Source organism: Sphaerodactylus townsendi, linkage group LG07 (assembly GCF_021028975.2).
Source record: "Sphaerodactylus townsendi isolate TG3544 linkage group LG07, MPM_Stown_v2.3, whole genome shotgun sequence".
In the NCBI taxonomy this organism is placed as follows: domain Eukaryota; kingdom Metazoa; phylum Chordata; class Lepidosauria; order Squamata; family Sphaerodactylidae; genus Sphaerodactylus; species Sphaerodactylus townsendi.
In genome coordinates, this window is record NC_059431.1 from 78,236,554 (window position 1) to 78,380,732 (window position 144,179).

Consider the following 144,179-nt stretch of genomic DNA (forward strand, 5'->3'; position numbering starts at 1 on the left):
CATCTATACATGTATTTCTCAAATGTGGCCCCATTTGTGGATTTCTAAATCTTTGGATCAGGCCACACAAAGTGAAAATAAACTTCTGCAAACTTGGAGAGTACTCCAGATTTGCAGAAAAATCTGGGACTAAAAAAATAATTTAAATTGGGGAAAATAATTTAATCCCCCAAGCACTGTGTGAGCAAGGGTGCTCTTACCTCCTCCTCTTCTGTTGGGTTGGAGCAGGACGGGAGGGGGGGACACCTAGTTGTGGGTTGGGCAAGCTTCGGCGGGCCTACTGGGAACCATATTAAGCAAGCCACTAAGAGTGGTGATGATGGGGGGAAGGCTCAGTGGACCTGGAGCTGTGCTGGGGGAGCTAGTGAGAATGGTGATGGTGGGGGTAAGACTCAGCAGGCCCATCTGGAGCTATGCCAGGCAAGTGGTGATGGTGAGGGTTTGTGAAAGACACCACAACGGGTCCTACAGTGGTGGCATTGGGGGGGGGGGGGGGGGACTGGGCCAGAGGTAGAAGAAGAGAGAAAGAAACTTTCTTTCAGGTCCCTACTTTTTTTTTTAAGATTAAGGGGATGATGGTCTCAGACCCGGATTTTGGGACTAATGTAGTTCTAGAGACTTTGATAGCAATACTCAATGACCCAAAAACCTTATGTCTAGGGAGATAACATCTGGCACATTTTGCTCAAACATCAATTAATAATTGAAGAGTTCGAATGACTGTTCAGAATCACAGAGCCAGGGTGGAGTTGCCCAGATTTTAGGGGTGCCTATGTAGAGGAGGTCTGATTAATTTTCATTCTATGTTGTGCATATTGTATTAGAGTTGCCTGTACTTTCTGTAGTCAAGAAAGTTGTGGCCCTTTCTGATATCATGTTAGTTTTGTTTCCAATTACAAATTATTTTCCTCCGTAATTAGCATTAGAGCTAGGTTAAGTTCCTGTAAAATGTTGTGTTGGTTTGATTGTTTTTCCAAAACAGAAAGTATTTAGATTACACGAACATTGAAATAGCACTAATAAACAAGGTAAGGTTGGTGGTATTCACCAGACAGCTTTATTGACTTACTGGACTAAACTAGATATGGAGTTTGTACTCAGCGGTATTTAATTATTTCATTAATCATTCTTTTAGACACTTTTGTGTTATATGTCTAGAGGCAAAGTAATGCCAACATCCTCTACTCCCATCAAATGTCTTATTTTTATATTCACTGTCAAACTGACAAAGCTCTCAGTATCGCAACCAAAATCTCAAAAGTCCTACTGCAATATAAATATTCTCAACATAATTGCTTTGTTAAGTAGTAGTGAGTTAAATTAATCTTCAGTGTGAGGCAAAAGTATGTATAGTTAGGATCTTGTTGAATCTGATCCTTGAGATTGTACAATAATATCTGAAATTAAAGTCTTGAGAATTTCTGCTTGTATGTTTAAAGCAAGTTTCTGTCTTTTAAAGCAAAAAGGCATGGGGAATTGGAAACTGTTCAGTTGTACCATTTCTTGATAAATAAATTCATGTGCTGGGCAAATTTCAAAAGCTGAAGTGACTATAACAGGGGTCGGCAACTTTTAACACCCAAAGAGCCATTTGGACCCGTTTTCCATGGAAAAGAAAACACTTGGAGCCACAAATACTTTTTGACATCTAAAATGAAGATAACACTATATATATTCTCATGCAGGGAGAAGTTCCCTTCTTTGGGGCCCATTTTTACCCATCAAAGCAAAAAGGGGAGGGGGATAAAAAGCCTGTTGTTTTGTACATGATTCAAATGACCAGCAATAGAACCCCCTTTTCACACATTTCTCATTTCTTGTGTTGAAAAACACTGATTATGACCCCCCAAAAGAACCCCCTCAAATTCCACTTGGATGGTGGATCAAAATTGGTGCCTTTAATGGGCTTATCAACTTCCGGTGGGCCCTCGAACTTCTCCCCCCCCCCCCTGAGAAAATGTCTGCCATGAAGGGTGGACTCGACAGCAATATTCCTCACTGAGCATGGGCCCCACCCTGGTCCCAAAAGCCACAGCTTCTGAGAATCTACCCCCAAATGTCCCACCGGGAGTTGGCAACCCGCGACAACCAGAGCTGAGGATAATACCAGCCTTTTTCCCTTCCAAGATCTACAAGCTTACCCTCCACTGGTTTACTCTGAAGTAAACCTTCCAAGATCCACGTGCAAGGCTTTCCTCATGCACTCCTGCATGCACTCCTCATGCACTCCTGCATGCACTCCTCCTTGGCAATGCAGAAGCAAACAATTCCCTCCCACCCCCGCCTCCCCATCAAACAGCTCTGACGAGTGCAACCTTGCAGGGCTGCAGGTAATAACTCCTTTAAAACCTGACATCGTATTTCTCACCTGGACTCAGCCAGGCTGCCATCCGCCAGGAAAGCCCTTGGAGGTCAATGGGGCAGCTGGGGGGGGGGTCTGCAACCCAAGGTGGCGCTGCTGGGGTCCCCCATGTGGTCCCGCTCCCCAAGAAGGTCCCAGGGGAGGGGAAAATGAGGCCACCCAAAGCAGGGTCGACCCCTGGCCCCCCATTCAAGGGGGCAGACTGAGGTTAGGATTGCGCTGAAATCTGCGCTCCTGCACCTCCCTCCCATTTTCCGCCCTTCGCCGCTCACCTGTTCAAGAGGATCCACCAGCAGTGCTCCGCCCTCACCCCATGCCGTCATCACCGACATCAGCCAATTAGGCAGCTGGAACAGGGACGCCGAAAGTGGCTTGGGATAGCCATCTCGGGCTGTGCCTCTCTACGAACGGAGACTCTTTCCCATTAACCCTTAGGGCGACTCTCCGAAGGAGGCTGAGAGGACCCAAGCCACATGGAGCCACAGTGCAAGGATGAAAGAGCCACATGCGGCTCCAGAGCCACAGGTTGCAGACCCCTGGACTATAAGATAGATAGGCAGTATTTCTAGTGGGAAAGGCTAGAATATCTTCTATAACTGTTTGCTTCTTTCCTTTGCTTCTTTCCTAAATAAGTTAATGCAAAATCAGGCAATACAGCTGACCCTACTTAGCTTTGAAGAACTGACAAGATTAGGCTAGCCTGGGCCATCCAGGTCAGGGTGTTCATAGAATAAGGTTTAAAAGAAAAAATTATGGCTTGTAGACCCTTAATAGCACGTAATATGAATTATATATTACTTTATTGTTCCACCATGTGCCATCTCTGGTAAAAGTTTTCTAGCCCCTAATTTAGAGACTGCAGTCTTCTGTTGTAACTATAACTTGTAGTAGCCACTAAAGTCAACTGCAGGTTCCTTTCAGTAATTAAAAAAACACAGTCTTAGAATGTCTATGTCCATTTCATCAACAATGCAATAAATCTGGTAAAAATCACTCAAATGCACAGGGACTTGGAGAACTTCACGGCAACTAGGATATAAGGTTTTAAAATAGTATTTCATAATTAAAGTATATCTGCTGGTCAGTGTTACTCAAAACACCTTTGGGCTTCACTGAAGTCCTAAAAATACAAGCATGCCTGTTTAAATGATAAACAGCAAACCATTTGGTTTGCACTGGTGGCGAACCTTTGGCACTCCAGATGTTATGGACTACAATTCCCATCAGCCCCTGCTAGCATGGCCAATTGGCTGATGGGAATTGTAGTCCATAACATCTGGAGTGCCAAAGGTTTGCCACCATGGGGAGTGTCAGAAGAGAATCTGGGAAACTTAGGGTCAAATTCCTCCTCTGCCACAGAAGCTTACTGAGTGACATGGGGCCTGTCACTCTGTCTCAGTCTTATAGGGCTGTTGTAAGGATAAAATAAAGGAGGATTTCCGCTGAGAGATAAATGATTTTGGGCTGGTTCATGAGCACTAGTACAACATGGTTTATTTCAGCATGCCTTGTGTCTGTGGAACTTCATGTGCCATGTGTGACTTAACTTATGGAGAGAGATGTTTATATTTAATATCACATTGATAGTTTTAATCTGGACGTCATATAACTTATACGGAACGCTGTAATTTTATGTACTTTATATATTTATTGATTTTAAATGTGATTGTTATTGCTATATTGTTTATAATGTTTGTTGTCCACCGCCCAGAGCCCTTAGGGGATGGGGCGGTTTACAAATATAATAATAATAATAATAATAATAATAATAATAATAATAATAATAATAATAATAATAATAATAATAATAATAATAATATGGGTATTTTAAAGTATTGTCCTTAGCTTACTGACCTGTGAAACCAGGCACTGTTTAGGTTGGAACCTCAGTACTCTTTGTGCCACTGAAATGTACAGATAATTTAAGGTTCCCATGTGTGCATAAAAGTATATATTTGTCATGTCTTAATTGTACATGGAACCATTTCAGTCTTCAGTTTGAGCTACTTCATAATCTTGTCAATGCATCATCTTGACTTTGATTATCCACAAGCAATTTATCCTGTGTGGTGTTTACTTCTCTACAGAGGGAATCATCATTCTTGGTAGTTGCATATCATACTGTGACTTGTACTTGTTTGGTGTTCTTTCTTCCCAAAGTACTCCCCTCCCCATACTGAGACTAACAAACAGGCAAAGGTCACAGTGAGTATGTGACTCAGGTAAACTTTGAACTGTGCCCAGCTTAGAGTTGCTGCTCGATGAGGGGAGGAAGCGGTCCGAGGGTGCAGAAGGAGACACAGTACTTGAATAGGCAATGTTCTTCTTTAAGACTGAGGATTATCAATGCTTCTTTAAAGCTGAGGATTATCAATATCTCCTCACCAAGAATTTAGCACATACATAAAGTTGCACAACGATGACCCATTCATATTAGGGACACTGTCCTGAGAGGTCCTGCAAGATGTTCTCCTCTCAGAGGTAGAATGACTGTAAGAAACTTACCATATGTGGTCCTTTTCCTCTCAGCCAAGAAGGACATCTTGCCCATACCATGTCATCTTTGGTAATCAAAGGCAACCTCTTCTCTATTATATTTTATTACTTTATCCTTCTATTGTTGTTGTTAGCTAGTTCTCAAGTTAAGCATAGTTTACTGATAGTTGATTAGTTTCAAGATGGCTATGAGGAGCACCTGTATTGAGGAATGATGAGTGGTCTCACCACAGTCAGGAAGGAGAAAAATATCATTACCTGCTTTCCTGATTGGACGGTGTGAAACTATCTGGTATTGTTACGATTATGATGCAGTTCATTAACCCAGTGCTGGGTTAAAAGTGATTATAGTTTTGACTGAATATTAAATTATATTGATTATCTTTTTCTGGAAATTACTGGCCTGTTGAATTATTTTAATGTTTCTGGGTATTACCGTTTTTTAAAAATAAAGTGTCTTTCTCATCTGGTGTCCCACATAATATGTGAGGTTAGTACTTACATTTTCCTGTGAAATCTTGCAGACGAACGCAACTATTCACAACTGCTTGTCATGTATAAGAGAAATAAATATATTTATCTAGCTCTGGTTTCAGCCTGCAGTGCAGGTATATGCAGCATCCATGATAAATCTGTAACATGGGAATGTTTCTTGAGTCAGTGGCTGCTTCTGCCTTTATGGTTATCTGAACAAAAGCTCAAATAATTTCCAAAAGATACAGCATAGAATAAGAGTTCCCTCTTTCTCCCCCTCTTTTTTTTTTTTTACTTATAAAGACTTTAATAGGCTTTATGCATTAGTGAATAAACATTTGGCAGTATTTGCTTCTTTTGTGGAAAAGGAATTTGTATTAATAGGCAACAATTCACATGATGCCAAGCAATGTAAATGCCAAGGCTTTTGGCACTGTAACTTGCCAGGCAGAGAACACTTTGTGAATACTGAATCAAAAATGCTTCCCCCTCCCATAGCATCATCTTGCATTAGGAATAATAGTTCTGACCAGTCCATACTTGTTTTTGCATTTGCCCTGAAGTCTTCAGAACACTAATAATATTGGGCAGGTATGGGACAAACATGTAATAACACAGGGCAGAAAAACTAAAGGTATGTCCTGAGATAGTCTTTCTTTGAACATTCCTCTTGTGTAAGAACTTTTTAACTGTAGTATCCATTGTGCGTAATGAAAACATATGTGTATATAGATCACAAGGCCAAGTGTTGTCTTATACAAGCATAGTTTGGAATTTGCAGATTAATCCCCTTTTATAACATTGTCAATGGTTAGTTTCAGTTACAGTTACCTGCTGTCTGCTTGGCTGCTCCTGATCAATGGAGGACACTTGCCACACAGTGATATTTTCACATCTATGGTTAAAACTATGTCTGCACTGTAGGCACGGGAGATTGGAAACTGTTCAGTTGTACCATTCCTTGATAAATAAATCCATATTTTCTGATGAATGAATCTAACATTTGTGTGTTCAGAGTTGTTTTTGGGTGATGTAATAGTTCTCATATGTGACACTATTATGCTAAGACAAGATTGCAATATTGGCAACCCCACACTTCCCTCCCATTTCATGCGGGTATCTAACATGGGTATCAGGTAGCCTTCTCATGCCGGTAGTACCCCAAACAGCCAACCTGATATGAAACCTATTTTTGAAAATCTTGAGTGTATTCCCAACCAAATGTTTTTCTCTTTTTTTTTGCAAAGCCTCTTGAACAACCTAGAGACAGACATGAAACTTTTCAAACAAAAGCAAGTTTTGTTTAGGCTTATTGATTATTAACCAAAGTGAAATAACATTTGTGAAGTAAATATGTTAATGAAGCCTAATCTGTGGCTTTGAGTTGTCCAGTGTTCGGTGTCTCGTTGGTTATCGTTTTTTAACTCAAAACCATGTTTTTCTTGTTCTATGGGTGTTCTATTAGTATTTGCAAAGCAGGGTTTGCTAGTGGTTTTAAGCACCATCTGTGCCCAGATTATACAGATATTCTTATCATTGTGTTTGGGTGGAACAGCTACCATTTACTTTGAAAAGAGTAATCATGCTAATTGTCGGGTTGTCAAGAGATTAAACATTCTAAATTGGTAAGGTACTGCTTTCAAATCACTTGGCTCTGGAAATCCAATTCAGTCCTTAAACAGGAATGGGAAGCCTTTCATGCTTGAATTTTAGGACATTGGTCTGTATTTGAAATGTTTATAATTAAAGGAAGTGATTTTTTTAAAATGCAACATTTTGATCTTTCTTTTTTTCTGTTTCAGGTTGCATGCCTGGTTGGATTTGATGCATGAAATTTGCATGACTCCTAACATTCAATTTCTGGATTTGATAGTGAACAAGCATGGCTCATGCAGTGAATGTCAACAGCAGTTTTACAGGTAAGTTCTTGTGCTGTCATAAGTATTGTTTCTCTCTTGAATGATTTCTAAACTTGTGGCTCAGAGCATGTTCTTAATATTGATGTTCCTGTAGTGTTCCTATTTCCCTTCTGATAGGAAATAGTATTATAGAATCTGTGTCTGTTGTGTTGTGATTGCTATGCTGTCATGTATGAGTGGTGTCTCATGTGCTTTTTAGTAATCCAGTGTATCATCTACACTTGTGATGGCAGAAAATCAGTTTCCATCTCTAATAGGAACAATTACGTACAGGATTTGAGTCATTAAAGAATTCCAGATGTGTGGTTTGTGGTATCATCATGAGAAATGACGGCTTCCATAATCAGAACTTGTTTGGTAGAATCATAGAGTTGGAAGAGACCTCAAGGGCCATCAAGTCCAACCCCCTGCAATGCAGGAATACACAATGAAAGCACTCCTGACAGATGGCCATTGAGCCTCTCTTTAAAAACCTCCAAAGAAGGAGACTCCACCACATGAGGCATTTTAGGAATACTTCTTACTTTACATAGCCTTACTTTATATATCATAACAGTGGATGAGAAAATAGTTATATAGATGTGAAACTGATCTGTTTTATCCTTCTTTCGTTTTGTGCATTATGTAGGAATGCATTCTCCAGGAGACGTAGGAAGTCTCTGATGGGTTTTCCTGTGCTCTGCTATCAGGAGGCAGGGATCTTGAAAAAACGAATTGCTTCCTGTGTCAGCTCTTGCCAAGGTCAAGTTCCCCCAGTTACTTCCTGCCTCTGATAGGAGAGCACGGATTCCTCGAAGCTCCATTTTCTTCAGGCAAAGCTCCCTTTATTTTTCTGCTCCCGTGTTAAATTTTTTCCTTCATTGTTTGTCTTCCCTTATTCCCCCCCCTTCCTCGAATCGTAGCAGATTCATCTGAGCCTTAAGGCTCTCCCAGGTGGCAAGACTGGCAGAACGCGAGCGCCTCACAGGCGCGCGTTCATTTGGGCGCGAACTAACCTAGCGCTTCAGCAACCGCTGGCAGAACGCAGACACCTCTCAGGCGCACGTTCATTTTGGCGCAAAAGGCGCTTAGCGCCTCAGCGATTCAGCGACTGCTATTTTGGCCGCCCCTTTTTTCGGCGCCACTTCGCCGCTCCGCAAACGACCTCTAACGCCGCTTTGCCCTTTTGCTGCACATTCGCCCGATCATCTCGACGACCATCAGTCCCATTCTCTTTCCATCTGATTTACTGAGACGGCGGGCCATGGCCGAGGAACGTTTTTCTCCCATTAAAGTAGTCTTCACCCGCACAGCAGCAGAGTCGACATGGGCATCAGCGGCCAAGACTGCCTCCTCCCAATCAGGGTCAGGCAAAAACAGTGCAGCGGAGACCGGTATTTCCATGTCCAGTCGTCAGCTGTCCAAAACAGGGTGCTCTAAATCGGTGGACCAACAATCCTGGATGCACAAGAGCGCTGGCTCTAAATGCGTGGGGTCTTCAAATGTCCCCCGGGGACAAAGGCGACTAAGAAACAGAAGCATGTCGAGTTGGATTCAACCCAGCATGCGCCTGAACCATGGCAAGTGTCTGATCCCCAGGGAAATGTGGGCACTGAGCAGGTCAATCCTCCTGTTCAGGAGGAGGGAGGGCAGAGCAACCCCACCCTTTCTGATAACCCAGAGGCCTGGAGCTCTCTTTCCCCCCTGCAGTTCGCTAACCTAATCATACAACAACTTAACCAACAGCAGCAACACACCGTAGTGCATGAACCAAATTGCCCGGCTAGATCTAATCAAACATTCCTACAACATGAAGACCTTAGCGAGGGAGAGTGTCAGGAGGAGGTGGAGCGTTTTTCTGAGTCAGAGGAGAGCCAGATTGAACCTGCAGATCAAACTCCAAGGTTTTTCAAAATTGAGGACTTACCTTTTCTAATTTCCAAGACTATTTCGGCTCTGGATTTGCAAGACTCTGCCGAAGCAGAGGAAGTCCCAAATCAACAACAACTTAAACTTATCAAGGGCAGACCCAAGGGAAATCAGGATTATTTTCCCCAGGATGGGACTGATAGGTCCTGTTTCCCTATCCCAGAAGCTTTTGAGAAACGCATAAGGAAAGAGTGGCAAAATCCCACAACCGAAAAGAGACTCAGAACATTGAATGCTATTCGTCACCTCCTGTCAATTCAAGCCATCGAGCCTGTTCCTGTGGAGCACAGACACGCAGGCATTTACTCACATTTTTTCACAGTACCCAAGAAATCGGGGGACTGGAGGGCGATACTCAACTTACAATACGTAAACCAACACAAATTCAAGATGGAGAAGCTGCGTACCATCACAGCATCCATCAGAGAAGGGGAATACCTCACTTTTCTCGACCTCACAGAGGCATACCTCCACGTCCCCATCCATCCAGCCCACAGAAAATATCTGCTCTTCGCAGTGGAGCAAGATCACTTCCAGTTCAAAGCCTAACCATTCGGGCTTGCCTCAGCTCCCTGTGTTTTCTCCAAAATTCTACTACCCCCCATAATCCTTCTAAGGCAACAGGGAATCCACGTCCATCCCTATTTGGACGATATCCTAATTCGATCAAAAACCAAGACCAAAGCACAGACAGACATTCAATTAGTAAAATTAACTCTTCAACAATTCGGTTTCCTAAATAACGTCAGCAAAAGCTCCTTCAATCCCACCTGCAGAATGGAACACCTAGGTGCAGTTGTAGATACAAGACTAAATTCTCTCTTCCTTCCAGGGCCCAAAGTTCTCAAAATTCAGATGGAAGTTTCCAATCTAATCACCAAACGATAGGCATCATTAATGCACCTGACCAGCATTCTAGGCCAAATGATAGCGGCCATCGATGCTGTTCAGTGGGCAAGAATGCACGCAAGGCCCCTTCAGACCTTCTTACGGCAGTACCAATGGGACATTTCTCACAAAGCAGACAAGCAGATTCCGATTCCTTTTTCACTGAAACACCAGCTAAAATGGTGGACCAATCCACACAACCTGACCCAGGGGAAGGTTTATCTGGTTCGAACACGTGTCCAGATATTTACAGACACCAGTCTGTCAGGCTGGGGTGCCACTCTGGGGTCGCGAGTAGCACAGGGTCGTTGGTCTCAAGCCCAGAGTACTCTCCCCATCAATCTATTGGAGACCCGCACAATTTTTCTGGCACTTCTCCACTTCAAAGATCTGATTTGGCAGCATGTACTAATCCACACGGACAATATAGCTGCCAGAGCTTATATAAACCATCAGGGAGGGTCCAAGTCACATCTCCTCCAGAAGGAAGTGGACAAAATCATGAACTGGGCCAAGATCATCCTTTTATCAATTCAAGCGGAACACATCAAGGGACAGCTCAACCCCAGAGCAGACTGGCTCAGTCGCCAGACCTTGGACAATGCAGAATGGGCGCTTCTTCCAGAGGTCTTCCAACAGGTCATGAGATCCTTTCCAACACCGAAGATCGATCTGTTCGCTTCTCAGAACAATGCCCAATTAGATCAGTTCATGTCCCGCTACTTTTGTCAGGCAGCAGTTGCGACAAACGCCCTCATAGCCCCTTGGCCACAAGTGATTCTTTATGCGTTTCCTCCTATTCCCCTTCTACCGAGGCTCCTGAGACAGTTGTCTCAGGAACAAGCACTCATGATCCTGATAGCCCTACATTGGCCTCGGAGACTATGGTTCTCCACAATCCTAGAGCTAGCTGTAGCTCTACCATCCAGGCCAGACCTTCTCACACAGGGCCCAGAGTGGCACCCAGATCTAGGCTGCCTGCACTTGAATGCCTGGCTATTGAAAGGGCAAGGTTAAAGAGGAAAGGCTACTCAGATCAGGTAGTTCGAACCATTTTAGATTCTAGATACAGGTCCACCACCAGAATCTATGACTATACGTGGAGGGTGTTCATATGGTGGCCCAGCCGGAAGAAAGTAGACCCAGAAAAACTGGGTCTGATCCACATTTTAGACTTCCTACAAGAAGGTGTAGTGGGAGGACTTATAGACTCCACCCTCAAGAGACAACTAGCAAGACTCTCCACTGTCTGGCCTAAGATTCAGGGATTTTGCACTTCCACACATCCTGACATCCTAAGATTCTTAAAAGGGGTATCTCAAGTACAACCTCCTAAGATTCACCAGTTTCCTTCTTGGAATCTCCACACGGTGCTATTAACTTTTAGATCCCCATTTGAGCCAATACGTTCCATCCATCTTCGTTGGTTACGTATAAAGGTCCTGTTCCTGGTGGCACTGACTTCAGCCAGAAGAGTGTCGGAACTTAAGTCCCTCAACATTTCTCCAGCATGTTGCATTATTCATCCTGACAGGGTCATCCTTAGACCTGACCCTACCTTTAGACCCAAGACTAGTTCTCCTTTTCATCTAGGACAGGAGATAATCTTTCCTGTTTTCTATCCAAAACCTGTCAATGACAGGGAGAAATTATGGCATAAGCTAGACGTATGCAGATTCTTAAAAATGTTTCTCCTACATACAGGGTGTCCAATAGTCTATTTATTAACGTGACTCACCCGAGATTGGGTGATCAAATGTCAGGGGCTGCCATAAGCAATGCCATCCGCACTTGTATTGCAGAGGCCTACAGTTCTACAATTGCCTACCGGAATCACGGCCCATTCAGTCAGATGTGTCGCTACCAATGCGGCCATCAGATAACAGATTCCGGTCGAGGACATATGCAGAGCGGCCATCTGGTCCTCTTCATCCACCTTTGTAAAACATTATAGGCTAGATTCTTGGATGGCAGTCCAGACTGCTTTTGGTTCCAAGATTCTGGACCTGGTCAAGGAAAACTGAAGATTTCCCACCCGGGGATCGGGGACACTGCTTTGTAGGTCCCATCAGAGACTTCCTACGTCTCCTGGAGAATCGGCCATTGGTCACTTACCGTGAAGGGCCTTTCTCCAGGCAGACGTAAGAAGTCTCGACCCTCCCTTGGAGCAGTTTTCCACCCAGTTCAGAAGTTTAGTCAGTTATAGTTATCTCTACGGTTTAGTGCCGTGGTAGCGAACCTTTGACACTTCAGATGTTATGGACTACAATTCCCATCAGCCCCTGCCAGCATGGCCAATTGGCCATGCTGGCGAAACTGATTGTAATCCATCTAGATATAAGGAGATTAGCCTACTAATTTAGTGAGTTCTTAGTTGTATATGAATGTTTTTTCTTGAGTGTTGTTTGTTCAGACTACGTGGTCAGTACGCAACTGGAGGAACTTGCCCTTGGCAAGAGCTGACATGGGAAGCAATTTGTTTTTTCAAGATCCCTGCCTCCTGATAGCAGAGCATAGGAAAACCTATCAGAGACTTCCTATGTCTGCCTGGAGAAAGGCCCTTCACGATAAGTGACCAATGGCCAATTTTGGACTGCTATGTTGAAACTGTTGTAGACAACCCTGGTTTAAAATGAGCTTTAAGGTTTGGTATATTCTTAATATACATTCTACGATTACAATGTTCATAGTTACAGGTGCCCCTGGGAATAATTTAAGCTTTCAGTAGCTATGACCCTAACTTAAAAGCAGCTCCAATTTGTATTACTTGGAAGTTACGGTACTTGTGGTTATTAGAATAATGCAAGCAGCTGGCAGTTCTTGGTTAGACAAAAAAGCAAGATCATGCATGGCAGAGTTGAGAAACACATTTAAATAAACTTAACTATTCAGGAACTTGGAACTCCCATAAACTCATGTTTACTAGCCTAGGTTGTACCTCTTTTCTGTCTTTTCATGCTGAGCAAATGATGAAAAAGGAGCAAATTACTACATGATGGCATATTGTACATTCAGGTACATTCGCTGCTAAATGAAAAGACTACCCTACAGTAGCTCTTCAGTGCTCCTGCACAGATGTAAATTTTATTTGCATTACAGATGTATATTCTAGGTGAGAATTTCTAGATGCCATTTTCTTGCTTTTATAATTTCCTCGCCAAAAGGATAAAATTCCTACTGGCCTAGTACAGGGGTCGGAGGAACCCGCGGCTCGTGAGCATCGCGGCTCTTCGCCCGGCTGTTCTCTGCGGCTCCATGGCCCGAGGCCGCCGGCCCCCTCTTCGCCCGCCCTGCTGCTTGCGGGGTGGGCGCTCTCCCGGCGGCTGGGCAGGCCGAGCCGCCGGGACACCGCCGAACCTGCAGGACGTCTGTGAGGAAACAGCTCCGCTGCCCTTGGCGAAGATGGGCTGCAAACGCCCCTCCCGCCTCCTCCACACTCCTCCTGGCCAAGCGTTTCTAGCCTGCCTCCCCTCACCGAATATACCCGTTCCTAATTTTCCACACGGCGACCCCTGGTAGCTGTTCTCCAGAGGGGCAGCCATGTTTAGTCCCCAAGGCTCCTGCGGGCACACGAGTTTGGAAACAGCTGTTGGGTTTGGCCCGCCTTCCATCCTCTTCCTCCGAAATGGCCTTCGCTTCTTCTTATTTAACACAAAAATGCGGGGGGGGGGAGGGGGTCGCCTGGGTGTTCAGCTCCCCCCCCAAAGAGACCGCCTCGCCCGTTCAGAGGGTTCACGGGGGGGGGCTTGCCGCCATTGCGCAACGCCAAGCCGCCCAAGCGCACGCAAAACCGGCGTTGCGCCTTTCCTCCTCTCTCTCCTCCTTCCTCTCTCCCGGGGTGTCTCTAATCCTGGCGGTGCTGCTAGCCCCCCACCCGGCCGCCTCACCTCTTCCTTAGCTCGCCAGCAGAGCCCGCCACTCCTTCCATAGGGTCGCCCCACAACTCCGGCCGCCATTTGCAGCCGGGACGCCAAACTTTTGTCTCGAAAGAGCGCCCCCGGAGAAGCGCGCAATCCCTCGCCAGGCCACAAGAGCCCGGACGAGGAAAGGCGGCAGTTGCCTGGGGCGCTTCCTGATCCTAATACGACATCTACTACCTGATAATACTAATACTGATCCTAATGGTACACCTAATACTAACAGCCCCCTTGGAAACGTGTAGGGTCCGGTGGTAAAACATTCAGCGTTGGAAACGGTGCGCCAAAGATGGCCGGACTTGTCAAACATCAGGCGCAAAGAAAGTGAAATCTCAAAATAGCAGGAGAGGGGGTTATGTTTTATTGAATTATTTTATATAGTATTTTAAATTCTGTTAACAATTGGACGTGAGGGACGTCTGGCTGCAACATCTGTCACCCCATGGGCTGAAGAGTGAATGCTTTTTAAATCTTCAAATGTTTTAATAGTGATCACCTTGGGGGTCCCTATTAGGTGGAAAGGCAATATAAGAAGATGGAGAAAAAACAATTAGGAATTGTTGGGAACTAGCGATGAGAATTGGTTTAAAAAGGGTTTTAGCATTTACATTTTGTAATTTTGTACTGTTTTTATATGTTTTTACCATATATTGATTATAAGGCAGCCTCGAGTCCTTTGGGAGACTGGTGGGATATAAATGCAAAGTATAAATAAATAAATGCAAAGTATAGAAGTAAAAGGTAAAAAAAACCCCAATATATATAGTGTTATCTTTATTTTAAATGTCAAAAATTATTTGCGGCTCCAAGTGTTTTCTTTTCCCGTGGAAAACGGGTCCAAATGGCTCTTTGAGTGTCAAAGGTTCCCGACCCCTGGCCTAGTAGAACTTGGACTAACTGAAAACCTTAGCATTCCTATGGTTATTTATTTTTTCCTCGTGTATGGTGTTGGCCATCTTCAAAAGAAAGCTTCTCAGTTTATACATATGTATTGGGACAGGACGCAGAGGCTAAGTTTGTTTTTTGTGTCTCCTTTTATTGAACTAGCTGTATAGTCAAGATAATGCGATCACTCTTGTATTTTTCATGTGTTCAATTTTCTTAAGTTTGTATTGAACAGATACAGTCATAGGATCTAGGCTATGGTGGGGAAGCCACCACTTTCCACCTGCTCTCCTAGCCACTCCCCATGCCACAGGAACACAAGAGACTGTCTGCTCTTCTTACTTTCCCTATGGGAAGGGTGTAAGTTATGGGGAGGGAGGAGGCTACCAGCTACACACTCTCCTCTCACAGTGAGGAGACAGGACGTTGGTGTTGTCCTCCTCACCTTCTGCAGGGCAAGGGAGAAGGCTGCATATGCTGTCCCCATTCTAGTGTGCTGGGTGGAGGCAAGGGGCTGCCACATGCAGTCATTACCCAACACTATGTTGTGGGGAGATAGAGGGAAGGAGGAAGAGGGATTGCTCCAACCCTGTGATGGAGGAAGAATGGTTGGACAAGATTCTCCCAAGCCACTCTTGATGATGTGGGCAGGCTGGCAGTGCAGTAACAGAACTGTCTTCCACCCCTATACCTCTGGTGCCTTAGGTCCAACCAGTGGATGGGCTGCATCTGGTGTTGAATCTAAGAGGTTTGATAAATAATATTGCCCTGTGTGAATCTTTCAATGAGGGCTTTGTGCTAATTTCAAAGCACAAACCTTTAAATATAGAATTTCAATTTCAAATGTTTAAATATAGAATTGTGTACTGAACACATATGTCAGATTTAGATTTGATATGGCAGTGCTCAAGAATGTATAATATAATCAACTATATATTTATTTAAAACATTTCTACCTTTTCATCCAACTCAGGGTTCCCAAGGCAATGAACAGTTTCAACATTAAAGCATTACAAAAAAATTAAAACAATAAAATAAAACGTATAAACACATGCACGGAAAATTAGAGGGGATGAGGTAATAAGAATTAGACTAACAAAACAGAAAAGTATTCACCCCCTGGAAGAAGACAATAATGGAAGGAGAGAGATGAATCTCAGTGGAGATGAAGTTCCAAAGTTTTGATGACATAATGGAGAAGACCTTTTCCTAGGTCACCACTGATGTAGTCTTAGGTGGTGTGGGCACCGAAAGCAGAGCCTCTCAAAATGACCAGAGTGATCAAATAGGTTCATATAGGAGTGGGTGGTCCTTCAGGCATGCTAGTTCTAAACCATGCAGAACTTTAGAGGTCAACACCAGCACCTTGAATTGGGCATGGAAGCAAATTAGGATCCTGTGTAGATGGAACAAGACTGGAATGATATGGTACCTACAACTCACTCTAGTCAATATTATGGCTCCAGGATTCTGTTTGGACTGTAGCTTCTGGGCAGTCTTCAAGGGCAGTGATGCAGAGTGAATTACAGTAGCCTAATTTACATGTTGCCAGGGTATGCACTGCAATAACAAATCTTTTTTGTTCAAGAAGGGCTACAAATGGTTCCCAAGACGAAGATTGTAAAAGGTACCCCTGGCCACTACCTGTCACCTGTTCCTCCAACAGCAGCAGGAGGAGGAGGAGTTTGGATTTATACCCCACCTTTCTCTCCTGTAAGGAGACTCAAGGTGGTCTACAAGCTTCCTCTCCCCACAACAGACACCCTGTGAAGTAGGTGGGTTTGAGAGAGTTCCGAAGAACCGTGACTAGGCCAAGGTCACCCAGCAGGAATGTAGGAGTGCAGAAACACATCTGGTTCACCAGATAAGCCTCTGCCACTCAGGTGGAGGAGTGGGGAATCAAACCCAGTTATCCAGAGTAGAATCTACCTGCTCTTAACCACTACACCATGCTGGAGACTGGTGTCAAGAACTCTTAAACTACAAACCTGCCCCTTTAGAAGAAGTATGCAACCCCATCGAGAGCAGGAGGCATCCCTATTCCTAGGTGAAACTTTCCCCCCAAATGATAGCACCACTCTATTGTTGGGATTAAGTTTCAACATGTAAACCCTCATCCACCTAAAGTAGCCTCCAGGCACTTGTGAATGGTTTCTACAGCCTCCCTGGCTGAAACAAATGCAGGATGCTGAACAGATTAGTTGAACCAAAGGTTAGCTGTTAATACTGTTTTATAATACTTCATTAGTGCAGGGCTTTATGTCTGATATGGCAAGGGACAGATGGGATGACCTCTTGCAGTTGAGAAAAGCGGCCTTGATTACTCAGAAATTGCTTTTATTCCCACCTTCCTGTTCAGAAAACTTTCAGTCATTTATGAGAGAGAAGCAGTTTTTCTGTTGGGAGATCAAAATTGAAATGCAAGGTATGAATGGAATTTGTGGGAATTTGCTGTGTAGCCGTAGGGTTGTCTGCACTGCAGTATAATCCTTTTGGGGGGTGGGGGTGGATCATGATGTTCAAGTTTACTTTTTTAAATCATTTCCCAGTAGCAAACAAGGAGCAATGTCTTAAATCGTGCCATAAAGGTGATAACAGCATGTGCACTACTATCATCCTGATACTTAGCTCAGCAAATGTACATGTTTTGCCTTTTTGAATTTGTGTTGAAGGGAGGAGTTTGGATTTATACTCTGCCTTTTTCTCCTGTAAGGAGAGTCAAGAAGGCTTACGAACTCCTTTCCCATCCTCTCCCCACACCTTTGTGAGGCAGGTGGGGCTGAGAAAGTTACAAAGAACTGTCACTTGTCAAAATCACTCAGCAGACATCGTGTGTAGGAACGGGGAAACAAATCCACCAAAACTAAGTGTGTTTGATAAGCTTGACCTCTGCAATGGGCAAATATGAATTTGGGCTGTGATTGAGACTTTATCCAAAAATCAACCACTGCATAGTAAATAAATTCACTTTCGTGCAAAGTTCAGGAAACCAGTTAGGAAAGAAGACGTGGAATGCTGCAGAAAGTTACCGTTTTGATCCTGGCTAACTTTTATCATTCCTTCATCTGTCTACATGAAAGGACATTGTATTCTTCTAATCCTGAAAATCTGAGTTGTGCATCTGTTGCTGTGACTTAGTTTGAAATAAAAAAACTGATTCCAAGAGTGACGTTTTAAAAAGTGTAAAAAGGAAAACATTTATCTGTGTCTTGCTTCTTGGGCACTGTTGAGACTTGCCTTATTTTATGCACCCTTCAAGCCCATCATTCTAGTCTGCTATGCTTGGTTACATGTGCGCTTATTTGTTCAAATGTGAAGCATTTCATAATGGCATTGGACTCCCAGGCACGTCTGGTATTGTTACTGTGCTTTGCCTGGTGAGGGAGACTAGTATCATTATGAGCAACAATTTGGGCGTTGAGTATTGAAACAGGTTTCTTAATTACACTGTGTTCAAGGAGTGGAAAGTCAAACTGGAGGATTTTTTTCCCATAGAGCACCCTGAGAATCAATGCCAAAGAAAAGGACTAGTGCATGTTTGGGTTTCAACTTCATTGCTGGAACTAGAGAAGTTTGTGGACTTGAGAAGTTTGTGGACTTCAGATGCAATCCCAGCTGTAAGTTATTTGAAAGAACTATGCAGTGCTGGGGTTCTAGGTTACAGTGTTGATGGGTGGGTATCCACAGGCAATTACCTATTGTTGTTTTTCTTCTGGGGGTCCTTTTAAAAAAATATTATATCCAAGAATCTGCATGAAATGTTGTGGGTCGAAGGTTTAGTACTTACAGCTTGTCTGCAGTATGCTTTGCAAGTACATGAGAGCCCTGTGGGAATATGCATGCATATGTCTAACTATGAACAGATAATGTGTGGCTCTAAGAGTTAGCTGCAAAAGAAGATGTTGTTTGTAAATGTATACATTCATTGCACATTTTATTAGGAATGATACAGTTAAAATACTTTATCCATGAGAAGCTTTCTAGCTGCTCTATAAAATAATTTATGCAGTGATCTCAAGACTGCTGGGTTATGGAAGCAAACTAGCTGGGATGGCATCGAAAGGTCTAGCCGATAGATGCTTCTATTTTGAAGAGATTTTCCTTTAAAACCTACCAGTTACCAGAATGGAAGGACAAGACCTTTTTCCTGCCAGCTGGCTCAGAAATCCCTGAGCTGCTCTCCTACTGCCCTGAAATGCTCTCCCCCCCCTCCCAAAATTCCTTTCCTCCCCTCTTGATGTTTCTACCGCCCAGGTGGTGGTACTACCCACTTTGTGAAACACTGGTTTAGGTTATAATGGACCACCTGTTCACCAAAAATCTCCATGACTACCTTTAAAAAGGTACGCTGTCCAAATAGATTGTTTCCTTTGGAAAGGAAAGAATCCTGTTTCATTTGGAACTTAAATGAGGGGTATATAGAGGAGGGGCAGTGGCATAGTGGTTAAGAGCAGGTGCATTTTAATTTGGAGGAACCGGGTTTGATTCCCCGCTCTGCCGCTTGAGCTGTGGAGGCTTACCTGGGGAATTCAGATTAGCCTGTGCACTCCCACACACCCCAGCAGGGTGACCTTGGGCTAGTCACAGCTTTTCGGAGCTCTCTCAGCCCCACCCACCTCACAGAGTGTTTGTTGTGAGGGGGGAAGGGCAAGGAGATTGTAAGCCCCTTTGAGTCTCCTGCAGGAGAGAAAGGGGGATATAAATCCAAACTCTTATTATTATTATATACGAGGCACAAGGCACGAGAGTAAGCATGTGTGAGCAAGCCTTTAATTTCACTTCATTGGAAGTTCTTTTTTTTTTGGAAGTTGTTTTTTGAAGGGAAAATGCCACTTCACATCCCATTCTCTGTGCCTTCCACTTCCAGATAAGCTTCTTACTCACGTTACAGTCACTGTTGAATATAGTTTCTCTTGCTTAATGCATGCCATGGCATGATGCCCGTGTTTTGGTATACCGCATCAAATAAATTATGTGTGGGAATCTAAAAGCCATTCTATGTATTAATACATAATGAAGTGGACTGCAACATTTAGATTCCAAATAATTTTGAATACTCCCATATCTGAAAAATCGTTAAACCCTTCACTGTGATCTACAAGATTACCCTGTGATGGAAACTTTTTTGGATGGAACTTTCAGCCTAAAGTTGGATAGTCCAGGGTTCTCCTTTTTGAGATATTGTGTAGATATGCTACGTGGGGAGCATCTTCTTTATGATTTCCTAGAGAAAAATGAAAGGCTACATGAGAAATGACCCCCCCCCCTTCTTTGTTCCTGCCAACAGGAACTGTGCTCTGTATAGACCAGGGGTAGGGAACCTGCGGCTCTCCAGATGTTCAGGAACTACAATTCCCATCAGCCTCTGTCAGCATGGCCAATTGGCCATGCTGGTAGGGGCTGATGGGAATTGTAGTTCCTGAACATCTGGAGAGCCACAGGTTCCCTACCCCTGGTATAGACCTAAAGCAAGATTATGTGGTTTTTCTGAGAAGATCAGGGGGCATATCAGAAATAGTCAAGTGCTTGAGGCCTGCTGGCAAAACTGTTGTTCTATTATAGTGTTTGAGTTGCCTGGAAGCATTATGCAATTTACAGAAACCATGGTGTTTTCATTTCATAACTTGCATTGTTGTACAGATGCTCCTATCAGCATGTACCCTGGCATTACAATTATGGTTGACTTAATTAGTGTTTCCCCACTTCTGATCAGGCATCCTGTTTTGACTTTTTCCTTTCCTCCCCTCTTGCAAAAGTTGCAAAAAATATCAGGTCTGTGCCATTAAGGAGGAGGAGAGTGGAATTCGATGGCAGAGGGATGTCACTGGGAGAAATTTCAGGATTGTGAACCATGAAGAGACTGAAGTGGGGGCTTGTTTTGTTTTACGGCAACAGCACAGATGTCTAATAAGAGTGGGTTTTTTTGTGCCATATAAAGATTATGGTAATGGTTCCTGCCTGCAAAAAAATCCTGTTTGATTATAGTTTTCTTTTAACAGTGTAAAATAGATTCTCCAGAGTGCTCAGTGGCCATAAATGGCAACCTGGAGATTCCTAGAAATTTTAGGGAGTGGAGTCTGATGAGGGTGGGGTTGAGTGAGGGGAAAGACTTTATTATAATGCCACAGAGTCCACCCTAAAAAACAGCCATTTTCTCCAGGGGAGCTGAACTCTTGTCATCTGGATACAAGCAATCCTGCTGCATACACTGATGCTCCTCCCTCAGCAGTAGTTGTTGAACATGTGTTGTATTTTAAGTAAACGTCACATCTCGTTTTTCTGGTTAGCAGTGTTTTAAAAATACAATTGTTTCTTTCACATTAATCTTGAATTTATGCAAGAATGGGCTTTCAAACTAGAGACTCTTTTTCTGCTCCTAATTCCTTCCCATAAGTTGATCAGTACTGGCACTTTTCTTTGAAGAGTTGCACAAAAAATAAGATGCTCATTTATTTATGTAGGACATAAAGCTATGATGGCAATACAACGGCACCTGTATGGATGGAAGGTTTAAAACTGTGCACCTTTTCATTCAGACAGCACGCTAACTTGCTTTGGCTGTAATGTTTGTGAAATAATTATAGCAGAGCTGTTTTGGGAAAGATCAGAGTAAAGCAAGGAAATACCTGGAAACCTGACAATTGGAAGATACTCTGCAATAAACCACTTCCATTTGAAAGGAAAAGCACATCATTTTCCTGGATTGTTATTATTTGCCTGGGTTTTGAAATGAGATAAATGAGGGTTCTTTTGTTGCTTCCCTGATTTGGGTACCTGCCAGGGTTTCCCCTGGCTTTTTTCAATATTTCACAAACCTGCTTTGCTACAGTCGGAAAAGATTGTAGGAAAGACTAGATGGCTGATGTGTTGGTGGGAAAGTTTGGACTTATCTTGTGCCACCCACATGGCAGCCTTATTGCCTGTCCCACAGTGGCCCTTTCCTCCCCCGACATGGTGGCTTTTGTTTTTCTTAAATTGGCAACTGAACATTACTATGTCATTATAATGGCATATCAAAAAGAGCCCCATCCAAAAGGGAGGGGCCAAATCCGTCCATGGGAGTGGTGAATCCCGCCCCCCCCCCCCGGCACTTAACCCTGCGGAAGAGTGATTTCATTAGTGTGCAGCTGTCGGGGCACTTCCCAGCGGTGGAACACAGCACCGGACACAGCGCTAACACTGCTGTTACTAATTAAACTTTGCAAATTTGCAAATGTAGACTTTTTCTTTTGTGGTATTGAAGAAGTCCCCATCTGTAATTAGTGAGAGAGAGAGAGAGAGAGAGAGAGAGAGAGAGAGATAGTGATATTGATAACCCTAACCATGTTAACAATTGTAACTTGCTTCAGGAGGAAGTTATGTGCTGTATTTTCTCACAAACGTACAGGTCATTGTAAAATCTTATTCTATAAAGGGGGGAAAGCTAACTTGTACAAAAGGCCCTGGTTTTTCCTAAACTTCCATATGGCTTTTTACAGTTTCACTGTCTTTAACGAAACTTATCCCTTTCATTGGACTGCCTTCTCTCAGCACTTTTTCTTGCTTCAGTTCATTCTCTTCTCCCCTGGGAACAGGTGTTGAATCACAGGCGTGCAGTACACACCCTCCTGTTTGTAAGTTTTCCAAATGTGTGTAGGTGTATTAATTAACAATAATGTCTCCCTGCAAACTTGTGTGTGTCTTTAAAAACAACTTGGGCTTTTTCTGGAAGGTAACAAAAGTGATGATATCTAGAATTTAGCACATTTTCTATATGTATTGTGTATATGTATCGTTGTGACTGTTAAATGGTCTAGAAATCCTGTCAAGAGCTGTTGACGGCTTTGAGTACACTGGGTTCCCTTTGCCAGATGAGTGGCAGTTCCGTAACCTCACAGGCAGATGTGCTCACAAAGGAAGCCTGAGTTATGCACCAAATACAATAGTTGTGATACTTTCCTGCTACATTTACCTTGATGGTTATTTCAAATTCAAACTGTAAAAACTGAAAATGGGTCCTGCTTCATATGAAGCTGGTTGGTATAAACCAGATTTGGCCAACAGTGGTGAAGCATTGCTTGATCTTCTACAATCCTGCCAGTTACAAGAGCTTTATTAACAGTCATTATTCAAGCAACCCTGGCTTTTAGGTACAGACAATCTTTTTATAAGGTGGCGCCTTTTCCCTACATAATCCATGAAGCCTAGTTTAACATCTAGTACCTGGCAGCAGAAGCTATTTATCTGTGTTTTTTAATGCATAAAATGTAAAATTTTAAACCTGTTAGGATGTATTTCTGGATTCTTGCTTCTTTTTTGAACTGCATGGAGAGTCTTATTGTGGTTCTTTATTGATGTTTTTAATTGTCAGTTACCCCGTATGCCTTACTGCAGAAAGTTAGTTTGGGTGCCTATTTAGAAAAGTATTTGACAACCCAATTTCCATTTCTTTATTTAATTGAGATGTGAAAGGAGTGTTGGATATTGGAATGGAGAGTGGAGTGAATGAGGAAAATCTTGACCCATCTCTAAGTGGATATCTGTGCTGTAATACAAGACTATCAAAAACATTGACATGCCCAGACATTGTTCTGCAGATCCCGCTCCCAACAAAATGCACTTGCCTTCAAAATCATGAAGTAGATTGATGTTGGAGTCTTATCACTTTAAGTCCTTTTTCTAATTGCTGTCTAGTTTTTTAAAAAATCAAAGAATTTGGAGCAAGTATACATTTTCTGAGCTAGACATTTCCTTTATCTCTGGCCAATGTAACAACCAAGCAGGGCCAGATATTTAAAGCAGAGGGAACATTCAAATGTACAGGAATCACCCTATTCAGAAGAAATAAAGGACTCTTACCAACATGCAGCAATCTTTTAAATGGATGGTTGCCTTTTTTTGAAAAAACTAGAACTACATATACCTTGAATTTAATAAATGGAATGATTTGGTAAAACAGATTCTGCAGTTTCTGTCTAGTGAATAGCAAAATGGAAGTTAGGTGGAAAAGAAGTTTTTAAAGAGTGCAAATATAAATTGGCAGTCATGTATGCTTAAGTGCAGCCTCTTAAATAAAATCTACCTTACCCATGGCAAGTAGCCCTATGTCTTCCAAGAGAGGGTTCTCAAAATTTATTTATTTATTTATTTATATTTTAGATTTCTAGGCCGCCTCTTCCCCGAAGGGCTCAAGGCGGCTCGACAACATGGCTGTTATTAACAGCAACTCAACAACATAACTTAAACATTAAAACACCGGCAGCAGTTACATATAGTTTAAACAATTCAAGCAATTCAAACAATTTAAAACAGTTCAAACAGGCGCCCGTTCCTAAGGCTAAAAGCAAGGAAAAAAGATAAAGGAAAAAAGAAGAAAGGGAGGGAACAGGTGGGCCCAGATGGAGTCACGACAGGCCCAACCAAGATGACAAAGATGGAAATCGGCAGAGTTTCAGTGGGGGGCAGTAGAACCGCGGCCAGCCTCTCCAAAGGCCCGGTGGAATAATTCTGTCTTACAGGCCCTGCGGAACTCGCCAAGATCCCGCAGGGCCCGGACTGATGGAGGTAGAGCATTCCACCAGGCTGGGGCCAGAGCCGTAAAGGCCCTGGCCTGGGTCGAGGCTAGCCGCATCGTCGCGGGGCTAGGGGTCACCAGCAATTCTGCCACTGCCGAACGCAGTGGCCTATGTGGGACATAAGGGGTGATGCGGTCCCGTAGATATGAGGGCCCCATGCCGCGTAAGGCCTTAAAGGTTATTACCAGCACCTTGAAGACGATCCAGAACTCCACTGGGAGCCAGTGCAGACGGCATAGCACAGAGGTGATATGGTCTGAATAATCACCACCTGTCAGAAGCCGTGCCGCTGCATTCTGGACCAGCTTCAACTTCCGGATCAATCGCAAGGGAAGGCCCGCGTAAAGCGAGTTACAGTAATCTAACCTCGAGGTGACTGTCGCATGGATCACAGTGGCCAGGTTGGGCTGGGAGAGATAGGGGGCCAACCGCCGTGCCTGGCGAAGATGAAAAAATGCAACCTGGGTAACATGGGCCACCTGGCTCTCCATTGACAAGGCAGAGTCCAGGCGGACCCCCAGGCTACGAGCCAGGGATGTCGGGGTCAAGACGACCCCCTCCAGTATAGGCGGCTGGAATTCCCTTGGTCTCTCCCCCCGGCCCAGCCAGAGGACCTCCGTCTTTGTTGGATTAAGTTTTAACCTACTCTGCCTCAACCAACCAGCGACCGACTCCAAACAATGCTGTAGAGCTGCAGGGGCAGAGGCCGCCCCCCTCTCCATCAACAGAATGAGCTGGGTGTCATCCGCATATTGGTGACAGACCAGCCCAAAGCTCCGCACCAGCTGAGCAAGGGGTCGCATGTAGATGTTAAATAAAAGCGGGGAAAGCAAGGCCCCCTGAGGAACCCCACAACTAAGTGGAGCTCTCTGGGAGGCCTCAACCCCGCACCATACCTGCTGACCCCGACCCTGGAGAAATGAGGCAATCCATTGAAGGACAATGCCCCGCAATCCAGAGGCTGCCAGGCGGTGGATCAAAAGGTCGTGATCGACCACATCAAACGCTGCTGTGAGATCAAGTAACGTAAGCAGCGCCGATCCGCCTTGGTCTAGCTGCCTGCGGAGCATATCTGTGATGGCAAAGATGTAACTGTTTACTTGTTCTGCTATGACCCGAATTAGAGGTCTATGCCAAGCCAGAGAATAGCACATCTCCATCAAATGCTGTAATTGCCCAAAGTATTCATGCACTGCTGGCATCAAATAACAGTTGATGCCATTTAAGATAAGAATGGTGGAAAGATAGGCGTTTGATCTGCCAAGTAAATTTAGGGCCTGTTTCAAAATGGTGAGCATTTAACCCTGACTGGCACTAACTGAAAGATGCTGGTTTTTGGGGAAAGAATATTTGATAAGAGATAACTGTTGTGTAATTGTGCTGTGATATTGAAACAGCTTGGGGTGCACTTGCCATCCTTCCTACTTTGTTTTAGATCAGAAAACTGTGCATCACCAAATCAATTAGTTACTGTGCAACCTTAGCAATGAAGTGGCTTTATTGAGGCTGAGGTTTTGTAATCAACAGCTGACTTCATCAAGATGAGTCACTATGTCTCCACAGGCAAGAAAAAAATGACAGACTATTGCAATTCATTCCATTTCAAAACTGGCAGAACTAGGCATTTATCTGAGGTTTGTTAGATGGGAATCAGCAATTGAATTTGTACCCGGAAAGCCACAGGATAGACCACCAGTGAAGAGGCAGCAATACTGATATTTGTTGCTTGCATGTGGCTAAAATGTGGTGCATGTCTTGACATATCTGAGGGCAGATTGTTGTTATGTCTTGAAATTGGCTTATTCTCTTTCAGTCCTGGTTTCCTTGCTCATTCCTCTCCCCAGCTTTCCTTTGTATAACACCTTTTAAAAAAACTCTGTAAGAAATTTTCCTTAGTGAGGCTAAGAGCACATTTTAGTACACAGTGTGTCATTTCGAATTGAGAAGATGCTCTTAATTGAATACGTGCCTTAATAAATGTAGCTTTCAAAATCAAGAATAACAAGATGGAAACTTGCAAGGATATGCTAAGCAGGAATCTCAATCGTTCCCATTTCCCTACACATGCTGGCACACACACTGCTCCGCTTCTCCACTAGGGTTGCCAACTCTGGGTTGGGAAATGCATGGAGATTTGGGGGTGGAGCCTGGATAAGGCAAGGTGATGCTATTTTTTGAAGGGGGGGATCCACCCTGAAACAGCATCACTTTTAATGTTGTTTAAACTAGAGAGCCCAGATTCTCCTTTTAAATCCACCTTAAATGGAGACTCTGGGCTCCCTAGTTTAAACAACATTGAAAGAGATGCTGTTCGGCCGGGGGAAGGGGGGGTCCACCTTAAAACAGCATAATCACTGGGAATGGGGATTCTCCTTTCAAATACCGCTTAAAGGGAGAATCTACCCCCAAAACAGGATCACTTTCAATATTGTTTAAACCTTAAAGGGAGACTCTGGGCTCCCTAGTTTAAACAACATTAAAAGTGATGCTGTTTCAGGGTAGATTCCCCACCCACCCACCCCAAACAGCATCATTTTCAATGTTGGTTGTTGTGGGTTTTCTGGGCTGCGTGGCCGTGGTCTGGTAGATCTTGTTCCTAATGTTTCACCTGCATCTGTGGCTGGCATCTTCAGAGGTGTATCACAGAGAGAAGTCTGGTATAAGAGAAGTCTGAACACTCTACATAACTACATAACAGTGACTTACAGCTTGACCTCCTTCTCTCTTCCTGGTAGCTTTTCCATGGGAAAAGTCTGGCCAAGTTGCAAAAGTTGTGGGGTAGCAGGTTATTTAGGTGAGCTGTGTGGAGGCTGCCAGTGGGCAAGTTGTATGGCAGCTTGCCTGGAAAGACAAATTGCATGACAGCAAGGAGCCTGGGACAGATAAGTTCTCACCCTGAGCAGGAGGGAGAAGAACAGGGATGGACTGGCATGTCAAAATAGCCTTGGTAAGGGTTCTTCCCTCTGACTCTTACTGACAGAAACCTAAGCTTAAAGGCTGAAGTTGCCTGGCAACTCACACAACAGCCACTGAGATCTCAGAGAGCATTTGTTTCTTGAACAGTACAGGTGCTGCTTCTATTATTTAGGATTTTTTAAACCCATTGTGCTTTTTTTTAAATTTCAGATTTTTCTGCAAACCTGAACCTTTTCTCAGGTTTGTAGAAAGATCTGTCTAGTCTGTTTTGGATTTAAGTGGGACTCATGTTGAGAATCAGATGTATTGATGTTTTGTGTATTCCATGATTGGGTTGAAATAAAAATGTTTGGGCAGTCTTCATTTCAGTATTGCTGCAAGCATGTTTCTTTTAGAAGATGATGCAAAGACTGAAACTGAAAGTGCTCCCCCCCTTGTAATATCTTAGCTTTCTCTTTAGTGGGGAAGACTTTTAACTGGAGAGATTTCCAGCAATGCCTGTTGATCCCATCATATTTTAGACTTTCCTCTGTAGGAATGCTTGAAGAACCAAGAACCTTTAAAATTGTTTCAGAAAAGTATTTGAGTTGCCCAAGTCTGGTATCTTGGAACATTTGGAACATACAGCCTAATCCTGTGCATTACTCAAAATAAAATCATGCTGAGTTAAATGGGTTAAATGGTTAAATGGGTTAAATGAGTTAAATTAATTTCAACTAAATGTGTAGTGGAAAGCAGACCAAAGTTGTAATGCCAGGACTGCCTCATATGGTGACCAAATGTTGAAAGTGTAATCTTGTGGTTCATTGTATTTTGTATTTCTTGAGAAATGTGAATAGGTCAGTATTTAAGCTTTACTGAGCATTATTAATGGTGAATACACTGACAGTTCTTTAGGGCTGCTTCACTCGTGATACGTTAAGCTTGCTTTGCCCATGATGTATTTACAAAGTTATTTGGTCCTGAGTACATAAGTTTGGACACCAGCAAGGTTACAGAACAAAGATAAAGTACAAAGATAATGCACTAGTGTTAACTTTCTCTCCCACTATATAACTTTCCCACTATATAGATATCACTATACATCCAGTTAAGTTCCCCTATTTCCCTCACAGGATAAACTGATGTCTCTCAGAAGTTCAGAAACATGCTTGATTATGGTTATTTTCATGATAAATGTGGAAAAGATCCTAGTTATGCCAGTTTGTCTTCTGTATGAAATTCACAGGCATTTACATTATATAAGCAGTCCCTCTCATAAACTGTTGCTTCAGCAGCACTTTATGGAAGTTATTTTCATGATCAGCTGTCTTTTGAAAAGTGCTTTTACAGTTCTTAGGCTTCTAATGGAACCTTACAATAACCTTTCTTTTTGTGGTGGGTTTTCTGGGCTGTGTGGCTGTGGTCTGGTAGATCTTGTTCTTAATGTTTCGCCTGCATCTGTGGCTGGCATCTTCAGAGGTGTATCACGGAGGGAAGTCTGTTACACACTGTGTCACGTTGTGTAACAGACTTCTCTCTGTGATACACCTCTGAAGATGCTAGCCACAGATGCAGGCGAAACATTAGGAATAAGATCTACCAGACCATGGCCACACAGCCCAGAAAACCCACCACAACCAGTTGGATCCAGCCGTGAAAGCCTTCAACAATACATTACCTTACATTTATTGTTTGTTTGTTTTATTTTTGTGGTGGGACCTATTTTTCAGGGCACGCTTGCATAGTGATTCTCAACCCAAGTCCAATGTCAACCATTGGACTTGGAACGCCCAAACTCAAATCCCCATTCTGCAGTGAAGATTGGTGCTGGAAAGTGCAATTAAGCTGCAGTCGAATTATGGCAAATTCATAGAGTTAAGGCAGGTAACGTTCAGAAGTAGTTTGCTGTTGCCTGCCTCTAGTGACGCTGGTGGTCTCCCATGCAAAAAGTTGTTAATTTCCCATCCAAATTGTTACTAGCGCGAACCCTTCTTAGTCTCTAAAATCTGATGAGATCAGTCTAGCCTGGCCATCCATGTCAGGGCTGATGTGAGAGTTACAAACTGACACTAGGTTTATCATTCTTGCTCAGCCTAATGTTATTCTTTGGTTTGTTATGCAGATTAAAAAAAGAAGGGCCTAGAACTCTTTTGAGGAACAGTGAAGTAAAAATGTAATTAATTACCATGCCAATAAATCAATTAGTGTGACATTATGCAACTGCTTTCCCCCCATTTGAACTCTGAAGCTTGCACAGTAGCTTACTGTTCTCTTCTCAAGCAGGGGTTGGGTGTTTGTGTTTGGCTTTTTCAGAGGGTAGCCGTATTAGTCTGAGCTACAAGAATAGATCAGAGTCCAGTAGCACCTTACTGACCAACAAGATTTTCTGGATATAAGCTTTCAAGAATCAAACCTCCTTTCGTCAGGACTTTATGAGAGAGAAAGGGTAAAATACACCATTTCCACTAGTATGCTTCCCCTCCCCATAGCTCTAAATTGTACAATTTCCTATAAAATGAATTGTCGATTCGTTGTGAGTAGATTATGTTCTCCGTTCCTTTAGAGTAGTTCATTGCCTTTGCTTTTTGTTTTTATGGTATACAGCAGGAGTCTGCAACCTGCTGCTCTCCAGATGTTCATGGACTACAAATCCCATCAGCCCCTGCCAGCATGGCCGGGGCTGATGCGATTTGTAGTCCATGAACATCTGGAGAGCCGCAGGTTGCAGACCCCTGGTATGCAGTAACTGGATTTGCTTACTCGGTTGAATGAGAGCACTTACTCAAGCCATCTATCTGTATCAGAAGACCTTAATACTAATTTAGCTAGTAATTTATCTAGAGAGGCTATAGCTAGAAGTATTTCCGATTATTCAGTCCCATCAGTTTTAGTGCAAAATGCAGTTGAGACGAAGATCTGAAGGAAAAGCGGGCAAGTGGAGTTGAATGGTGATATGCATGATAAAAAAATAATCATGTCACCACTGCTTAAACAGACATTTGCATCCTCCCTTTTACGCATACACCATTTCTCCTTCCATAGGTATGCAAGTGCTGTGAAGTCACAACTGTCTGATGGTGACCCCAGACAGGGACTTTCAAGGCAAGTGAGAAGCAGAGGTATTTTCACTTCTGCAGCACATATGCTAAAATGGGAAGGGAAGGGGAGGTAGTTTGCCATTGCTGTCCTCTGCAGAGTTTTCCTTGGTAGCCTGCCATCCCAGTACTGACCCGGGATAGCTCTTGAGATCTGATGAGACTGGGTTATACCATGCCACTTTTCTCTTCCTCCTAAGCATTCTAATTTTCTCTCTTTCTCTCCTGTAGTTCTTGAGAACAGTTGCCCGGATCTCAGCTGTTTAAGTCATTAAGCTTTTAGGAAATGCTGTTACTGATCCTATCCTTGCTATTTGCACTATGATGATATCTCAGAACAAGTGTAATGAAGACCTAAATAGTGCAATTTTCTAAATTAAATGAGATTGATTACTACCATGCTGCTTCCCTGCACCGATCCCTCAGACACGCTTCCTCCCATCCTGTTTTTATGATTGTGCTGCGATCAGCTGCTAGGAAACTGTCTGGTAGTCAAAAACAGGGCAGAACGAGAGTGATAACTAATACATTAGCAAAATTCCATCAGACAGTAGCTGAATGTTTCATCATGCCAGAAAAATAAATTTTGCCTTTAGTGAAGTGTTTAAATATTGCTGGCTCAGGATGAGTGTAACTGAATTTATGGCACATCCCTGGAAACTTTTTCTTACCATGTTTTTTACAACATTGTTATTGTTTATTGTTGTGTTACTTTTTACGCAGAAGGTAAAGAGTCATCAAATACACTTGCTAAATAAGTAATATGGAACTTGGAGATGGAGATGATGGTCTTTTTAGACAGTATTAAGAAGGTTTTGCTGAAACTAACGCTATTTTTTTAAAAAAACCTCCTTACCAAATCTGTGATTTGACTTTAGGTAGATTTCACTGAAAGCCTGAAGACTTTGTACTCTCTCATGACAGCTGACCTAAATTGTAAATTATCTACTAAAACAAAACAGATGGGTTACTTTTTCCTCCCCTTAATGTCCCAGTATGGGCTGAAAGATGATATATTTATGAGAAATTCAGTAATATTTCTTATGGCACGTCAACTGTAGGATCTGTAGTATACAATTATACAGATTACATTATATTTATCATTGTATGTGGAAGGTAAAAATGCAAGTAAAAGTAAACTCTCCCTCTCCCCTTATATTGAGAGGGCCAGGCAGTTTCCTTCTCCCCTTATATATAAAAAATCACTTGCTGTATTTTTGGCCTAGGGCAGTGATGGCGAACCTTTTTGAGACCGTGTGCCCAAATTGGCCGCTTATATATCGCAAAGTGCCGACACAGCAATTTAACCTGAATACTGAGGTTTTAGTTTAGAAAAAACGGCTGGTTCCGAGGCATGTTTTACTCAGGAGTAAGCTTGGTGGTAATCGGTGGCTTTGCTTTGAAGCAACTGAGCAACTCTTCCAATGGGTGAATCACAACCCTAGGAGGGTTTACTCAGAAGCAAGCCCCATTGCCAGCAACCGAGCTTACTCCCAGGTAAAGGATCGTGCTTTAGTTCTTTGCATGAAAATCCGTGGGGTTTAACAGCGCTTAACAGGGTTACCTACACTGCTTCCCCAAAACTAGGTCTTAGGTTTAATGCTAATAATCGAGCCCAGCGGCCCAGGCCAGCCTCGATGTGGGGGGGGGGGGAGGGCACTCTGCGAGTGCCCACAGAGAGGGCTCTGAGTGCCACCTCTGGCACCCGTGCCATAGGTTCGCCACCACTGGCCTAGGGTTACCAGCTAAGGGTTAAGAAGTACCTAGAGCTTTGTGGGTAGAGTCTGAGAAAGGCAGGGTTTGGAGAGCAGAGTGACTTCAGTGGAGTGTAATGCCACAGAGCCCATCTTGCAAAGCAGCCATTTTCTCCAGGTGAACTGATCTCTGTTTCCTGGAAAGCACTTTTAATGGTGGGAGATCTCCAGCTACCACCTGGAGGTTGGCAACCCTATTTTGGTCACATCCTTAAGCAAAATGCTTGCACCCGTCACAGCCACAATAAGAGTTATATTTAGCCTTCAAATTGCAAGTTATGCTGAACAATACCAAGCAAAAGTAGACCACATATGGCCAAGAAAACCAGAATGATTTGAGTGCAGACCAGGGTATCCAGGTTATGGGTACAACAGGGAATTTTCAGGACCAGATTGTTTCAGTGAACCTTTGCCTGTAATTGCTCAAGTGGGACCAGAAATTAAGCTGGCTGAGAGAACCCCCACTACTTTTCTTTCCTTTTCCAATGTGGCTTGTTTGATAAGATCAAAAAAGTGTTACTCTTCATCGTTAATTTGATGGGATTTTAGTCATAGAGTTGTGGTAATCTTTTGTGTTTGATTATTTTATACTGGATGATGTAAAGGGGGGTGGGGAGATGGTCCTGAGAACTCCACTAGCAGAATCTGGCAGGCAGAAGACAGTTTTGTCAGGAAATTCCAAATGAGTATAAATAAATTCTCTGTAGCAACCCCTGGGCTCCCTGCCTACTTATGTGTCAAGGAGAACATATTCCCTTTAAGGCTGAGGAAAGTATGCTTCACACTTCCTGCAAACAAAATATTGCACCGTTCTGAACTTTCTTCTCCATAGAATGGTAAGTAAAAGAGCACTAAGTGAGGGGGAGTTGGGAAGAGAGAACTAATCTTTAGATAATCTTTTAAGTTCATATTTCGTGTGACTGTGTGTTTTAACTGCCCGAATAGAAGTCAGCGTCTCCTACCTAAAGTGATGTCTCTTAGTTGTTCCTGTTGCTACTGTGACTCTTAACATAAAGATACCAGTGTTCTCTCTCAGACAAAGTAACACTCTGTTAGGCTAAATGTCTGAGGAAAGTCTCTATTTTTAGTTTACCTCTGCTGTGGATAAATGTGTTGTTTTTCAGCTTGGCTTTCTCTTGTATAACTGCTAATTTCCTCTGGATTTTTTTCTTGTCTGCATGCTTATTTTCAGGGAGGGGGAGGCTTTAATTTTCAATTTTAAAACAGGAGCATGAAATGCCATTTGTGCGTGGATACAGTAAGATCTTGGAATGATAGCTGTAGAGAAATGTAATTTCCAAAAGCTTGGAATGCAGTGATACAGATGAAATGTTTCTGCTCTAAAGCATTTTTTTAAAGCTTGTGCCTTCCTTTAGGCTTTTAGGATGTGGATTTTGGGGCAAGGGTTATATCAAGTTTGGCCAAACAGATTGACATCAAAGAAAATTGAACTGGGGGCTTTTTTCTTTGCATTTTCTCTTAAGGTAAGGAAGTATTTGTTTTGGTAAGGAATAGCTTCTGTAATTACCAAAAGTTGTAACACAGTTCTAGACTAGTGAGGGATGTACTTATATTTTTCTTCTACTTTGCAGAGTAAAGGTTAAAGTGTAATATGTTTTGAAAGTATGAAAATCGCTGACCAGGTTTAAGTGTGTCAAGTTGTTTGTTAGCTTACTGGATCCTCATCTGAAATATTGTTCTCCACATTGTTGTCTTTTTTTCTGAAATACTTAAGTGAACATGCTGTGCACTGTTCCGTTCGTGATAATTTTTTTCTATGCTACATCAAGTGATGTGGTGTCCACTAACATATGTCAACAAATGTGTATCAACTGAACATCACTCTATCCTAGGAAGTAGAGATCCTGATGTTAGATATTACTTCTTGCATTTTTAGGAATGGCGAACTGTCTCCATGAGGGAAATGTGATAAGCTGCAAAAGTTGTTTTTGGTAAATGATAGAATAATCCATTCCTGGTGAAGGGTAGTCTAAGAACATGGTCTCATTGTTGTAGACAAGACATTTATACCTTTTTACAGTTAATTTGGTGCTGAACTCAGTGAGGAACTTGTTGTATCAGAAAGGTGTCAGTGTTGTGCAGGAAGATACACAAACTATAAAGAGTAAGTTACTGGGCAGGTTTCGGATAGAATTTAGAAGGCTTTGTTCTTTTTCATTAATTTCTCTGATATGACATGTATCATTAAATCCCCATCTTGACAGAGTTGTCTCACTGAGTCACATCAGATAGAGTTGCCTCCCTTGGCTCCAACATGAAAAATTGGCATTGCTTTAGATTAGTAAACAGTAGTGGCGTAGTGCTCATGGTGCTGGGGGTTGTGACACCCCGGACGGAGCCTCGGGGAGCCGTGGCCGGGAAGTGGAGGGGGCGCGGTGGGGCGGGCAATGCTGCAGCAGGGGCGCAGGGCGCTCCCGGGCACAGTTTCCCCTTGCTTCGCCTCTGGTAAACAGTGACTGAAAATGTGAAGGTCTTGCGTATGGAATTCAGTTAAATATTGTCCTCTGTAACAGCATATTAGAAATTGAGAAATATTGCAAATGTATCCCAGGAATATGGCTTATATGTCATAGTACTATACCGTGACAAGGCAGCAGTATATGATGGTGTCAGAGAATGACTGAAAGGATTACCACTTAGCATTTTACTCAAAATACCAAAAATACCAAATTATTTGTGCAGAGTATGACCCCTTTTTCTCAAGTCTAGGAATAACTGTTTTGTTAGGATCCTGTGCAGAGATCATGACCCTAAAATGCCTGTAAACTGAAGTCTTATTTTGTGGAGCATTAGCAGGCACTTGTCATGAATGGATATCTATGCAATCTGCCCGTATGGACATTTGTGATTTACTAAGCAAGGAAAGTAACATGCTAATTAATACAATTTTTAATGAGTAAGTTCTATGAGCTGCAGCAAGAGAATTTGGTTGGGTATGTTAGAGTGTGCAGCACACAAATCTAAGGAATAATGTCTAAGAACTTCTTATCCTGTTCTGAGAGGAGTCTCACATTGCTGCATTATTTAACAAAACAGATGGTAGGGTCATGCATATTGTCACACTTTGAAACAATATTTATTCTAAACACATTTCAAGAAGAGTGGTGACAAATGAGTTTATTGATCCTGTGGGAAGCAGTATGTTTGCATTCTTGCAAGAGAGAATTAATTCAGCTAATTATTTCAAATGCTAAAAATATGAGAAATAAGGGGGTAACTTTACCTCCTTCGAAGCATTTAAAGATAGTGAAGCAGACTGTAAAACAGAATGCAACAATGATTGCTCTAGATAGATTTGCCCAAGGTCAAGGCAACCTGTCAGAAGCCAAAAGGAAAGGTCTTTGCTAACTTTCATTCTTTGGCAGAGAAACCCTTTCCCTAATTCTAGGAAGGAAAGTAGTAGCAAATCCAAAAATAGGTATATTTAAATACTGTAGGTACTGATTGTATATGATGCATTTATATAGTTTATACAGTTAAAATACGCTGGTTTTGATTACTAGAGAATATTCTATAAAATGTCTGGTCAAATTTTGTTTATACAAATGAAATAATTATCTATTAGACGGTCTTTCAGGTTTGTAAGTAGTGGTAGCCTTATTTGATAATGCATAAATTGTTCTGTCTGCATGATCAATGAAGGCAGTGATCTTCCCCCCTTCAAGATCTAGGACACGCTGAGCTACTACTTTGGAGACCAAGGAGTTGAATTAGGGATTTGAAAGAACAAAAATTCTATAATCTTCTTTGTATTTACCTCATTCTGTTTGTACCGTTGATACAGTTTGTACTCCTGTTGATGACCTGATTGACCTCTGGAAAGGGGAAATCCAGGTGGATGCCTTGATCCCACCCAGTCACCCTCTTGTATAATTTGTATAGACCAGCTGATCCCTTCGTTTACTCAGGGGCTATGGGCCGGGTAAAGACAAGGAAGACAGCTGGAGCAACAGTAGAGGAACATTTGGGACAAAGTAACAAATCTTGTCCCCTGTGTTTTTCAGCATCTATGTGAAACTACTTTGTGAGGTCATCTGAGATTTGGCCTGGATTGTCACCAGTATGCAAATGACACTCAGCTATGTTGCTCACTTCCAGCTAATTCCAGGGAGGCTATAGAAACCCTAAACCAGTAACTGGGGGCAGTTTTGGAGTGGATAATAATCTAAACTAATAATCCCAACAAGATGGAAGTGCTACTATTGAGTAGAAATTCTGACCCAGTGTTTAAAATGACATCCATTTGTTCACTCCCCTTGAACAAATAGGCCCATAGACTGGGGGCACTCTTGGACTTCGGCCTATTGCTGTATAAGTAGATGGTAGCTGTGACCTAGCATTCCCTAACATTCCCTCAGTCTTTTACCATCTTTGACAGATCAACCACCTGTGGTCTTTCCTGGGCAGAACAGATATGGCCACTGTGGTGTATATGGACTACTGTGACGTTATGGGGCTGCCCTTGAAAAGTGTTTGGAAACTTCAGTTGGTGAGAATAGTGCTACCAAACTGTTGACTGAAGTGAGTGGTAGGGGATTGTATCATTTCAGTCCTTAACCATCTACATTAGCTCCCATATTTTTCAATTAAGGGTGCTGTTGTTGACCTTTAAAGCCCTACATTACTTTAAACCAACATGCCTGAAGGACTGCCTATTTCCTTACGGACCTGACATACCTCAGCAGTAATCTCCCATGCCCTACTTTGGGTTTCACAGCTTTCTCACATTAGATAGATGGCAACCTAGGAGAGGCCTTCTTGGTCATGACACCAAAATTTTGGACTCTCTCAGGTGTCTGTCTGGTTTGGTTGCCATCATCTGCTACAGGTGAAGTCTCTTTTGTTTTGCCTAGCATTCCCTCAGTGATCCCTTGTCCTGTCCTGTTTTGAATTGTTATCTTTATGTAGGGGACAGGCATGAAAGTATTGCACTGGAAATGGAGGAGGTAATGAAATAATGATGTAATGTATGATGTAATAATGTAATGTAATTAATAAAGGGAAAAGGCCAATGAGGACCAAGAAAAGAGGATTCTCACAAGTTAATGAGATAACCTAGTATGAGGCCATAGCAAAAAAAGTCACAAATGCTTTTTACAATTTTAATATATTTATTAATATGCCCTAAGGGCCCTGATGAGGGCAGAAAAGCAGGGTACAAGTTTTGTAAGTAGGAAAAAAAACAATTTAGTGCCTGGGCTCTCAGTGTGGCAAGAGAAATCACTATGGGAGAAATTAACTCCTTGTTTGCAGGCAGGCGTAACCTGGACCATGTTGTTATCATCCTTCACTCTCAGGGAACTTAACATCACTTGTTGCATTATTTTTCCAAAGAAGCAGGGGTAATACTTTCCCTGTTCAGGTCATTGGCTGGGTGAAGAAGACAAATTTAGCAACTGGAATATGTAGAGATTTGGGAAGAAGTGCTGAACATCCCATAGCCTGCTGCTGGCTCCTGCCATCACAGTTAAGATGTTGTTTTAATTGTGCATTTTATTAATTCCTTTAATGTAAACCTCCTTGGGACCTGTTATGGCTGCTCTAACAGTAGAGGCTTGAGGCCTGTGAAGGTAGCAAGAAGAAGAGAAGAAGAGTTTGGATTTATACCCCCCCCCCCCTTTCTCTCCTATAGGAGACTCAAAGGAGCTGACAATCTCCTTTCCCTTCCCCCCTCACAACAAACACCCTGTGTGGTGGCTGGGGCTGAGAGAGCTCGGAAGAACTGTGATGAATCCAAGGTCACCCAGCTGGCATGTGTTGGAGTGCACAGGCTAATCTAGTTTCCTGGATAAGCCTCCACAGCTCAAGTGACAGAGCGGGGAATCAAACCCAGTTCTCCAGATTAGAGTGCACTTGCTCTTAACCACTACGCCACTGCTGTACTGTGGGAGACCCAGACAAGTAGCAGGGTCCAGATGACTGAACTGCCTACCATCCTATGGCTCTAGCAGACTTTCAGATAGCACAACATACCCTTCACAAATGGATGCTTTCATAGACTCATTTAAAAAAATATTCTCAGGGGGAGGCAGGATTGGTGCCTATGCACTCTGCCTTTAAGCTCAAAACAAATATGTTTAACTCCACTAACTTTGTCAGTGTTTTAAAAAATTAAAAGGCTCCCATATGCCTAAAATGGAGCTGTGTGATTGGAAGGGATATCTACCTTATTTCATCCCTCCCTTTGTCAGGAGCAATTGTCATGCGATAGGTGATCATCACTGGCAGGGTTATGCTATTGGGAATCAGGACCCTTATATGCAGAGATCCAAACAAACTTGGAGCTAAGGTAACCCTTTTTGGAGACATGGGGTGAAAACTGTTGCTGCAGAAAATCAGACGTTATAAGAGGATGTTGTGGGCATCAGTAGGCGGGGTTGGTTGGCTGCCAGAATGTTGTTCTACTTGTCAGTTCAGTAAACTAATGAATGGGTGGAAGCTCTAATCCTTATTCTAATGGCATTAAATCCATTTGTCAGGGTTGGTCAATTCATAAGCAAGCTGTGTTCAGCTTTAATGTTTCTTAGTATTATTTGGGTTTGGTGAGTTTGTGCTAGCATTTTACTGTATTGGCTAGGTAGTTCAGGGTTAAATTTGTGCTAGAATATCCAGTACTAGTTTACTACAGTTTCTAATGAACACTTCCCAGAAAGAGTGCACATAGTTGTGAGTAGAACGTAACCACTTCTGTCTTCCCAGACTGAAATAGTTAGAACAACATCTTCAAAAGCAGCATCACTTGTTCAGTGCACAGGAACCAAGAATAACTGCTGCCTTCACTCCTGCCAGAGTACAAGGCAGAAAGGAACAACAGCTGTTTACTTTTGGCTGACAAAAATGTAAACAGTATAAAACGGAAGTACTATGCTGCTGAAGTTAATATGGGAACAAACTAGTCTTACTTTAAAAAGTGGGTGTGAATATACCTGCAGATGGCATCCTTACAAGTATGAAATCTTAGGCAGTTTCCGCATGGGCCAAAAACAGCAGGGTGAAAAAGGGTTTACACCGTTTTCACATCATTTTCACACCACTGTTTTTGGCCCATGCAGAATCCGCCTTAGGTTTTAACTGTTCCTGTTCATGTGGGGGAGGCATGATGATCTCATGTATTCACCATGAATTCCTAAGGTTTCACCTGCTTCATGTCACCAGCTTTTATTTTAAAGAGACAGCTTCCATTTTGGCACCCAGGAATGTTAGCCTTACCTATATGTGTATTTCTGGTTTGATAGCACAAGAAAGATCAAGTGCATAACATACTCTACCCCTTCCCCACACATTCAGTGCTTAATCATCACATATGTAAAAGAAGCAGGAACCTACAAGAAATCTGCAGGGAGGGTACATCACTCTCCCTTTGTTTCCTTACTTCCTAAGGTTTTTCCTTTTCTAACATTCCTTCCCCTCTTTTTTTCCCCTCCAGTTCTATTAGTCTTCTCCCCGTCCTCTTATCCATAAACGTACCACCTCTCTTTTGCTCCCACCCCTTCTCCATCAATCTACCTTTTCCCATCTCTACTGACCTACCTCCTCTCTATTTCCCTCCCCTTCTCTGACAATCGCCCTCTTTCTCCACCCCTTTTCTTGTCAAAATTCCCCAATCTCTCTCTCTTCCCCCTCCATACCCTACCTTACCAGCTGTGGCAGTTGCCATGTCTGGAAGATGCTCCAGGCCCAGAACATCTCCCTTGTCACTGGGCCTGGAGTATCATGAGGATACTGTGGCGGATAGGCCTTGAGCATCTCCCAAACACTAATGCTACCAGACAAGACCTTTTTATTTGAGGGAGGGACTTAAATCCCTCAATATATATTTTTAAGGGATTTTAAGTTTTCAGATTTTTCTGAACACCGGTGTGTGTGTGTGTGTGTGTGTGTGTGTGTGTGTGTGTGTGTGTGTGTCCAGTTTGCAAGAAAATTTGTTTAGTGTCAGCATGATCCCTATTTTCAGATTTAGCTGTCTGCATATAGGGGCCGCACTTGAGTCAATAACTAGATGCTATTAGGGGAAACTGCTCTGCTGGCGCGCCCCCCCCCCCCCCGGCATACTGTTCAAGTGCTGTTCAGCTTTGTTGCTGATAGAGGTAGTTTGGGGACTTCTGATACATTATCATTCATGCCTCACCCACATTTAATTGTCTTTTAATAAGCCCTTCCTTTCACATTCTTGTACAATAATAAAGGGTTCATTTCTCTGCAGAGGTCATTCTTTCCCTACTCTTCAAATTTTCTTTTCTATTAAAGAATTCATCGGTTTTCAGTTGAATTTTATTGCATAGGCAATTTCATGTTTCATTAGTTCTGAAAGAATTTAAGTTAACTGTGGTGGCTAGTGGTCAGTCTTCTAGGCCCTGGTAGTCTTGACTCTTGAGAATCCTGTCATTATTTAGGTATGTCATTATTTAGGTATTCTATCCTCATGGGGGTATGAAGTTATTTTAGTAATTTTTTTAATGTTTTTAATGCCAAGCAAAGTGATATTTTAATAATAAACTTACATTAATGTTCCCTTAGATTTAAATCCATTGTTCCATCTACTCTTGAACATCCTGTTGTGCTTTTCACTGGTAGTGCACAATGCTTTGCCTTATACTCTCAAAGAATTTTCATATACTGCAATGTATAGAAAAGGCTATAAGGAAAGCTATTGGGGTGCTGGTAAGCAAATAACTACTGTTTTTGTGACTGACAAAACTTGAACAGAACCCGTCCAAGAGAACAAATTGAGAGAGATGGTAAAATCCTTGCTTTAACAATTGATTCTCTCACATGAGACACTGACAAGACTTACCTGTTAAGAAAACAAACATTAAAATAATCATTTTACCCACAAGGGCTACCAAATCATTTTACCCACAAGGGCTACTTTCTCGTGTATGTAAGGCAATCTAAACACTATTGTCTTGAGGGCAAATTTGAAAAGTGCAAGTAATGCATTTAATGGACATAATGTGCTTTAAATACTGGCTATTTTGCAAAAAATGTTATTGAAAAAGAGAGGGATCGTGCACCTTTAAGAGGCTGTTCCATTAAGAGTAAAGTGTCTGCTGAAAAGGAGTGGCAAAAGATTTTTCCCCTTCTGTCCATATCCGAGCTAAAACTCGGCACTCATTGGAGAAGCCTCAGCCTATGAAACTTTGTGAACTGCTTGCCTGTATTTACACTAATGCCGAGCATTTCTCATCACCCCATAAGGAAAAAGTTGAGAGGCAGGGATTTTTTCAGGCAAAGAGGTTGTTGACGTATGAAGCTATGACTGCATGGAATAGTCCAGGGCCTGTAGACTTTGGACAGACGAGTGTTTATCAGAAGCAGAGAAACCTGAAGGTAATGTAAATGAAAATGTGAAAACCTTTTGTGCTGGTGTTCAGAAGTTCCTACCTTTTTTGTCGGTGGAAGAAGCAGATTATACAGCAAAAACAGGTCTCAATATTCTGCCTGCAGAGGCTGAGCAGATCTGCTGCAGTTTTATTTAGATTGCTCTGGTGCGACATGCGACTCCGGTGTCTTGCAGGAAGCTGGACTGTCCTGACATCTGAGCTGGCAGTTTCTCTTTCAGCTGAGATATTTTAGACTGCACTGGAAACAGGGCTGGCTGCATAGTTTTTAATATGTCACTGTACACAGTATTTGGATATAAAAGAAGACACATAAACAACCACAAATGAATCTGCTTCTTTAAATTTTGTACTAAAATCTAAACAGCTTTGTGCTAAAATGCTGCTACAAGTGTTATAATATGGGCAGACTGAAAGAAATATTGCCTTCTGTAACCCTTAGAAATCCTTTAAGCGGTATTATACCTCATTGTAATAGTGAGAATTATTTGACCTTTCAATGAATGTATAAAAATATCACGCTGCTATAGTAGTAGCATAGGATTTTCTTAAAGTACTTTCAGTGGAATAATAAGAGAGGTTTTTAGTGGCTATATGAAATGTGTGCCTTAAGTTTCACTGACATAAAGTGTGTGTGTGTGTGTGTGTGTGTGTGTGTGTGTGTGTGTGTGTGTGTGTGTGTTTCAAAAATGTATTCAAGATAAAGCTTTATCTGGAAGATTCTCCAATATAGAACACTGATTTTACATGTTTGTATAGAGTATTTAAAATTAATTTTTGGTAAGATTTTCATTTGTCTTCTTTTTCTTCCAGGAAAAGATGAAAATACTTTAAGTGGAGAAGAGGACAGAGACCAGAAAGATCCTTATTTTGTGGAAACGCCTTATGGTTACCAACTAGACTTGGATTTTCTCAAATATGTGGAAGATATTCAGAAAGGAAACACTATAAAAAAACTAAACATTCAGAAAAAGAAAAAAGTGACACCACCTTTTGTGACTGGCAAAAACTCAGGTATCCAGTGCAGTGGATGGACATCAAATGAGTCTCTTTCTTCATCCAACAGTGATGAAAACAGACATTCATCCTCCCTCTTTACAGCAAGAAGCCAAGCAGCAACAGCCGTCTGCACAAAACCATCTTTGTCTTTTGAAGCTTCTCCAAACTTTTTAACAATCCCTGAAAGCAAACAGCTACTGTCGCCTTCACCACAGCTTCCTAGACATAACCTTCATGTCACAAAAACTCTAATGGAAACACGGAGGCGACTGGAGCAGGAAAAGATTGCGATGCAGGTGATCCCAGGAGAAACCCGAAGGCCCAGGCTTTCCAGTTTTGGTGCCATGGGTTCAACAAGCTCACTTCCCTCCTTTGTGGGATCCAGTGGACACAATCAGATGTCCCAGCAGTTTCAGAATGGGTATCAGGGAAATGGAGACTATAATGTTTATTTAACGTCTTCTTTGGGCAGTTCTATCCGGCATAGTCCTTTGAGTTCAGGTATCTCAACGCCTGTGACCAATGTCAGCCCAGTTCACCTGCAGCACATCCGAGAACAAATGGCTATTGCTCTCAAACATCTCAAGGAGCTTGAAGAGCAAGTCAAGACCATTCCTGTGCTTCAGGTGAAGATTTCAGTATTGCAGGAAGAGAAAAGGCAGATGATGGCAAAGCTCAAAAGTCAAAGAATAGTCAATCAGAATGACACAGGCCATTTCAGAAAGAGATCTTACAGCGCAGGAAATGCAGAACAGTGGAAACGTCTCTCTCCAGTCAGAAAGGGTGGGGAACTCTATATAGATTGTGAGGAAGAAGTGGCGAATGTAGAACAGAGCTCAGAAAAAGTAGAAGAGTTTAGGAAGTTGACTGCTGAAATGCAAGCCTTAGAGAAGAAAATACAGGATAGCAGCTATGATATCCCTTCTAACCTGAGAGTGAACCGTGAAAGTGTAATGAAAGAAAATAAGTCCACTGCTGTGGGTACGGAGGAAAATATTAATGATATTGTTGTATATAACAGAACCTTGAGACTGTGCAGGGATGTAGCGATAGGGACAGAGAACGAGACGAAAGATTCTGGTGTTGGAGTGACAGAGGGAATGCTCGGTCTGTCTACAGAGGCCGAGCGAGAAATAGAACTCCAGCACCAGACAATTGAAGCCCTTAAAGAGAAAATCTACCGGCTTGAGGTTCAGTTGAGGGAAACAACTCATGATAGGGAGATGACCAAATTAAAGCATGAGCTTCAGGCAGCTGGGTCTAGGAAAAAAATGGACAAAGCGGTCATGGCACAGCCCCTTGTCTTCAGCAGAGCAGTCGAAGCAGTGGTACAAACAAGAGACCAAATGGTAGGGGGTCACGTGGATGTTATTGATTCATGCGTAGGGAGCTATCTCCAGATGAGAAATGTTGGCGTGTCTTGTGGGCCTGTGTTACAAAACGCAGCTGTAGGTCCAGATGTGCCAATGAATTGGTGGATTGTAAAGGAGAGGAGAGAAGTGTGTAACCAATGCGTTGGGAGATCTGTTGAGATGTGCAACAAGAGTGTGGGAACAGACATGAGTATCTGCGAAACTGGAGTCAATACAGAGGAGTCAGCGGACAGTCTAAACTTGCACAAGTTAGAGCTGAAAGTCGAAGTGAGGTCTATAGGGTGTGGGGATTATCTGAAAGACTGCCCATCAACAGAGACTGTATCCCGCAGCACAAACACGGAAACTGGATTCAAAGCCAATTCTGGAGTCATGGCAGTGCCATGTACAGCTACCCAGGGAACCAATACAGTATTAGAAAAGGATAACCAGTTCACCAACACAGAAACGGTTTCCTTAACTGACTCCAGCACCAACACTTTGCTGAGTACTTATGATAAACAGACAAACACCCTTGTTGTGGAGATGCGGACTGTGGCTGTGGGAGATGGTAGGGTAAAGGACGTAAATACTGCTCCCAAAACTCGTTCTATCGGTGTGGGAACATTGCTTTCTACTGCTGCCGGCCTTGAAAAACCTTCCATACCAAAGACCAAAGATATTGGAGTGGGGCAGATCAATATTAACGAAAACTATCTAGTTGGCCTGAAAATGAGAAACATTGCCTGTGGCCCCCCTCCAGTGTCAGTTGTGCCCCCCAGCACTAGAAGCATCGGTGTTGGAGATGAATCTGTGTGTGAATCTGGCAGTCTGGTGCTGGACAATCCATTCCCTCCGCCTGAGGTGAAGACTGGCATAGATCACTACATTGAGCGGGTTCAGAAGCTGGTTCAAGAACAACAGATGCTTCTTGCTGAAAACTACTCTGAGCTAGCAGAAGCTTTTGGAGAGCCTCATTCACAAATTGGCTCTCTGAATTCTCAGCTCATCAGCACCCTGTCTTCAATCAACACTGTCATGAAATATGCGAGCACGGAGGAGCTACGTAGCTTAGATGTACCAAAACAGTGCACGGACAAAACAACTGTAAAAGGTATGCTGGGCAGACTTTAGTACTTTTTAAAATCTTGTATCTTGGTGATATCTTAGAGGTAATAGTAAAGAGGTGGCATGAAGGGAGGGGTCTTAAAATGCAGTGCACAAAATTGTTTACACCGTTTTTGGCCTTTCAATGGAATTAAAAGTCTGAGAAAGAGATTCCTGTGTTAATACTACACTGACTACACTGAAATTATGAGTGGTATCAATGCTCAAATACCTAATGTGACTAAATATACTCAGTGTCTGGGTTATCATCTACTTTATCTCCCTGGGTATTTAATCTTTATATAGTTAATGTCTTTAGAGATCAGATCCTGTCCTGCTAAAATTATAGCCAGAGGTATTTCTAAAGTAGATCAACTTTTACCTCAGGAGTGTCAAATTTGGTTCATTTCTTCAAATGTTTCCTTTTGTTTCCCTTCACTTGCAATATCCCCATGACTAATTTTACTTTTGACTTTGTTAATATTGCTTGCTTTTTCTAGTAAGTTCTGAAAAATTGGTTTCAGTGCAACTGATATTGATACAGGGAATAGGAAATGTCATGCCATGATATGTCAATGTTTATTCTCCAGATATTTTGGGAGCAGCACAGAATATTGTATATTAGTAAGGTGGGTTAGTATTTTACACAATTAATCAGAACAAAGATCCCACAGAGGCTATTGATGCTACCCTAGCATATTCCCAGACAGTTGGAAGGTCTTTGGGAGCTGGTTTGTAGTCACCTATATAAAATCAATGATTTGTTGTAATTGAACTGAATGACCTTGGATCCTGGTTACTTATGATATTCTCTCAAGTCACTCTTGTTTCTCCTTCAGGAAATGAGTTCAGATGCATCATGGGTGGGTGTTCACATGCTCATGGGTGCAATTATACAAATTTAGAATGAAGAAAGGAAATTAAAAGCCAAACCTGCATTCCCAGGTGATGCAGGAAGTACCTAGACTTGTTCCAGAACAGAGACGCCTGAAATTAAGTGCTGCTTTCAATGGTTAGAACACTACAAGATGTGCTAATTATTTCTTCCAGCTTTCCCCCTCAAGGCTAAATATCATTTGAATAGTATTATCATTCCTTTATATGTAATTTGTTCTACATTTGGAACATGGACATTGCAGGTCATTTTCTAGACAGTCCAGAAATGTAATCCTAACAGGATAAGAATTAAGTATATAAAAGGCATTTTCACTCCAGTGACTTAGAATTCTAGCCAAGTATTAATGTGCTCTTTTGTCTCTATTCCTGACAGGCATGGAGATGAGAGAGTTTAGAGTAGGCACGGGTGGAGTCTGTGATTCAGTTACTAATAAAAGCATGTTATTGGGAGTTCTGTTTCACTTTCTTGCCTAAAATATTAACGTATCATTTTGTTCTAGTAATGCCACAGTTTTTAATGCAGGAACCCTGTATAATCAGTCACTTTGTTATTTTTGGCTGGAGAACCGCCCTGCTGTTTTGCTCAATTCTTGCCTCAATAAAATGCCCTTAGTGCTCCTGCACCTTTTAGACTTCTTGAAAATTTATAATGCCCTCACACAGATTTCCTTCTCCCTGTGCAGAGCTCAAACTTAAACTCATTACTGATCATAAAATAAATAGTGGTGTAGTTAAAGTATAAGTAAAAGTAGTTTTATCTTTCTTTTTAAATCATTCTTGATAGTGCGAAAGCACTCATTAATGGATTTATATTTCAGTTATTTATTTAATATAGTATATTTTAGTTCTGTTCTGATATGTCACTGTACGTGTATCGTTTAGTGAAGCAGAAAAATTCTCACCAAGTGAACAAGTAAAATGGTCTACGTCTTCTGGGTCATGCTGCGAACGGTGCAGTGCTTTAACATGTCAGTTTTTAAAAATATATCAAAGCCAATGTGATGCAGCAGTTAAGTGTCCAAACACCAATTCAAACTGGAAGACTTGTATTCAAATCACTACTGTACATGCCTGTCAGGCATAGTGGCTGTGCTTGGTGTGGTCATGTTTATATTCCGTTTGCCAGGATTGTTATGAGGATACATGGGAGGATACAGGGCTATACCACCCTGAGTTCCTTGAAAGGAAGGTTGAGGTAAAATGTATCAAATACTTGTTATTGGTGATATTGGAAAATAAGAAGAGTCTGCTTTTCATAATAGCCTCTAGTTGGGAGACTTTAATTTCTGTATAATTGTAAGCGCAAGGAGTCTGTTAATACTAGAAAACCGGTCCACTGTTTCAGGACAGCTGCACTCCACAGCTGGGATGTTCACATGCATTCTTCTGTTTAACTAGCTTCAATGCATACATTGCTGTGATGTCCTTCCTGGTTTGTGTCTTGACTGGCATTGTGCTAACTTCTGCTAAGTGAAAATATATTCTTAGCTATATTTTACTCTGCAGTAGTTACCACTTTTAAACATAGGCAGTTGGATTCTGCCTTCAGTAAATATTTAGTCAGTAACCATCCTTTTTTAAAAAGCAGATTAATAATGAAAGGCCTAGAAGTGAGCCAGGCAAATGAGCAAAGAAGGAAATAATTGGAATAATGCTCAGAAGAGAAAGGAAAGGAAATTAAAAAAAATTTAACTGTGTTGTCAGTGTGACCCACTAGATCTTTGTTACCCTATGTTGGGGTGGGGGTGGGGATTTTTTATGTCCTGTATATGACAGTCTGTAGTAGTGGCAGTCATATAGCACACAGCTACAGAGCACATTGTAACAGGTAGGCTACTTGTAGAAGTATTTAAGAGGCTTAGCTTGTCCCTGCTGTTTTCTTTCCTTGTTCCCCTTATGGATATTTTATATTGACTGCCCTCAGGAGGTATAGCACATTCTCTCCCATTAAAATCAGTTGAAGCAATATGACTGTGGGCTGTCCACCCTTCTCCTGATGCTTTTTGGAAGGAGGGAAGGCCAGTGGACTAACTATGTCTTTTATGCAAGACTTCAGTGATGTCCCATCTCACCCTCAAGAACAGGAAGGAGCAGGGGTAGCTCTTTACTATGCACTGAAGATTTATTTTCAATATGTCTCTTAAGTGTACCCATTAAAACCAAGTTAAGTATACTTCACTGATTCTTTCCCCATCAGTTTTTTAATCTCTTAGCTATTGGAAAAATATTTTATTAAAATTTGAAATGAAAGTTTGTCTGTCTCTTTTTTTATTTCTATTTAAGCTAAATGCAAGTGAAACAGATCCCAGTTGGTTTGTACTGGCAAATGTTCTGATTCAACTCTTTCTCTTCCAGAAAACCTAATACTCAGGGGCAAGTAGAGGGGGAGCATAAATATATAGTGTAGGATATGTGTGACTTGTCTATACGACTCACAGATTATAATACTTTGTCGTTCCTAAGTAAAGACATTATATGGGAATGTGAGGGCATGTGATGGTCAAGTAGAACTATGTTTAATATATGTGTTATATGTGCTATTCATATAGGCAAGTATGCACAAGCTGGTTTTTGTTTCTGTCCTGCTCCACTATCAAAAATAGTTGTGTTGGTAACTAAATTGTCTGCTTCCACTTAAGTACTGTTCTCTGAACTGGTGTAAATGTGTTTTATTTACTTCAAACAAACTTGAAAAACCCTTCTTTAAAGTACCATTCAAATGCGATTGGTTCATAGGAATCTTTCATTACCTCTATTTAAAAGGCATATCAGTAACCATCCAATAGCAATGTTACTATATGTGAATAGTAAGCAAACTCATGATTCTTCAGTATTCTTGTTTGAGAAGATTTTTACACAGAATTGCACTTTTATCTTATTCTTATTTTTATCTTATGCTTATTTTTCAAACCTATGAGCGAGTCATCCACTAGTGGAGAATTTATATCTAAAGTTAACATGGGTAGCTTTAGAGTGGTTCAGCAAATGAAACATTTGAAATGGTATCAAGAAAAATGTTAAAAAACATTTTCATTTGACAAAATGTTATTTAGTAATCCTTTTGTGTTCTTTAACAGAAGATAATTTGCTGTATGTCCCTCGTAGCCATGTTGGCAGCTCACGTTTAGTTTCAAGCTCTTATGTATCGAAAGTAGGACCAGAGATTGAGACCATAAATGAAGAGAAGGCTACTGTGCTAGGAACAGGACAAGACCAGAAAGCTTCACCTTCTCAAGACAGCTCAATGTCTCCAATTAATCTTACAGATGACCAGCTTGCCTCTGGACTTTATGGTAACTGTCTATGTTGAGACCTATATTTTGCTTCTGTTATGCTGGTTTGATCATTGGTTCAATCAATTTGGCTTCCTGCTTGCATGATTAGAAAAAAGAGTCAGATTGGTGTAGTGGTTAAGAGCAGTGGACTCAAATCAGGAGAACAGGGTTTGATTCCCTACTCCTGTATTCCTGCTGGATGACCTTGGACTAGTCACTGTTCTCTCAGAACTTTCAGCTCCACATACCTCATAAGGTGTCTGTTGTGGGGAGAGGAGGGGAAAAGGGAGTTTGGAAGCCACCTTGAGTCTCCTTACAGGAGAGAAAGGTGAGGTATAAATCCAAATGCTTATTATTATTATTATTTAGAGAAATACTATAAGACGAAACATAATCATTAATTATTCATGCAAGCAGGAAGCCAAAGTGAAATTCAAATAGGAAACAGGTTGTGTACCTTAAATCTGTTTGCTATTTTAATACTGCTAAATGTAAAAGTCAAGTCCAATTTAGTGCCATCTCAGCAGCCAAAGTATAGTAATACCTCTTATATACCTTAAAATAAAGAAAAATCATCAATTCTAGCTATAAAGTCTACTGTGTTCGTGTACAGTTAGTGATGCAGCTGTGTTTTTTGTTCATGGAATTCGTGTTTATTGTTCTGTAAACTAATTAGGCTTCAGTTTGCCTTTTGATATAATGCATTAGGATTCCTTTGTCAAGAAAAAAAATGAAATAGTGATACTACTTATAAATTGTTGGGTCAGTATGTTTATCTTTTATGGGTTGAGTACAAGTAAATTTAAACATTTGCTTGGTTGGCCTTATTCTTATGTTTCAATTCTGTATTAGATTTTAGAAGTAATATGATACATTCATGCTTTTGTATACAGTTTCAGTTGTCCGAACCAGGACATTTTAAATGTGAAGGTTAAATGGGAATTGCTTCACGTTAAAGTTTGGAAACACAACTGTACATACAGATCGTGCAAAGCCGTTACTAATATAAGCTTATGCCATTTTTTCTACTAGTATGTTCAAATGAGAGTATGTTGAAATCAATCATGAAGAAGAAAGATGGGAACAAAGATTTGAATGCAAAGAAGAATCTGCAGTTTGTTGGTATAAATGGAGGGTAAGTGAAGTGCTAGGTTTGAGACGTATCTAGTATCAGCAGTGGACATAAAATAGCAAAGTATCAAATGTAAAATTGGTCCAAATAACCAAATTTCAGTGGAGAGGAAGGGAAAAAACCAAGACTTCATACTGTGGCAGCCTTGACACTTTCCATGCAGTTGCTTTTTCATGCAATAGGTACTCCTTCTTTGAGTGGGTTCCAATTCAGACTATCATGAGTTTTACCACAAGCATACTTTTAAAGCACAATGTAGAATTTACAGAGTTTTTCTGAAGATTAGTCTTTCCATCATCCATGTAATATGTGAGAAAATGGACCAAAAAATCTATTTAAGTGATAGGAACTTATGCACATCAGGTCACTTGCTTAGCACTGAGTAACAGTGTATTGATAGAAAAGACCTTGTTACCTAGGTATGAAACAACATCGAGTGATGATTCTAGTTCAGAAGAAAGTTCCTCTTCAGAGTCTGATGATGAGTGTCATGGGAACGGGTATGTTCAAATTGAGGAGAACGGCAGCTTACTCAATGTAGACGGACAGCAAGGGCTAAACAACGAAGAGATAAAGTCTTTCCATGTGGAAGAACAGCATCAGGTTCAAGAGGCTGAACCTGAAAAAGTGGAAATCCGTGAGAGGTATGGTACATCTCTCTAAAATAAAATATATATTAAAAATAAGGTTCACCCACATTCTGAATATTTGTATGAGTAGAATTTTGAAAAGACCTTGATCTGTCTACATCTCTTGCTCTTGGGCTGAGCTTGAACTTCAGACTTTTAAAAACTCACAATCTATATACTTTATAGTATAAATGTTGATTTCCTACTTGGTAATTGGTGCATTCCTTGAAGTCTTGTTTGTCTTTATACATTTAATTTTACCTGTAATTTGTAATAACTATACTGCTGAGGCTTCCTAATGATAGAAGTATATTTTCTGTGTTGCTGCGATGCTATACTTCCTTATCAAACTCGTCTGTCTGCCCATTCATCTATCTCTTTCTTTCCTCAGTCTCTCCCCAATGGAAATTAAGCCCTTGGAGTTTAATTAGTATCACACAATAGAAATTTTAGCTTGATTCTAACTTCAAATACTGCACCTTTGTCTAATCAGAGTCCAAATGTATTTTGAACACTAATTTGAAAGTGAAACTGTGTGCTAGTAATTCTGTGATGTAATGTGGTACAGTGTACTGGACAGAATAGTACTCATTATTTGCTAACTTGCATAATCAACCAACTGCTTTGAACATGACCTAGAGATCTACTGGCCAAAGTGGAGGATAGAAGCTGATGTTCCTGTCTCGTCTACTACTGCCTTTCAAATGCTATAGTAGCTTCTATTTCTCAAGTGTCTGAGAGTACCACAGCTTTGCTATTGGAATATGAGAAGATTCCTACAGTGGAACTTGAACTCTGAAGTCTACTCATGGACATATTATTGCCCTATGTATGATGGCAATGACATTGTCTTCTGCTTGTCCTGACCAATTGCACATCTCTGGTCAGCTTCTGTATGTGATACTGTAGGGTAGGCATTTCTTGCAGTCTGCTAGGTTCCTCCCTCCCCCAGTGCTTTTTGCATATTGCTGCAAGACACTTGCACAATAATGTCATTTTTTTTTGCATCATATGAACTGTAACTGTTACTTTTGGGGAAGCAATAGAATCTTGCCAGCAAGTCTAGTATGCTGTGGTTCACTTCATAAGTCATGTGAAACCATGGATTATTATAATTATAAGATTCAGCTCGCATACAGTTGCTCAACTCCTAGTTCAACTCAGCGAATATTGGTTTCATTGCCTTCTCTCTGTAACCTAGGGCAAAATCACAAAAGAACAAGCCAGTATTAAACAAGTATGGCTGCACTTGTGTTTGTTAATACTAGCTGTAGTTAATGAAGCAACATCAAATCCTGGCCTAAGAATCTAGTTTGGTGGACACTAACTGTTGTTGGTGAAGTGGGCCACATTTACAGTCATACTGACTGCAGTTAGTTAATTAAGCCATGATTTTGTGCAATGCCTGAATGGACCCAGTGTGTGTGTATCTGCATGTGTGGGCCATGTCTGCCCGCTTTGAGTTGAAGAGATTTTTAGTTGGGTGCCCTTGTCTGAAACTTGTTAAACCTTTTTTTTAATTTATTTCTAAATACTATATTTATTGAAATTCAAAAATACATATTACATTCAGATAACCATCTGATTGTATTTTTCCTTTAAAATATAGTAATATATATATATTTAATTATAAGATTCAGCTCGCAGACAGTTGCGATATAATAAAATTAAATATATATATCATACCAGGGATTGTCTTATCATTATAACACATACATTCAAGTTGTTAAGACTTCAACCAAACGTCTCTATTATTCTTCATTATTAACTCAAATATCATTGGCTAGCTTCTTAACTCATAAGTTAAACCTTTTTTAAATATTGCCTCACTGCCCTACTAATGATTCGCCATCCTGAAATATGTCTGTTCAGTCACCTCTGCTGATTTTGGGCGCAAGTTAAGAATACCAAAAAAACAGATACAACCTAAGTCATGTAAATATTGTTGTTCAGTGTGCTACATCACTTGATTTCTGTTGTGTATTTTTTAAGAACGATCCACTAGAAAACTATATTAAGAGATACACAGTGTATATGCCACTTTGCCTAGCAGACACGATATGTCTCATTTTTATTATTTGCTTCACAATGAATATGTTAAATCAGGAAATATGGGTTACAAATATGAATCACAATGAGATGCCCATTGAGCTGAGAAAACTTTGCTGTGTGTAAAATGTCAAAATATTTAAATAAACAGCAAACAAAATGTAGTCGCTGCAGAAAATCAGTTTAGACACATGGACTATGTTAGTCCAGTAGCTCTCAAGTCAGTAGCAAGTAATATTTATTTAACAGTAAACACATTTAAAACAGTTGTCATTTCTGAAGTGTTTCTATCTTTTACCCACTGGCCTAATGTAATATATTGTGCCCAGTTGTAGAATCATATCCCTATTGGAAAAACTCCTAATTGGTTCAATGCAGCATCCTTCATTATCCAATCATGCTTTAGAAATTGGTTATTTTAATTTATTTAATTTTATTATATTTTTATCTTACCCTTCCCAATTAAAACTGGGCTCAAAGGAGATAACAACATAGAATTATAATGAAAATCATAAATATCATATAAATAAAACATTTGATTATCAATACACAATAATGGCACCCTGATCATGGCTCTCAAGTGATGGATTCAATGTCCTGGAGACGGAGGGTATCTCGGTGGGTAGTTCTCTTCCTTTACTGAGGAGGCAAGAACTTCACTGATTTTTCCCCTCACTTCCTCTTGGCTTGGTTCACTTCCTTCCGATTGCTAGTATTGTTCCTGCCTCTAACAGGAGAGCATGACTTCTTCAGTCGCTCCGTGGCTGAGTGTATGAGTGAGAGTTTAATCGTTTTTATCTTCGTTCTCCCTTTCCTTCTTATGTTTTTTGTTTGTCTATGGTCAGTGTTGTTTTGATTTTCCCGGCCCCGCACATCTCATAGCATGTGTGACTGCGAGAGGCTCAGGAAGGTCAGGGAACGGCCGAAAACTGCGGGTGCCATTTTAAGCAGCATTTTTTGGTGTGAAAGGCGGCAAAATGGCTGATAGGTCCTTTTCTCCCATTCAGGGAGATATTTGCCCAGTCCTCTGTGGAGGCCACAAGGGCACGAATGGTGAGGGCTTCCTCACCCCACCCAGGGGCAGTTCAGGAAGACCCATGAGAGGGGACAATCAATCGCCTGACCCACCCAGGGTCTGTAGGCATTGTTGGGAAACAAAAGCAAACCAAGAAGGGATCCAAAAATAGCGTGAAGTTCAAGAAGTTCCCCCCTCCACTTCGCAAGCAGAAAGAATGCTGCAGACCCAGCACTGCACTGGAAGACGCGGCTGACCGCACTACAATGCCATCTGTGGTAAACAGGCAAGATCCTTCTGCTACTGCTCAGTCTAGGGGTGGGAGGTAAGGGGTCCCAGTCTCCCATCCCAAATAATAATATGTTGCTTTCAAATGATTCCACTGCTTGGAGCAGCATTTCCCTCTTTGAGTTTGCACAATTCCTCACCCAGTTACTCAGGCAAGAGTTTTCCATGCCCCAGCAGGGACAGAGTCCTCATAATATCCTGTCTGGTGGCTGTTCAGTGATGGCTTACAGGGGAGATCATCACTCTCTGCATACCTCCCTGGGGGAAGAAGACCTGAGTGAGGGCGAGTGTATGGATGATGCAACTCAGTTTTCAGATTCTGAGGATGCCCCAACAGGGCAAGCCCAGGGAAAGCCTATTAAAGGCTGCCCCAAAGGGAACCAATGTTACTTCCCTGAGGAAGGTGACCCTTTGAAATTCTTCCCATTACCAGAGTCATTTGAAAGAAAATTAAAAGGGAATGGCAGAATCCCAACAACCAGTAAAGCAATTCCCCCAGCTAGCAGGAAAATTTACCCAGTGCTAGGTTATGTTCATAATCTCCTGCAGATCCCCATGGTAGATGCCCCAGCAGCCAATTTGCAACTGGTTTCTAAAGACGGGGAAGGAAACGCTAGGGACCCTCTGGACAGGCCGTCTGAGGTAGCTATGAAAAAGGCGCATGAATGGCTAGCCATGGTCATGAAGGTCCTCATACCCACCACAACAGTGTCCAGAGCCCTCAAAGTCTGGCTCGTTTGTAATATATTTGGTTATTGACTGTAAATAAAGTATTCTATTCTGGCTCAAGTGTATTATTGATCTCCTTCCACCAGAAGAGAGGGCTGTAAGAGAGGGTCTGGATAGACTAATAATAGGGACTTCATTTCTGGCCAATGCCACAGGAGATGCACTTAGCTGCCCGTTCAGTGGCCCGTTCCGCCTCAGCCAGAAGAAATGTATGGCTTCGTTCCTGGCAGACCGATTTACAATCCTAGGCGGTAGTCGCTGGCTATGCCTTTTATGGGCAAAAGCTGTTTGGGAAGGATCTTGAGAAGGTCCTAGTCAACAATAAGGATAACAAAAAGGTCCTCCCTAGACACGTCTGTCAGGATAGGCCAGAGGGCCGAACCTCCTTTTGTACACACAGGGCACTCCCCTGGGTTAACAGAGACAGCAGGAGGTCATCCTGGCAGCCACAACAGTCAACAAGAGGAAGGGGAATTTTTTTGTGACTTTGGAAAGCCTGATAGATTCCCCAGACTTTACAAGAACCCTAGATCTTGACTATCTAAACATCCCAGTCGAGAGGCGACTGCTCCATTTCCAGCACCGCTGGAACAAACCTTTTGTAGCTATCTGGACCAGGGATGTTGTAACACATGGTTACATAGAGTTTGCCAGATTTCCCCTTCACGGATTCATCCCATCCGCACTTGGCACCCTTTCGGACAAGAGAATCAGAACCTCTGCAGTAATATCACATCTGCAAATCATACAAGCTGTAGAATCTGTTCCAGACTCAGAAAAGCACAACTGCATCTATTCCCACTTCTTCACTGTGCCAAAGCGGTCAGGAGATTGGACAGCCATCTTGAATTTGCTTTTTGTGAACCGACACATCAGATTGTGCCACTTCAAGATGGAAACTCTTTGTACCATCACGGCTTCTCTTCAATAGGGAGAGTTCCTAACATCGCTAGACCTAACGGAAGCATACCTCCATATTCCAATCCTTCCAGCTCACCACAAGTACCTCAGGTTAACAGTCGGAGATGACCATCTACAATTCAGAGCCCTACCTTTTGGCCTGGCAATGGCACCGCGGGTGTTTTCAAAGGTACTCTTTCCTCCAGTGGTCCAGTTACGTCAACGAAGCATTCATGTCCACCCATATTTGGACGATCTCCTGATTCGTTCCAGCTTGGCGGAAAAGGCACGTGCAGATGTCCGTGAGGTACAACAGACTCTTCAGTACTTTGGGTTCCTAGTCAACACCCAGAAGAGCATCACCACCCTTCACAGCACATGGAACACTTAGGGGCAATTATAGACACCTCGAAAAACTCTCTCTTCCTACCAGAGACTGGGGGGTGGGAGAGGAGGAGTGTTTCACAAAGTCCTCCTACAGGACCAGTTATGTATTCTTGATATGAAGTCAGCACAATGGGTACTACTCTTCTCAACCCTACATTGAGAAGCGTAGTTGTAGTTTGACTTCTTGTTATTATTTTTGACTTCTAATATGTAACACTTTTCTTTCTTTTTTTTGATGGCAATAAAGGCTGACTTGACTTGACTACTCTTCTCAATATAGAGCATAGCTGGACTGACTCTTGTTGCCAAATATATTTATTGTTTTATTTATTTGTGAACTTACACATTTTATTAATTCAGGGGATGAGATTTTTGTGTTTGTTCTGAACAGAATTTGCAGTAAGCTAAAATTGCCTTTTTTTCTTTCCTCAGATATGAGTTGAGTGAAAAGATGTTGTCTGCATGCCATCTGCTTAAAAGCAGCATTGATGATCCAAAGGCAATGGCCAGTAAAGAGATGGTAAGTGCAGTGTAGCCTCATAGGAAAAAAAATACAAGATGCAGGCAGAGCTGGGATGCCCAGGAGAAGCAAGAACTGCTGGTTTCATACAGTTGCAGAATAAAGAAGCAGAGAAAACCTGCACTTTGCACATGGTTGCTGTTTCTTGAGTTCTTGGTTGGGTGATGCAATATGTGGCCGAACTATAGAAGGGGAATCCATGCAAATAGTGCCCCCTCCCACTCCTGCAGATTGAGTCCGAAGCTCTCCCGGGACCGTTCAGGAATGTGGTTCGCTACATTTGTGTGCTGCAAGGAGCTGACATTCTAAAGCAGAGTACTCAGTCTCTTAAATTAGAACAATGTGGCCTTGCCACTGCAGTGTTAATTTTAGTCCTGTCTTCAGACCACATTCCTTCCCCAACTTTACTTTGCTGCTGATTTTGCAGCCAAAAAAAGGGGGTGCATCAAATAGACGACTTAGGACCACATATGTACAACATGTTCAGGTTGTTAAAAGCAGCACTGATATTTGCAGGGTCATACTTTTCATCTGGGTGCTCTTAACTTGTAAGGGAAAGCACATAGGAGAGGGAATTTGCATTCCACTTGATTGATGAAAGTATAACATTTAGGTTCTGAACTGAAATGCACTTTGCCTCTCACCAAACATAGAAATAAATGTTCTTTCTGTCTCTCTGTGTTGGAGTTGGACTGAAGTGTGCTTCGTGCTCTGCAAACAAGCAGAATAGAGCTGCTTGGCTAGTACTGCACTTCAGCCTCACATGTTTTGAAATATCATTTCATACATTCTGATCATGACACAATCAATAAGGAAAATGTTGTGAAAATACAGGTAAGCGTCACCATGTTGGAATTAGGGTTGCCAGGTTCAGTTTGAGAAATTCCTGGAAATTTGGCAGGTGAGGAGGATGGGTGCAGCCTGGGGAGTGCAGGATTTGGAGAGGGCCCAAATCAGATATGATGCTGGAGAGCGGACCGTCCAAAGCAGCCATTTTCTCCAGAGAACTGATCTCTGTCATCTGGGAATCAGTTGTAATTCCAAGAGATCACCAGGCCCTACCTGCATGCTGGCAACTCTGGGTGGAAATGTGCTAAAATATATTTATTCTGCTTTCCCTCTGCGGTGGCTTCCGACACAGTTGGAGTCAAAACAATCCAGTCAAAACAAGTTTAAAGCAAGGAATTAAGACTGTAATTTTTTTTAAAGCCTAAAAAATAGAAACAGCAATAGAGCAGCATTTTAAATGTGAAGCTGAATAAAACCAACCACAAATAAATCTTGTTAAAATTACACATAATGTGCCTGGATTCTTAAAAAAAATAGACTACTGAAGATGTAGGAAGAGGAAGCAACTGTAGAAAAGACCCATGCTTTTCAGAGATGGAGAGGTCGCTGTGGAAATGATCTCTAATCTATCCAAATACGGCTAATTCTGATCTAGATTTCATGGAGAACTGAATATTTAATGCACTGGCATATATACTACCTCTTTTTCTGACTTAAATAGAGTTAGGTTTTATTATTTATAGCGCATTCGTGCCTGAAGTTTATTTATTTATTTACTTCATTTATACCCTGCTTTTTACTTCAGTGGGTACCCAAAGTAACTTCCATTGTTACTCTTTCCTCATCTTTGTTTTATCCTCACAACAACTCAGTGGGGTTGATTAGGTAGGGAGAGGTTGCCTCACCTAAATTACCCAGCAAGCTTCCATGATAGAGTAGGAATTTGGACCTGTTTTTCTCATATCATAGTCTTACACTCTCTAACCACTACCCACATTACCTGACAAATTCTGTTGCGTCCTGTACTCCTGTATTAAAAGTACAACCTGCACTGATATTCCTTGCTGTACTCTGAGAGCCAGCATGGTTTAGTGGTTAAGAATGGCAGACTCTAATTTGGAGAACTGGGTTCAATCCCCCAGTCCTCCACATGAAGCCTGCTGAGTGACTTTGGGCCAGTCACAGTTCTCTCAGAACTCTCTTAGCCTACACAGAGGAAGGCAATGGCAAATCACCTCCAAACATATCTTGCCATGAAACTCTTATGGGGTTGCCACAGAGGCGTAGCTAGCCAAAATGGAGCCCAGGGTGGACTCCTGAGTTTTCCGTTCCCCCCAACATGCCCCCACACTATGGCCCCCACGCCCCACTTGCCTCCTGGGCCTGGGGCACTGCCTTCCCTCCTCCAGGGCCCAGCAGTTGAACAATCAGATCCCTGTGCCGGGGAAATCCCCTACCTGCCTCCCTCCCCTGCCCAGGGATTGGCTGGGGAGCTGCTGGGGGCGGGGCTGCAGTCCAGTCAGACTTCCCACTGGGGGAAAACCCCTCCCTGCCCCCTCCCTCAGCACTTTTGTTTTTAGTCAAGGTCTCTCTCGGCTTTAAAAAAAAGCTCCGAGGCTGGAGGCTGGAGCTCTGCGCTTTTCTTTTTTTAAGCCTAGGTCTCTCTCGACTTAAAAAAAAAAAAGCACCGAGTCTGTAGTGCTCCAGCCTCAGAGTGGGAAGTGGCGCAGCTGCTGCTGGAGCACAGCCACACTGCTTCCTGCACCCAGGCTCAGTGGCGTAGTCACATGGGGGGTATTTGAAAGTGACTAATTGGTGTGCGCCCGGGGCATATGTCCTCACATGTCCCCGTGGCAGCTATGCCACTGGGTTGCCATAAGTCAGCTGTGACTTGATGGTACTTTCCACCACTATGCTGAAGTACCTAAATGCCTCTTATAAGTGAACAAAGGTAGAATGGTTTCTGTTTTTCTGAGGCCTCTTTGCCACAAATATACTGATTGTATGTGTATAAAGAGACTAAGAAAGATATTCCTTTCTATGTCTATCACCAGCACTTGCTCTGCATTCTCAGAATCACCATGTTTGTTTGCTCCAGAGCTATTTTAGAAGTATAATTCCGAGCCCTAACTAAACAGTTGCTACTGTTTCATATACAGTATAACACAGTTCTCAAACTGATTTCAATATAATGGTGTGGCTAGAATACTATAGAAATGCCAGGTTAGACAAAACAGGTAGATATAAGTTTCTAAGGGGAAAAAAGGTGAACATTTAATCTGTTTGAGACACAACATTGTAAATAGAACATCTCTTTGAACTCTCTGTTTGGTTTTGGCAGAGATTTTCTTTAAACACTATCCAACATGAGTGGTTTCGTGTGTCAAGTCAAAAGTCAGCTGTTCCTGCGATGGTTGGGGACTATATCACTGCCATTGAAGAGGTTTCTCCTGCAGTCCTTAGACATGTGATCAATATGGCAGATGGAAATGGCAACACAGCTCTGCATTACAGTGTCTCCCACTCCAACTTTGAAATTGTGAAACTGCTTTTGGATGCAAGTAAGTTGACTTCTCTAATGATTCGTTTTCACTCGATCTGCACATTATGCCACCACATCCCAAGAATATTAGGATAAGCTCTGAGACATAGCAATGCAGTATGTGCTGTTCACATTTCCTTATACAGACATTCTCTCAATTCATCTGTGGGAACTAGAATCACTATTGTTTCCAAGTTTTGGCTCTCTAGGTCTTAACCCCATCTGGTTCAGATACATAATCTCTTCAAGGCAGGGGGTTTTCATTCCAATTTTTGCTCTTTAGTTCTTGGAGGTCCTGAATGTTGTTTTGTTTAAAAATAGAACTTTTCATGATAATACCATCCCAGGGAAGTGTTCTAAGAAACAAAATTGCCAGAGCTGGACATAATCTTGATTATTTCATTTTTATCTTAAACTCAAGACATCTGGAAACTGCTAGCTTCAAAGATTTTTGCAGCACTTTGTCTATGAATCTGAACTGTTCAGCATTCCACAGGTTCATCTATATATATAAAAATCTATCAGTGCTTTTTTTGCTGACAGGTAATCTCCCAAACTACTGGACCGATTGTTTTGAAATTTTCACACAACGTCGCATTCATGTGCGGCCAGGTTTCCATACTGTTTCCACACCTCCTGTTGTGTACATGTCACAACTGTGCCAGTTATTGTGTACATGCCACACCTGTGACAGTTGGAACCACAGTTCTGTTCCACAACAGCGCCATCTGTTGGCTGTCAAAACAACACCCTATGATACAAGGGAACCAACCATGCCTTCCTTGAAAACCACTGCCTTATGGAGTGAAAGGGATGGGGTGGGTCATCTGCAGATGGCCCACCCTAGCAGAGGAAGGGGAAGGTGAGGGAGGGTTCAGGGGTTTGCTGGACCAAACGCTCTGAAATTTGAACACAATGTAGCTCATGCCTCCCAGCGTGTTTTACGCTAGATAATTCACCTGCAAGGGAAGCGAGTGAAAGGGACAGGAACAGCCACCTGCACATGGCCCACCCACCCTAGCAGAGGAAGGGGAACGTTAGGGAGGGACCGGCCAGGTTGCCATGCGAGGGAACGAAAGAGAGGGAGGGGAGCAAGGGGCCCCTTGCCCCTCCCCTCCCTTGCAATCATTGTGCAATGACACATGTTCGAACCCTTCGCTTCCCCTTTTCTTTCTTTTCCACTTCACCAGATTCAGCCCCAGCAACGCGTGGCCGGGCCCACTAGTATAACTATAAAGGAGCTAAAATATGGGAAATGTATTCTGTATCTCCTTTCTAGCCATGTGAACTGATTCGCTGCTGGCTACTTCATTGATCCATTAAACACATTAAATGGTGTTTTTTTCATAAACTCAAGGGGTTCCTTACAGCTTTAACCTCTTCCACTTGTGTGTTCACTAAAATCTGACAGGGGTAGTGCAGTGATCCCCAACACTGTGCCAATGGGCACCTCGGGGCCTGCTGATGTTTTTTCGTACCCATTGCCTTCTTCCTCAAAGCAAATAGCCAGTCCTGACTTTTCTCCACCTCTGTGAAGCAGGATATGCTTCATAACAGACCAGGAAGCATCACCTTTCTGTCTTCGGAGGACACTCATTTGGAATGAGCTGCCTTCCTTGTCTTGGAATTTCCCAGTGTTTTGTGGAATCTATCCATGTTTTGTGATTTGATCTAGTCCCCATGTGGCAGCTATTTTGTGGTAGGTGCACCTCCCCCATTTAGTCAGCTGTTTTATGATTATGTCCATGTCTTATTCTAAAAATCCAAAATGTCCACCAGTTCAACAATATTAGGGACCTCTGGCATAATGAGTAGTGGGCAGCAAACTAGTTGGATCAACTGGATTGGCTTAATTGGGTCCAAATTAGTGTTATCAGCTACAGCCAGTTTTTAGTTGCATAGGTTTGCTCTCTCCCTTCCCACCTTCCTTTGTTGTTCATTCCGGCCTCCCTGCCACTTCTGAATGGTCATCTCTTGAGAAAGCCATGCATGTTTTGTTGAAGCTCTTTTTACTATGCCAGGCCTTTTACTGAAGTATGCAGGTTCCTTCTACCTCAATATTATTTTAAATAAAGGAAGCATATTCCAGCCTACTTGATAGCAAATTAGTAAACCCATTGGAGTCTCTTTGTAAGAATTATGGGGAACAAATGATAGATAGATGTACTAGAGATGAACAAAAGCATCAGCATCGCTACTTTCTGGCACTTCTTGTGGGGACCTGAATGCATTTGATTCCATTCAGTGTCAGAAGCCATTTAATTGGCAAACATTTTCTGAACCTCTCAGACAAGTCAAAAAGATTGTTAAAAGAGCTGGGCAGTTCTTTCTGTGTTCTTAGGCAGCATTTAACTGTTTTGATATTTTTCTATATAAATCTGAAACTCTTCCACTATATACCTGAAACTTTGGCCAAAACTTGATTCCGTTCATAGAATTGTTGAACTATCGCCTTGAAATTTAACTGTGCCTTTGGAGTTGTTTGAAACATGGCTTTGTGCCTTCTGTGCAGCTTTGGTGTCATGCATACAATAAAGAGAGTTGTTTTCTTTACTTGGCTGAAGAACATCTTCCCCCTTCCTCCTTCCCCCTCCCCCCACCTTTCCCCTCTGAAAGTTCTTCATTATGTTAAACAACTGCTATGGATCCAAAAGACTGCTCTAATAACAGTTTATTCAGTTCTTTTGCACAATTGGTGCTTCAGGGCTTCCAACTTCCTGACCAGACTCTCTCATCTATCCCTCTGCAGATGTCTGCAACGTAAATCATCAGAACAAGGCTGGGTATACCCCCATTATGCTGGCTGCTCTTGCAGCTGTGGAGGCTGAGAAAGACATGAGAATAGTGGAAGAGCTCTTTGCCTGTGGAGATGTGAATGCTAAAGCCAGTCAGGTTGGTACTGCTGAATGGAGATCATTCAAACCAGTTGGCAGACTTTCATAGAAGATAGAGAGTTAGAGTTGGCTTTAAGCATGGTCTGGTGGCTAGGAGACTAATGGATCTAGCATTTGTTTTAATTCCATTCTGCTTTGTTAGATTGATTTTCAACTGCTTTTCTGTCATGATGCCGGATTTTATAATGATAGCTGAAGTAATTATCTTGACGTGTTCATCTCACTGGTATATTGTGAAAACTGAAATTATTTTTAGAATACTTTAAATATATTATTTATGAGCAAATACTGAACTTCTAGGAAATGCCAGCAGGTAAGTAGTCTCTGTTTCTTTCATCTGAGTGTATATTTTTAATTGTTGCTCCTACAACAGGGAAAAGATGTAAGCGTTATCTGAGGATTTCATTCACAATCCCCTTGTTTTCTCTGTGTATTTTCTGGAGAAAATGAATGAACCTATTCATAACTTGCAGCAGGCCTAGTGGTTCGCTCTGTTAGTTGACTTAGACCCTCTACTACTCAAACAATTCTAAGGGTGAGAACAGGCAGTCTTAAAGCAGCAGTGGTATTCCGGAGGTACCCTCATTTCATTTAATTCAAACCTACCTGTACCTCTTCACAGCTGAACTCTGAACAAAGTGATTCTGTAAATTTTAAGCAGAACATGGCTGTACACCGTGATATCTTCAAGGAACTTTAATCTTTGTATTGTCGAAGGCTTTCACGGCTGGAATCACTAGGATGTTGTGGGTTTTTCGGGTTGTATGGCCGTGTCACAGTAGTATTTTCTCTTGTTGTTTTGCCTGCATCTGTGGGTGCCATTAACTTCAATCTTTTTCATTTCGAAAAAGTTTTCTAAAGGCAGTATGTGAACTGAGGAATGTGTTTTATAGCTTTGCAGATAAGGAGTGGATAGCCTGCCTGAAGCATAGTTTGAAGTTAAGGCTGATGGCTGAGCTAGCATTTGATTTGTGGGGTATATATCTGTAATTTTAGATGTGAAGCTGAGCTGAGGGGGCATCTTTTGAAATCTTGTCTGCCTTCACTCTAAGTTTCTCTTATAGGCCTGTTTTTTGTTTGTTTAAGAAAAGTCCAATCTTGTTTTGGAGTGTGCATATAGAGAAGTTGTCTTTTACCAGCCCTCATGCAGATAGTAAAATTAGTGCAACAGGGCCAGCCACGTCTACAAAGGGGTATTCTGTAAATATGGGGTTTCTCCAGATTTGCAGAAAAATCTGCATTTGTCCCTCCAAAAATTTTATATGTTTAAAAAACTACAACCAGTTCGATCTTTGTGGTCACAAAGGTAGGAAAAATGCTGGCTGTGGTTTCATTGCTATTGTGGGTTGATATAGAAACCACAGTGTACATCAAGGAACCTTTCTAGAGTTTTGGTGCTGGGTCTTCAAGGCCCAAGAGTGTCCAGAAGAGGAGGAGACATTGGCATCAGTGACCTTAGCAGGAACTGAAAATGAAAGAAGAGTAAGGCAACTGGTAATGAAGACGGAGATAACCTTGGCCAGGAAAGGAGGAATAATTATTGACATAATTCTAGGCAGGACACTATTGCGTTAATCTTTGCTCCAATGAATGAACAGGGGATAACTTTCATGTACTTCTGTATATAGGCTGGCCAAACTGCTTTGATGCTTGCTGTGAGTCATGGCCGAATAGATATGGTGAAAGCTTTGCTGGCCTGTGGAGCTGATGTCAATATCCAGGATGATGAGGGCTCCACTGCTTTGATGTGCGCTAGTGAACATGGGCACGTTGAAATAGTTAAACTCTTGCTAGCTCAATCTGGATGCAATGGAACTCTGCAGGACAACGTAAGTTACCTCTGCAGGTTCTAATTACTTTGTTTACATTATCTGAGGCTGAATATTCCTTAAGAGATAATGGAGAGAGGGGTGTGTGGAGGATTGCATGGTTTAATTCCTTTGTAACATTTACATGACAGTAAAGTGCCAAATTCCTGCTATTAGCCATGTTATGTACAAAAACGGCTGTTGGTAGTAGAGGGCCTGGTTCAGAGGTAGATTGAACCAAAGGACTAATATAATGGCGTGTATTAGAGAACTGAGGAGTGGGAAGGGTTGGTCACAGTACTTACCCACCAACTGCAGGTTCTCTCTTAGTTTGTATACACATGCTGGATGAAAAACTGCTGTTTCATCTCACGCACACACACACACACTCCCGATCCCCTTTGCCGAAAGACCTGGTTGACTTATTGCTTATTGTTAATCATCATATATGAACTGTTCAGTACTTAAATGCCAGAAAAAAATCCCCAGAGCCCATACCTCTCGGCAATGCTAATGCTTATTTCACTTTTGCCCACCTGTATGCATGTTTAAGCGATGTTCTGCATATTCCATAATGCCTGTCCTACTCTGTCAGTCCTTGTTCCCTAACAAAAGTACTTATATGAAAAACACTTGAAAACACATCTATGTGACTTACGCAGTTTCCAGGATATGGCCTGAAGGCCCGTGAAACAACATCCTTGCTGAAACTTGGATTGAATGAGTACTTGGGTGGAAGACCACCTAGAGACCCATGTGTGTTGCCTTGAGGTTTGTAGAATAAATGTAATTTTAAGATTGTATTGGGGTTTGAAGGTGCATGAGATACAGGATTCCTTGGCTCAGTTAATATGTCACAGATCAATCTGCCTTTGTGACTGGTACAAACCTCATTAATTGTCAGGCTCCCCTTCCCCTAGGCATGCAAAGATTTATAACAGAAGAGTCAAGGTGTGGCATCAGAGTCCACCTTCATGACCTGCTTCTAATCCAGTAACTGGGGATTCTTAATCAAGATTAAAGTATGATTAAAATCCTAGTTATTGGGAAAGAGACAAACTTTGGTTCATAAAGGAGCCCCCTTCCAACTCCCACTAAATCTGGAGAACCAGGTTTGTTTCCACACACTCCGCATGAAACCTGCTGGGTGACTCTGGGCCAGCCACAGTTCTGTCAGAACTCTCTTAGCACATACAGAGGCAAGGCAATGGCAAGCCACCTCTAAACACCTCTTGCCTTGAAAACCCTACAGGGTTGCATAAGTTGGCTGTGACTTGATGGCACTTTATACACACATATACACACACACACTCCTTCTGAAATTGTGGCACACTGCATATAAGAAGAAGAGTTGAACTTTTATCCCCTTTTCTCTCTTATAGGAGACCCAAAGGGGCTTACAAACTCCTTCCCCTTCCCCCTTTACAACAAACACCCTGTGAGGTAGGTGGGGCTGAGAGAGTTCAGAAGAACTGTGACTAGCCCAAGATCACCCAGCTGGTGTGTGTTGGAGTGTACAGGCTAATCTGAATTCCCCAGATAAGCCTCCACACCTCAGGCAGCAGATCAGGGAATCAAACCTGGTTCCTCCAGATAAGAGTACACCTGCTCATAACCACTATGCCACTTCTGTTCCTCAGGCTTAAGAACTATGTCTTTAGTGTTGCATCCAAGGAGAAACAAAAAAAGCCCATAACCCTGGGAATTAACCAGGTTTGTGATGTCATACACCTGAGAATTGTTTGTCTGCACTGAGATTCTGAATCACTTTTACTTGAGTGAGTCTTAACATGTATATAAGTTCCTTCCCTTGTCTGTTGAAGTGCTTAAAGAAAGGTGTTTCTCTTAAAACAAAAGGCTAAAGAAGAGCAGGGGAAGTGGCAAAGACTGAAGCAAATATTACAGGAATGTTTTACTGTGGTTGAAATAAAAGCTATATCTGTAAATGTTTCATTAAAGCCATTTCCTCCTCCAGTAAAGGAAACTAAATGCAATCTTCTACCCTGTAATTCTGCAACAGCAGTCTCTTATTTCTTTTTGTATACAAAAAGCAGATATAAAAGAACAGCCTGCTGTGTTTAATTTACAATTTAAAATGTGGTAGTCCTGTTGATGGGTGTCACTATAATCGGTGTCACTGTAGCTTATTCTCATATTTGATAAACATTTATCTCCTCTCCACATTTTACCCCCTCTCATCTTTCCTTTGCAATATTACTTTTTCCTCTGAAACAAAGTGAAAGAATTACTCATAGCATTCTTCTGGAGGCAGCATAGTCAGCAAAAATATAGCTCCATTGTTGAGAGAAATTATAAAGCCTCCAACAGTTGGATTGCCTCATAAAACAGAAGCACAGAGCTTGTCACTTAATTATGAAATTGTTTGTTTCTTTTTTAAAAGGGAGTTGTTGTCTTGGTTGGCTGAATAACAGTACATTATTTCTGTATTTTACAACATCTGAGGGTTGTTGTACTATTTAAAATGTCTAGATAGTCATGTATGCATTCATCTTTCTCTTCTTCTAAGGATGGCAGCACAGCTCTTTCGATAGCTCTTGACGCAGGGCACAAGGATATTGGTGTTCTTCTCTATGCTCATGTTAACTTTTCCAAAACCCAGTCCCCGGTGAGTACATATCACATTCAACATATTTCAGCACTCATAGGCTGAGTGTCCCTCAACCCCAGCTCATCTCACCTCCAGTATTTTGAAACCGATTGTTGGTCTGTATTCTTGGCTTTGCTCAGTCTCCACCTGGCTTTATTTCATTTGAAACTCTCAATATAGCAGTTCTGCTTACAACATCTTTCATTGCAGTGCTTACCCTATCAAATTGGTGGAGCTCTGTTGATTTGAAAGAAAGAACAGGAAGGGTCTTGCAGTAAGGACCACTGAAAGGAGGGCGGTTCCTCACTTGCCCCCAAGTTAGACACTTTTATATCCAAAGTTGGAAAACGTAATGTTCTTTTAGGTCAGGGGCACACAACTCAAATCATTATGTAGGCCAGAATCACAAATGGAATTTAGTGGGATATATTGTGAAAGTATGACATCACTATGACAGTGTTATGCCATGCTCCATACATTTCAGGGTTTGGGGTCTTAGATTTGGTTACACATAGACTCAACCAGATGAGATGTTACGTATGCTATTCCATAGAGAAGTTTCAGATTGAATACAGCCTCAGTTTGCCTCAGAGTTGCACAGAGCATCTGTGGGGTTAACTCTTCAGCTGTCAATCAGGTTCACTATTTGAAAGCTGGCTATATACTTCGTTGTTAGTATTTTAAAGGGGAAACATCCTGGGTATTGGCACAACAGCAGCATGCCTAGGATTTTCTGCTCATGTCTTGTGGTATTGCTTTTTTAGCACCTGGCTGCTCTGAAGCTGGTGAGTTGGGCCCCTCCTAGGAGTTAAAGCCAGTTGGTGTCCAGCATTGCCTTCTGTGCCACCAGTTTTTCTGGTCCCCTCTGTCAGACATTGATGGTCTGCATTTTGTGCATCCCTCTCCCAAGATCGTGGCTTCATTCCTGCAGCAGCTATTTGCTTCTTGCCTCTGTGAAACTGCATTCTTCAACACCCCTCATATTGTTGCACAATTGTATTGTACTGAATTTGAACTCAACAGAAGTATTTAATAAACTGAAGGGTTAGTGGCTTTCTGCAGTATGCTTAATTATTTCCTAAATTAACAGCACTTTATTTTTTCTTCTCAGGGAACACCGAGACTTGGAAGAAAGCCATCCCCTGCTCCTAACCTTCGAGGCACATTTGATTGCTAGTTACAAATACCTGTATGCTCTAATGTCCACCTCTCTCAAGCTGCTAGTAGTTACTGTTTTACAGTGACAGATATTGAATGTAATTGTATTGTGCCTGAACTCACCAGCAATCTGAAAACAGACTGATTAATACCAACTGGGGGGAGAAAGTGTTAGGACAGTATCCTTGCTAATACTACTTAGCATCAGTGCACCACAGGGTGGCTGCCAGGTGGAATCTTTACATAGCTCACTGGGGCCACATAGATCAGGCAGTCATTTCCACACCTCCTGCAGGAGCTGCAAAGCTTTTGTTGTCATTTGTAGAAAACTGTCTGTTTGTGTGGCAAGATGGTAGATGTGGTAATACTTGCTGCATGGGGACAGTTATTGTAAAGAAATTGCCTCTGTGTGGCAGCTGTTGACCTGTGAGTCCTTTTGCCCATTTTTTTTTCAAACTTCAGGAAATAGCATAGAAGTCCTATTTTACTTCGCTGCAGGATATATCCCCCCACTATGTTACAAAATTTTAAGTGTTTTAAGCTATCGATTCAGCTATGACTGTTTCCCGCCCCAACACATCTTGTTACTTTTTAAAAATGGTGTTCTTAATGAATATTTATGTTTGCTTTTGCTGGGATTGTTGGCAAGAAGGCTTTTATCATAAACATCATTCCAGAATAGTAGAGTTCTGTTGTTATGCTTTCTTTACTCTAAAAGGTGGCAGCTGCTTACCTTGTCTTGGCTGGTGGGCTGATGGCTTAACAATGAAAGACAAACTGCAGTCTGTCCTGAAACTTGCAAAATGAATTGTGGCTGCCTATTTTTATAGCTTTTATAAGATAAAGCTTTTATAAGATTAAGACACAGTATTTTTGACATTTGTATTCCATAATAAAGAAATACATTATACATAACTGTTACTAGGTTTTTATTAACTGTGTATGAGACCTGTGAGGTATGTTGGAGGATGTGTAGCAATAATCTCCAGTGGAATCGAGTGTAGTTCCGGGCATGTCTGTATGGAATGCTAAAACCCTATCATGTTCACTTCAGTCATATGTATTAAATGTTTGAAGTGCCTTAGACTCTTGCCATATTTTCAAAATAAAATTTCTTTATGATATTTTATTCCTGCTTTTGGTTGTTTTTTAATATTCATAGCCCACCTTTCTTACTGAGATTAAAGGCAGATTATACAGTGTAAATCAATGTAATCAATAGGAATGCTCATCCAATAAGCAATTGCAGAAATCTAAAATCAAGCAATAATCCAAAATAAAGGTGAAACAAAAGTATTAACATGAGATGTTAAACAATGCAGAAAATACGTAAGATAAAACATACAACAACCAGTAATAGTTATGAAACACAGGAGTATAGTCCACAATCCCTTTCCCTTTATTAAAGCATCTTCCTGAACCATTCTGTTTTAATAATGTAAAAATGCCCTCCTGAATAAATCAATTTTGCATAGTTTGTGGAATGCCAAGAGAATGGGAACCTTGCTGCCATTGTCAGGGAGGTTATTCCATAAGGTGGGAAAACATATATGGACAGTTGATCATCTTGCCAGTTTTCAGGATGGCACCTGCAGAAGCCCTTGCTCAAATGAGCAATGCTGTCATGGCAGAGCATAGGAGAGGTGATCATGTAGGTATGAGGATCCAAGGCCATAAAGGGCTTTGTATGTGATTGCCAGTACTTTGTGCCAAATGGAGCTACTGCAGAATGGAAGCCATACATGCTGCCTCTAGTTCCTGATAACAATCAACCAGTGGCATTCTGTACTAATTGGACTCTCCAAGTTGATTTTGAGAGACCTATGTAGAGTACATTGGATTTAGATATGGATCAAGATGGCCAAATGGCTGCCAAGGTCAGGGGCCATCTTCTGGGCTAAACTGAGTGGGAAGAAAGCTCTGTCTCTGTGTGTGTGTGTGCGTGTGCGTGTGCGTGTGTGTGTTTTCATTCTCCAGCAGTAATACTGGATCCTGTGTAATTCCTAAGCTTTTGACTGAGTCAGCAAGTGTCAGCTGAATTCCATCAAAGGTGGGAAGTACAATGTCGTTCAAAAGCCACCTTCCCAGCCCTGAGGATTTAGTTTCAGTTTGTTCATTCATAGCCATATAACCACAGCACACAGGTGGCGATTCAGGATCTGTACCAAAAGGTTTGGGTTAGGAATACAGACCTGAAGATGTAATCAGTGAAGACAGCCAGCTCCCAAACTAGGAATTCTTTTTCCTAAAGAAGAAGAGGAAGAGTTTGGATTTATATCCTGCCTTTCTCTCCTGTAAGGAGACTCAAAGGGGCTTACAGTCTCCTTTCCCTCCCCCCACCCTGCCCCTATGAGGTGGGTGGGGCTGAAAGAGCTCCTTAGAGCTGTGACTAGCCCAAGGTCACCCAGCTGGCGTGTTGGAGTGCACAGGCTAATCTAGTTCCCCAGATAAGCCTCCACAGCTCAAGTGGCAGAGCGGGAAATCAAACCCGGTTCTCCAGATTAGAGTGCACCTGTTCTTAACCACTACACCACTGCTTTACATAGGCATTACATAGAGGTTGAATAGCATGAGGAATAGTACTGCGCCTTGTAGAATTCCACAGGAAAGATCCCACAATGATTACAGCTGGTCTTCAATTGCAACACTTTGAGTCCCATCTGTGAAAAAAGATGTGAACCAGGCCAGAACAAACCTTCCAGTATCTATTTCTGGATCCACCCAAGCATGTCAACATGGCCTCCTGTATCAAAGGCTGCAGACATGTCCAACAGAGAGCAACAACATGGAATAGCCTTTATCCATGTTCAAATGGAGGTTGTTACCTAGCTTAACAGTTATGAAGATATTTTTCAAGTAGCAATGGGGAAATAACTCAGCTTGGCAGTGCGAGAGGCAGTCTAGGTGGGATATTTTAGACAACTATACCAGAATTTGGCTTTTGAAACGTTCTACAGAGAATGCAAAAGAGACCAAATTGTAGTTTAAATATGTTTATATAAGTTTTGGTTGCAAGCAATCATACAGTGAGACATTAAGGCTCAAACACACAGTTCCTAAGTATATAAACAGGGAGGAAAAGGTAGGTTGTGTGATAGAATAGAAGGGGAAGCAGGGGACTTATACGTTACAGGGGACTTATACGTTACCTAAAATCTTCAGAGAAGTTCCAGAAGAAGGCAAGGATCTCTATGCCAACATAGGGACCCAAGTGAAGGACGATATATCGCGTCTCAAACCAACGTGACCAAAAGAGGTTCAGGCTAGTATTGAGCACTGAGGCTCGTGTGTGCAGTGTTTTTATACTCCTTTGTGCAGGTAAGGCGGGAAATTCAAACTTAAGTTTCATTTCTCTGCAACTGCTTGGGGTTTCCTTGCTGGACTTGCTGGGTTGAGTTAATTAGCAACTCTATCTATCATTTCTACTTCCCAGGACAATGGGGTCAATTGGTCCTTGAGTACATCAGTGAAACATTGAATGGTTTATGCAGATGTACTTCCTAAAGTCTCTGCCCAGAGTGTTCAAATTTGGCTGAGGCGTTTGTTATCAGGAAGGAATCGTTCTGTTAGGGAGAAAATACAAAGAGATACTACAATCTCAGGGCAGGATGTTCCTGTATTATTTGCATAGCTGCAACCATGGCAAGGTGTGGTGTCCAGGAGTTCTACAGATTCCATTATGTAAACGGAGTGTCTGGCAGGGTGAGATAATCAAGATGAATGTCCTTGTTATGAGGCTTCCAGATTGTATCACTGGAGTAACTCATAGATCTAATTTTTGCAAACAAACTGTTTTCCTTAGGCTTGCTTTCAATTTGGACACTCTGCTATCCACCTATACAAACATGGAAACTGGCATTTTACACCACACAGTGTAGGAAATAATATGAAAATCCAATATTTCAGAAGGCAGGGGATAAAGGGCAGGGTTACAAGGTCATCAACTAAAACAACCAGAGCATTTCTGTTCCACAGCCTGGCCTGAACTGAAAAGTCCAGATCTGATGAGTAATCCAAGAAGACCTAGAGTTGGTCAGCAATTGTGCTCTCAGTCACTTTGCCCAGAAAGAGTACATTGGAGACTGGACAATAATTGGTGACATAATTTTTCTGTAGAGCTTGGGGGGGGGGGCGGTTTAGTGGTAGATGAATAATTGCCTTTCAGTAGCTGAGGGAAGGCAACCGGAGTTAGTGACTAATTATAATAGACGCCAAGGGCATGCTAATGTGGACCTTATATGATTTTTACTATCCTTAAGGGTTCTTGCTCACCTCAAGGGGTTAAACAGTTCAATTATTTAATTCATTTAATCCATTAATAATTAAAAAAAGATGTACTTCTGAATAGTCTTCTGGGAGAATGAACTGGATTTATTTAAATTTAAATTTTCTCCGCAATAAGTTGTATTAATTTAAGATATCGTTAATATCTTGATCTTTAAAAAATGATTTATAAATGCCTGTCAAGTAGCCTGAGTATTTTGAGTGATAAATCTTTAAGGACACAGTAAACGAAGATCAAATAAATATTTAAACAAATTCATCTTGCAGTGATCACATCCTGTTTTACTTAGTTTGGTATCATTTGTGTTTAGCAATATGCTGGTTTTTTCAATAGCATTTATTTAAAACATTTATATGTTACTTTCCCACCCAAACTGGGTTTCTAAGATGGCAAACATCAGGCACTAAAATACTTAAACTTTCAAATAACATTTAAAGTATATGTATAAATGTTTAACAATACAATAACACAAACCAGGGAGGAAGGCCAATAAGAGTTTAGTGGGATTATGCCAAACGAAACAAACAAACAAAAAAGTCTTTACCCACTGGTGGCAGACAATGATGGAGGGAGACAAATGAATCTCCTTTGGGCAGGGGGTGGGTGGGGGCAAAGCATTACCACCAAGAAGGCCTTTTCTCAGGCTGCCATCTAGCCTCAGCGGGGGCACCCAGTGGTGGAGCTACAAGGGAGTGGGGCGCGCGTTGCATCAAATGTGCATCTGGGGGTTGTGGAAATCACACACACGTACACTGTTCCCCCTTTCTCCTCGTCTTACCAGGCCTGGCCCCGCCCAACCAGACTGGCCTATTTTCAGCCAGCAGAAAGCTGTTTTCTGCCGGCTGGAAAAGGTAAGTGGGAGGGGGCTGCGGGGAAAGAGGGAGGGGTAGAGCCACAGGGGAGGGGGAGGGGCTGCAGGGGGCAGAAAACACTGAGTGTCCCCCGGGCTCACTCCTGCCCAGCTATGCTTCTGGGGGCACCCAAAGCAAGGCTTCCAAAGATGAGAGGATTGGATGGGTAACTTCATGTGGGAGAATTTGGTCCAAGCCATATAGAGCTTTAGAGGTCAATGCCAGCACAATGAATTGGGCCTGAAAGCAAATTGGGAGTCAATATAGACAGAAGACTGTGCTATGGTCTCTGCAACCCACTCCGCTCAGCATCCCTGCCACAGCATTCTGTACCTATTGCAGCTTCCCAACAGTCTTCAAGGGCTGCCTCACAGAGAGCAGCAATCAATCTAGATGTTACCAGGGCATGCACCACACTGGCAAGATCTTTCCTATCACGGAAGGGCCACAGCTGGCTCACCAGCCTAAGCTAGTGAAAGGCATGCTGGACCAACCCTGTTTGTAACATTCTTTAAGAAGGGAGGGGAGGAGTTCCCTGCAGTTCTGATGATCTGTTCTTTTATTAATAGCCAGATTGATAAACTATGGAAAACAAGTTTTGCTAAGATATTTTATCCTTTTGAGTGGCTCATGATAACTTTGTGACATTCCTTACTGAAACATCGTAGACAGCAATATTTACTGTTTATCGGTGTTTTTGATATTTTGATATTTTAATTCTATACATTTCTGTATATAGTTTTCACATATTTTTGATGTGGGAGTAAGCTGTGTTTTGAAAATTTTGCATTTTGAATTATTGATGAAGTTAGAATGTCCAAAAAATGGTCTTCTGTTTTATGGCTGATAGTGGGTATGTCCCACATGTTATTACTATTTTGTGACATGTACTGTTATTTTATTACAGGATATTGATTTTGTTTAGATCTTACTAGCTTTCAAATCGTAGATTTATTTTTCTTATCCATCCTCTATTTTTCTCAACTTTTCTAGCTATTTTCAAATTTTTTGTTTGAGGTCATGTTGATTTTTCACTTCTTTTTAACACACGAACGTATGTAAAAACATAGGCTAACAATGGTGCAATTGACTTTCCATGGGGCAGTGGAAAATAGTCACATATAATCACTTTCTGAGGCAGAGACCAGCTGAGTAAAGTCATGTCTATGAGAAATATCTCATCACATTGTATACAAAAGAAAACATGTGAATGTTCTAGCTAAGTGGTAAAATGGGGGAGGGATTCCACAAGTCCATTGCTATGTCTTAATCCTGTAAAGTAAATAGCCAGGCTTACTCAGAATGTGTATGATTGCTTGATAAACTGTTTTGTCTGTATGAAATGGTAATTGAGAGGAAGTCTGATCTGGATAGCCCAGGCTAGCCTGATCTTGTCAGATCTTGAAAACTAAGCAGGGTCAGCGCTGGTTAGTACTTGGATGCAGTGGTGGGATTCAGCAGGTTCACACCACTTCGGTAGAACCGGTTGTTAAAATGGTGCTTGTAAACAACCAGTTAAATTACTTGAATCTCACCAGTGCTTGGATGGAAGAACACCAAGGAAGACCAGGGTTGCTGCAGATACACAGGCAATGGCAAATCTCCTCTGAATTTCTTTTGCCTTGAAAACCCTACGGGCTCCTCATTTGTCAGCTGTGACTTGATGGCAAAAAAAAGCAGAGTGGGGACAATTTCACATTTTACCAGAGCAAACATCTGAGGAAGCAGGGGAGTAAAAGTTTCTCATGGCAGGAATCATCGCCCCATAAGGGTGAAGCAATTTTAGCCCAACAAGCAGTGCAAAGTCAATTCTCTATGGCCGTTTCCGCACGGACACCTCGCGCCCCCACGCCGGCAAGAGTTCTGGCGGCGTGGGGGCGGAAGCCCGCTCGCACGCAAGCGTGCGAGCAGGCCTCTAAGGCCCGCTTCAGGAGAGGCATCGCCAGAACCGCCTCTTCCCGCTCCTCCGTCCGACTCACGATGTCCCCGTCGTCGCCTGCTGGCCGTCTAAGCCCCGCCCACGCTGCCCTCCGACCCCTGGAGGTCGGAGGACACTATGGCCGAGGGCTTTCGCGGCGGCAACGAAGCGGCCAGCATCGTGAGTCCAGAGGGAAGACAAAGATCTTCCAGTGACGCTGGTTAAGCGCAGCGCCGCCCGGGGAAAACGCTTCCTCCCAACAACAACCCTTTAAAGGTTGTTGTTGTTTAGGCTGACCTGGCTGCCGCCCTGGGGAAAGGCGAGGAGTCAGATTCGCCGCTGCTGCGTTGCAGCAGCGGCCTGAAAACGGCTGGCCTGGGGGCGGCGTTTTTACCGCCCCCAGGCCGTCATTTATGGGCCGTGCGGAAACGGCCTATTAGATTATTGCAGGTAGATTACAATGGGGGTAGCTAAGTAGTAGTCTGCCTGTAGAAACAGAAAAGAGCAGGAGTCCAGTAGCCCCTTAAAGACTATCCAAATTTTGGGTAGGGTATGAGCTTTCATGAGTCACAGCTCACTTTTCAGATAACCTGCAGATATTCTTTAGATAACTTCAGATTACTTGCACGTATAGTTTTCAGTTCTCCCTCTGGGAGAACAGGTGTCAGTAATATGGCAGAAACCCTGACCATGTGTGTTCTATTTTCTGGTTTACTGAGAACAGTAGTTTTATTTAGAATGGGTTTGTGTCCAGCAGCCACTTAGCTAAGCTTCCTGCCATAGGGAAATTGCTAATGATAGGTTTGTCTGACTGTTGCTTTAGCATGGCAGCAATTTCCAAGATCGTATAAAAAGAAGAGTAATTGTAGATGATCCCTCAGAGAACGTCCTAGACTTGATCTCTGCCACATCTAAGCAGTAAAATACAGCCTTGCTGACTTCAACTGTTCTAAAATTGTGGAACACACCCTGAGTTGTGGTGGTCAGATATGGGAAGCTTCTATTAAAATACAGGCCATCTGACAGTCCTGTTTAGAATAGGTTACTTACATGTCAGAGTACATCAAATCCTTGGCAAAATGTGTTTTTTTCTTTTCTGTTTTGACGTCTACAACATACTTAACTGAGTGCCAAAGCAACTGACCACAATTTGGTGGCTCCTCTGAAAGTTCAAACAGCATATCATAGGTTCTGAATTCACAGCCTACGCACAAATAGATATTCTTAGTAGTAATGTACTCCTTAAAATCTTGACTTTGAATATTCAGTAGTTAGGGGGACAGTGTAAAATGATCAAAAATAATGCATCTGTCATTTCAAATGTTATACCAATTTTTAAAATTTCAGTAATTAAAATGTACATAAATTGCTGCATGTGATTAAACTGAAGATGGCTAATAACCCTCCCATTGGAGCAATAAGATAATAAGTCTTCTGTGTATGTGTAACCTCTTTCTGTGGGTTCTGTGGGGCAGTACTTGGAAGGAGTTGCAAAGAACTAAGTTTAAACAAAAACAGTTTACTTCTCTTAACAAATAACCCTTTAAAAACATTTAACATTTACACTTTACAGTCCTGTTAAGTTTGCATTTTCAAGTCCTTATATTTACATTGCCAAGTCCAATTCTTCTTTGCTGGTGGTTGGTTTTGAAGACTTCAGAGGCTTGGTGAACGGGATTCAAGGTGTTGAAGGTTCCCAGAAAACTCTCAGCATTTACATACACAAAAACCCTGAAACAATAAATTCTGACATTTACAATATAGCAAAAAAATAAATAAACTCCCTTCCCACTAGTTCCCCACAACATTGCAGTTACCTTAAACAAGGTGTTAAGGGCTTAATAAAATCAATCAAGGTCCCAGCCTAGTCGCCTTGCTTCCTCCAACCTCATGAGTTCTGCAGCATTCTGCTTCTTTTCAGACTCCACCCCTTTCTGGGTCATCCCATTCTTACACAGGGGTTACATTCTCCCCCACTAAAATTCTGTCGTCTCGACAGTATTTACAATTTAACTCTTGAAATGATTGAACAATGACATATTACAGTAGGAGTGTTGACTCCAATTAACCCCATTGAAAAATTCAGAACATAATCAGCTAACTTAGTAGGCTGGGTTCTAACTCTTTGTGGTCTAGGGGGTAGGTTACTAATTTCCCCAGAGATCCCTATACTGGTAGGAACCACATTTGGCGAATCTGACAGCACAACCTTGTCTTTCCCTTGTCTTTTCTTACAAAGATTTCCGACTGCAGTAACCTCATCGGAAGGGGGGCTTGGTGTGAATTCCCTTGCCATGGGATTGAGGTCTGAAAGAGAGTTAGATGTGGATGCACAATCTTCTCCTACTGAGTTCACATCAGCTAACCTTTGTCTCGTCCTGCCACTAATAGGACTCTCTGGACTGCCCAAATCACTCATGTCCTCAGAGGAGGAAATAAAACCACATGGTCTCAGCATATCCCGGTGCAGAGTTCGAACAACACCTTTGCCATCTTCTGATTGGACTCTGTATACAGGAAGGGTTTCATCAGGTTGCTCCAGAACTATATGCACAACAGGCTCCCATCGGTCAGCTAATTTCTGCATTCCACGGGGGCTTAAGTTACGAACTAGCACTCTGTCTCCTGTTGAAATAGTTGATTTGATGACTTTCATATCCCATCTTCGTTTGTTGGCTTGCTGATGCTTTTCACTTTCCTGAGTGGCCAAATCATATGCATAACGAAGCCTGCGTTTTAAGTCTCTTACATATTCTTGATGAGTTACTTCTGTTTGCTCCTTCTATTTTATCCCGAAACACAAATCAATTGGTAGTAATGGTTGTCTTCCAAACATTAAAAAATAAGGAGATTCTCCAGTAGTATCGTTTTTGGTACAATTATAAGCATGAACTAATGGTTTTATGTACTTTCTCCAATTAGATTTCTTATTTACTTCTAATGTGCCCAACATGTCTAAAAGGGTACGATTGAACCTCTCAACAGGGTTTCCTCTTGGGTGATATGGTGTTGTATGGGACTTAGTTCCTGCAATTTTACTCAGTTCTGTAACCAGTTCCAACTCAAAGGCTGCTCCTTGATCACTATGGAATCTTCTAGGAAATCCATAATGGCATGTAAAATTTTCCCAGAGAGTTGTAGCTACTGTTCTTGCAGTCTGATCTCGAGTGGGGTATGCTTGTGCATATTTGGTAAAATGATCATTAACTACTAAAATATTTTTGGTGCCATTTACATCAGGTTCAAGAGTTAAAAAATCTATACAGACTCTCTAAAGGAGCATATGTTTTTATGTTAACTAATTCAGCTGCTCTTTCTACTCTCGCTTTCCTCTTTACACAACGTTCACAATTGCGGCACTTCTGTTCTATAGCTTGTGCCATTTTAGGCCAGAAGAATCTATCCCTAGCCAATTCCAAAGTTCTTTCAATTCCAAAATGACCCATTTCATCATGAATGCCTTCCAGAGCTCTCTTCCGATGAGTGTAAGGGATCACAAGTTGCTCTACATCTTCTCCTTTTCGTTGAACTTTCCGATATAGAACTCCATTTAACAGAAAAAGTTGGGGCCACTCCCTCAAGTACAGTCTAGTTTCATACTCCTCTTTTCTTTCTTCATCCCAGGTGGGTTTATGCCTTCTCTCCAAAAAGTGTATTATTCTAGCTATATACTTGTCCCTTCTTTGCAACTTCTTCCAGTCAGGAAACTCGTCATTTTGACCAGAAGGGGATTTAATATGACATCCTTCATTTGCAAATTCTTCTGGAATACTGTTCTCAGAGGAAGGTAAGGTCTCAATATAACTGTGGTCCACTTCATTACATCTTGGCACTACTGGATGTTTGGGGCGTACACTATGAACTTGGATAACTGCCTTACAGACTTCAGCATCCCATGACTTTAGTGCATTAAGATCATGTTGAATTTTTAGGAGCATTTTAGAAATTCTTTCTAGTTGTTTATCTCCTTCCTCATCCTCAGTGAGCTCTTCATGTCTCCTAGAAAGTGAGTCAGCATCTATATTAGCTTTTCCAGATCTGTAGACTATTTCAAAATTGTATAAAGATAATGCTGACACCCACCTCTGCCCTGCAGCATCTAATTTGGCAGAGGTTAGAACAGAAGTCAGTGGGTTGTTATCAGTCATTACCTTGAACTCTGATCCATACAAAAAATCATGGAACTTGTCACAAACTGCCCATTTTAATGCCAAAAACTCTAATTTGTGCACTGGATAATTGCGTTCACTACGGCTTAAATCTCTACTGGCATATGCGATGACACGGAGACAGTTATTTTGCACTTGGTATAGGGCTGCACCTAATCCTGTGAGACTAGCATCCGTATGCAATATATATGGCAACTTCCAGTCTGCAAATCCCAATACTGGTGATGTGGTCAACTTTAACTTTAAAGTCTCAAAGGCCTCTTGACAGCCTACATCCCATTTGTCTTTGAGAGACTGGTTTCCTTTATTTTTACTTCCTCTAGAACTACCTGCTAGCAATGAATTTAATGGCTTAGCAATGATAGAATATCCTGACACAAACCTCCTATAATATCCAGCAAACCCAAGAAATCTCCGAAGTTCACTGAGGTTTGTAGGCACCGGCCAGGTGGTAATGGCATCTGTCTTTTCCTTGTCTGGCTCTATTCCAGAGGCTGATATGATATGACCTAAATATTTCACTGATGATTGAAATAATTTACATTTAGAAGGGGCCAACTTTAATCCATATGTCTGAAGTCTTTGCAAAACTTTGAGGAGACGTTCTTCATGCTCTTCTTTAGTTGCAGAGAATATGATCAAATCATCCAAAAAGGCAATAGTTTCAGTAAGGTTTAAACCTTGCATCACATTTTCCATCATTCGTTGAAAGGTTGAGGGGGCATTTGTTAACCCTTGGGGCATCATCTTGAACTGCCAATTACCAAACGGAGTGGTAAATGCTGTCTTTTGGCAATCTGCTGGGTCCATTGGCACCTGATAATATCCACTTTTTAAATCTAAGACAGAGAACCATTGTGATCCCGCAAGTAATGCAAAAATTTCTTCTATTCTTGGCAGAGGGTAAGCATCCTTTTCTGTTAAATTATTTAATTTCCTATAGTCCACTACCATCCTAAGAGCCCCATTTTTCTTCCTTACCAATACTATTGGTGATGCATATGGACTGCTGGTTTCTTCAATTACACCTAGTGTAGCCAACTCCCTCAAATGTTGCCGTAGGTCTTCAAAATCTGTAGGTGAAACTCGCCTAGTTCTCTCTCTAAAGGGCACATCACTTTTTAATTAAATTTTGTGGGCGACACCTGAAACTCTCCCAAGGTCTAAATCATGCATTGCAAAGACCCTTGGTGTTTCTGTTGTTATACGTTGTGAAATTCTTTCCTGTTCTGACTTACTTAATGCTGAAGCTTCAAAATTTAAAACTGGGAATTCATTTCCATTTATATTTGTGAGATCCAAACCTGACAGGGCTAGAGCTCTTGTCCATTCTACTTCAGAAGCTTTAGCAACTACTGTATGAGGCTTCAATACAATATCCTTTTGTGTCAAATTCTTGACACAGACCCCTATTCTCATATTTGATACCATAGGTTTTACTATTTGTGGAAAGATGGATAACCCTCCTGGTCCAGCTGCCACTTCTGGGTCTTCTAAAAGGACTGTTGTTCCTATTTTCTGTGGTGAAGTTTGCAACACACCTGTCACTGTGCATGCTCTTCCTGCTGGGACACGTACAGGCCTTCCACCCTGCAGCCATACTTCACTTCCCTCTTCCACTTCACCCTTCTTCCTTTGACTCTCTAAATAATAGCTGCAAGCTTCTTTCCAACGATATGGCAAGTCTTTGCTAGTTGCAAAACTGATCCCATCTGAATCAATATTGGCATAAGTCACACATCTTAATACATTAGTACCAATAATGGCTGAAACTTGTTGATTCATGCGTTGGTCTGGGCACACTAGAGCTAAAATTTCATATTTCTCTTCTATACCTTCAGTATTAATTGGAATGTGCAATTCTAGAAATATAAATCCCAAATAGGGCACTGTCTGACCTCCTGCTCCTTCTATTTCCAATAAATCCCTAATAGGCTGCAGTTCACGATGAGATAAGTGGGCTTTATAAAAGGTCTTGCAAATGCATGTCACTTGTGAACCTGTATCTATTAAACAGCAGCATTTCACTCCATCCAAATATACGCAGTCATAGCATACAGGTCCTATCAAACCTTGCAATAGTTTCTTTCCACCTATACCTATAGTCTGCTTTCCAGATGCCCACTGACTTGCTACACTGTTTTTAGATGGTCCATCTAAACAACTTTTTTCTTGGTTACCAACTGTATTTAGTAATATTTGATGAACCAATTCTGGATTTGGCTGATTGACACATTCACGTTTAACATGACCCTTTAACCCACAATTAAAGCACCATACCTTACTGGGGTCTTTAGAGGCTACCATTCTCCTTTCTCTCAGACCCTGGGGGAACTGAGGCTTTGAATTGCTACAATCCCTTGCTTGATGAAGGGTAGTCTTCAATTTAGCCACCTCCCTCTCAGATTGTAAGTATTTAGATTTCCAGTCTATCTCTTTGTTAGTACCACTCTTTTCAGCCTTTTCTGTATTTTTATCAAATAGTCCCACAATTTTATTTGAAGGCTTTCCCTTTTCCCTCATCTCTTGCTTCAGTTTTCTTTCCTGTTTACTAGAGATTTCTTTCTCTAAGGATCTCACTGCATGAAGGAGAGCAACATATTGACCTTCTTTTAATTCACTACTGCACTCTATGTTCCTTATTTTGAGGGCTGTTAACAATGCTTCATCCCAGCATCCCCTAAAGAATTGTTCCTGAACATAGAACTTAAGCTCTTCATCAGCAATCCCTCCTTCTTCTAATATTTCCATAGCCAGAGCATGCAACCGATTTAAATATGCTGATGGGGGTTCATTAATGTGCTGATATGTCTCATAAAACTTAGCTTTCAATTCAGAAACTGAGACAATATTGCCATATGCAATTTCCAAAATAGCAAAACATTGTTTTGCAGGAGCATCCTTCCCTGCTCCCAAAGCTATGGGCAATGCAGGAGGCAGCAAGCTCTCTATAATTTTCCTTCTTTTAATATTTTCAGGAACACTGTCATCTGCAATTAATTCTCTTGCATGAACTCGCCAAACTGAGCATTCTATTTCCCCTGCTGGTTTAGGTAAAATACCAGAAAATGTTTTTAATTGCAACTTCAGATCAACTGCTGGAAACTTAGCTGTACTGGCAGTTTGCAAAACTCTTTCTAGCAGCTGTTGCAATTCAGAGGATGAGTTTGCAAAAGGGGTAGAGGTTGCAACTGGAATCCCTTCCTTCGTGTGACTGCCAAACAGTGTTCCTTTTTCTCCCTGTGCACAGGTTTTTGCTTCTTCCCAACTAACTGTTGCAAACTCTGCATCAATAGGGATTACATCCCATTTCCGTTGCAACTTACAGTTTATACATTGGTTGACTATCTTGCAAACAGAATTATGTGTTGCAAATTCACACAGCAACATCTCTTTCCCTCTGCCCTTTATCCTGTGCATTTTAGCAATTGCACCATAAGTTTCCACAGTATGTTGAATATCCTCATTAACATCCCTTGAACTTATGTCACATAACAAGACAGTTTTATGGGGATCAAACCCCAACTTATTACACACTTCCATTGCAAGCAATTTATATTTGCAATCTCACTTCCAAGCCCCACGCTGGTTGGGCGCCAATTTGTAACCTCTTTCTGTGGGTTCTGTGGGGCAGTACTTGGAAGGAGTTGCAAAGAACTAAGTTTAAACAAAAACAGTTTACTTCTCTTAACAAATAACCCTTTAAAAACATTTAACATTTACACTTTACAGTCCTGTTAAGTTTGCATTTTCAAGTCCTTATATTTACAGTCTACTGATATTGCCAAGTCCAATTCTTCTTTGCTGGTGGTTGGTTTTGAAGACTTCAGAGGCTTGGTGGACGGGATTCAAGGTGTTGAAGGTTCCCAGAAAACTCTCAGCATTTACATACACAAAAACCCTGAAACAATAAATTCTAACATTTACAATATAGCAAAAAAATAAATAAACTCCCTTCCCACTAGTTCCCCACAACATTGCAGTTACCTTAAACAAGGTGTTAAGGGCTTAATAAAATCAATCAAGGTCCCAGCCTGGTAGCCTTGCTTCCTCCAACCTCATGAGTTCTGCAGCATTCTGCTTCTTTTCAGACTCCACCCCTTTCTGGGTCATCCCATTCTTACACAGGGGTTACATATGCATACATCGACTTTGGTTCAAATGTAACTGCACAAAATGTGATATGGTTTAGGCTCTTGTATTGTATAGACAATGAAGAAGACGGCAGAGGAGAACAAGGTGTGAGATTGAGAGTTCATTTATCTTCTAGATCTCTACAGAATTGTGAAATGCATAGGGAACTAGAAGAGCTAAATAAGTTGTCAACTTGGCACCTTGTTTTCCTTTGTCTTCTCCTGCTCACTGGTCTAGCCTTATTTTTCTCCTGTTTATGGATGAGGAAGACCATTGCCCTAGTAAAATGTAGATCTGATGTTGATACATTAATAGCATGTTTTCTATTCAGTGGGAGGCGTTTGTTACACAATGGAGAGAAGAATTATCTAATCAGGGCATCTCCATTAAAGTTCTTGCAGTGATGGGGGGTCCATGGGATATGAATGTTTATATCAACTTCAATAAACTCCAGTACTAGTTTTAGAATTGGAATTCCTTTGGTCACACTGAGTGACAGTCTTTGCCAAGAGACAGGGGCAGTGTGATTCTGTTGATCCTTCTAGACCCTGGAGCAGCTTTTGATACAGTCAACTATGCCATCATTCCGTATCACTTGGTGGTGATAGGTGTCAGGGTTACCACACCTGAGTGGTTATAATCCTCTCTCCTGCCCATATCAAAAGGTGGTGCTGGAGAACACTTGCTTGGATCCATGTCCTTTGTCTGTATAAAACCCCTGGGATGGATCGTGTGGGGGTCTAGAGTGAAGAGTCACCATGGAGAGGACACCCAACTCTACTTTTCTTTTTAGATGAGTTGGTAAATGTTCGGAACTGATGCCTAGAATCAGCCAATAAACTGCAATTTAAATCGGCCTAAGGTGCTGTTTTTCAAAACTTGTGTACAAACAAAATTTAAAGTACTGGAAATCATTTAAAAGGACACCCACCAACCCACCATCCCAATAAGTACCTGCCTGCTAATGGAGATCATCTACAGATGCCCTTCTGTGTCAGCACTTTCCATTTCGGGGGCCTTACCAAAATAACATTCTTCCCAAAGCTAGGAAGGTGCTTAGCCTTAGAAATTAGGTGCCTGGCCCCTAGTGGAATTGCCTGGTTTGTTGTTGTTGTTTTTGGTTTGATGTGGTGGTGATGATTTTACAGTCAGTCTGGAATGGTGATGCTATTATTCTGTTGAGGTTTTTGTTATATTTATCTTTTGTCTCATTGCATTTATTGTGGGCCAACAATGGCCTTGTAATTTTAGCTAACAGTTTGGGATGCTCATTTTGAAGGAGTAAAAGTTGGCTTGCTACTTCCCTGAAGACAAGAGATTTGAAACATGTGTATAATTGTAAATATGGTTTCCACACACATGAGAGTGAAATGTTAGAATGGTCAACACCACTACTAATTAGGGGGGGTTCTTCTGAATACTCACTGGCATGAAAAACATCTTGCAATTATGGAAAGTTTCTACCACTGGGAGAAGGAGTCCACCAATTTCTTTGCTTGCTATGCTGGAACTTTCCAAAATGGGATCTTCTACTCATTGCCTGACATGTGCGTTCTATTCTCATTCTTGTGTGTGTTTATCAAGTCTCACTCCCTACTTTTGGAAAGGTTCTAAGGTGAGGAAAATTTAGGAGGAATACCTAACGTACCATTTTAGCGTGACTTCAATCTGCCTGGTGGAGTTGGCTGATATGCCATGTCTACAGACTTCTGCCAAAATATCTCTCATGTAAGCTGGAAAATGTTCGGAGACTACCTGGACAAACATGATTGCAGCATTTCTCAGCCAGTTAAATACTTTAAATTAGTCCCAGTTACTAAGCCATTTATCCTTCTCTTATTGCTGGAGGCAGTCAGTAACATTTCCCCAAGGAGAAGGGAGACCCCTGCTGGTAGGATTTACTAAATGCAAGATATTTGTGCATTCTTAAAGCAAAGTATAGCTGTTTGCCCAAGAATTGTATTTTTGGCTGCGGTATACTATGTATTAATTGTTCTCCCATCTGTGTTTCCAAGTCTGCCATCTAAACTTTTTACAGCTGAACATCAAGAAGGGAAAAATAATGACTACTGAAAATTACTCAGTGTTGACCATGAAGTAATCCAAATCTTAACATATTTTTTATTCCTTGGCTGAATTATTAACCACAAGGGAGAGTGTAAGCAAAAAAATAAGAAGAAGATTGAGGCTGGGAAAGGCATCCATGAAGGAGCTAGAAAAAATTCTTAAGAGAAGAGTGACACAAGCATACTAAACTGGAAGAAAAATCAGGTGACAATCAGGGATCCTCAAGTCTTAGTACAAGACTGGCTAGGGACAATAGGTGTAGCTGACAGCCTAACTGCTGACAGTGAACCACCTCCCAACTTGGAGTAACCAAGAAAAAAGAGCTGGTTTTAGGGCCAAAAGCAGCAGAAGCAGATGTTCCTGCCTGCTACCAGCCTCTTGGGGGCATGTCAACAGACCAGATTCAAAGTTGGTTGTCATGCCCCTCACATCCCAAAGCCCCTAAAGAGGGATCTCCTTTGTAAGATCATGCAGGGAGCCCACCTGTGTATACCCACTACTATGTCCATAGCCAATGCTTACAAACTATGGGAACTAGGCAGCTTAACTTGCTTGGCTCTGCTGCCAAACTGAAGGAAACTGTAATATGCTCAGTCACTGTTTCTGGGATCACTAAAGCACACAGCCTTCCTTTGGTGAAGAGATGTTTGCCATCTGACCTGTAGTGGCCGTGCGCAAAATGACCTTATCAGGGTGAAAAGAGCACAGGCTACAGTTGATGGACAAGACCCTAATCTCAGATATCCGGCTGGCCGTGGTGAAGGCAATCAAAAAGAGGAGCTTCATTCTTAGCCACCTAATGTGAATTGATCTGATGGGTTCAAACAGTTTTCTGGTGAGTGCCAGTAGGACCATATGCAGGTTCCAAGATGGGAAATGATGGTGAACCGGGGGTTGAGATTCAAGCACCCCTTTGAGAAAACAGCGAACATCAGTGTGCTGTGATATTTGTGAACCTGTAGATGTGGACCATACCATTGATAATGCCGCAAGTTGTCTCTTGAGTGTGGCGGCTCGCAACCCTGAACCAAAACCATCTTGAAGGAAAGCCTACAGGACCCTTACATTCAGTATTTCTGGGTTTATGTCCCTTCCCTGGGCAACTTGCTGATTTAGGGTCACTCCCCATCCCGTTAAACTGGCGTCTGTGAATAGTTGGATGCTGGAAGGGATCAGATAGGTTTTCCCTTTGGACAAGTTGAGGGTGGAAGTCCACCATGTCAGGCTGTTCTTGACGGATGTGGGAACAGTTAGCTGTTGCCCAGGGAATGTGGTCACCTGCAATGAAAACAATGCCCATCAATCTACTTGAGATGCAAGCAATTTATCTGGCTCTTCTTCATTTTTCCCGCATTGTCCAAGGTCATCACGTCCTAATACAATGGCAAAAGCATGCATAAACAACCAGGGAGGCACCAGGATATCGGCACTACAGAAGGAAGCCTCCAGGATTCTGTCATGGGCAGAGATCCATCTAGCCTCTCTCAAGGCGGAACATATCAGCGGAATCCTGAATACCGGAGCAGATTGGTTGAGCAGACAGCAAATATCGAATGCCGAGTGGCAACTTCATCCAGAGGTCTTTCAGGCGATCACAGTCAGATTCGGTCTCCCTCAGGTGGACCTCTTTGCCACTCCCCTGTACACACAGCTTCCCCAGTTTGTGACCAGATACTTCCACGCCCCTGCCCTGGACATGGATGCCCTGATGTCTCCCTGTCCCAGGGGAAAGATGTACGTGTTCCTTCCACTCCCACTCATACCCAAGCTTCTACACAGACTGATGAAGCAACTGAATCCCCTTATATTGTTGGCACCTTTCTGGCCTCGGAGGCCACGGTTCTCCACCGTCACGGAAATCTCCCAAGGTCAACCTTTCCATCTTCCGTACAGACCAGATCTACTGCGTCAGGGATCAATTTGCCACCCAGAGTGTCTTATTACTCCCTAGTTGTGGGTTGAAACTGTGACCTGGGAACTCTTTGCTGGGATTGTGGGGGGATATTGTCTGCCAGGAGCAGCAGATAGAGAGATTGGATGGATCCAGTGGATCCAGTGGCGACTTTTTAAGGAGCAACCTCACTACTCTTCCAACCCTGAAGGAAAGATCCCTGAATCCAGGAATAGATTAACAATGTCCATCAGAGGAACCCAGGGGATGCGTAACTGGTGGGGGAGGGAAGTTGAGCTTCAGGCGGTCCTGGGGGGTGCAGGAAGAACCCCACCCCGATTGATCTAGCCTGGCTTTGGTGTTTGAAAATAAGTTAAAAGTTTAACTTACTTAAGTTTAAAGCAGCCAGGAGCTTTTGTGGTGGCAGGCAGTGGAAAGAAGCATCTTGTTACTTCATTGGCCGAAAGTTCTAAAGACTAGTTACTGCTGGCTGTGCAAATAGACATCCAGGCAATTTGCATTAAACTTTCTCCTTAGTGTTGGCTGTTTCAGGGAACCATGAACCAGGCCCTGCACTTCCTTACACATTTCAAATATAACAAACCATGAAAGTAGATCACTGCTGTAACCAGTAGAGAAGAACAGTGAGTGTCTTGACTGAGATCTTGCAGGCTTTTCTCCCTTTGGGAATTGTCATCCCTGGCTACAGATTTAGACACCTAAAAGTGTGTTTGCTACCGCCCACTAGAGGCATGTATATGCCATTACAATTTTAAACAATTCTAAAACAGACTATCAAACAATAACCTGCTGTCTGACAACTGAATACAAAAATGCTTTTACTGTGACTTGGACTGGGTTCTCCCTATGCATATATGTTGGTATTTGCAAGTGTCTGTCACAACTTTGTTACAACTCAGTCACAAAAGAGTTAACTGATTGTATGTAAAAAGGATGCTGAGGTGATATTGTAATGATCTGACCTATTGATTAGCTATTGGTCAGTTGGATAGCCATTGCTTACATGTTAGTGAGTGCATACATCAGAAGGTATAAAGTTATTTTATTTATTTATTTTTATTTATTATTTTGATTTTTATACCGCTCTATCCCCGAGGGGCTCCGGGCAGTGTACATTAAAAAATACTACATTTCATTAAAACAGCGGTGTTTATTTTCTTGTTTTCTTTATTTCAGTAGAAGAGCACATGGACAGAGAGGAATAGGAAGAAAGAGCAAGATGTAGTCTTAAGTGTATAGTTCATACTGTAAATACATTAACAGAGCAGAACAACATTTATTTGTTTTATTCCATTTAACCCTGTCCCCTTTAAGTTAGTATACTTTTATATAAAGCAACCCAGAAGTATCTCTGGCTCTCTTCTGGATGCTGCTTCCACATCTCTGCTAATAAGTATTTCTCTTTAATTGAATACCTCAATATACAATCCAAATTAGGAATTACAATTTTTAATTTGCAATTAAACTTGGGGGGGATGTCTCTAGGGAACTCTTACTGCTTCCTTCTGCTGTTTTTCTGTCTTTTAGCCCTCATGTGGCAATTTCCTATAATGAAGACAGCCACCTTCAGGATTCCATTTTGTTTCTTTCAGACGGGATTTATACAATGTTTACAGGAGCGTGAGTTCTCCCATATTTAGAACCTGCCCTCCCTAAAGGTTTGAGCTAGAACTAAACAGCTAAAAGAATTAAGAGCTTCATATGAAACACCCAACAAAGTGCATTTAGATTTGCGCTTTGTCAGATTTCGAGAAGTTAAGAGTCTCAGAGCTGTAAGTAAGGATGGTCACCTTTTTTTCCTAACAGGGCTACTGTGTCTGCAGCTGTCCTGTAGGATACCTGCCCAGACAGTTCAGTTTCTCATGGCATAGAAACAGGGGAATTGAAAGACTTGAAGAGTTTCTTTCTGTCTCCTGCGCTGCAGTAAAAGTCACAGTGAACCTGCAACATAAATCTGTCCTTATAGTCCAGCATCCTGATCACAGAGATCATCATACTGGAAACAGATCCTTCAAAGAGGCTACCCTGAAATATTTCACTACTCTGCTTTTTTGTTACCATATGACGTGGCTCTTCAGCAGCATTAAAGCCAGCATCAGGAGTGCAGGCAACTCTTTAAAGAAGAGGTTGATTTATCTACCTTATGGAAGTGAATTCTCAAACTTCATTATGTGATGTGTGAATCAATTTTATTAGATAACCTGCATTCTAGTTTCATGACAAAGGGACAATATTTGTGATTTCTCTACCTCCTGCCTGATGTTATCAATCTAGCCTATTGTGGCATCGTTTTTTTCCCCTAATAAATGTTCCCAAATGTTTCTTCAAAAGGGAAGTGCTCTAGTCCTGTTTGTATTGCTCTGTCCTGGCTCTTTTCAATGTCTCCAATATTCTTTTTCAGAACTGCACACCAAATGTCATTACATCAGCGATTATATAAATTAAGATACCATCATTTTGTTTTTATTCTTTCCTAGAAATCCATAATATAGAGTTTACTTCCAAACAAACAAAGTATGTAATGAAAATTCAGAGCAGACAATCCTAAACAGGCAGTGGGGTTTCCTCCCAGTCCCAGGAGAGTGTTCATGAAATTACAGCCAGGGTGTACTAGTGGCCCCTTGGCTCTCTTCAGGTACTATGCTGGATAAGTTCAGCCATCTCTCCCAGGCCAATATCAACAGGATCCTGATGGCTACGAAGCCCACCATCTGACCCTTTTACCTGTACCTGTCATGACTGCCAGTGGCGGAGCTACAAGAGGACACGTGCCTGGAGGGCGCAAAAATCACCCCCTGCCCCCCTTTCCTGCTCGCCTCACCAGGCCTGGCCCCACCCCACCAGCCTGGCTCGTTTGCAGCTGGCAGAAAGCTGTTTTCTGCCTGCTGGAAAAGGTAAGGGGGGGCATGGGTGGGAGGGGGTGGGACCGCAGGGGGGCTGAAAGCACAGAGTGCGCCTCGGGCACACTCCTGCCCAGCTATGCTTCTGATGGCTGGTGAAAGCCAGTGAAGACAAGCTCCAGACTCCAGGGCCAAATCTACAGAAAATGGCATGCAGGACAAACTGCACTCCCTCAATCATTTGCAATCTGAATGTTATGCCCCTATTGATACACCCCAAAATGGCATTAGACTTTTTTGTCACTGCATCACACTAACTGCTCATATTTAACTTGCTGTCCACCCGTACCCCAAGATCTTGTTCTCACACACTACTACTCAGTAGTATATCCTCCATCCAGAGAGAAGGGGATAGAGAATGTGGGGTAGAGAAAGGGGGAAGCAAGAGAAAGGGGGAGAGAAAAAATGGAAAGAGAGAGAAAGGCAGGAAAAGAGAAAGAGAAGGGCAAAGGTTTTGGTGTGTGGGAGATTGCCCAAATCCCCTCCTGCCGCCATAAAAAAGCCTATCATCATCATCATCATCATCATCATCATCATCATCATCATCATCATCATCACCATCACCATCACCATCACCATCACCATCACCATCACCATCACCATCACCATCACCATCACCATCACCACCATCATCATCATCATGCTACGTAGCATATCGGGCAACAAGGGCTCTTCAGCATTTCCAGCCTTGGTGAGTGTTTCAGCCTCTTCCCATGCAATATTCAGTGCCTTCAGGTCTTGCTCAAATGTTCTCCTCCAGGTGTTTCAGGTGGGTCCTTGTAGTCGTTTGGCATCAAGGGGTATCCGTCTCATTGCCATCTTTGGGATCCAACCATTCCCCATGCAAAGGATGCGGCCAACCAGTCAAAGTCTTCTGTGTGCAATGATGGTGTGAAGTTTGCACATGCCGCTCCTTTGGAGCACCTCTTCGTTAATGATGTGGTCATGATATCGGATCTTCAGGATTCAGCGTAGGCACGTCTGTTGGAAGACATTGAGCCTGTTGTTGATACTAGTTGATGTGTTCCAGGTCTCACTAGCATAAATGGCTGTCAGGATCACAATGGAGGTGAATGGGCGGAGATTGGTCTTTAGGACAATGGTTGGTGAGCACCAGATCTTGTTCATTATCTGAAAAACAGCAGCAGCCTTCCCAATGAGGCACCGGATTGCTGCACTCTGGTTGCTTTAAAATTAACATTACTTCCAGGTGACTGGCACTGTGCCTGGGAGGAGTGGGAACAAGGACAGGGAGGGTGCTCTTTCCCTGGCCTGTCCCTGCTCCCAGTCTCCTCCCGGCCACAGCGCTACTCACCTGAAAGAAAATTAATCTTAATTTTAAAGCAACCAGAGGCATTTTTTCTGCAAGCAGCAGCAGCAGCGGGGAACATGGGTCACTTTTCTCCCCCACAGTTGTTTCCACTGCCTGCCACCACAAAAGCCCCTGGCTGCTTTAAACTTAAGTAAGTTAAACTTTTAACTTATTTTCAATCACCAAAGCCAGGCTAGATCAATCGGGGTGGGGTTCTTCCTGCACCCCCCAGGACCGCCTGAAGCTCAACTTCCCTCCCCCACCAGTTACGCATCTCCTGGGTTCCTCTGATGGACATTGTTTATCTATTCCTGGATTCAGGGATCTTTCCTTCAGGGTTGGAAGAGTAGTGAGGTCGCTCTTGACCCATCCAGCTATTGCCCAGTGTCAACATCTGTCATTCCTGGGTAAGGTAGTTGAGAGGGAGAGACTGCAAAACAGCTTCAGAGTTTCCTGGAGGACACACTGGCTACGGACTCTTTTCAGTCTGGCTTCTGACCTGGCCACAGGATGGCAACAGCTCTGGTTGTCCTCACAGATTATCTCTGAATGCAACTGGAGCAAGGCAGGTCAGTGCTGCTGTTATTGCCACATCAGACAGCAGCGTTTGACACAGTTGATCACAATCTTATAACTCATCACATTGCCAACACTGGAATTCGTGGGTCACCTTTATAATCTTCTTCCTCCAAGGCCAAGGACAGTGGGTTGTATAAGGGGAAAGGACATCATTCACCTCAGCTTTTGGGATATAGAGTCCTGCAGGAAGCAATCCTCTCCCCAATGTTAATTATCAACTAAATGCACTCTCTTGTCAGCTGGTTTGGAGTTTCGGGCAGGGTTGTAACCAGCATGTTGATGACATTCAGCTGTATCTGTAGATGGACGGTTGGTTAGGTGCTGCTCTAGATATATTGGCTAGTTTGGAAGTTGTGGTGGAATGGTTGGAACAGAGTTGGCTGATATTAAATCCACTGAATACAAAGGTCCTATGGCTGGACCGGAGATACCTGTGGATGGGATGCCATCTCCTGGCTCTAAACAGGGTGCAGTTAACACCTATGACAACCATTAAGAATCTGGGTATAATCACAAATGTAGCCAGATTCTTCCATCTCTGACTGGCTAGGCTACTGGCAGCCTACCTGTCTCAGACCAATCTAACCACAGTGGTCCATGCAATGGCTACCTCCTGAACAGACTACAGCAACTTGCTGTACACAGGGCAGCCCTTGAGACTGCTCCAGAAGTTAAAACTTGTCCAGAATGCAGCTGCATGGGTCCTTATGGGGACACTGTGAAGAGCACCTTCCAGTCAGTGCTTTGTTAGCTGTACTACTCCAAGTGGAATACCGGATCAGGTTCAAGGTTCTGGTAGTATTGTTCAAGGGCCTAAATGGACTGCGGCTTTCGTATCTGTGGGACCGCCTCTCCCAGTACACCCCCCAAAGAACATTGTGTTCTTCAGAGCAACCAACTGGTTGTCCCTGGCCCAAAAAATGTCTGGCTGTCCTCAATAGGAGCCAGAGCCAAAAAGAGTGTTCCACCATGTTATAAGAAGGGTTTTGAAACCCAGGTCCCAGTCTGACACATTAACCACTATACCATGTTGACTCTCACACAATTTTTATTTGGACCAATCGAAATGACACAAAAATCAGCAAGCTGAATGTTTTAAAAGAGTGGGTTGAGGGTGTATCAAGTTTTCAAGTATCAAGTCCTTGTCTTGTGTGAACTGCTGGGTAAGTCTGTACTTTGGAAATCTTGTTAGTGTCAGATAGGGTAGCCAGGTCCCCCATGACCACTGGCAGCAGATGGGCAGGTAGGGTTGCCAGATCCAGGTTGGGAAACTCCTAGAGATTTGGGGATAGAGCCTGGGGAGGGCAGGGACCTCATTGGAACACCATGGCATACAGACCACCCTCCAAAGCATCCATTTTATCCAGGGGAACCTATCTCTGTAGTCTGAAGGTGAGCTGTAATCCCAAGGGATCCCAGCACCCAACTAGGGTCAAATTAAACCTGACATCACCACCACTAGCGTAGTGGTTAAGAGCAGGTAGAGAACTGGGTTTAATTTCTCATTCCTCCACATGAGAGGTGGACTCTTATCTGGCGAACTGGTTTTGTTTCCCCACTCCTACACATGAAGCCTACACATGTTTTCCAACTCCTACACATGAAGCCTACACATGAAGTTTTCTCAGAACTCCCTCAGCTGCACCTATTTCACAAAGTGTCTGTTGTGGGTAGAGGAAGGGGAAAGGAGTTTGTAAGCTGTCTTGAGACTCCTTTCAGGAGAAAAAGACGGGCGTAAATTCAAACTCTTCTTCTTCACTATATCAAGACTTCAGGGTTGACAACTCTGGATTGGGAAATTTCTGGAGATTTGTATGTGTAGCCTGGGTATCGTGGGGTTTGGGAAGAGGGAGGGACCTCAAAGAACTATAATGCCATAAAGTCCATCCTCCAAGGCAACCATTTTTTCCACATCAACTGATCTCTGTAGTCTGGCGGAAAGTTGCAATTCTGTGGTTTCTGTGGTACTGGTAAAATTATTTTTCTTGGGATCAATGCAACCTCTCCCAAATAAGAATCACATTCAAAATTGCTGCTAGAAAACCATTTGCTTAATTACTTGAAACAAGCTACTTATTTCTGACCTTGTCCACAGCACTGGAAAGATTGCTGTATCCAATAAGAGATTAAATATCATAAATAAAAAGGTAGCAATTAATCGTGTAGCCTCTTTTAAGAGATCCAGGCTGCCTTTGTCACACTCTGCCAGTTTATCAAACCCAGCTCCATTATGGTTGTCTTTGCCCTCAATTGATGGTGACATTCTAATCAGAAAGGCCTTCTATGTACTAGTGCTAGTCTATGATAAAAGAGCACAAACATATAGAGTGCATATAGGATTCTATCAGTCTTGTATTGTGAATTACAAATGTTCAAAATGTCAGTTTAATGAGTCATGCAGCGGCCCTCAATGTTCTAAGTCACTGGTCCAATTAATTTTTTCAGTGCGCTTAAAATGAATTGGAAGATCAGTATGGAGTATTACAGCCGTTGCTTCTGGGGGCCTCTGTATCTCCTTTTTAGATCAGATTCAGCCAACTTTGGAAACACAAAACAATTAAGCAGCTTGATTCACTGAGTAATTATTTAATTGAAGGTTCAAAACTGGGCATCATCCTCCATGAAATACTCAAAATGTCCCTTTCCTCAAGCAACTGTTATTTTGTTAATTTTATTGGATTTTATTAATGCTTTCAAACGAGTCACAGGAGATAAGGTATCAGTCTATATCCTGTTTCACAGTTTGACAGTCCTGGCTGGAAATTTATTCAGTGTTGCCAAAAAACTGGCCACATCCAGCATGTGAGCTGAAGTACAATGCATCAAAGGTTAAAAAGTATACTGGTGGTATCACACTAGGATCTGGGTGACGCAGGTTTGAATCCTCACTCTGCCATGGAAGATCACAGGGTGATTTGGGGGCAGTCACTGTATCTGAGCCTAACCTATCTCACAGGGTTGTTGTGGATAAAGTTGACAGCTTTGGGTTGGGAAATACCTAGAGATTTTGGGGCTGGAGCCTGAGGAGTGTGGGATTTGGGGGGGGGGGGCTTCAATGGGGTATAATTTTATATAGTCCACCTTCTCAAGTTGCTATTTTTTTCCAGGTGAACGTTTCCAGGAGTTCAGTTCTAATCCTAGGAGATGTCCAGCCATCACCTGGAAGTTGGCAACCTTGGTTGTGAAATTAAAGTGGAAGAGGGAAGAATTATGAATGCTATCTAGATCTTCTTTATGAGTGCAAAATTGATTTTATATTAAAACCCGTCCTGAGCCCTCCAGGAATAGGGCGGGATATAAACAGAATAAAACAAACAAACATGCACTACATAGATATTAATTTCCACAGTAGATTTAATGTGAATTATAGCATTTATCAATTGAGGAAAATGCACTACATTGGACAAACTATCACCAAATGAAAAAAGTGACAGGGTCTGAAACTGGGGTTACAGGGTATGTTTTAGATGTTTTGCTTTAGTAAGTGACTCATGGGGAATGGCCATATTTGGCTGACTAGAGATGCCAGCCTCCAGGTGGGACATGGGTACCCCCCAGAATTACAGCTCATTTCCAGACTACAGACATTAATTTCCCTGAAAAAGAGTTACTTCAGAGGGTGTGGCATTGTACCCCACTGAGTTCCTTGTTCACCACAGGTTCCATCCCCAAATCCACCTTTTTCTGTCCAGAAAAGATCTTGCTGCTGTGCTGCATACCCTGGTAACATTTCAGTTAAATTACTGCAATGTGTGTTATATGGGGCTGCCTTTGAGGAGTATTTGGAAGCTACAACAAGGACTAAATGTTGTGGCCAGAAAGCAAACCAGAGTGACTCTTAGAGACCACATCATTCAGTCATGGTCCATCTACAGTGGTTTCCCACTTGCTTCCAGGCCCAATGGTTTCCAACTTGCTTCCAGGCCCAAAAGTCCTTTACACCTTGCAGCCAACATAGCTGAAGGATCACCTAATTGCTTACCGTGATCTCTGATCATTACAGATCTTCAGAAGTCTTTATTTGGGTACCATCATGATGCAAGCTAGACAGGGGACAGCCTGGAAAAAAAAGGCGTTCTCAGTCATGGCATCAAAATTATGGAATTCCAGTTCTAAGGAGATCTATCTGTCCCATCTGTGGGGGATGACTTTTATCTGGAAATGTGACAAAAAATGGTTTAAACAAATCAGTACATTTAGACATGCTGATAGCCTGTATTGGATAAGACAATTTGTAACAGGGAGGTGAAAAAATGTCTTTTGTTACTAACATGTAGTTGCTTAAAATGTATAGCTATAATCCATATGATTTATGCACAAAATAGCAACTTTATAGTCAGTAGGTCTTCTAAGTGTGACTTTTTAACTCAACCAACCAACTGGGCACATGTTCACTTTTTCTGTGAACAGTCTTAAAAATATTTGCCATTTGTGAGTGATCCAAAGAACTGTCTGTGGTAGGCGTTCATGGTTGGGAACATTTCCTGCAATTCCTTCTCCTAAGCAGGTTTTTTCCCCTGTCTCTGAGAAAGTTTATTCTGGGGTCAGGAGACCCCCATGTGCTAACAGCTGAGTGACTCCAGAGGATGGAGAAGGGGCCGGGTTCCCACACCCTTTCTGCCTCTTCCAGAAGTGCATCTTCACTTATGGAAGAGGGAGGAGACAACAGTTTAGTAACCTTACTCTGTCCCACTGCAGCCTCCCCAGCCATTGGTACACAGGGGTCCTGCAGAAACATAATACTTCTTCAAGTCTGGAAAATGCTGCTGAGGAAGGGAAATGTGGACAAGATCCACAGTCTTTGCATCCACAGATCCACTTCCTTTAAGAATATCTCTAAGAATATACTTTTTAAACTAATGCTTTCCTCTGGAGGCATAAGTGTTTTCTCTGCCTCCTAGACTAAAATTGTAATGATGGTACTTCTAAAAGTAGAAAAACATTAGTATTACAACCTGAGAGGCCATCATGTAGTTTTGGCATCTCTTTGAGACTCTCCTCAATTATTATTTTTTTCAATCTGGAAAAGCTAAACAGAGTATTTCTCTACTATCTGCCCTTACAACAACCAGCCAGGTTGGCAGGAAATTGACCAGAGTAGTGATTTCCTCAGCTGACTGACTGGACCATTCCATGGGGAGATACAAAGGGTCAACATGTTGAGTCTAATGGGGTTTAAATTTTGGGAAGAAAGGTACCAAACATATATGAGGGGTTTTTTTTCCAGTAAAAGTAGTTCAGCATTGGAATCGGGCTGCATAGGGGGTTGGTGAGCTTCCCCTCTGTGGCAGTTTTGAAGAAGTAGCTGGACCCAATGCTTGTCAGGGATGCTTTAGGCTGATCCTGGGTTGAGGAGGAGGTTGGACTAGATAAGGCCCTTTTAACCGAATGATTCTATGACTATGTCTCTGATGTTCCATATTACAAATCAGTTGCAGGGCTATTCCTCATCCTCTTCCTGGACATATTATACAACCAGTCCCCTCTCTACTGAACGCCTTAGTGCAGTTTTTGAAAACAATGCTATCAAAGGGCTTCCTGCATCTTCACCTTATTCCCACCTTACAACATTCATGTTTCACGAAATGCAGAGGCCTGAAAGACACTTTGATGCTTATTTATATACTTAGTTGACTGTTGTAGGAGTCTGCTTCTGGGCTCAGGGCTGTTCTATCTGTATAATATTAGGCTACTTGAGGAGTATGACATTGTTTTTATGGTCTGTTTGTTTTTAGTGGCTGTTTGTATGGCTTTGTTTTACTGTTTTAACCACAAACCGCCTCAAGCAGGTCTCTGGAAAGGCGGCATACGAGTTCTCCCTAAACAAACATCCATTTATTTTGCTCCGCTGCTGTCTTTAGGTCAACAGCCCTGCCAGATCCATTTGCCAGAGGCGGAAGTGGGATAACAGCACAACTAGCCAAACTCTCTTGTAAAGCCTTAACTCTCCAGGCAGAGGAAAACTCCTTGCTTTCACAAGAATCACCTGGACATTTTGCTTTTCCTAAGTCTGCAAAATGATCTTACAAATTATGCACCTTCAAAAGTTAAAACTTTTCAATTCTTCCATCATATTTACCATTTTCTAGCATGGGGGAGGCCTCCATCTCCCAAAGAGATCTCTGGAGCAACAACCTATATTAAAAAAAAGATCAGTAGTGATTGGGTGCTTCTTTAATCTCTTCCCTGGCTGGTTTGCATCCCGCAGGTCATTTGAATCAAATGGCCACATAGCTAGAAATTATTATTCACATTTAATGTGGTTGTTTCTTGTGTTCCATGCTACATTAACCATATTCACAAGTTTTGTTTAATTTTAATGTCAGAGGCTAAAAGACAATTTTCCTTTCCAGACAATGATTTCATTGCGCAGAGAATGTACAGTTGATTCATTGGCTGCTGGAGTCGTTTTCTGGAGCTGGAGGTGGTTAAGGGAGAGGGCTGCTCATGGGGAGGGCTCACCCAGTCCGCTCAGTTGGGGTTCCACTTACAATATTGACAGGGAAGGACAACGAACTCCAGTTCACGAAATGATCTGCTTCTGTCTCGATCACCTCCAGTCTTCCCTCCCTTGCATCAATGTTGTAATGGAAAGGAAGGAGGCCACAGATAGCTGGGCTCCTTTGCGAGCTGAGCAGCAGAGCCCCGGGGCGTTCTGAGCACCAGGTAGCTTCGTGTGGGTGAACCCGCGGCCGCTCCAGGGGAATGGCTGGAACGGGGCAAGGAAGCATCTGCGCTGCAGGCGCACAGGAGCCCAGGTTCAATCCCGGGCAGGGCTCTGCGAGGCCTGGAGCGCTGCAGTTGCCAGTCAGAGCGGGCAATACCTCCCCGGGCCGTCCAGTCTCCCGCCAGAGCCTCGCTCGCGCCCTCCAGGCTAGCCTGCCAGGCGGGAGCCCTCGGTGGGCGCTTGGCGGGGGGGGGGGGGGGGGGCTCAGGGGGAGCGGCCGGGGAGGAGCCTGCGCTGCCCGCCTCTCGGCAACGTGCTCCGGAGTTGGCCCGGAGTGGCCCCCCAGTTGCCCGCCGCCGCAGTCCCGCTCAGGGCCATCATGCCCAACGAGGCGTCCTTCAGCAAGCCGTCGGCTCCGTCCGAGCAGCCCGCGGGGAGCAAGGCGGCGGGCCCCGGGGCCAGTCACGGCGCGGCGGCCGGCAAGAAAGTGCCGCGGCTGCCCAAGTGCGCGCGGTGCAGGAACCACGGCTACTCCTCGCCGCTGAAAGGGCATAAGCGTTTCTGCCTGTGGCGAGACTGTCAATGCAAGAAGTGTAGCCTGATCGCGGAGAGGCAGAGGGTCATGGCCGCCCAGGTGAGCCGCCCACTGGGGGACCCCCGGCCGCCTCGTGGCCGCGGAGGGAAACCGAGCGCGCTGCCCGGGGAGCTGCTCCCCTCGAGCCGCGCTGCCGGGGACTGACTGCGCTGTTCGCCTGCTTTGGGCAGCGGCAGCGCTTTCCTCGACGGGCCTTCGTAGGGATCAGGCTTTCCGTGGTCCTTTGGTGGCTTCGGGGAGCTGGAAGCAAAGGCAGTCGTTGCAAACGGGCGACTGAACACTTGTCGTGTCCCTGGGCGGCTTTCAACTCGCGCTCCAGAATATTCCCACCAGTCCAGTATAATATCGGTAGCCTGTTGCTCTCTTGCGGGCTCTTTCTAAAGAACCGTTTGCTGCTTTTTTTCTGGCACTGCACCTGGAACAGAAAGTGCATTCTTGGTTGCCTTGCTCCCTTGCTGAGGTTGTCTGGATTTCAGTGTTAGATGCTGTCCTATCAGACAGCTCCTCTCTTCTCCAGAGCCCTCTGCTTTTTTCTGCGAATCCCTGGAGAAACTGCAGGACCTTCCAGCGCTGAGCGACTGGGAGTATCTGCAGGTTCCAGCAGTTCGCCGGCAGCCCCCTAACCTGGCAGAGCCTCTTGTCCATCGGCCAGAAGACTTCAGAAGTTTTGAGTCTTCCTCGGCTGAGCTAATCAGGAGCACTGAATCCATGGCAGTTAAAATTACCTGCTGTGTATTAACTTTAGGGAAAAAACGATCTGTGTAGTGATAAGAGAATATAAAAATAAATGTGAAGGCTCAAGGAGAAAACCAGGTGAGTTGGTTTGTGGAGCTGCTTTTCATTAATCTCTCCCATAAAACCTGCACACACACAGATGCTGCTTGACAGCGTATCTGCTACCAGAATTTGCTCTCCAACTGGACTGTATGCATTTTTAATATTTTTTCGAGGTCACATTTTTGTTAAACTGATTTGGAACCAAGACAATGGCAAGTTTTCAACTCATGCATGTAGGTAAATGGCAAAGAATCTGTAATCCTAAAGACACTTTCCTGGAAATAACATGGAACTGACTTTGAGCTGACCAGTTTAGGATTTCTCCCTGAGTAGGCTTGTAGTCTAGCCTTATAGATTCTTGAAAACTCTCCCCCCTCTCCCTCCCTCCCTCCTGTCCTGGAGTGCTGACTGTGCGTGGATTGACAAGTCTCTCAGCGTGACCATTAAGTCCCCTCTCCCACATGTGCTGTGTGTTTCAAGAGCTTGTGGTCTGCAGATGGGGAAGACAGGCTTGGGAAGAGAAAATAGGAATTGCCATGGAGCAGTGAAGTTGAGATTGGAAAGGCTAGGGAGAGGGGAGAATGAGCGTCAAGGCCAAGCTACTGATTCTTAGTTATGTGGCTGCAGCAAAGGGGTCCCTTGGGTCGGATCCTGAAAAGCAGTTCTGATGAGCATTCCTTCCTGTCTTTTGAAAGGTGCAGCTCTCATGGCAGACCTGAGGTCCACTCTTCCCTAGATCCCTAGAGTCTTGGCTCATGTCACCAGGTTGAACTCTAGTTGCTTCAGTGTCCTGCATTTCAATAGCACAAAACTAACCTTCTGGTCAATAATAGTTTCTTTCTCTCCTTGTTCATGGAATTGCAGAGTTGGAAGGGCTCTTGACGGAGTTCAGCCCCTGAAATATCGCCCTGCAGGTATAGGGCCGGATATAAATCAAATCAAATCAAAATAAGTAAATCTAGAACCAGCCTCTGTTTAAAAACCTGTCACAGCCAAAGAGATCATCACCCCTGTTGCACTTTGTTCTATTATTCAGCAGATCTTAGCGTTAGAACACTCTTTCTAGTGTTTATGGTATTCCTGTAATTCGAACTCCTTGTAAATTTTGTTGTGCGTGCACAATGACAATAAAAAATGCTTAAAAATGCTTATGCTTGTTGGTATTCAGGAGCAATAGAAACAGTCTGAGCCATCATCTAACTACTCTTCAGATATAGGAAGACTGCTGTCACATTCCCCCTTAACCACAGTTTATTGAAACTGAATCTGCATTGTTTTCAGGTTCTTGTTCCGAGGTCCTCAAGGCTTTTTCAGGCTATGGGGGCACCTTTAGAATTCTGACAGAGGCTGGTTGGTGCAACTACAAAATGACTGCCCCAGGAGGTGGAACCATCCACATATCAGAAACAGGGGTTATACAAAACTCTGATGGTAGATCTTCAGCATTTCAGGCAAAGTTTAACAGGTTTCCTTTTAAAATTAGCACTTTGTTTAACAGGTTTCCTTTTAAAATTAGCATGTTGTTTAAAAATATACATTTTGAACTAACTAGGAAACTCTCATCTGACAGTCTCTGTCTTCTCTTCGTAGGTATCTAGCACACTTTTGAGAAAGGAAAAAAATGTTTCATCTCTTGGTGACTACCCTTACATGAGTCCTTCTGTCACGTGCCCAGCCATTTGTAACCTGTATGGTTATTTGTAATGAAGGGGCTGAGAAGAACTGCGTAGACATGTGCACAGTATGAAAGAAATTCTGGCCACATTTTGATAGGAGCATAAATTATTTTTGAAAATTGGTTGTAATGATGTAATTGGCTGTAATGATGTAATTAATCAACTTCCATCTGAAATCTAAAATACATTAACATTTGAAAGATCAGATATTTCAGTAGAAGAGCCAGTTCAGGAGCAGCAGTGGCGTGGGAGGTTAAGAGCTCGTGTATCTAATCTGGAGGAACCGGGTTTGATTCCCAGCTCTGCCGCCTGAGCTGTGGAGGCTTATCTGGGGAATTCAGATTAGCCTGTGCACTCCCACACACGCCAGCTGGGTGACCTTGGGCTAGTCACAGCTTCTCGGAGCTCTCTCAGCCCCACCTACCTCACAGGGTGTTTGTTGGGAGGGGGGAAGGGCAAGGAGAATGTAAGCCCCTTTGAGTCTCTTGCAGGAGAGAAAGGGGGGGGGATATGAATCCAAACTCTTCTTCTTCTGCATTAAGCATTTTTAGCAGAACAATCCAATCGTGTTTAATCAGAATGAGGTCCCACTGTGTAATTAGAATATCACTCCACTGTTTGCACAGGTAAAGTGTTTTACATAAAGTCACTGCTGCATTACCCCACTAACACCAGATGCTCAAAAAGGCCCTCCCATTTGCTACAAAAATGTGATGTAAGACCAAGCAACAGATTCTTAAACCTTAGATTTAGTTCAACAACTTTATTCCTAACCTGGATAGCCTCAGGCTAGCCTGATGTCGTCAGATCTCAGAAGCTAGCAGGGTCAGCCCTGGTCAGTATTTAGATGGGAGATGTCAAAGGACCACGAGAATCATGACATGGAACCAGGCAATGGCAACCCACCTTCAGACACCTCTTGCATTGGAACCCCTGTGAGGGTCAGCATAAGTTAGCTGGAACTTGACAGTGCATGCGTGCACACACACACACACACACACACACACAAAACTTCATTATATTAATGTTAGACTGATCTTACAGTCTCGTGATCTTTTTCATTTTTGTATCTGTCTTCCAAGGTGTTAATTATTTCTTTCAGTTTTTTACCTTCTACAGACTTAATAAGAATTTCTTCCACATCTCCATCCAAATAATGAAGGGAGATGTTAAATAGTACTGGCACCAGGAAAGAGCCTTGCTGCATACCACTAAAAACCTCTTTTCCATTTATTTAGTATGTTTCTATTCCACAGTGCATTCAGAAAAGCATATATCAACCTTTTACCCTCGCAGGAACACTTCGTGGTGGCTCAGGCTGTGAGAGTGACTAGCCAAAGGTTACCCGGTGAGCCTCCTTGCTTATTGAGGTTTTGAACCTGGATCTAAAGCTTAGTCCATTTCTCTCACCGCTATACCACACTGGCTCCCAAATCCATGCTGGCTTCTAATAACCACTGACTGGATTGATTGCTAGATATTTAACAACACTGTGTAACAGACTTCCCTCTGTGATACACCTCTGAAGATGCCAGCCACAGATGCAGGCGAAACGTTAGGAACAAGATTCACCAGAACACAGCCACATAGTTTGGAAAACCACAACCAGTAACAATGGATTGTTTTATAATCTGTTCTAGTATCACTCCATATGCTGATCCAAGGTTAACTGGCCTGCAGTTTCCTAGTTTCTCTTTGAAGACAGGAACTACATTTGCCTTCCAGCACTTCACCCTGAAAGATCTTCAGCAAAGTCCATTGAAGGGGTGTTAATCAGTGCAGGAGGTATTTCCTGATCACCCCTTGATCTGTTTAGAAAAGTAAAAGTTTTCCTTCATAACTTACGTTATAGTAGGCCAGTTAGGCACCATTACTTTTACCAGAGAAGACAAAACCCAAATTACCTGATCTCTTTGAGAACCTGGACACTCACTGATAGACCAGTGGATCTGACTAAATAGCTCTGTTCACATGTTACAGTCAACACATGAACTTCCTGCATCTACACGCCAGCTTGGCCAACATGTTACAGTGAACGCACTCACATTCTGTGTATGCATGCATAATCTGCTTTTAAGAAAGAGCCAAAGCATGTTCACTTTGCAATTGAAACTGAAATCCAGTACTTGGATAAATGTGGTATTTGTATCACATATTTAGCTGTACATACATTGTGTGTAGCATGAGAATTACACAACAAACATTTTTAAAGTGCAGTCTATACATGGATTGTACATGTATTCATTTTAACTTGTGAACAGGGCTTTTATGTAAAAAAGTCAATATACTCCCACTTTACAAATTAAACAAGCCATTACCTGGATAAACTGTTAATCTACATGCCTTAAATGTAACATGAGAACTAATCAGACATGCATCAATTAAAATACAGTGCACACTGTACACATAGTACATGCATTCAGTGGAACATTAATAGGGTTAATATGATGGAGGTTTGTGAACAGGCTATGATATTTGCAGGTTACATGTATCTTTGATTATCAACTTCTGTTCTTGCTTTCTGCTCATTTGTTTTTATCTGAACTTCCTCTTAGTCCATCTTTCTAGTCAACCTTGGATGCACTTTTTCCCCTGCTGTTTAATAGCAACATGCACCTTGTTTTTGCTATCATTACTTTGCTGTGGCTATCCTTTAACTGCTAAATTTACAAGTATCTTATGAGGGAAAAATGGCCCTGACAACTCAGAAGCTGGGATCAGGGAAGAAATTGCCCTTTGCAGATGCTTTCTTGAATCATTCAAGATGGAGATCTGCTTCTGCTTAGCTGCTCTGTTTGTACTATGGTGGCAACGCACAGCTAAAGAAAGCAAATGATTCTTGTTGAGGTAATTCTTGCATTTTGACAAAGAACTCTTGTTCTGATGATAGTGTTCTGCTCTGCAGTTTTCAGTTCTAGTGCACAAATTTGTGCAAGCATAGTGCTTTTCCAAAAGTCAAGCTTCTTGCAAATGTATCCAGTCAAGCACAGCATGTTCTTTCCCTGCTGCTGGAGCTGGCTGCATCTCCCAGGTTGCTCCCCCGCTGTGGCACAAAATCTTTGGTTCTGTGTAACTGAAAGAAATGAAAATCATCTTATATTTTTTAATGGAATTGGGCCTCCCCTCCTTCAGATGCCGCTATGGAATATTTCCTTTGAACAATGGAATCCAATTCCTTCATCCAACTTGCTGGATAAATTTTACATAGGAACCCAGGGTGATTTCCCAAGGACTCTGAAGTTGTGGCTTAACTTTTGTAAATTGTGCTTCTGTGATGCTCTTAAATATGTTTATTAGCCGCAGGCATGTTGGGCTGTGGGTTTTTTGTGTGAGCTAAAACTATTTTAATGCCATTTATCATGATGTATAAATTATAGTAAGGTGACAGTGGGCAATTTTCAGACACAAAATATGGCAGTAAACTGTATTCAGGTGTGGAGAAGAGAAGAGCAATATAAGCTGCCTAGGGTTCCTGTTGGAAGAAAGGTGGGGTGTAAGTGATGTAAGTAAATAAATATCAATTTGTATTTATTGATAGGCGGACTTTCTTGTTGAGACAGATTATCCTATCCCTACACTGAGCAAAGTTTGTTTCTTATTTATACCCCACCTTCCTTTTTGTCTCACATTTGAAGCCTTCCTCCAGTCCAAGGAGATTACACTGGAAGTTGCAGGGAGGCTCCCTTAGACTCGAAAAAGTCTGCTTGGAGGATGGTTGGACCCACCCCAATATATTGCAAGAGACATCCAACTTAGAAATAAGAAATAAATTAGAAATAATGCAAAAAAGTCTCAGACATGGTATGTCTGAATCAGTGCAAAAATGGAATTACAAAAGTTGAAAAAATGCAGTAAGAGCAAAATGATAGACTGCAGCCCTATTCCTTTTATAAAAGCACCTGTTATATCACAGCCTTGCTTCCTCTGTTATTAATAGACTCTGCCTCCTTACTACCTTACTAACTTCAGAAATGCCCTCTTGAACAATCCTTGTTTTACACAGTTTGCAGAGTGACAGAACATTGTGGTATTGACTTGTTTTCCAAGAACCTGGATGTGCCGTAGTTGCAGGTGTGATTCAGGATTCCTTGCAACAAATCTTTTTAGTGATTTAGTAAAGTTTCCAAGGTTAGGTGAGCATACATTAGGTCATTGCACTTCTACTCCCTACCATGTCCTTGCTTTAACACTTCCAAGCTGTTTAAGATGGAGATTTGAACCCTTACTTTTCTGTTGCTTAAGTTATTTTTTCACATTTCAGGGTCAAAAGCTGGCACTGCTGAAATGTTCTTGTTTGCAGGTGGCCCTGAGAAGGCAGCAAGCGCAAGAGGAAGAACTGGGCATCAGCCACCCCATCCCTTTGCCGACTGCCACAGAAATGTACGTGAAGAAAGAGAACAACGTTAATGGTTCCTGCGTACTGCTGGAGAGCAGCAGCCCCCCACAGGCCACAGCAACCACAGGAACTGCAGGGTCTGCCCCATCAGCAGGTAGTGCTCTGTGAAAGGATCTGGGATTCAGTCATAACACATCTCTTGGGTCTGAGAGAAAAAGAGAAGGAAAGAGGCTGCTGTGGCTTTTTTAGCTTGAAGATACCCGTAAAAGGATAATCATGAAATTTACCCTTGGCCTGCGTTGGCTTTTATTTCTGTATAAGTCCAAAACGCCATTTTTGTGTGTGTGCAGGGTTGCATGGTGTTCATTTCTTACAGAACTTTGCAGTTTCAGAGTCTCTGGTTGTAGTTAGACAATCTAGTAACCTGACACTCAACCTTGGTAGTTTACCATTAGCTGTATTGGCCTGCAGTAGAACAGCTAGATTCGATGCCAGTAGCCCTTCAGAGACCAGCAAGTTTTTCACAGTATGAGCTTTTGAGAGGTCTGATGAAGGGAGCTTTGTCTCTCATACCTCAAACATCTTGTTGATCTCTGAGGTGCTGCTGAACTCAAATGTAGCTGTTTGGCCTTGGTAGAAATTGGTGGAGATCTTCAAGAAAGCAGTCTTCTGCACTCTTAGATGCCAAAGAACCATGGCTGCTTCCACAGGGGGATTTTTCCACACATGGGGAAAAGGAAATCAATGGGAAATGTTCTGGTTTTCCCCTTCAAGCCAGAAAAAAGTGCCAGCAATCAGTGTAAAGGGAATGGGGCAGATGCTGTTCCTGCTCATTATTGCTGCCACATATGGAGGAATGAATGGTAACACTATTTTCTTGCCCCTTTCTGAAATAATGCATTCATGTTTCTTAAAGCTACAGACTCCTATAAGGAGCCCACATTACATACATGCAGCTGAGTCATATCGTTGGTGATAGCCCGAATTATGTGTGAGAAGAAAATCTGCGGCTGTGACTGAATTCAACTCTTGAGAAACACATGATCAACAGTAATCCTTACAGTTTTAACGGGGTAACACTTGTATTGAAAGTATGCATGAAATTGATATGACTGACATAAATATGTTAACAGTAGAAAAATAAGCGAGAACCAGGCAGAAAATGATTCACTTTTTGTTGTGTTGGTGTCTTTCTAAGATTGTTCTTGAATGTGTAATGTGTAGTGCTAGTTTCTTACCTGGAGTTTATACCGAGGAAGCCTTCTGAGCCTCTTATGGGCCACATGGTCACAAACACTGGTGCTCCAATCCTAAATATATTTGCTTGTTGTAAGTGTCATTGATTCCAAATAGATCTGCTTAGCATTGTGGTGTAACTAATGTCAGTGTTGTGTTTTAGTGTGATATGGAATTGATCCTGGAGGCTTATTTCTCACCATAATACTGAACTACCTTCTGGCTCTTAATTGTTCAGGACCGTAAATGCCAAAAATAACACTATTAATTGAAACTGGATGGGACATGGTGGATCACTACATTTTGAATCTTTTGGCATTTCCAAGACATTTCAAAAGCACTCCCGTGTAAAATCCTTGCCAATAATTCAGGCTCAGAGTTACCTGGCAATGGCTTCACTCCTAAGGATGCTTACCTGGGAGTAAGCCCCCTGAATAACAAGGAGCTTATGTCTAAGAAGATCTGCATAGTGTTGTTCTCAGTGTGTAAATGTAGCTAGGTCAGAAATTGAATGATTTTAAAAGATACAAGTGTTTTTAGTGCAGACTTATCAGATTCTTTAGTATGGAAATTATTGCCTTTGCAAAGATAAATGGTTAGGCATGTAGTCAAGAATTGCAGAAGAAGCATTTTACTAAATTAGTAGATTAATTACTACAATTTTATTTTATTAATTTATTTTATTTTAATTAATGGAGCATATTTTAATGAACAGAATTAAGACCATCGAGACTATTTGAGTCCTTTTATTTTACAATAATAAGGTATGTAAAAATATCAGAAAATGTTAAATGTAGACTTTTCTTCTAACAATTGCCATATTGAGGTTTTGGTAAAAGAATTCTTGAATATTAATCATAAAGAAAGGGGTGCAGGGTTCTGTACTGACCCTGACACAATCTGTAAATGTCGTGGCTAGCAGAGGTAGAGTTCAGTGGCTTACATCCTGGCCCTGGAAACCATTGCTTTCAACAGAACTTACTTTCAAGTAAATGAATCAGGATCAAAGCTCAAACTATTGCTTGTTGAGATGGTTTGAGGACTGCATTGCTCCTACTATATGATGCTGAACTCACAGTTGCTTCCACGTAAAGGTCTGGAGGCCGCTACACACATAGATGTCTTCCAATAATTACTTCTAACACGCAAATGGTAACCAATGTACAGCTCTATTCTGTATCTGTTTTCTGACTTCTTGGTTGTCCATTGTGAGACACCCACTGATGGATTCTTGATTGTCCAGGGTGTCAGATTTCCTGCCTGGCATCCCCACAGATCCCAGTGGCGGCAGATTCATTTTTCCTGCACAATTTTTTTTAACCCAAAGGTCTAGCAGTTTTTCTTTCAAACTTCATCATACTGCACATAGTTTACAGTGAGAGGAATAGGGTGTGAAGGAGCCACACAAATCATACAAGGTACCGGAAAAGTCTTTTTCTTGCTGTATCCATTTTATTGGCAGGTCAGAAATATTATGGCATGTTGAGAGACCAAAGACAATTTTTCAAGCTTCTGGTGACATGCTGTTCTTAAAGAAAAGGAGGGTGGGGGAGAAAAGAGCAGCTATGCCGAGCAGTATGCTCTCACCCCACTTCAACCAGAGTAACACGAGTGGTTTCCACACAGCCTAAATATAATGGGCTAAGGAAGCAATTTACCCTATTTTGGGGGAGGACTTCGCACAGTGATCTTCCCCAAAACAGGTTCAGCCTGTTACATTTCCCTCAACCTGGGTTTTATAAAAATCACTAGTGATTTTTTGGAGAAACCGAAGGAGCTACAGCAACACAGATTGCTTGCAATTGCTTCCTGGAGGGCCCAGTGCAAAGGGGAAACCTGGTTCATTAGTAACTTGCTGCACACATTATTGTGCTGTGCTGGTTCTTTATAATTTGAATTTTATCTTTATCAGTGTGAGAAAAGAATAGAAAACCACTGGACATTGTGGCAGGAAAAACCACTGAAAATCCTGCTTATTTTTTTTTCCTGAAAATGCACTGCAGTAAGATAAAGATATTTGATTTAGCAAGTATTGTGTAGGCAACACAGTTAATACAAAATAAACCCAAATAATTAGAATTGTGCTTCTGAAAAAAGGCCTTATTTTTTAAAGGAGTATGGTAGGTTTTTTTCACATATATTTTGTGATACCAAATCAGATATTTTTTAAATAAAAAAATGAGTCATGCTGGATGTGTTTGTACTTGAGTGATAAAAATGGTTTATAGATGATGCGAAGCAGAGTATTCACAGGAGGCAATTCCAAATTATTTTATTCCTCCTCTTTCCCAAATTCTCTGTGCACCTAATGCTGGGCTGGGGACAGACTAAGTCCCATACTTAGCCTTCGAAGGCTGGGGAGGCATGGAAACCATTGCTTCTGTGATCAATTCCTGGCTTTTCAGCATCCAACATTTACATTCTGGTTTGGACTGATCAGCTCCTCCTTCATGATCAAAACTCATCTCTATCTGCTCCTTTGAAGTTTCCTTCCAGCTTCTGACCAGTGAGTCTGGGGGAGAGAAGCAGTGCAGGAGCGGCGGTGGGGAGGCAAAGAGGGTTTTTTGCTCCCACTTGTCAGAAGCTGGCAGGGAAATGTAAAGAGCGGGGCTGAAGGTGATAACTCTGAAGACCTTGACTCAATGCCTCCTTATCCACAACAAAGGGTTCCCACTTTGTATATTCTAGTAGCCAAGTCTGCTAAATCTAAGCATGCTTAAATCTGGTAATGGAAGCCATGAATGGACAAGACATATCTTTCTATAAACCTGATAAATGGCCCAGGTTGGCAGAAAAACCTGAAATCTTTTTTTTAAAACCCACACACATTGCAGGAATAACCCGCCCCCCCCCCTCCAAAAAAAAAATTAAGAGGCATCTGCAGCTTTGAGAATGGAAGCCCTTAGTAGCCATTGCTAGGCCACCATAGCATTCTAGGCTTGGTGTGTCAGTAAAAGGCAACAGGTAAGGGCGGGGCTCTTTCCAGATCTGTTTCTACCTTTGAGGGAAGACCTATTGTGATCAGTCCTGGCTGCCTCCATCGGATGACAGTACCACCTGACTTGTGTGACTCACTTGCATATTTGTTTGCTTGTTATACTTCAACAGCCATCTTATGATAGCCAGTGGGATGTAACAGTTATAGCTTCAGAGTAGGATCTGAGAGACCCAGATTCAAATTGCCAGTCTGCTGTGAAAACTATCATACTTAACAGGGTTGTCAGGAGGATAAAAAGGAGAGAAGAATAATGTAAGCCACTTTGGTCCTCACTGTGGAGAAAGGTGGGGTGTAAATTAGGCAAATAAGTACAGTTGGAGATGGAAGGTAGAGAAAAGACAGCTGGTTGAGAAGGTGAAAATGCTGCTGAGAAAGGGGAGAGGATATGGAGGTTGCCAGGATAAGGGCAATAATATGGGGAGGGGGATACTGTGGAAAGTGATGTGCCCTCCCTGACAAGTGCTTGAGGGTTCCCCTCAGCAGCCAGCACCACACAACAGTGCCATGGGTTTCCTAGGTAGAGGCTGCTGAGAGGAAGGGAAGCTGAAGACAGAGGGTCAGATAAATGAAGGTTAGCAATTGTGTGGGAAGGAGAGAATGAAGAGAGGAGAGACTTTCCCAGGGTTTTTGGTGAGGGCTTTTGCAAGGGCCTGTGGTGCTAATTCTTATGGCACTTTCTGCCCTCAAATGGAGGGCTACATGAAGAATTCCTGGTTTAAAAGTGTCCTTAGAAACATCTATACCTAAGCTCTAGTCTAGTCTTCTTTTCCATGTTATGCTGTTTGCTAACATGGAATCCCTTGTATACATCCAGAAAGGAATATATAGTCCTGGTTTCTTAGCCACATAGAAATCATTGGCCCCTGGAATTCCTGGTATATGACAACAATATAGGGGTGCTTATGGTTAGGACAAGGTTACATTCTGGGAGAAAAAGAATAAAACCAGGGAAATCTGGCACAGTGCTTTTTGAGCATCTTGTTATGAAAAGGGGGCACAGATAAATCTGAGCAGATCAAGAGACGGGTGCCAAAAATGATGTACAGCTTGTAGAAAAGAAGACTAAGGGTGGATATAACAGTCTATAAATATTTGAGAGGTAATAATATGAAGGAGGGGGAGGGATTATTTACAGTGCTTGTGGCAGTGTACAGAGAGCGATGGCTTGAGACTAAAAAAGATATGGAAAATAATTACGTTAGGAAACACTTCCTTTCTTAACTAGAATTGTAATTAGGCTGTGGAATGGCCTGCATGAAGATAAGGAGGTGCTTTAAGCATCATTGGCAGAGGGATTTAAGAGTCGGTGGTGAAGAACTCCTTATCCCTTCATAACTCCTTCTATATTTATGACTAAGGAACATGGGTAATGTGTTAGCTATATAGTTAGTATGTTAGGTGTATCATAACTTCGTTATACAGTTTGTTCCAATTCCCTTGTATTAGTAAGCTGTTGTCCTTCATTTCTCCTCAGAAGTCTTTTCCATTTTCCATAGCTTAAAACAACAGAAACTTGAATTCTTAACTTCTTCACGCATAATACTTTTTAGGTGTATGCCTACATTGTTGTTTTTAAGTGATTGTGAAAATGACAACCTGATGTTTGAAACGACATCCATTTATTTACTTCGCGAATACCCTTTCTTTTCCCGCAGTGGGGACTCAAAAAAGCTTATACTCATCTCTTCCTCTCTATTTTATCCTTGCAACAACTCTGTAACATAGGTGAGGCTGAGACTGTGGGTCACCCAGCACCCTTCCATTGCAGAGTGTGGGTATGAAACTGGGTCTTCCAGATCCTAGTCCAACAACCTTCAGGACAGATTTTATTGACTGAGTATATACACAAGCTCCCTGGATATTACTTTTTCCATGTTTGTTTCTTGAGGAACAGCTCCGAAAGGCCACATTCTTTGGAAAATTTGGTTGTTTTGATGTTTTTGTTCTATGCATTGAGCCGGTATTTTTCTTGGGCAACCATAAGGGGTTGTTGGGAGGAGAAAGTAAAAGGAGAAAACATTATGTACTTTCAGTAGATGAGAGATAAAAATGTGTTCTGAGTTCCAGACACCTGACTTACAAATTAACCTCTAGAACACAATCCATCTATAATCAGTATTATGTTGTGTTGTATTTTATTTGTATTTCCCTTCCAAAGCCAATTACAGGTTTAAAAAGGTTTTTCAAATTCTCACCACAGGGACTGTGGTTTTGTGTGGGTGGGTGGGAGGTGGCGAGCACACTGCATGACAACAGATGCCATGGGAAGTCATTGTTAATGGGTTTGGGCAATTGCCTTACGTGATTAAAATATTATTCTCCGCTGTGGTTGATTGTGTAATAATTAATGGCAGCTTTTTTTGCACACTAATATAAATTGATGAATACAGTTTCTGTTTGTTATAATACAGACATGCTCCTAGACTGGGTGGCTGCAGTTGGCAATGAATGATTCCACCTTATCACTGACAGAGAAAATGCTGTTCATTCTTTCACTGTATTAAAACACACAACTGAGTGTTGTTTCTGGCCAAAAGAATAAACCTTGAGAACCATGTGAGCTAGCTATTGACGTGCTCGTGGATAAAGCCAGTGACTGCCCACAGATAGCTTTTCTTCTCTCCTGAAGACTGTCCTTCTGACGATTCCTGATAATATTTACAGAAATAGCACTCTGATTGTATGAAACCTCCTGGATGTATTTGAAGGCCATCAGATATTCTTTAGCAGCATCAAAGAAATTTTTAGTAACTGACTGTTTTGTTGAAGGGAATAGTTCAGTGTGTGTGTGTGTGTGTGGGGGGGGGGTGATAGAAAAACAATTGATGTTAAGCTAAGTGTGGACTGACAGCAGAGTGGATACCTGTGCTGAGGATTCTGAGCAGAGCGGTTTAGAATTGCCCTATTAAGATTCCTCATTAAGTTAAATACTTGGAATTAGCATGGCATAAAGAATATATGGCACAGTATACATAAGGATGCCCTTCTCTTTCCCATTGAAATGAATAGAATTTAAAATGGCTTAATTTGCACTAGATTATAACTCCTGCCCTCTGAGGACTATTTCCTTTCATGAGTTTTGAGGATTTGCATTTTGTTTTTTAGACAAAGTCATTTTCTTACATGACTCTTGCTTGAATTAGAAGTGTCTTCTACTTTGATTGCTGTATTAGGAATAGTCAGAGGGGTTTACATATTAGCAAACAAAAGGTTCAAAAGCAGATTGAATCTCAAAATTTCTCTGTAGAGATATCCTGAAAATTATCTTTCCCATCTGACTGTGCCCTCCCAAATGCCACTCATGAGAGCTGGGATGTGGGGTGAGGCAATGGAGCCAGAAGATGGAATTGGTCGAATCTGCATGAGTTGTGTGAGGGATAAGAACATAAGAACATGCAAATACTAAGGCATTTGCAATCTCAGATCAAGGAGGATCAAGGTTGGTAGTCATGGATCAACTTCTCCATAAATCTGTCTAAGCTCCTTTTAAAGCTATCCAGGTTAGTGGCCATCACCACCTCTTGTTGCAGCATATTCCAAACACCAGTCACGTGTTGTGTGAAGAAATGTTTCATTTTATTAATCCTAATTCTTCCCCCCAGCATTTTCAATCCTGCACAAGAGGATTTCTGCTAGTCTTCCCCACTTCATTACTGAGAGGTTTTCATCTCTCTGAAATGGCATTTCAGATGACAGTTCACTGGAAAGTGAAAGGTGTCAAAAATACGTTCCATAAACTCAGGGGCAGAGCGAGGGGGAACTGTGCCCAGGGCACATGTGCGCCCTACACCCCTGCCATGACGCCGCCCACCCTCACCACGCCCTGGCCATGCCCCTGCTGCAGCACGTGCCTGGGGCATCAACCCCCCCCCCCGCCGCATTGAACTCACCCCACTGCATGAACTCACTCTTGCAGTTCATTGGGTTCCATTCTTGCACTTCTAGTGGTAATGTGTATGGAAATAGAAGGAGACATGTGTAGGTTATATTTCACTCAATTGTTTAGTAAAATGTCACTTTTCTCAGCTTAGAGTGTTCTGTCCAATAAGTTCAAATCCACTTGTTTTTTAAGCATTTGCCACTTGCTAAATTGAATGTAGTGTTGTTAAAGGTACTTCAGGAAATAAATAGCTTTGAATATACTAGACCACTGCTGCTTAGGTTTTTCACAGGTGGATTCTGCACATGGCATATATAACCGGTGTAGGATGCAATACAAACTGTTATGAAGAGAGAGAGGAACTTTACACAGGTCCCATCCCCAAAACGAGTATGCCCTATTTTCTTTCCCTCAACCTGGGATTTTAAAAAATCACTAAACCAGAGATTCTTTTCCAAAATCCTGGGTTGGAGCCATTCCTGCATGAATGGCCAGGTAGGAGGCGCTTTATTTTCCTCCCTTCCACCATGTCATCCACAGTCGGGGAGAATCTGCCCTGCCATTGCAGAGAGACCTCCCCACCTATTTTGCGTGCTTCACATGCGCAGCTATGCAGGTGTGGCCAGTTATATTCTGGGACAATCAGCATGGCTATGGGGGTTCATTTCTTTCTGCCTGCGTAGCTATGTGTTGCAGGAAATTTAAAAAAGAAGCTTCTCTGTGCAAAGACTCAAAGGCAACCCAGATCGTTTCCATGGGCTCCAATCACTACCTGCCCGGCACACGTGTACGGGAAAAAGGAAAATGGGTTCCCTTATAGTGACTGCAACCCAATATATGCCATTAAAGGTTTTGTATTTGTATTTATTTGTATTTGACTGCAACCCGTTATAAATTTGCTATGTGGAATCAACCATAGTTTTACACTGACATGATGAGCAAACATTTTGGGGTGGGGGTAGATTGATTTTAGATCTCTTCCATATGCAAATAAAACTGGGAGTAAATATGGATATCATATAATATAACTGGTCTTGAGATTTCAGGAGAAAGGCAGGCATATGAATGAATGAATGAATGAATGAATGAATGAATGAATGAATGTTTATGCCTCACTAAAAATGGAAGAAAGAGTTCTATTGGACTCCTTGTATTTTGTGTATTGATTTTGACATTCTTATGGTATTCCTGTTAAGATTTACTAGATACCTATTTAGTGGGTAAGTTGTCATATTATTATTAGTCACAACTGGAAGCCTTTAGATAGTAAGTATGATATACTTAGGCAGATATATTCCAGCTATGAAGTGTAACTTTTATCTAATAATTTATACTGGATAGCTGTGATGTATGCAGTTTATCAGTAGGAAATGACGTGTTAGCCAGGAGAAGCTAGAGACTGCAATTTACCAGCAGCAGCCAACTGAAGTTTCAATTATACCCCTCAAATGATTTCATCCTACTAATACATTAGATAAAATGAGAAGTTTTGATCCCCTAACACTTGGTATGCTAACTTGTTCTTTTGTGTACCACACATGAGAACAATGTTTAAATACTCCTGTAAAAACTGAAGCTGAGTTCTTTGTGCAGCTCAACATTTGCAAAGTCTACCATTAGTTTTAACACCAAAACCACTTAGGAATCGTGGTAAGCATTTCCTAATTGTGAACTATTCTGGTAAGCTTTGGGCTATCCCTGCATTGGCAGTGGGTACAAGTAACATTGCTGACTTCTAAGCAAACAGACCATCCATAGGGACCCATATGATAAATCACATGCTTAAACAATTTACTGCCCACTTCTGTATGTATAGTGAGTTGTGCTCTAAAGGTCAGGAAAGCTTCCTTGATAACATAATGCAGTGAGCTGTAACTGCATCAAATCCTGGGGGTTGTAGAGCAGCCTAGGAGAAATAATTATGGCTGGTAATTGGTAATTACAGATAATGGTTCTTTTTGGCAGTGGCCAAAAAACCATAGCCGTGCCTGGAGAGAATATTGCATAACATGTTAACTTTATAGTAAATTGCACGTTGTAATACTGAAACCACAACAATCCTTCTAAGTTACCCGGAAAGTTTATTTTGGAAAGGCAGGGTTTAGTTGAAGAAAACAGGTGACACTTCATGCTTTTGTTCTCCTTTTCCATTTAGGAAAGAGCCATGCTTAGCAGAAAAGCTGGCAACCAGCGATCCCCTGGAACACAAGAGTTGCTCTGTCATGATAGTCTGGTGGGAGAAACACATTGTTCCACTGGTTTCTGATTATGGCTTTAGGGAGTGATTTCACACCAGCCTCATTCAAGGTCCAACCTCAGACCTCAAAGGCAGCTATGAATTGAACAAATTCACTGTAGCCTGAAGTACTGCCAAGTCTGCTAATGAGGGAGGGAGAGTCATTCATTGGGAGGGGGCAGTGTTTCTGGGAAATTGCTGAGATCTAAACTTCTTTTGCAATCTGAAGAGAAGTATTGCACATATGAATGATCTCATTTCCATTAAGAAATTATTGCAGCCTATCTGGTTTTTTAGACAGAAGTTGACCTGCGTCTGAATTAACTGTGTCTCTCCTTAAGAAAGCTATCCCTAAATACTCCGTCATTGTAACAGTTAAGATAATGTGTGATATCAGGGATCAGTGCAAATGTTTGTGCTCAGTTTCAGGATGCAACAAATGGGAAAGTTTTCTGGTAATCCATTGGATTGCATTTTTTAAAAGTTTAACAATATTGGCGTATGTTTTCTTTGGAATACTGATCAGATTCTAAAGAAGCCAGAGCAAAAGATTTCTCTTTCTGATCTGGGATGCCACATATATCCATGCAAACAAGTTACCGTTTATACTCGTGTATAAGTCGAACCACATATAAGTCGAGGCACCTAATTTTACCACAAAAAACTGGGAAAACTTATTGACTCGTGTATCAGTTGAGGGTGGGAAATGCAGCAGCTACTGGTAAATTTCAAAAATAAAAATAGATACCAATAAAATTACATTAATTGAGGCATCAGTAGGTTAAATGTTTTTGAATATTTGTTTCAAAGAAAAACAGTAAACTAGCTCTGTAAGTGGAAAAGAGAGTCAACAAAAACAATATGGTCTCAACAATAACTTTAAAAGTACAAAAACCTTAGCTCAACCAGCAACCAAGCTAAAACACAAGAGTTAAAATCCTTCAAAACTGGTTTTTTGGTCAGGGGAGGAATGTTTATGTTAGCAGTACCAACATTTCAGAGTATCTTTAGGAGACCCTCCTGATGATACCAGCCATGTTTGGTGAAGTTTGGTTCAGGGGGTCCAAAGTTATGGACCCTCAAAATGTAGCCCCATCTACTATTAGCTCCTCTTGGAAACAATGGGGGATGGGGCACCCCCTTTGGTGGTTCATGATTTTGGACCCCCTAAACCAAACATCACCAACATGACTGGTATCAGCAAGAGATTATCCTGATGATATCACCCAGGTTTGGTGAAGTTTGGTTCAAGGGGTCCAAAGTTATGGACCCTCAAAAGGGTAGCCCCATCTACTATTAGCTCCCATTGGAAACAATGGGAGATGGGGGCACCCCCTTTGGGGGTCCATAACTTTGGCTCCCTGAACCAAAATTTACCAAACTTGGGTGGTATCATCAGGAGAGTCTCTTGAGAAATCCCTGAAATTGTGGTGCCGCTATCCTAAAAAGTGTGCCCCTTGGCAGCTGACAAAGTAAAAATCTAAAATATTTTTTAAAATACACCTGACTCGTGTATAAGTCGAGGGGGGCTTTTTCAGCACAAAAAATGTGCTGAAAAATTCGACTTTTATGCGAGTATATATGGTAGGTAAATTTAATGCCAATATCCAAAGGTCAAGAACTTAAAAAAAAAACCTTGCTGGATTAGATGTGAGAGCCCATGCTTTATAGCAGAAGAAAGACAGCATTGTTGTAGAGGGTGGAGTTACAAGGCAAGTTAGATCAATGGTTTCACAAAATTTAAGGCAGCTTGCATGTTAATAGAAATTGATGATCCAAACAACCCCCCCCCTCCCCACACACACACACTATTTTGGGGGGAGGGGAGTCTGGTTGAGCGCTAAATTGCCGTCATGGCGGTGCTGTCAACTGGGCATGACACATCTTCCCAATAGTCAGTGGTGCTCTGCCTGGACACATTGGCTGTACAGATAAAACATCTTACATCTCCTGCAGTCTTTGACCCCCACAGCAAGATTTTCTGTAAAAATACACACCCTCTCCTGAAATGAATTATTGCTAGCTACTGTTAATATGGTGTATGCTTGAAGCCTTTTGTACAACGCAGAAGGATCAATAACAGTATTTATTATATAGTGCATTGATCTGGAATGAAAGCGAGAACTGCATTTCACACTGTGGGGTGAGGTAGCAAAGATGCTTTCTAAGGGTTTTAAAACATGGAGTTTTGAACTGAGATGTAATGATGAAAAATCCTGTCTTCTGACTCCTAGAAACTCCATTCTTTATTCTGCTTACTAATTTATGTTTTTAATTTTATTGTGTGGGCTTAAGGCTCCCTCTCTACTTCTAGAAACTTTTTGCTTTCATCCCTTTAGAAAATTTCTTCTGTAAATTTCTGTGAAGTCTAGAGGGGTATTCTTTTAAGACTTGTGCATCCATTTTCTCTAGAATTCTACAGTTCAAATAATAACCATATTTTGTAAAATGCTGAATTTTCCTACATTTGCTTTTACAAAACAGTGCTTTACATTTTCCTAAACTGAAGACAAGCTATCTTTTTGGTTTCATATAAGAAAGACTGTCCGTTTTGTGGTCCAATTTTACTGGATTCTTGTTCCCCTAAGAAAACAATGGTACTCAAAGTGCAAATGTACTCTTGATTTATGTTAAAAGAATTATCCACAAGATGCCTAGACTGATTTATTTATTGATTGTGTAAGACTTTTAATTTCTACTGTGGCATTTTTGTTGAATTTTTTAATACATAGCACGATCGACCATTTGCAGCTAATACTGTTAACCAATTGAAATCAAATGATAAACCCTTTGGTAAGAACAAGTAGCCTGTTTCCTCCTTCCAATTTCAGACCTCATTAAATCATACTAGACTGGAGCTGTGCGAGGCCTGGAGATGTAGAGGCAAAGAGAGCCAAACGGTTCACTTTTGGTGTAATGTTGGGGGCTGACATTGATAGCCTTGCGAAGCTGTATTCTTGGAATGCATTTTCACTGTTCTCTTTAGATGGGGTCACTTTACAGAATTCCATCTTAAATCCCCAGATATGCTCCATTGTGCTAACTTAACAGAACCTCTCCATCTTCATGTATGTGTGTTAGTGCGTGTACATATAGTAAATACATATTTCTTATTTGTTAGTTATGCATAGCCCATTCATCTTCCTTTGGTTTCCAGTGAGCTGTCTGTACCGTCCAAACACCCAAATTGTAGTACCTGGGAAAATAAGATTTCTTTTTTAAGTAGTGAACCCATTTCTACTGTGATTGTGAAATGTATTTCCCACAAGAACTGTAGCTATCCATTGCCTGTTGTCTGAGTCACGAATGTTAGCAACTAAGCTCTTTTTGCCCATGGTGAACAATTTTTGTCTCTTTGTGCTGTGAAAACTCATCCAATCCTGCTGTTTATTTCAAAGGGATGGTGTGAGAACAGTAAAAGCTCCCACCCCGTTCGCCTGCAGTCCATATCTATGCATATTGAAAGGGAGAGTCAGCTGAAGTTCTGTCTTTCCTCCCTCACAGAAAGACAGGATATTAGACTAAGGTTGCCACTGTTGAGGTGTGTAGGAGGATCACAAAGGATAAAATGCACTGGGAATGCTTCCATCCTGCTTCTCCTTCTGATACCGTGCCTTCTTCGTGCTTGTCAGCCCCTCCCATCTTCTCCTGTTTTGTTCTGCAGGGTCTGAAAGGTATAGAAAGTCAGACTTCTAAAAATTACTTATTTCTGTTTCATAACTGTGTTCCATTCTTTTCAGAGAGCCAGATGCTCATACAGAACATTCCTTTGAGCAGCAGAGGGCACCTGGAGAGCACACCTGACTTAGTTGTGGACTCCACCTACTACAGCAGTTTTTACCAGCCATCTCTGTATCCTTACTACAACAACTTATACAACTACTCCCAATACCAAATGGCCGTGACAAGTGATACCACCTCTGGAGATGTGGGGAGTTCCTTGGTAGGATCCCCTGCTAAAAACAGCCTCCCGAACTTGGCAGCTTCCAGCAAACTGTCTATATGTCAATGCTTCAGTCCGAGGAAACCCAGTTGGCAGGTACTGTTCCATAAAATGAGTGAAACTGAGGCATGCTCTATTCTAAACCAGTGGCTTTGTTTGGTCAAAAGTAGGACTTCATTTTCCCTTTTGCAGCTTTTAGTGGAATCACTTTGCCGAGAATCGCCTATGGCCAACCCATATGAAAGGTCTGGGTGTAGCCATGGTGATAAGGGGGGATCTGTACCAAACAAAGATGTTCCACTTGAGGGGCAGGTATTTCCCATCTGAATAGCACTCATAAAACACATACGGAACCACATCTTTACTAGACAGTTAACTAAAAAAAAGAAGTAACTAGGAGTAAAAATACAGTAGGAAGTAATCTGTTTTTAGAAAGAGCAGCAGTAATCCTGAGACATAATTGCCTAAGAAGTGGAACGTGATTTGACGACTCATTCCCACCAATTGCTGAGCAGGACTCAGTTCCAGCCAAATCATGTCTGGAAGTGATTCCTGTGCTGCCATTAGCCGCACCTCCCTTCCCAATTGGGCCTCAGGAAGTGAGGGAGGGGGGGAAGGGGCCCAATCCTGTGCACTGAACTTAATGTACTGAGTCCGGCATGCAGGATTGTACCCCCCATCTCCCATCCCAAGACCTGAGGGCCTCAGGAAGTGAAGTGGGGAGGGAAGTGAACCTGATCCTGCGTGCTGGACTCACACTGAGTCCAGCAGGCAGAATCGTTGCCCCACCTCCCTTCCCAAGACTCACTGCTGCACCAGACACCAACAGCTGTCTACCCCCCATTGTATTGTTTAGTACAATGGGGTTTACTTCTAGAAACGACTAATATGAAAATGATGTCAGAGTGGTACATCAGCATGTAGAAAAGAGGTACAACTTGGATTCTCACTGGTTAAAATGCAAATTAGGGACATAGAGAAACTTGTTGCTATAGAGTTTGTGTTTAATTGATCTATTACCTTTTGCTTTTATGGCCCCTTGCCTGAAACAACTTAAAACCAGATTCTTCCTAACCTCCAGAAGATCCACCGTAAACTGGCATGATAAGGTCTTAAATTATGACCTTAAAAATCTGCTTTTTCCTTCTTTTTATTTTGTTAACATCTGGCCTGATGAAGAATTCTAAGGAACTCTAAAGCTTGTGCACTGTTATTCATTGGTCCTAATAAAGGGAATTACCTGCATTTTGTGTTTAGTAGCTGGTGCCAGGTACTTATCTACTAAAGCAATTGTGTTCTCGATATTAATAGAACATCCATGTTTCTTTGTATTCTTGAGCTAACATAATTTAGTCTGTTAGTTTTTTGATAGGTAGAACTTTCCACATTTTTGAAAACCAAAGCTGTAACCTAAGAAGTTTTTACATTTAACATTTGCTACAATTTAGCCACTACTAAAAGATACTGGTGAATTGATGGTAAAATAGTTAACAGTCTCTTTACTGGGCCAACTTTTGTTGCCATAGATGGGATTCTTTTGAGTTGCTGTTGAACAGAATGGAATAAAGCTACATCACATAGAAAATGTTTGAGAAGAGAATCTGAATATTCATTGTAACTGAAAAGCTGAATACACCGATATAAAACCATTTTATAAAACAATATCACCTTACCTGTTTGTCTCATCTTCTTAACAACTAATGCATCCTAAAGACTGGCATGGGAAGGGCTGCTAGTTTCTACTTGTCATTCTACAACCTATTGACCCTTTCTGCACAAGCCCCTAAAAATCTTTAGCAAATTTTTCAAAATGTTTTCAAAACCCACCTTTTGTTCGCACTTACCCTTTTGAAAATGCTTCTTCGCCCTGTGTTCATTTTTTAAAAGAAAAACTTCTCAGATTTGAAGCTATGAAACTTCAAATGCCTTGTGCTGCAGTTCTCTAGAGGTCGTGCCTATGTAGCTACACAGACACAATCTTCTGAAATAATTTTTTAAAAACCTGACAGAAATACAGCGTGAGATGGCTGGTTCAAGCTCAGAGAATGGCACTGACGAGGAAGTCCGAGGACTGTGGAGCAGCATGGGAAACATTTTAAAGTGATTGCACAGCAACTGAAAACATTGTCAAAACTTTTTCAAAGAAAAATTGCTAGAGAACGGCATGCAAATAAAACTTTTTCAGGCAGGAAATAAAATGCTTTGGGCTAAAAACCATGCAGAACTCCCACCTCAAAAATTTTTATTTGGTTTGTGGGGAAGGGCGATTATCTATCAATTGGAGTTTCACTTTTGTTTCATACAGCATAAGAACAAGCCTGCTGGATCAGACCAGAGTCCATCTAGTCCAGCTCTCTGCTACTTTCGCAGGTGGCCATGCCCAGGGTGCCTTTGGGAGCTCTTGGGCTATGCAGTGGATGTGGAAAAGCAGTGGCCTTCATGCTGCTGTTGCTCTCCTGAAGCACCCTGGTCTGCTAAGGGCATTTTGCAATCTACTACAGGATCAGGGGAGGATCAAGATTGGTAACCATAGATCGACTTCTCCTCCATAAATCTGTCCAAGCCCCTTTTAAAGCTATCCAGGTTAGTGGCCATCACCACCTCCTGTGGCAGCATATTCCAAACACCAATCACACGTTGCGTGAAGAAGTGTTTCTTTTTATTAGTCCTAATTCTTCCCCCCAGCATTTTCAATGTATGCCCCCTGGTTCTAGTATATTGTGAGAAAGAGAGAAAAGTTATCTCTGTCAAGCATTTTTCCTACCCCATGCATAATTTTATAGACTTCAATCATATCCCCCCTCAGCCGTCTCCTCTCCAAACTAAAGAGTCCCAAACGCTGCAGCTTCTCCTCATAAGGAAAGTGCTCCAATCCTTCAATCATCCTCGTTGCGCTTCTCTGCACTTTTTCTATCTCTTCGATATCCTTTTTTGAGATGTGGCGACCAGAACTGAACACAGTACTCCAAGTGCGGTCGTACCACTGCTTTATATAAAGGGGCATGACAATCCTTGCCAGTTTTATTATTATCAATTCCTTTCCTAATTATCCCCAGCATAGAGTTTGCCTTTTTCACAGCTGCCATGCATTGAGTTGACATTCCCATGGAACTATCAACTAAGACGCCCAAATCCCTTTCCTGGTCTGTGACTGATAGCACTGACCCTTGTAGCGTGTATGTGAAGTTTGGATGTTTTACCCCTATGTGCATCACTTTGCATTTTGCTACAAAGAGGAGAATAGAGTCCTGAAACCCAGGGAAAGAGGAGAATAGAGTCCTGAAACTCAGGGAAAATAGCCACCATTTCTGAGCAGAGTCTCAGGACTGAAGTAGACATGATGACTTCCTTGGATCCAAGCCGGGGTGGCTGCTGCCATGTTCAATTTTAATGGGTAATTTTAAAATGTCATGGGAGATAAGCATGGAATGAGGTGCTATTATTATTATTATTACATATACATACATATTATTATTATTACATATTATTATTACACATATCCTGAATGCCAGGTCACCAAGGACCTAGGATATTAGAGGTATTTGCGTAGAATATGTGCAGTTCCTAGAAGTGCTGCTTTCTGCAGCATGTGGACTGATGTTCTGTCCAAGTTTAGGCTTTCCAGATGTTTTTCAAGATTTCTTGGGATTCCTCCTAGAGCACCGACTACTAGTGGGATTACTGTTGTTCTTTTTTGCCACAATCGTTCAACTTCAATTTGTAGGTCCTTGTATTTTGTGATCTTTTCCAGCTCTTTGTCTCACCTCTGCCCTGCTGTCAACTGGGCACAGCAACATCGATGGGAATCCAAACGTAACTTTCTTCTCTATCGCACTGTGTATCTACCGGGTGAATTTGTGTAGGTGTCTGTCTAATCGGTTCGATTTCGAATGCACCTTTAATGGCATATAGATTTATTTTAAAGATTAAACATAGAGATATAATAGCAGCCAACCTACAACTTTACAATTTCTGTGAGTTAAAATAGCACCATTTTAAAATTTGGCCACCGCTTCCAGCTTGGCTTCGTGGTTGTGGCTGTTTTAAAAGATATATAACCTTCTGTTTATCTGTAGTACCTTCCACTTCCATGCAGGAAGGGGATTATATGCTTCTTCCTACCTATCTCATAAAAGGGACAATCCAACAGCATGTAAGGATGCAGCTTTCCACAAGAACCCATGCCACCGCGGGCATTTCAGCACTTTCTTTATGTAGGATTCAAGGAAGGTGGCGTCCAAGGCTAAAGGGAAGAAGGCCAGGGCGATACACCTAGCTAAAGAACGATTGCTCCTCGCCACCGGGCCTCCAACCAGGAGGATAAAAGGTACTGGAAACACCAATTAGTCTATCCATGGGTATTCCAGAGATCGGGGAACAGGTTTTATTAAGCTTCCTCTGGCATCTGTGGAAACTCATCTGTCAAAAAGTCTCTTCTTGATGGCCCCATAAGACCTCCTGCTCTAGTAGCATTAGCAGGTCCTCCAAGGAAATGCCCAACTCATTAAGTTTGGCTTCGATTTTAACCCACCACTGGGTTGTGTGGAGGATGGAGCGTCCCTGGGATGTATAGTCCAGTTCATCTCGATTAAAACAAATCCTGGCCCAAAACTTGAATGTACGGCACCAGGCCAGAGTTTCCAGCCGATGCTGGCCTGTTTCTAAGCACAGGGCCGCATAGGGAACAGAATGGGGCAAGTGTCTGTCTGTCTGTATTCTAAAGTCCCAGAGTATTTTTGCTTCTTCATTTTCTGTGGACTTCTCTGGCTTGTGCTCGTACCAGGTCTTGCTACAGGGCAGGCCATACTTTTTGCAAAGGTTCCAGTGCACCATTGCTGCTAGCCTATTGTGATGTTCGAGATAGTCAGTTTGGGCTATTTTCTTACAGCCTATTATTATTATTATTATTATTATTATTATTATTATTATTATTATTATTATTATTATTATTATTATTATTATTATTATTATTATTATTATTATTATTATTATTATTATTAAATTAAGCTTCTATACTGCCCTTCTATACCGCCTCCCCTCCCAATGGATTTTGAAGTTCTGAAATGGCCAAGCCTCCCAGTTGCTGTTTTGGCACTTGAAAAGGCACTGGGGAAAGGGGGGGGGGGTAAGAGCACCTTGTCCTGCTATGCTGCAGGCCCCATCAAGATTGGGGTCTTGCAGCATTTTTAGATGACCACTGGGTTGGATCGGGGGACACCATCTTGTCTAGTTCAACCCTCACTGTCCTACAACTGTTAGAACAAGCAGTTGGTGATTCTCTGGGGCAAATTTGTAGCTGCCATCTGCATCTCATTCTAGTCTGTTGTTCCAGTGTGCATGTACGTTAAGGTGTTGCTGTCAGAAACCTGTCTACATAGGAACAGGAATTCCAGAGAAACAGAAAGCGTATACTTGTAATTCAGTAATCAAATAACGTTTCTTAGGTGCAGAGTATCCCTTCTAACCAAAGGGTATGGCTAGGAACAGGTCTCCAAAACCTCAATTGTAAATCCCTGACTACTTGCCTGAATATGATCTACAGATCTAAAACTTTATAGTTTATGTATAACATGGGGTGGGGAGGAGGATTTGATTGTTCCCTTTCAGGTAGCTCTGTTTTTATTTCTTTCCAATAGCAATGATTAGGGAAGAAAATATAAAATAACTTGCATGGAAAGCTAAAATGAAAAATTAATTGTCTGTACCAAGAGATATATTACACTGTTAATTACAAGAGGTGCTGAGCTTGTTGACCTCAGCAACTTATGTGTGAAGGATTTTAAAAAAACCAGACATAATTTAAACACTTTAGAATACAGTCCCTGAAAGTAGTTGCCTTCTGAACTAAGAAAATGTTTTCTGCAATCTCTTTAGCAATTCATTATAGTCTTCAGAAGGGAGTTGGTAAACCGTGTTTTGTGTGGTTCTATCCCATACAGAGAAGCAGTTCCATGTTGCCTTGTTCCAGTCCTCTCTGTAGACCCCATTCTGATGTCTTTTTACCTCGCAATCCTTGGCCTTAGTCTCTTTGGTGGTCAAACTGAGGCCATTTCCCCACTTACCTTAAGCCCCGCGCTACTCTCCTCAAGTAGCGCGGGGTCCCAGGGCACTCCCCACTCAGGGGCAGCGACAACGCAGCCGCCCCGACGCTGCCGCTCTTGCGCCCCCTCAGTGCACGGCATCCCTGGCGCTCCTCAAAACGGCGCCTTTTGATGACCCCGTGGGGACGCCCGGGCGCTCGCCAGGGATGCTGTGCGCTCAGAGTAGCGCGCAGCAAAGGGCAGCAAAGGTAAGTGGGGAAAGGGCAGTAGCTGCTCCTCCCTCTTTTGCCACTGGTAGGATTTAGCCCAGTGACACTTCTATATGATAGCAGCTTTTGGTAAGTGGGTATACCTGCCTGCCTGGAGGATCACTATACTGAATGCATGTATTCCCATTAGCTGGTATCTCCAGCCAGAAGGAAATCTACATGACGAGCCATTATCAGATACTATGGCATCCCATGAAGAGTGTTGTTTGGCAAATAGGGGCCATACCATTTGAAATAGCTGGGAAGCCCACCTCTAGTGTGTGGTTGCCAGACTCCCCAAAAAGTAATGTAAGTGCATTAAGTCGTTGTCCTTTTAGCTTTTAATAGTTCTGGTGTTAAATACATCTTTTGACTCCTACATATTTGGAATATTTTACCAGCTCTGTTGTAGACTGTAGGAATTATATGTCCTAAGGGAACAGTAGACAAGATACAGCTGAAGGGAAACTGGGATAATAAACGGTTGGGAATGGAGCCTAGAAATAACTTCATAAAGCAAATTAAATAAGAGGAAGGGATGAAGGTCATCCCTAACAGGCTTTCACATGGTATGATTATTTGAACGTTTCTCAGACAGAAAACAGCAGAAAGTTGTTGGGGACCAATTTATAGGTTATGTTGATGAACCAACTTACAAAAACAAACAAAATGAATTACCTTAAATCGAGAGTCTAGAATTTTTAAAGTACTGTGGGATTTTTGGCAACTTAAACCAGTTACCATGCAAGGAGAAGCGCATGTAGTGCATTATAAGACACCCTTCACAGTACAGATTTATGCTAAAAGTAACCTAATGTTTCTGACAGCTCAAGTGTGACATGAATATAATCCACATTCCTTGGAGAAGCTAATCTAAGCTGTTTATTTTCCGATACTGCTGATAGGGCTATATCTCTCGGTGTCACAGCAGTTGAGATTCTGATGGTAACATATTGTTTGTGGGTCACTGCTTTTGTCTAAAACAGTAGGTTGGAACAGAATAGCAAAGGTTAATTAAGTTTGTCTATCATGAGGTAGGAGACCGAGATATAGATGAGTGCTGGAATTGTATCTCTGGAAGACTTGGAATCAAAATGGTGAGTAGGAAAATGCGGCTATGGGAGATTCACCCCCCAACTTCGCTGGATTGGTAAAAGTATTCAGAAGGTTTTAGAATTGGATCTCAATAACAGCAGACACTCCTAATGTGTAAATACTCAACAATAGTACTTAGTTTAGTAATTATAAACATTATCTAGATGGTTGGTGTGGGTTTTATGGGCTGTGTGGCCATGGTCTAGTAGATCTTGTTCCTAAAGTTTTGCCTGCATCTGTGGCCGGCATCTTCAGAGGTGTATCACAGAGAAAAGAGTGTTACGCACTGTGTCAGTAAAAACAAACACATCTGACACAGTGTATACCAGACTTCTCTCTGTGATACACCTCTGAAGATGCTGGCCACAGATGCAAGCAAAACTTTAGGAACAAGATCTACCAGCCCATGGCCACACAGCCCAGAAATCCTACAACAACCAGTTGAATCTGGCTGTGAAAGCCTTTGACAATACATTATCTAAATGAGCACTATAAATAACCCATTCTGGAAGATGTTTACTGCATTGCTCATGGGAATGATATAATCTGTTCTCTGTGTCCAATCCTGATAGTCTTGTGAACTCCATTTACCAGAGAGAAGGAAATCATGGGACTTCTACTAGAGCCAACTACAGGAGTCGTAACGATTTTGTGACCTGTCCTGGCATTGCAGGATGGGTGCCAGGTCAACTGTTTCTACCTTTCCTTGGTTGACTGCATCAGAAGGATCCCCCCAGTCTAGTGAGAGACTGATATATTCTGAATATGTACATGTTGTTTTCCATGTATGGGTTGTGGCAAGTTGAAAGGCTAAGCTGATTCTGTATGTGACTAGGAGTACTGCACACTTAACTTTGGAAATTCACACATGATGGGGATCTCCAGGGTTCACAAGTTCAACTTACCATGGATCTGTTTGTTCCTTGAATGACCTTGGAATAAAGAAGCATTTCTTTGCTATAGATGGCTGTGATGCATTTGTTTTCTACCTGGACATTGGGAAATTCACCTCAGTTCATAATTTTTCATTATAAAAGCTGTGAGGCTTATAATAGCATTATATTGTTTTTAGCCTTCATGCCCTGGTTATGATGTGATTTTTGACCCTACCCCGCCCCCTCTCATCAGGTGACAATTTTTGATATTTCAAGAGGGTGACTACAAGGGCCTTGCAGTCCTCATTGGGTAAATGATCTTCTAGGTCCCCTTTATAATACAGTGCTAAGGTCAAGCATTTTTATGTTTGGCTGGTTCTTTACTGTTACTATAAAATAGGGTAGCTAAGCTCTATAAAAAGGAAACCTTGTGGTTCAGATTTACTGTGGTATATATTCTAAACAGTTTAATAAAACAAAACCTAAAGCTTTCTAGATTTTCTTCAGTGGTTAATCCAACGCAGATTGTTTGCAGAGCCTTAGCCTCCATCTGTCGGTCGTACCGTGGTTCACAGACTTGGTGCGGGTAATAAGATTATAAAACATGTCTCTTGCTAGCTGGCTACCACATACTAATAATAATAGTTGTAATAATTCACTGAATCCTGGGCTTTTAGGTTTGTGTTTAAAAAAAAAAAGAATAGGGAAAGGAGAAAAAAAACCTAAGAAGGTTTGAAAGGAAACAGGTCATTGCTCACATCCCCAGGAGAAGGAAAACAAACTAGACAGCCTTTCCGTGGATAGTGGTAGCATTTTATAGCTGCTAAAATTAAATTGTCCCTGTCTGGTGATTATTTTTAGAGAGATGCTCAGAAAAAACACAGTCAAAGAAAAATAATGGGATGTGTAGCAGTCTTAAAAGTTAAACTGTACACAGGTACCCAATAATCTTGGCATATTATAGTTGAAGGCAGGTTGGGCATATGAGAGGAATATGAACTTTTATGGTTCATATAAAAAGTTCTGTCTTTTGATAACATTGCAAATAACGTTGTATTTTATGGCGCCTCTTCAGTCAGCATCCAGCATATTTAGTTTGAAGGAGAAGTTTGACTGATGTCTTGCTTTTTCTGAATCTGCTGTTTGTAGCCTTTATGATGGGTGGAAAATGTTGTCCAAGTTAGACCATATCATATGGGAATATGAATGAATCTCAGGGATAAGGTTTTTTTTTTAATCAAATGGCCTCCGTGCAGTTTTCTTTGACACAGTTTCCAGTGGCTAGGTCAGTCCAAAACTGGAATAAATTATTTGCATGATTGTACAGGCTGCTGTAGGGATATGGTTCATTATTGGAATTGAGGGATGCAGAAAGTCAGTGGTAGGGATGATATAAATATCTTGAAATCAGAATTTGAATTTCGTTAAGCTGAGAATACAGGACTTGAAACTGGAAGTGGCCTGTTATAATGCTGTAGTCTCCATGGGTAAGAGGCAGAAATCATCTGGGCAGAAATGCATGGTACAAGACAAGCAATACAGACAGTGGTCTCTGAATTATCTCTGATCAGAGTAGGCTTTTGAAGCTCTCCCAAATCCTTGGAAGTACAGTGATAGTGAGATAAGTGTGCACATCGTGGTGGCCCTCTAATGTTCCACTGTCAGCTCTCTGAAAACAAAACTATCACACCGTTACAATTTGACAGCAGTTAGAGCAAAATAGAACACTTCTACTTGTACAACTAGTTTGGGAAGCAAAATTGAGGATTTTAATACAAATTGAGGATTTTAACATTGGGGTTCTTTCCTTGATAAATTAAATAAGTTTAGGGAGTATTCATTCCTATTGGTTCAGTAAATGCAAGTAGAATTCTATGTGCCCGCCTCAGATTTGTGTTACATACTACTTTCCATGTTTTTTCTCTCAACAGGTTAAAAGCCCAGAGAACCGTCATGGCATGAGTTCCCAATATAGGATGCATTCATACTATCCCCCCACGTCCTACTTGGGACAGAGTGTTGGGACCCCTGCCTGCATTCCCCAGATTTTCACTTTTGAGGAGAATCCTTCTTTCTCCGAAACAAAAGCCAATGGTAAGCATATCCTCAACAAGTAGGCTGTCCTTTCAAAATGTGATGCAGAATTGATTATCCAGAAGTGTATAACTCAGGAGACAAATGGGTTGGGTCTGTGGGTTGGGCCCCATGAATCCATTTTTCCAGCACAAGCAGACTTACTCCATCAGAAGAGTCATAGGAGGAGCAGTTTTGTCTGCTTCATCTACTTCAGCAGTGTTTTGAGGATTTTGTGCATGGGGCTCTTCCAACCTCCATTGTCTTTTTTGATCCTTCTGGGTGTAGAAGGCAAGAAGGTTCTATCCGACATTGCCACTAATTATGCAAAGAATCCAACCTGAAGATTTGCTTACACTTTTCTCAGTTGTTACACAAATGCTTTGTTCACTCATTCTTTACTGTTCTTCAGCTTTATTCTCACTTCAAGTGCTAAGGGAGAGCAAGAGCTAAGGAAAAGAAACTATTTGCTGATTGTTTAGTGACCAACCACATGGTTTCAAGTCCTGCAGTTCTAGCCATAATATTTCTTTACTTCTCATCTTGGCAAATTACCTTGATGGTCAGGTATCTTTATGAAACGAGAATCGTGGAGGAAGAGACTTTTTCAAAAATACTTTGCCAAATGTGATCATAATTCTAAAAGGAGGAGATGGGAGATCGGCGCGTCTTGTGCATTTTTAAACTGCCCAAAGTGCTGCACCGTCAATCATTATTGACTACTCGTCCAGACTATAATCCACATACTGATATTGTTCCCTAAGTTAGCTCATCAATCAGCAATGGACAAGCAGGGCAGTGTAATTTACTGAGCTCCAGCCATGTTTTCCAAGCTCTGACAGAGTGTTTTTCCAATGCAGGGGAACCTGCCTGGTTCAAATAGTACAGGTACAATTATGAAGGGTGTGAATAAAAATACTCCGCACACTTTTTTGATGGTCCTCCTAATAGTTCAGTCTTTTCCTAATGCATTCATCATTTCCAATACATGCTGTACATTTTCAGTCTAAAGGCAAGACAGATGTCTTTGTTCAACTGCAATGTTTACAGTGTCAGCTGAGTTTTGTGAAAGTGTGGACAATAGAAGATGTCTCATATCAAAATGGGAGACTTGGTTGGTTCAAAATGTATTCCCCATTTGTCACTGCCTCTGTCACCATTAGTTACCAAAATAAACTTCAGTTACTCCAGAGCTGCTTCAGAATTTGAAACTGTGACTGAATCACAAAATGAGCATAAAACTGCTGCCACATGTTTAGTCACTGAAGTGTCAATAAAGCTAAGGAGAAATAAATAAATATAATATTTTACATGCCCCGAGGGTACAGTCAAGATTGTGTGTTTTGCCATTCCATCACTGTATTTTGCTTGTCTAGAATTCTATATTCAATGCATCGTTCAGCATCTAGAGAATCTCTTTGTTTATTTTGAAGCAAGTTTCTAGCCCTTAAGGGAGCAAATTGGGCTTCAAAGTCAATGTCTGGTAACTTCACAAAACCCAAAGCAAAAGTTGATCACATTTCTTGGTGCACAAAGTGGATTCTTCTGGCACAGTTTTGATAGGAAATTTCTGGACATTGCCAATTATGGGGAGGGAGCCTGCATGTGAGCACTGGTTCTGTTCATGGACACCATGCTGGTAAGCACACAGAGGCACAGGTCAGCACACATGCTCACTGTCTCACTCCATACATTCAGTCATTACATGGAGGGGTCATTATAGAGAGCTACTGTCCTGAAATTGGGTCATATTATGGAATAGTAATGCCATTCAATGCCAAGCAGTTAATTCATCTCCCAAACCTGTATGAAACCAAATAGCTATGTTGGATTAAATTTAAATGTTTCATCCATATGCCATTACCATGCTTACATAAAATTGACCTGAGTGTGATAGGAACCATTCCATTGGCGCAACAAACCCAGTATCTCCAGATGAATCATAGAAACAGAAGCTGCAACAGATCAAGGGATCATTGCCAAACTGCTGCTAAGTAGTACGATCCTGAAAATTCCATACAAATGCTGTGACCTATTAGAAACAAGAAGACAGAAATTGCCATGCTGAATCTGAGTGTGGGTCCATCTAGTTCACTATTGTCTCCAGCAGTGGTCAGCCAAACTTCTCTGGGAGCTAAACAGTTAGGGACAAGCCATCCCTTGATGTTATCTCCTTGCTAATTTCTTAATGTCAGGGCCAAATGAATAACATTTAAAGAGATGAATCAAAATTAGACAAGGATATGATGCTATTACATAATGCAGGTGGTTGTCATTGTGTTTGATGATTGATCTATGTGTCACTAGTGGAACCGTGCTTTTGAAAAAAAGAATACCCTGAGCATATCTGATATGCTAGCTGCTTTTCCTTTCTGAGGTACTGGGTTTGTCTGATGCCATCCTGGTTTCTATGACCTTGATGTTTAACTAGGATGGGGCCCTCATGAGGTTGTCCTTAAATACTGCCAACCTATTTTCCATGGCAGTTATAAAGAGATGGGAACATATTGTTATACAGCAGGTGGCTCCCTATGATCTTTAACTTTTCATTCTTGGGGACAATTCTTCTTTCAGATGTATTTCCTTCATCTGCTTTCTTCAACCTGCCTTTTTTAGTTCCTTTCATGCCTTTGTGGTGTTGCACCTCTAGGATCTTAGTAGCTCAGCTTATGGCAGCCAGGGACCCTTCTATCTTCCTCACATCCTGTGACACTAGGAAGCTTAGCCTAGGGCCAGTTTCAGGTTTTTGGGGGTTCTGGAAAACAGAGTATGGCTGCTCCCCCTTGGTGCCCCCCTTCCTCCTCTAGCCACTCCTGTTCCTCACTCTGGCAGCTCTCCTTTGACTCTCCCTTGCAGATTTCCCTTGCCAGCCATAGTTCATCCCCTCACTACCAGAAGCTTTATCAATACAACAAAATCTCTCATTACCTTTAGCAATGCTGCTTAGTGATTCAGCCTCAATTCTGTGCATTTGACAATAAAAAATAAAGAAAAGCTAAGTAAGTCACAGATTTCACAGTCCCAATTATATTTTCTTCCTCTCAAGGTGCGTTCTTTTACATTTACCTTGCCTCTTTTATGCCTTAAAGCAACTAAGTCAGTGGGTCAAATGTTTTGTTGCTGCAACGGAGGGTTGAAATACCATGAGATAAACAGAAAATACAATGGCTGTTAAAGCAGAAATGTTTGCTGGAGTTAGTATTACTGGAATTGTTTGGAGAAGGAGGATATGGCACTGATTATTAGCAGCAAGATTTCTGGTCTGGCAGAAGAAAACTAGAGGGAGGATTGTCGTCTAAACTACAGCTAACAATGAAAGTGGGCTGTGTTTTTCTTATAATTCATGAAGTCTTGTGCTCACCTCTGAGGTGTAACTTTGGTTTTACGGAGGCCTTGCCAGTTCATATATTAGCACTGTTAGGCCTACCATTTCATTAATGCTGTTCTGCTAACTTAACTGCCTATTTGCTTTCTGCATATGTTTTGATGGGGAGGAAAGATCCGTTTTCCTCTGATTTATGTTTTTCTTTTATGAAGGGTAAGAGGTTTGAACAAATATTCTGATTCTTGCTGAAACAGGTCAGAGTGCATTACAGTATTGGCTTTTTGTACTGGAAATACATTTTTTACTAAAAGAGGACACACCAATCAGAGTTTGTTTCTGTTCAGCTCTTAATAGAACATTGTGTAACTGGCAGTGGCCAGCCCTGGGGACAGGGGGTAGCCTCTGTCCCTGGGAACCACTAATCTGGCCGTGGGGGGGGCAAATCGTGCCCCTCCACGTGACCAGGAAGATGGCAAGGCAGCAGGACTCGTCATCTCTGGGTGCCCTTGGCCCCGCCCATGTCATCATCAACGTGGACGAGGCCAAGGAAACCTGAGGACACCGCTCTCCCCAAGCCTCACTCTCCCCCCCCCCCAGGTCACAGCCAGCCGCTGGCAGTTCCTTCCCTCCCCTCTGTGGAGAGCAGAAGCAACTGAGGCTCCATCCTTGTCTTCTTTGCTTTTATAAGCACGGGGGCAGGGCTGGGGAGGGGGGACAAAGCCATGGCAATGTTACTAGCAATGCATTTAGAAATCATATTTCCAAATTGACTTAAATTCTTTATTAACAGTATTAACGGTATTAGTTTAGTAATTACAAGTATTTTCCATTTTCATTGATTCCCTTTCCCCCCACACATTTGGGGTGAAATCTCTGGAATTGTACCCTGCACCCTGGATCATTAATCACTTTTACTTAGAAGTCAGTTTTTGGTTTTAGGCACAGGCTTATTAATGCTTGTTCAATTTTAGTTCAGATTCAGTAGCTTAGATATTATTTTAGATAGTATAGTTTCTTCAGATGGTACTGGCTTAAGAATTCATTACACAGGGTCTAATACAGGCTGGTACTTAGACAGACTACCCACAGAAACATCCTTCCCTCAGTTATAAATCCAGAACTTAAACATATAATTCTCTCCAGAAGAAAGCAAAGCAAAAAACCCCAATACATCAGACTAACTCAGCAGTTCTCAACCTTTGGGTCGTGACCCCTTTGAGGGTCGAACGACCCTTTCACAGGGGTTGCCTAAGACTCTCTGTACCAGTGTTCTCCATCTGTAAAATGGGTAAATGTTAGGGTTGGGGGTTACCACAACATCAGGAACTGTATTAAAGGGTCGCGGCATTAGGAAGGTTGAGAACCACTGGACTAACTGGTCTCAGGAATTCTTCTTCTTTCTTAAAAGGTCTGTTCCTCTTCCTGGTTTATTTATATGGCCCTGGTCTTCTAGCTAAGCTACAGCCCTCCAATAAACCTCCACCAGTTCTCTTGTCTGTATATAATTTTGCTTCCTCATGCTATCATAGTATCACCAGTCAGATTTTCCAAACAGGCTGACTGCAACACTCCTCAGAGGGGATATGTTAAGGCAGTTCTCTTAAAAGAATACCAAAAAGCCCCTTCAAACTTTTCTTGCAAGAGAGTTATCCTCCTCCCTGTGTTACACCAATCAGAATGCAGAATACCATGTCCAATTAGGTGGCTTCCCCTGTTCCTAAGGAACTTATTCCCTACTCTGAATTGTAGACAATCTGTACCATTTAAACTCACATTTCCTGTGCAGTACAGCACATGGGATAACTTTTTTGTTTCACTGCGCTTAGTTTATTTGAGCACTTTTCTTCTAGCTCTGCTTCCTTCTAGTAAAGTCACATAAGTTAAGATGATGCACAAGAAAGAGTCAGGGTTTCATTCCTGTTGGCATGTATTATACTGCATGTTTGCATCTTTCCCCTGCCTCTTACAGGTAGAAGGGGATTTGGCCTCTACCTCTGTTCCTGCCTTCTCCTTTATAAAAAGCAGGGCAGGGAAATCTGCTGCATCCCCTATGTAATTTTTACTTAACTGGGACTGAAGTTGAAAACTTCATGCAGAGAAAATATGCACCTGCTGCACTTCCAGCCCAACTACTGCATGGGTCTCCAGACACCCATTAGTTATTGGACAAAACTAGAGTCTAGACAGCTCTCAGCATCCCTGAGCCTCTGGCATAGCAGAGATGGGCTGGCGGCGGAGGGGGTGGGGGCGGAAGTTGTTTCCCTCCTCGCCTTTGCCAGCATTGTGCCGGTGGACTGCAACCTGTACTGAGGCCAGCCTTCTGGTTGGCATAAGTCCATTGTGGCACTTTGTGAGCGTCTCCATGCTGCTGGGAAGTAGGGGGGTGGCGTCACATCGGCACCTCACCCCAGCACCTCAACTGTGAATGGGACTGCCTTTTTTAACAGCACTGCTAATAAATTGACTGCCAACTAATTATTGGTTTGTTGGGGTAGCAGCATCAAAAAAGAATCCATGGGTGTTATAGCTTCTTTCGCACCCTGTTTTATTTGAGTCACTGTGAGCTTGCAGCGACTTCTGAAATTCTACCCACTGCTTTACCAAGCTGCTTATCTCAGAGTGGAATAGTGGTGACCCAAAACCCTCTAATTACTGAAGGGTTGTCAAGTCAGTCATCTCAATCAACTCATCTTGGTTAATTCAAAGGATTAAAGCACCTGGCACACATGGAGAGAAGGGTTGTTTATTCAAGGTAACAAAACAGAATCAATTTCCATTATTTTTAATGATGGAAAGAATCATAGATTGAAATAAGGCTAAGGAGCTTGTTACTTTAAAATAACTAAGATGAAAGGCCATCAGTGAATGAGGCTGACGGAGGTATATACTTTGTCCAGCTTGCTTAAGTATGATCACATAACCCAATTTTATCCACCCTGGCTACTCTAAACGTAGCCAGGGTGGATAAAAAGTGATCAAAGGTAGCATATTTTCTGAATATTTTTGAAAGACAATTAATGGATAAACTGGACATTGTAATCTGCATTGGTTACTGTGATTTTCAATCAGGTAGTGATAGTTATCCCAAATAAATAAATGCAGAGCCTAAATTTTGACATGACATTTTGATGAGATGGTTAAATCTTTTGGAATGTAATTCTGTGCTCACTTATGTAGACCCAATGAACTGGGTGGAGTTTATCTGAGTAAGCATTTACAGTATTGGGCAGTGAGTGAATGTTATCATTTTTGTATCTGATTTCCAAGTGGATAGGCTCACCTGCATAGAAACTCGTGGCCTCGCATTCACTCTATGCATCTCACCACTCAAGGTATCCATAGAAAATGTGCTGGTAGTTGTGATTTCTTTAGGTTTGCTCTTGTCAACATGTCTTTAATGCTGGGGTTCTGGTAACCAGCAAGTTTATTTCCCAGTGCATAGCTCCTCAGAGGCAGAGCTTAGGCCAAGTACAAGTTGAATAACCTTCAGGAAAGCTGTGCTGTCCTTCTGTCGGCCGCTGTCTTTGAAAATTGCCTCCAGAGTTAGTGAGCAGGAACAGTTAAGATTTACAAACAATGATGAAGCTTGTCATGCATCTTTCACCATTCATCATCTGGGTGCTGTGGCTGGGCGGTGAAGTGTTCTTCATAAAAACCAGCTCAGTGTGAAATACACCTCGCTGCAATGTTTACTGCTCTGAAACTCGTCAGAAGCCCTTTATAGTAAATCCAGATTGCGATGTGACATTACAGTATATCATTGCACAGCGCGGTGGGGTTTACACTAGGAATGAGTGCAGTTCACACCAGATGAGATGTCGAAATTGAGTTATGTTGGAATTTGGTTGTTATATGGGGATAGCTTTTGTTTTCTCAAGTCTGAAAAGTTAGCTTTATATATATTTAGGTAATATATAATATGCTTTCTGTACATATACAGATGTGGGTGGGAGGTACTTGCATAGTTGTCTTGCTCATATGCAGCTATAAAGGCACGTATATGCAGATAGTCTTGTGTGCATGCAGCTTTTCTGTGTGCTCCACAGAGTTGCAGTAGACGTACCTATACATGTATGTATGTTTTTCTACAGTGTTGTTTATGTGGCATTGGTTTGTCCATTATATATTTAATTATATTTTGTTTGTAACATTAGCTTTGTTGGTTGTAATCCTTAGTGTATTTGTGGGCAAGGCCCATGAACAAAACTATGTAAGGCAAGGACCGTCTCATTATCAGAATTGCAATGGGTGCCTCCAACAGTTATGTTGACACAACATCAAATATTGCAAGATAGTGTTGGGGCATCCTTGCCTTAAAAAAGACTTACCACAGCAGTCAGTCTTGGGACTCAGCCTTTCACTTTTTCAAATAAAAAATCTGGGTGGGGGTGGGGAGATGGGAGTGGATCAATTCTTCCAAGATGCCTTCTCAACAATACCAGTCAAATAATTGCATTGTTTTGAGTGGTTGTTCCTTGCCTTCTTGAGTATTATGTTTGTATTATAGTTAGTTGAAATGACAGCAGCATTTTTTAAAAAAAATCTTCCAGTTTGGAGTATACTGGTCAGTAATGCCTACACAGGAATTTGTTGATCTAACAAAGTATTCCTCGAAGTTTAAAAATCATTGCAGATATTGAGTGTGCTTGCAATACTCATTCTTTCTGACTGTTCAATGTGGGAATGCCACCATGCTTTTAGTTTCTAAAGGATCATTTCATACAAGCATACCAGGCTACTAAGAAGTGATATTTAAAGTACGTCCCCTTCAGGTTTGGTTCAGAAGCCCGGTAATTAGCAATTGGTGTCATTTGAACCGAACAAACCCCCTGAATTGGTGCTTAATCCTTAAGTTCTCAATGCAAGTTGCAAGGGAGAAGGAACATAGCAAGGGAAGGACCAGGCGAAGAGGCTGATAAGAGAACCTCCTAATATTGCCTGCCTCCTTCACTTTGTGGGACAAAACACAAAGGGTGATGTAGCCAGGTAGAACTAGACTGCTTTCTTAGGACCTGGGCAAGAGACCCACATTACTGCTCCCCCAATACATATTGTCACTTACCTGGGAACAGGTGAGCTGGCTGGGGATTTCCTCCCCCTGGTGACAGCTTGAAGTTGCTTGTCCTTCTTGTTGCACTTGCCAGCTCCTTCTCTTACATTCTGCTCACTTTATTTTCCTCTTTCAGTCAAATTCAGGGGCATTCACCCACCTTGTCCTTCCCTCTGGACCCCTTGGGGTGGTGGCAGATAAAACAACATGGAGGAATAGATTGCTGCCGCCTCCACCTTCTCATGGGTGGAACTGGAAACAAAAGCCTGTTTCAAAGACCAGACAGAGAGGGAACTAAATCAAAGGTAACAGCAATGATGAATGGTCAGCATCTTTCATCAGTCATTTCAAACAGCTTCAGTAGGGGCTTCTGCCAGATTAGACACTTCAGCAGATGCTTGGTGATGCTATCTCCTGGTACAGGGCCTGAGATGTAGGGCTGTTATGACACAATGAAGGTGCATGCTTTCTCCATCCTGTGGAAACCATCCAACCTTTTGAGATGGATGCTAAACAGACATTCCTTGCCCTTTGTCAGACTATTGGTTCATCTTACACAGTCCTGTGTACTCTGACCAGGGAAGCAAGTTTTGCTCTGAGTGGCACAAACACCTGTTGATGGCTTTGCCATGACACTGATTTTTGAGGAGACTGTCCATCGCTGTCTTCTATTATTTGGTCATGTTAGCTTCCAGCATACGTGCTTCAGATGAAAAGGAGTGCACCACAGCAAAATGTCAGTATTGCTAAAAGGTGGGAACTGAAAACTGGCTTGCTTTAAAATGGCTGGCAAAGGAAAGATCCAGATAATGGAATGATATGTGTGTTTGTGTTGTTGCCATCAAGTCACAGCTGACTTATGGCAAGCTCATAGGGTTTTCAAGCAAGGATGCCTGCTGATAAAAGGTTTGATCCAGCAGCCCACAGATTTAAGGATCACAGATCTTCTCCACATCCCCTTCCACCCATCAATACTTTCTGTCCCTTGGGAAGTTTATTTGCAAGAATGTGGGACCTGCATGGTCTAACAGTTATGTGAGTCAGAAATCTAGGGCATGTGTTTGCTCACATAATGAGAGAAGTGGGATACCTAATCTGCATTGGAATTAACAATAGCGTGTGTGCAACTGAACTGAGAAGGCCCAGCAGGGGCAGGGCAGCTGGTCAGCGGGATAGGGCTGTAAAGTTAGAGACCCTTCTGTTCTTTTGTGTCACCTCTTATCTGTTCTTAGACTGGTGATCTCAGGTCTAATTTCCTCCTTCTTGGATGATATCTCTCCCTCCATCCCTTGATAGTGCAGTAGCTGTGGGCTATCTCTGTCAGCTTTCCTATCTGAAATATAGTTTCCTAAATAAACATTTAACTTTAATCAGTGAGTCTGCCACTTCTATGCATAACTAGAAATCTGCTAACAATCTACACAGTCCCCCAGCTACCTGGCCTTGTCTTTTCTGATTGAAAAGGAGGGAGCACTAGCTCATGTATGATACATGGCCTGGAGTAGTGGTTGTACTTATTGGGACTTGTCAGCAGCATGTTTTAAGTGTCTTTTCATATACTGGATTCGAGTCCAGTAGCATCTTAGAGACCATACAAATTTTCAGGGTATCAGCTTTTGAGAGTCAAAACTCCTATCAGATACCTTACAAAGGAGCCTTGACTCTTGAAAGTTCATACCCTGACAATCTGGTTGGTCTCTAAGGTGCCACTGGACTCAAATATGGATGTTCCACTGCAGACCCACATGCAGTGGCGGAGCTACAAGGGACAGTGGTGGAGCTACAATCCCCCCCCGCCCCCCTTTCTGTCTTGCCAGGCCTGGCCTGCCCCACCAGCTTGGCTCTTTTCAGAGGGCAAAAAGCTGTTTTCTGCCAGCTGGAAAAGATAAAAGAGGGGGCCGCAGTGGGGAGGGGGCGCCCTGTGCACACTCCTGCCCAGCTACACCTCTGCCCACATGCTACCCTCTGAAACTATTGTCACATTCCCTGTGGTGTAATAGTTAGGAGTGGTGGACTCTGATCTGGAGAACAACGTTTGATTCCTAATTCCTACACATGAAGCCTGCTGGGTGACCTTGGGCCAGTCGCAGATCTCGCAGAGCTCAGTCAGCCCCACCTATCTCACAAGGTGTCTGTTGTGGGGATAGGAAGGAAGGAGTTTGTAAGCCACTTTGAGACTCCTCATGGTTAAGAAAAGCTGGGTATAAATCCAAATCTGACACCTGAAATCTGTGTAGACCCTATCCAGCCCCCTCATGTGTCTCTTTATTGTCCACATGCTAGACCAGGAGAAATCAGAGGCTGGAACTTGCACAAAGAACCACTCAGGGCAGTAGCTACAGTTCTTACACGTCCACTTCTCAAATTCTAGCTTGCATTGAGGCTGCTCAGGCTCTGAAAATGAATTGTATTTGACTGAGAAAGGAAACAACTTCTTGTCTGAAACACAGTAATTGTTTTTGCTCCCCACCTTATATTTCTTACACTGAAAACATCATTTACAATGATGAGCCCATGAAGCTAACTGGGTGAGATTGGAAAACAGCATAGAAGTTCATACCTTGAGAGAAGGTCTGGAGTGGAGGGAGAGGAGGAAGTCTGCCCACAAATAAAATAAGCATAACGTCCATTTGTTGATTATAGTGGCTGGCTTATAGCATCCCAGAGTTGTCAATCACACCTTAATGTTTGTAGAAGCGAAAAGTCAATGCGTTGCTGTTTAATTTGACATGACTCTTGAGCTGCAGAAAAGCATAATCGCTGGAGGGGACAGTTAAGTAACTGTGCTCCATGTCAGCCTGTCTCGCTCTGACTCCCGCACTAAACACTTTGCTGATGAGCGATAGATTTGGTTAAATACCAGGGTAATTGCTAGCTCTAGCGCCCAACACTCTTGTCAGGCCTTGTACGACATCAGTATAGCTCTCGCCTCAGGCTGACGGAAGCTAAGCCACTAAAGAGAGCACTTATGTTCAATTACATTGTTCTCCTTTTCCTTTTTTGAAAGGCAATTGTTGCTGAACCAAATAAGAGATTGTAAATTATATTTCTTTTCCCTGCAGACCTGTTGAAGGATATCAGGCATGCAAATGCCAAAGCTGCTAAAGCTTGTAATTTTTTTATGCATGTCTGCTTCATGTACCAGGGACACATCAGCATTACTTAGATTAAAAAAAGATTTTAATTTAAAGCCTGCATGCTCCAGGCCTTTAAAACTAACTTACTGAGCAGGGGTAAGGCAAAATAATTTTTCATTCTGTAGAATAACAGTACATTTTTTTCGAAAGCCAGTGATATTTTTAAACAGCAGTATACTCACTGCTGTACAGGTATGCATAATGTCATGTATTTTCTAGTCACACCATTTTCAAGTGCTCTTACCATTTAAAATCAAATTTATGTCTGTTGAAGTGACTACACCAATCAGTTGCTCTGTGGTTTTACTCCAGGTGGCTTGCTAGGGGTGGGAGTAGAGTAAGGCATTAACTCTGGTGTTCTAATGTCTGAGATCCAATCACAAATAGCCAAGGACTGGCCCCAAAGTGGATGGGCAAATCTGCAGTGAAACCTACCACAGCTGTAATTCAGGATTCTGCAAACGCTCCCCATCTCCATTTGTAGGAAAAGCCCTCATGTTAAAATCAGTGAGCTCATTGAAGGCCATTCCTTGATGCCACGAGCCTGCTAGCTGAAGCTGAGCTATTAGTTTCATTCACAGGGAGCTTGAGTTTAGGTGCTGATACCTGTTAAAGTTATCCTGTGCAATTTGACAGTTGATTAACAGTTGGGATCTTTACTTGCCGTAGATATAAAAATAAGAACATTATTTTCTAGAGTCTTTTATAGTTTGCCCTCAGGTTTACTCAAATCTTTAGCCAACTGGCTGTTCATCAAGCAAAAGCTACTTCTCAAGTAGCTTTTTCCCCTTCAGATGAGTTCTTTGGAATAGTTGCTATTGTGCTTCCAAGCGCCATCCCTCTGCCCTCTAGTGCCTTGATTAGATTTTCCATCTAAAATCTCCTCACAAAGCCTTTAGAATTCTGCCTTTTGCAGCCAGCCAATCACAAGTAGTCCTCACTTAACTCCTTGTGGGCTGCAGTCCACTTGCTGAAAATAAGGCTAAGTATTGGTAATCATCACAGTTGCCATACATAGATTCATTGGAATGGAGTAATTCAAGAAATACCCATGTGCCAAGATGACAAATTGTAGCCCAATTCCTTGTGTAAGGAATAGTCCGCGAAATGTTTTAACCATTTTATCATTTCCATTCTGTTATAATGTTTTCCACATATATTCCCCATAGAAATCATTCCCCCAAAATATTTCATTGCATCCAGCCCTTTGTCTGTGAGGATCCTCCCCTTAATGTGAATTAGTACTGCGAATTCAAGTTACTTTTAGCGTCATG

General features: G+C 42.1%; 2 protein-coding genes and 1 long non-coding RNA gene across 5 annotated transcripts in view; 2 read left to right on the top strand and 1 right to left on the bottom strand.

Annotated features, from left to right (window-relative positions):
* Positions 1–1,054: 1,054 nt before the first annotated feature.
* LOC125436288 lies at positions 1,055–14,189 on the bottom strand. The gene is made up of 3 exons (XR_007245034.1): positions 13,935–14,189; positions 12,642–12,643; positions 1,055–1,064 (listed from the first exon to the last, which is right to left on the bottom strand). It is a non-coding gene; the product is annotated as an uncharacterized LOC125436288 (long non-coding RNA).
* Positions 7,135–69,719, top strand: KANK1 (KN motif and ankyrin repeat domains 1). 3 transcript variants are annotated; one of them, XM_048503166.1, is made up of 12 exons: positions 7,189–7,251; positions 30,344–30,403; positions 42,326–44,977; positions 48,945–49,160; positions 50,175–50,277; positions 50,694–50,918; positions 56,704–56,791; positions 59,922–60,141; positions 62,872–63,014; positions 64,645–64,845; positions 67,352–67,450; positions 68,544–69,719. In XM_048503166.1, the coding sequence occupies exons 2-12, from the start codon at positions 30,376–30,378 to the stop codon at positions 68,607–68,609; spliced, it is 4,041 nt and encodes a 1,346-aa protein (XP_048359123.1). In that variant the 5' UTR covers positions 7,189–7,251; positions 30,344–30,375; the 3' UTR covers positions 68,610–69,719. The 3 variants fall into 3 exon arrangements, with proteins under 3 accessions (XP_048359122.1, XP_048359124.1, XP_048359123.1); XM_048503165.1 differs by lacking the exon at positions 30,344–30,403 and having other exon boundaries at positions 7,135–7,251; XM_048503167.1 differs by lacking the exons at positions 30,344–30,403; positions 50,694–50,918 and having other exon boundaries at positions 7,135–7,251.
* A 30,044-nt stretch (positions 69,720–99,763) lies between these two features.
* The window catches only part of DMRT1 (doublesex and mab-3 related transcription factor 1), a 51,581-nt gene continuing 7,165 nt past the window's right edge, over positions 99,764–144,179 (top strand). The window contains exons 1-4 of the mRNA XM_048504724.1: positions 99,764–100,018; positions 106,733–106,922; positions 120,859–121,157; positions 131,252–131,414. Of these exons, the coding sequence (XP_048360681.1) occupies positions 99,764–100,018; positions 106,733–106,922; positions 120,859–121,157; positions 131,252–131,414 (907 nt within the window). The remainder of the gene's footprint in view (positions 100,019–106,732; positions 106,923–120,858; positions 121,158–131,251; positions 131,415–144,179) is intronic.

Bases quoted from the DNA above. Each gene is read 5' to 3' on its own strand.
- KANK1 (XM_048503165.1), top strand. From the start codon at position 7,215: ATGGCTCATGCAGTGAATGTCAACAGCAGTTTTACAG. The intron at 50,919-56,703 runs GTATGGTACATC...TTCTTTCCTCAG, and splicing joins AAAGTGGAAATCCGTGAGAG to ATATGAGTTGAGTGAAAAGA. The intron at 56,792-59,921 runs GTAAGTGCAGTG...TGGTTTTGGCAG, and splicing joins CAATGGCCAGTAAAGAGATG to AGATTTTCTTTAAACACTAT.